Here is a 143,799-nt window from a genome sequence, read left to right on the forward strand (position 1 = left end):
CTGTAACTCCACCTTGACCAGCTACAGTAAAATGCTACATGCACACTCATGCACATGAAAAATATAAAAATAAAATAATAATAATAATAATAATAATAGTACATCAATCACTAGGGCCATTTTCTGCAGCTTTACTTTTACTTTACTCAAGTAAAGGTTTAAAAATGGTTTAAATGCATACTTGTGAGTATGTTTACACTGAGGTTGTGGTACTTCTTCCTCCACTGGATACAACTCAAGCTGTAATGCACACCTACCAGAAAATAATACAAAATAACATCTGTAACAGTTGTTCAGTAACAGTTGTTTTAATTAAGATCATCCTGAGCACGGCAATATCAGCAGTAAATGTAAATGCTCTGTATTTGTATAGCCTTTCTAGTCTTTGCCAGTCACTCAAAGCGCTTTTTACACTACATCACATTCACCATACACACACATACACTGAGCCTAAGTGCTCAAACAGACACACACATTCATACACCGGTGGAATAGCCACCAGGGTCAATTCGGGGTTCAGTGTCTTGCCCAATGACACTTCGACATGCAGCCTGGAGGAACCGGGGATTGAACCGCCGAATTTTAAATTAGATTTTAAAATGTTTTCAACCTTTTTAACTTCTCATGGCTTCTTTTGTATTTGAGTCTTTCCACAACAATCATTCCCACCAGAAAGTCTATGCATGAACTTTATGTATGTTGGTAAAAACACAAAGACTTTATGTCAACTTTCATCCAACAGTCCAAAGTACAGTTTTTTTTAAATTCACCATTCTCACATTTCAACACAAGAGGGCGGTGTTGTTGTAGCTACATGTTGTGCTGTAGATGTATGTGGCTGGTTGCTTTCAACAGGTTAGTCAGACTCAACAGAGATCTCTTGCTGCACGTGTGTAAACACAGTCAATGTTTATTTTCATCCATCAGTCATCAGTATTTCTGTTCATTCAGATATATTAGCATTTTTGCTTCTACAGCATCTATACAGTATCATAAAAACTGCATTTCATAGTGGTGCTTGCAAAGTACATTTAAACAAAAAATAGACTACACCAGCATAGTCGCTGCAAAACAAAAACACATTTCATAACAAAATTAACTGCTCAACAAAAGAAATAACTTCAAGATGTTGGATTGTTGATGATGATTACTAATGTTGACATGACTCTTTATCCATAAAACATAGCTGAATTCAAGTTTTAAGTATGAAGTACAATAAATGTGAGAAAATGCATGCATCATAAACTCAAAAAAATGTATTTATGTAAAGTACTGATGAAAGTCCTTCAATGAATCAAACATGTTGATCTAAATAATGAAACTGATGTAGCAAACACATGATTTATACAATTAAAATTAAAATAAACAAGAAAAATAAAAAAAAACAAGTGCTTGGTATTTTATCCAAAGTTTCATCTAACAATGTACAAAAGCAATGCTCTATTTATAAATGCATTTAAGAGGAAAAGACCAGCAAATCCTCATTTCAAAATAAAAGGTTGATCTAAGAACAGCACAAGACTCTTGAAGCTATAATGTAGCTAAACACTGAATGACGAGCAACAGCTTCTCAAAATTGCAATGATTTCTTCACTTTAATCCACTTTAAAGGTGGTTTTATTCATTTCTCTGTGGAATAACACTGGCGGGGTAACTTATGATTGTGAAAATATGATCCCATTTCTATTAGGTTTCTCTATGTCTATTTCAAGCTCAAGATCACTTGTGATGTTGAACTGAAGTGACCCCTAATTGTGACTTTGTATGGAAAGTGGCTGTTGCACTTTTCAAGTATGTGATTTTGTTTCTCTCCCGACACTTGAAGGAGGACTACCTGAAGGAGTGTCGGAAGTGCACACTCCTTCGTTTCAGCTTCTCCGGGTTGTGGGATGCCATGTGGGAAAATTCTCGGAAGATGTCAAGGTATGTGGCATCTCCTGATGAAGAAAGCAACAGGAAATGTAGCATGAAAATGATGCACTTTAACTAAGACCTGATCAAAATATCTTCAAGTTATGAATACAAGCCAAGTGAGGCAAACTGAAAGCAGAGGAGGCCTGGGTAAGAAAAAAGCCTCATGAATGGAAGGGGGAAAACAGGCGGAGGCACCATCAACCTTCGCTCTTTCAATTCCCCAAATTCTGAGCCTTTACTTTTCTTGTGGCCATGGTAACTGCTGAATCCACAGGCGTAACAAAAGCATTTGAACCCTTTTGTGTCCCATGAGAGCTCCCAGGCTTGGCTAATTAAAAAGGCGAATGCACATTCCTGGTTTTCCATGTTTACGTATGTGTGAGAAAGAGAAGGAAGCAGAGAGATCACTGAGTACAAGCCTTAATAGTAGATATGGCTTCTTGGTGACACTTTATTTTAACTTCCCATATAGACCTTATAAGTAGTAGAGAAATGAACAATTAATGCATGGTTTATAACACACTATAACACATTACAGTGTAGTAAACTATAATGCCTGCTGTGGATCATCTGTAACAGGTGTACAGTAGTGGAAAGCCAGATACCACTGCACTGTATTTTACTACAATTTTGAGGTACTTTTACTTGAGTATTTCCATTTTTGCAACTTTATACTGCCGCTCCACTAAATTTCAGAGGGGAAACACTGTACTTTTTAATTCACTACATTTATCTGATACCTATAGCAACTTATTTAGGTTTGCAAGAAAAGCAGACTGACGATTAATTTCTTGATTAATAAATTAATTGTTTTGCCTATAAAATGTCAGAAAATTGTGAAAAATGCCCTTAAAAATTCACCGCACCGTTAAATGTCTTGTTTTGTTTGACCAACAGTCTAAACCCCTTAAATATTCAGTTTACTATCATGTATGACATAGAAAAGCATGCTTTTCTTTACATATTCAATAAATATACTATATTTATATACTATACACTGTTTCTCAGGTCAAGAATAAACCTTCAAGCTTGACATGTCTTCATGAGTTTTAAACTGTGTATAAACAGTTAAAAACACACTGCAGATTTGTTCGTGTGTAATCATATTTCATTATAGATGATTGCAGTTCAACTGTGTTATCAATTATTTATAAACTCTTTTTACACCAGTTATGGATGCTTATTAGGACCTGTTATAATTGTTAAATACGTTCATAAACACATAAAATAAATGTTCTTTTCTGCTTTCAACCACACCCTAGTGTGTTAATTAATATACTGCTTACAAATGCTAAAAAGTGGGTTAAAGTTAAATATTATAACTAAAGATTATAATGACTCTTCAGCCTCAACTGAAAGAAATATTAATTTGAAACTCAAATTTTAAAGTCACGCCATGCATATTCAAACACGTTATTCATTTTCTAGTTTACCCAATAAATGTTACTTTGTCATGCTGTGAAAATCAGAGATATTACCATAAATCCCCAATTAGTGCACCAGCGGCATGTGAAGGTAGAAGTTTGTTAGTGCTGTTAGATGTAGTAAAAAGAAGTCAAAGCAAGCAAAGAAGCCAAGGGAGAGGTCAGCTTTTAGTCACATCTTCCATTTATTTTCAGTACCATTTTAGAAGACTCTGGGAGGAGTTATTGAACAGAAAAACGTAGTAACCAAACATAGGGAGCAGCCTTAGCAGTGTTAATATACACAGGTACTGTATATTCAGAGACACGTGTTCTCTTACAATATTTAAAGAAATTGTACAGATAATAGTCAGAGGCAGGAAAAATACAAGAAAGTTTAAAAATTGCATGTTAGAAGCAAGCAGTTAAAGTGTTAATAGTTTTTAGTTTATATACACAACAGTCAACTTGTTGAACTACTGACTGATACACTGTAGACACATCATACTGTACAACACGTAATCCTTCAATGGCTTGATGCAACTCATTGTTTGATCAGTGATGACATCATTCATCTAGTAAAGTCGGCTTCCTGTTAACTTCTGTAAAGGTGGTGTGTAGCTCCCACGGCTATCACACTACTGCACTAAATAAGAAAAGGCTGGATTTAGTGTTTTTCAAAGTGCTTTTAATCTATCCCTGACAAGCAGGAAAGGAAAGGAGTATATGAGTGAGCTGCCATCGTTGTTCCTACCGCGTCCTTTAAAAATCATTTCACTGCTAAAGGGCCTGTATGTGACCTGGCAAACTCAAGTTAGGGACTGTATGAAAATTATTATTGGGGTCAGAATAGGGGACTATTTTTTTGTTTAAATTTTTTGCTGAAGGGAAAGTGGTCTGACTTTCTTTTAATTAATTTAATAATTTCAACGGAATCACCATAATCAGTGGATTCACTTGCGAGGGAGTAGTGCATATGTACAATTTTTGTTTTTTCTTTAGTTCAACTTTGGTGAACTAAATCTTGGATATTCACGCTAACCAATTGCAAGATCACTTTAACATGCATATAAAAGAAAATGGAAAAAACACTTGCTGGCTCTCTGAAAGACTCTGTGTCTGTCTAAGGTATTTGGTTTGAACTAAACCCCCACAGCATCTGTCAAAGACAAGCAACATCTTTGGGTAAATATTTTTTCTTTAGGCTGATTTTGCCTCTGTTAATGTTAACGGTCAGTCTAAAACGAGGCTGTTCAATACTTTAACAAACAGCTGTGTCCAGCACCAGATCACTGCCATTTACTGTGAGCTACCAAGGGAGTCAAACAAAAAGCACTTGTCAGACCTAACATCATTTCAGAGCATAAATGGGATCATTAAATAAAATTATGGGCAGCGGCCAGGCTGCCATCTTCATTGTCATCGAGCGTTTTGCACTAACATCATCCAGCCAATGGAAGACGGTGGGAAAGGGGTGTTTAGTCTTTTTGCATCCATTTCTGTCATGAATGCCATTCCATGCACTGTTGTCATGATTTGGCAGTATATAATATGGATATCAACATTATTCAACAACACTACATGTCAAATATTCACATACACTGGGCACAAAGGTAAACAAAAGCAAGAGGGATTAGGAAGACCTGGGTAACAGCCACCCATGCACTATAAACAAAGAACAAATCTAATGTAGGCCTAGTCATCGTGATACAATAGATTACAATAAACAAACACTGTATATACAGTAATACATGTTAGTTTAGTGTGATTTATCAAAAATCTTCCACTACAGATAGTATTGGAGAAATACTCCAAGTGATTCCATTTTATGAAACTGTGGACAATTGTTTTTTTCCCCTCATATTGAGAATATAATACTGATGTTTCTTGTGTGTGTCTGTATGTATTTGTGTGCTCAGCAAAATAAAATCTAACAAAATATATCCAGCTTAAAAAAATACCATCTGCATTGTTGTCAAACATAATACAAAAAATACAGATTATCTGTACTGAAATAATCATTGCACTATTGCTCTGGACGTTTTGTCATAGATAACAAAAAGCATTCAAACCTATCCCGATTTTTTTTTTTTTAAATGAAGGTACAACTACAGGAGAGCAAAAACAAATTTCAAATCACTGTTGAAAAAAGTGCATTAATTCCGCTTTTGATTAAACGTAAAAAGCTTCGCTTGATCGATCTCTCAGCCAATACAGAGAAATTATACCGATTCTTCTTCGTCACAGTTATCGCAGCCTCACAGTTACCCCTCGTGACTGTCACAGCGTAAATACAAGAGCTCCAACACCATTTTATCACACAGGCCCTCAGATTATTGGCCATGAACAGGCTGAATTGGCTGCACCACTCTGTACAGACAGTTTGGCATTATTCCCCGACTTATCTGCGCTACATACAGTGTTATGTAGTGGGTGGAGCTACTTCTGGAAGTTTTTGTCCCCCAGCTCTCTATTCCCATTTCAGATTGGTCTTTAAAGGATAATGGAAAAAAAGGATCCTCAATCTTACTTTAAATAGAAACACAGGACTTTTCGGGATAATGTGGCTGCTCTATAGGTTTATGCTATGACCACCAGTTTTTGTTTCTGAAAAAATCATGTTTTGTCTGTCAAGTTCATATGGCACACTTCTCCAAATACTACAGTACTCATGAGCGTTGGCTGCTGTTACTGTGGAGAAGAATCCAGCTAAAGGCACAAGCCAGATTTATTTTAAATTCAATACTTGGTTGTGGCAGATGGGAACAAAAGACGCCGCCATAGTTGCTGAATTAATTCAAAACTGACCCAGAAATACCCAGAAAGTGGATATGTTTGAGTTGCAAATTGTAAAATATGCTTTCTCAACAGCACAAACTTTAGCTTCTGCCAGCATGTAACAGAACTTTAATCTATATGATTGGATGTTTCTTTCTGAAATGCACCAGGAGAGTTGTAGTTAACTTCAACTCTAAGTTTTAATGTACACAGGCTTGTACCTTTAGCAGATATTTGTAATGCAGTTTTTAATCCAAGCCATAGTAGTGCTCAAACCGTGAGTCACACACCATTGTCTTGGGGAATGAAATGGGACTTTAACTTCCAGAACCAGGGGTATCTGAAATAGCTCCTCCAAACACGAAACCACAATAACAAGTCACTCACATGATGAAATTAAACTAAAGTATTGTTGGGACAAATGAGCTTTGGCAGGTCTTAGGTTCAGAGCACCCTGTACCCTCTAAAGCCTCCAAATAAAAAGGGGAAAATAGTTCCTGAATACACTGCTGATGACTTCATTGGTGTTCTATTGCTTGTCAATAGTGCTGCTGGATAATCTTTGACATCTAAAAAAGTGGCTAACCCTTTCCTGGCAGTGATTCCTCAAATCTGCTGTGATTGGACTGATGAGCATCTGACTTGGCTAATTTCCAGTGAATTTTATGGCAACCGTCAGGCAAAGTGCATTGGTCAAATCTGACATCCTTAATGAAGTTAATACTGAGTTCTTGCGTTATCCTGAGCGAGGAGTTGACTGCTGTTGTTTAAAGTCAGCAGACTGTGCTGGGGAGAGGAACACTCAAATTATTCTGATATATCTGATGTAGAGAAGAAGTTAATCTGGTGGTGAAAAGTCCCTTTTAGTAAAAACAAGTGTCTCTCTCAGTCAGTCATTTGTCTACTGGCACCCCCTGCACTGGTTTTATGCTGTAGTTTAACCTGACTGGACTTGACTCTAGCACTCTGCTATATTGAGACAGATAAACTCCTGAATGCATTTCTTATACTGTTGCTCAGTAGGACTGCTGATTGGGTATTGACCTGGCTGTCCAAAGGGTCCCTCTGACTCCCGCATCTCGTCATTCATCCTGGCCAGACGCAGCCTGAAGGGAAAGAAGGAAGAACAAAAGAGAAGAGGAGCAGATTGTTAAAATCAACATCAAGACTGGAGAATAAAAAAACTTTATGTAAAGTATGTATATAAAGTAACATACAGTGTGACTATATCAGCATTTGCTTGCTGTACAGCTATACTCAAAGGGTCTTGACCATCCTCATCACCGTCATTCTGAGTAGCTCCCCTTTTTAGGAATAAACACACCTGCCTGAAAATACCAGAGAAATGGAGATCAATCACATCAAACGCACATTCAAACAGACCGTCATTTTCAAAGGTCGAGTCTACCTACGTCTAACTCAGTGACGTGAAAGAAAACTTCATTCACGCTCTTACTTTTTACTGCAAAGTTTGCTTGTACAAGTGCTCCAGGTTGCATTCACCAAACTCTCTTGAATGCACAAACTGGTTGTAAATCACTCGTTTCAGCCTGATGAATGTCATCTGTTCATGAGGATGTGCACGTCTTAGAGATTTGATCATTAACATATTCGACACCCCTAAAATTGCCATACAAGATGGCAGATGTTCAGTCCTGTTTCATTTTTTTAATTTTAGCAGAGTAAGCAGACAAATTTCACACTGCAGAATTTCAAATCTTGTTATGTCGGGTATCAGCTGGTAAAAAGATAACACGTTTCGTGGTGTCAGAAGTCATATCAAAGGACCCAAAACAATTAGAAAATATGAAATGTAAGCTCCAGCTGCCAACAATGTGTCTTCAGAGCGCAGACATAAAGAGGGACATTAAGATAAGACGCTAAAAAACTATTACAGGAGTCACCCTGCATGAGGCCCGTTGTGCTGGACATACTGAGCATCACTTCAACAAAGCGTTTTTCATTTAAATGAAAGTTGTGGTTACAAATGCTACAAATGCAGCAAGAGGTAAACAGATTCTTTGTGCCTTATGACTCACCCTGTGTGTCCCAGATATGTGGCATGATGCAGGGGGCCCCTCCCTCTTGCGTCTCTTTGGTTGACGTCAGCGGCATTCTGGAGCAGGAACTCGCAGGCGATTAATGAACCCTAAAATAAAGTGACAACACCAGTTTGCTTGGAATTAACAAGGATATATTGCTATTGATTTTTGGAGTAAAATGGATATTCACACATTCCCAGCTGCTGACGTGACTTCTGTCACCAGAGCCATTTCTGGTCATTTTGAAGGAAAATTATATTTGCAGAGTCAATACTTTATTGATATTTTTGTAATTCTTAGACTAATTCAACTTTATTGAATTTCTGCTTTGTGTCAACTCATCATCAACACAGTATGTCAAATAGTGCCCTGTCATGAGTCTTATCATGATTTTAATCATATCAGGATAAGATAACGAACTTAGGAAATCTGGTTATTTATATGTGTAAAATTGGTCAGTTTTTACTGAGTTGCAGGTCTCGTTTTATTGTCCATTATTGATTTTATTAAATTTTGCAGTGTCGATCATCTGTTGTGGCAGCTAGGCCTTGACTCTCTTCAACCTTAGCATGAACACAATACTAAAATTTTTATCAATAGCAGCACTTTGTGTGTTTCACCTACAAAATGTCACTGAAACAGATGCAAAATAACTATTTTCTGCTTGCATCACTCACTAACGCAGACTATCATCAACGAAAAACCCCTGGCTGCTGTTTCTGTGTTTTGTGGCTTAGCGAATTTTACTCTCTCACACTTTAAAAGTATCATTAATTTAAGTGCTCATGACTAAAAGACTTTTTTCTCTTCATCGTCTTCTTTAACTGAGCTGCACAGATATGACGCTTTCTATATGACTAACTCTTGGTACTGCTGAGTCCACTGACTCACCCCAATCACAGCCTGTATGAGGGGCGTCTTTCCTTCGTCCTCATCGTTGACCAAATTGACATCTGCCCCGTGGGCTAGTGCTTCAGCCATGACAGGCAGGTTGCGGGCTTTTGAGGCTTTGTATAGCAGCGCTCCGGGATGAAGGTCCCTCATGTCCTCCGGGTCTGATGTCTCTGGCTCAGCCTCCAGCTCAGCTTCGCCACTCGAGTCCTCCGACACCTCACACTCTGAGGACGGGGTAAAGAGTACTAATGTAACAGAAGTACAGGATGAACGTCTATTACAAGCAAGATGCTCGATCTACCTTGCCTGCTGAAAGGATGTAAAAAGCTGTCTGCATGCCTTTCCCTTGAAACATTTACATACACACTCTGCCAAATTTCATGATGTTTGGAGTCCTTTTCTTAAATTCTTAGATAAATGTGAACACGGAGAAGCTTTGGAAACTTGAAAGTGATACATCACAAGGTAACGCCTCTGTAACTCCAACGTCTACTATACAATGCTATCTTGTCCAATACATGTTGTGACCCTGTTTGTATTCTGTGTTTTTTGGTACTTGCATTTTATGCCCACAGTGCATAATATCCAATAGACCATCTGTTACACGTTCCTCCACTGGACTCACCCTCTGTGACACTGTCCACCACTGAGCCAAACACCAGGATGTCTGTACTGCCATCTGTGCTGCCTCCCAACCCGCTGTCACTGCTTAGGCCTGCCGGACCGGGAGACGCCAGAAAATGGACACATTAGTTACCACTGTCTCTTTCTGGCTGATCAGTATTGTGCAAGCGCAAACAAAACAGTCTTGTAGAGAACAAGATTAAAGCATCTGATCACCCAATCTGGGTAAGAAATTACAATTAAAGGCTTGAGAATTTGAGAATTTCCTTGCAGTGGCCTGTGAACAGTGAATACATTGTCAAAATAAAAAGTTGCTTACTTCGAGGCCCAGATCCCGTGTCAAAGTAGGAGAAGAGAGAGTCCAGTTCATCGGGACAAAACAGGGAGTCTCTTCTGAACTTAGCAGCTGCTGTGTGACAAACATAGGTAAAAGTAACAGATGAAAACACTAAGGAAAAGTATTTTGTCTGATTTATGAGACTCCATTTGTTGGACCATTACTGTATGTAGACATAGCCCCAGTTTGTGCCTCTCACGTATTAACATTACATTCAAGTCACAGCACTAAGAATCCAATTTACCTAAAAAATAATTAATAATCACCTCATGCAGTTTGAAGCACTGAAGTACTCCTGTACCCACAACTATCCTTCACAGTTTGAAAAGATCTTATCCATACCAATATAACAATACAATTAAAACATTTGGTTCATGTTATACATATGTGACTAAAATGTAATTTTAACACATTAGAGGCTCGAACGAAAAGCCTAAAGATTCAAGCCCAGTTTACTTAAAAACAACACTTAACTAGAAAGCTCCATTCAGTACAGACATTACAGTAAGTCCAGACAGAGATCAATTAAAGTACCTGCGGAGAGTGTGGAAGGGGAGGTGCTTCCAGGCTCTTGTCGGTATCTTCGGCGTGTTTTTGGAACCGTGGTAGCGCTGTTATGTCTCCGACATTTCTTCACGCTCCACCGCCGCTCCGACTTCCTCTCTCCGTTGATGAGTATCTCTGTGGAGCCCAGCCTTTTCAGGAATTTCTTCTCTACGTACTTTGCCTTAATCCAAGCCTCCTTCTCCTGCCTACAAGGGACCACACTATATATTACAGACATGTCGTGTTCAAAGATAAGATATTTAAGTAATGAACAAGATCATATTTACATAGTTTTGTTTCCTGTTTTATATATTATTATGAGCTATATCTTTTATGAATTCCTACCTTGAACTGGATGGTAATGGTTTCTTTAGACCTTGTTCTTGATATGAGCCTTCATAGATGTGGTTGATGACACTGTTTCCAAGCTCACACATTAACTACAAAGCAAAGACAAAAAAACGTGACATATAGGGTACAAGATGGCAGATGTTCAGTCCTGTTTCATTTTTTTAATTTTAGCAGAGTAAGCAGACAAATTTCACACTGCAGAATTTCAAATCTTGTTATGTCGGGTATCAGCTGGTAAAAAGCTAACACGTTTCGTGGTGTCGGAAGTCATATCAAAGGACCCAAAACAATTAGAAAATATGAAATGTAAGCTCCAGCTGCCAACAATGTGTCTTCAGAGCGCAGACATAAAGAGGGACACAAAGATAAGACGCTAAAAAACTATTAGAGGCTCGAACGAAAAGCCTAAAGATTCAAGCCCAGTTTACTTAAAAACAACACTTAACTAGAAAGCTCCATTCTGTACAGACATTACAGTAAGTCCAGACAGAGATCAATTAAAGTACCTGCGGAGTACCTATCTCCGTACTAAGACTGAACTTAAAGGAATAAGCTTTTTCTCTTATTTGTTATGTCACTCTCATATCCAGGACCCAGAAGGTGGTGAGTTGAGCTTAGCATAAAGACTAGAAACAGGGGGAAAAGCTAGCCTGGCTCTGTGCAAAAACAGTCTCCTGGTTGTAGCTTGATAGTTATATAAGACAATATATATAAGACAATTTCCCAAAATGCTACTCGGCTGCCAACTCAACAATAATAAATGTGTCATTGTACTGCTTAGGACGCTACTGAGATAAACTGTACCTTTAATAATTCTGGTTCCCATGAGTCCAGTGTGAGTGAGCGAACCTTCGAACAGTGAACTCCGAGACTCCTGCAACAAAAAGTTAAGAAATATGCTGTCTTTTTGTTCTGTAATCCAACACTTTTGAGGTAAAAGTGAAGGAACTTTACAGCCAACACAAGGAAATAAGAGTGCTGTATATTCTTTAACTAGGACAGAGGAAGTTCAACAAATGAATCATACACTTTGGCGGTGACCTGGTCTGAATAGCTCCAAGTGATGTAAAATCACAAGAGGGTTATCCTGAAGGAAATGAGAGAAGCCGCTCCTAATGTCATGCAAATCACTAAGTTCCACTGACGAAGCTGTCTGGTATCCAAGCAACATTGATACTGTGTTTCTCTCCTTCATCGCCTGCATTGTAACAAAGAGGCCATGTCTGGTCTCACTGTGAGAGAGCACGCCCAAAAGGCAACATGAATATTCAACAAGTGGGAACACACACACACACACACACACACACACACAGGAATGGGGTTTGTGGTTACATAAGCAGTGATAATTGCAACTTAAAAATAACAAACAAAACTCCGAAGGGACTTTTTCCCACAGCGGGAGCTTTGAAAACGAACCTCCATGAAGCTACAGTGTGATGTAACAGACCACGAGTGGAGTGCAGTGATCTGGATGATTAGAGGATGTGTTTATCTACCTTCATTCAGAAGCATTACATCATATTCACTAGGATCTGACACTGAATTAAACTATTCAATGGCTTGTTCGCTGTGTATGTCTGAGCACTGTAGCTGCCTTTATATTGTCACTTCCCTCCCACAATGAAAACTCTCCATCAAAGTCTGATCCAGTAAGCAACGTACTGCGCTTTAATCCCTTCAGTAGTGTGTTTGTGTGTGTGTGTGTGGCAGACCGTGCTTGGTAAGGCCAAAGTAACAGACAGCTGGCACCACTTCCTATCTTAAGTGCCAGCACCCACACAGCACATGGCAGTGGTGGAAGAAGTATTCAGATCTTTTACTTAAAGTCACACTCCAATCCAAAATGTGTTTTGTGTTACTTCACTTTACTGTTTGAGCTTCACTGTGAAGAATGTTTGACACCAGAAGTTTTTAAATTCTTCTGCTGAAGAGTCAAAATGTCTCACCTTAAGCGCTCACCTTAAGTCAACACGTGTTTGTAGGAGCATGACTTTGTGACATCACACCTTGTCTGGAAGCCAATCTCGGTCCAATATACAATTTACACAAATGTGATTAGGAAACTTGAAGCCTCCAGTGCACATACACTGTAAATGGGATTTTCAGTTTAGAAGGAGACATCTTGTGTATAGTAGTTAGGAGTAGATGTAATATTAACTTTTTTTATGGAAAAACCATATCGGACACAAATTATTATTCAGAGCAGAGACTTTTAAAACATGTCTGGACGGGATATTTAAGTAGAGATTCAGGTATGTTATACTAGTAGCGGCTGAAGTAGCCTAAAGCCGTTAGACTCAAGCAGAGATTACGAGCGTAATACTGAGGTCTGGTAAGGTCACTACAAAAGTGAACTTCAGTAAATGTTCTTAGTTATATTCCTTAGGTGTTAAGCTTAATCTACCTGTGGATGCCGGAGCACTCGATACACAGAAGGATGCCCAGGTTAATTGAGGCCCAGCGAGGGTCGGCCTGGCCACAGTCACAGCACTGCTCGTTCCCCGGCAGACACTGGATCCGCTGCAGGATGGTCTCACCTCGGGTGCTGCGCTCCCGTGGCTCGCTGGCCGAATCAATACTGCTGGTGGATGGAGAGGCCGTTCTGTCCAGATGCTACATGTAAACACAAAAAAGTCATTCATTGGGATCAGAAAATGTCATATTAATAAGCTTCTTTTGCAAATGCATTCTGGATGTCTTTTTTGTACTGATCACACAAAGCTTTAAAGGAGCTAGCAGTTAATTTTTTTATGTTGGACACACCCAGACTAGCTGTTTCCCCCTGTTTCCAGTCTTTATGCTAAGCTAAGCTAACCATCTGCAGGTTGTAGGGTCATATCTACTGTAAAAACATGAGACTATACAATAACGCAACTATACAATACAATCTCATAAACAAGATGTAACTCGTATCTGTACATGCTTTATGACGCTAACCTGTGACTTACCTCTATATAGTAGGTGTCCGGGCTCTCTCTGTAGGCTGAGGCAATGCTAGCTTGAACAGCCTGAATCCACGCTTGTCTTAGCTTCTCCGACTCAGCCTGAAGCATACAGCTCCTGTAAAACAATCAAAGTAGTAGGCCTATTACTAATCATAATGTACCTTGAGTAAGGATCTGCATAATCAAGAGTGACATGCTAACTAACAATGTATACAAAAGGGTTTTACATACATTCATATACAACAGTTTTATAAGGCAACAATAAAACAACTACAACCATGATTTATTATACAACTGTGCATATAGAGCATAACCAAGAGAACTGCTGTAATAATTTAGTAAAGTACAATTAAAAAGATAAATAGTAAGAGTCTACAAACATGGTAGCAGCTCTGTAAGGCTGTCCTTAGACATATTGTCACTTTGAGCTAAATGCTAAAATCTGCATGTAAACATACTCACAATGACTCAGCTAACATGCTGCTGTTTAACAGGTATAATGTTTCCCATGTTCACTATCTTAGTTTAGTGTGTTAATTTGCTAATCTGGTCATTACCAGTTTTTTGTTTTTAAAATCTTATATGCTAGCATTTTTAGCTAGCATTGAACAGAAGTACAGCTGAGTCTAATGGGAATGTCATTAGGTTTGCAGGTATTTGGTCATAAACTCATGTAGTGGACAAATGAAAAGGCATCACCAATTCACCCTCTGGAGAACATACACATTTGAACTGATAAAGTACAAAGTAATCCATCCAGTAGTTAAGTCTTACTTGGAGGGGGAGACGACCTCAAAGCAGAATCTCCTCTCGATGTCCTCACATGGTTTCACAGAGCACAGCCGGAGGTCTTCCACCACCACCGTCAGAGAATCCTGCATACACACAAACAACTTGCAACTCATTTTTTTGCTTATCAACAGCCCCACTACAACACAAATACAAAACAGCTGTAAATCCTTGATAAGACATGTTTTTTCCTGGCAGCCTCCGAGTATGTCACCATTAGATATTTATAAACACTGATGTCAAGCAGAGAATTGAAAATGACCTGAAAACAGAAACACATTCAATGTCCCCTTCATTAAATTGCACTTAACCTCTTACAGCCCCCTTTACCCAGGGGACAGCTGATAGCAAGCAAAGATATATGGACTTGCCTTGAGCTTCTTCTGATAGACCAGCTGACTGTTCTGTATGGAGAACCACCGTCTAGAGAGAGAGAGAGAGATGGAAGAGGGAGTTAAATTCAACCTATTTTAGATGGACATATTTCCGATGCTAAACGGTCTGCGTGCAGAGGTGAACCGCTGTGGATAGCAGTGATCAAGGATGGGTAAAAGCATTGAGTAAAATGGTCTTTCCACTCCTGGCAATGCAATATTGTGACCATGTGAGATAAATTTATTACATCGCTTCACATCACAGCCACTCTAACCTCCTGAACCTGCCACAGAGGAACAGAAATAGGCTGACAAATTTCCCAGGAAATGAGAATCTCAGGAAACAGCATGCACAGTAAACATCTGGTAAAAGTATACTATACATTTTATACATGTTATGTTAAATTGCATTATATTATTCATATCAATATATATAATAGTATTACTGTAGCAATATTTAAAAATTGTATTTTTGTATTATTATATTATATTCTATACTATAGTATTCACCTCCATTTCTATTATATATGCCTTTGATAGTATTGCATTATTAATGTATAGCAGGGGTTTTTCGAAGTCCCATCAGACAAAATTGAGACAATTACACCCACCCAACGCAACCCCCTCGCCAACAAGAAGGATAACGTTGCCATATAGTCAGTGAGTTAGCTGTAGGCTACAACTTGAGCCCTGTGTTTTTAGCCTATATTTGTATAGGCAAATACTGGCATTCTGGCAAATACGCACCATAAAAAGTATGCAATAAGTAGCAATATGCTCGAGATGTACTGACAACTAGGGCTGGGCAATAAATCAATAATGATAATTATCGCAATATAATTTTCCTTAATAACAATGTAACAAATGGTCAATGTATTGCCAATAAAAGTTTGATTTCATTCATTTGAATCACGAACAAATTGGCCCTTAACTTAATAAGATATTTATTTTGTTGAGAAAAGGGACTGAAAAAATATTTTACTTCATTTTACTCAAGCATATTTAAAAAAAAAAAAAAAAAAGATTTTATCTTAATTGTTTTGAATGTTCTTCCTCAGATTTTTGATCCACTGTTTGGCAAGTGATTGTCATGTTCTGACCATAAAGAAAAGTTTAAAACCACAATTAACCATCTGGTTTCTTCAAAAAGCAGAAATCAGCCCTTTAACTTGAAAGAAATAATGATTTTACATTTATCGTGAAAATTATCGATATTGAATGGTATGAAATTTTTTATTGTGATAAAAATTTTGGCCATATCACCCAGCCCTACTTAAAACGATCACTGGGAAGTATAGGTCACCCTGAATCTAAAAATATGTGCATCATTCTCTGTGTTCAGATTTCACTGGGTTAGGACACAGAGAAGGCCAAACTACAGTAACTAGCTACTTCCCATTATTTTTAGAACACCAGCATGCACTCTCTCTCTTTCATCTCACACTCACTACGTCTCTTTGCCTCATGTCTCTTTGCTGCACAAATACTTACCTGATTCAAGATTTACTTACATAATTAAGGTACTGTAATGTGTATATTGCTCCCTAATTTCTTGCGAGTCTTATTTTATATATTTATTCCATAAAATATTTGTAATTGTATTTCTTGTTTGAAAATGAGCAAATTCCCTCTCTATGATAAGGCTAAAGCCATGTACAGTGTTTCACCATCAACTCACTGTTTATATTAATGTGATATATTACAGATTTTTGCCATCTCAGTTACCTGTTCCAGGTCTTAAAGGCATTGCTGGCCCTCTTGAACAAGTAGCCCTCCATCACCACACCATTAGGAGCATCCACGTTGAACTCCACTTTAGAGTCGTCATACGAAAAGTCCTGAAAGAGAAGAGAAAGAGATGACACCCATATTAACCATGGCTCCCATACAAAATGTTTACAGACAAGCTGTTGGCAGGATATTGTTCTAACCTTTTCATTCTAAAACAGGAAACAAAACACTTGTCCCTTGTCACATGTTAGTGGTCCATGTATGCATGCCAGGAGTTGCATGCCATCTTCCTATGTGGCACATTGGGGCATTTTGTAACTCAACAGATGTGAGTGTGACGCAAATTATTACATAAACACAGTATGATTCATGTGAAATTAACCTAACCTTAATTAAACTAACCTTTTCATGACTACAACATCAAGCACAATCATCATTCAGACATCAATGTGAACAAAGGGAATAATGATTCAGTATGTCCTGAGACTACTAATAAGCTACATTTTAGAAGTACTATAATATGTGGTAGGGACAGAATGATTTAACACTTAATTTAACATTGCATGCATGCAGCCCTGAGAAAAGTCCAGGACCAGTCTTCCCACCAGAGTCACTTTAGGATACAGAGATGCAGAGATGTATCAGACATATAAAAAAAAAGTACCCAAGAATATATGAAAGTGTCTGCTGGAGTGACCCAAATAAAAACTGATCTTCGTTCACTCTCCTGTTTCATAACAGGTTGTGTGTACATGCAGCAGCTCCTAGCACACCATTAACTACTTATTGCATGTTTGAATAATAGAACGACTTGCTGCTCTCCACGGATCAACATTTTAACTTGTACACATGTGGGGAAAAAAGGCGAAATTCCAGCACACATGAGAGACACAATGTTTCATTCATTTTTAAACTATGAAAAAATCCGATGGGCAATGCAAAATAAGCTATTTTCAACCAGAAAATGATTTTGAAAAAGGTATATCGTAGGCAATAAACATTCCAAATTTCATAAACAAACTATCAATATCTTAACAACCTTGAATAAAATCTATTAATAAAAAAACAGAAATATGAAGTAAATAGTCTAATACTACACAAAATATCAAGTCAATATTTAACAGTGTGCATGGATTCAACGAATAATTGTCTTTTTCCTATGCACCTATCAACCAGTGTGCTTTAGATAACATGTATTTTGACATGTATAGATACACATACATCATTGAGCACTACACCTGAGAACTAGAAACATTTTCAGATTTTAACGAGAGAGACTGTACTGAGTAGTAAAGATAAGAGAGAGTGAGAGAATAAGCTGTGAAAGAAAGCCTTCAACAGTATTACTTTAAAACAAACTACTGTTACATCACTGTAACTCATAACTGTAGATCCTGCTTTACAAAACCTAGACATTTCTTAAATTTTATAACCAAATGAGAATATGCATTAATGTAACAAACAGCCGATATAATGCAAATCCACCCACCAAACTGTGGTCCCACCGGCAAAAGATCTTCATTGTCAAACGTTTAGTGTGTTCCAACAACATCGAAAAGCACAAAAAAAGCTAAAACCTTTAAAAAGTATTATAAATAGGCTCCAGATCTCTCAGAGAAGAGGCATCCTCACTCTCTGAGGGCTGTACCCCTCACGGCACAGGCATTGTGTCTCTGCAGTGCAGTGTGTAATTCCAACACTGACATGTGTGCCGTCCACTCCAGCCACCTGTCTGCTGCCCTGTGAGCCTCAGGATTAGGACTAATTACCATACAGCTGCCAATGTATTCACAGCAGGGTGCTGCAGAAGAATAGTGGACTACACTACGCAGTGCTGTAGCTGCTCTTGACCCAAAGACAAGCTGGCTGCTTTGACACTTCAGTGTCTGGGTCTGCTGCAGTCTTACAACTCCCTAAACACACCTCCCTTGCTGAAGAAGGTGGGCATTTCAGTTGTTGACCAAGACCGGGTCCATCTGGCAGGTTGCCCAGTCCACCAAATAAATACTACTCAGGGCTTGATTTACTACCTACACTGACAACAATTCTGCTCACAACTGCAATCCCTGCACTACAACTATGGAATCTGTAAGAAGTTGACACAGCTTACCTTCGGCTGTCAGAGGCCTTTCCTTTTTGAATATAACATCACAAACATAGTAGGCAACACTGAACAAGATGTGCACTGGGTGGTACTCTGCAATCTCTTAAGCCTACAACAAAGACCATCTATTTTTAATGACCCAACGTCACACAGACAGAAACTGAACATCAGTGAATTATTGAACATGCTGGGAAACAGAGACTTCCAAATGTTTGGAGCAAATAAGTAAATTGTTGTGGAGCAGCAGGAAGACTGGATGATGCGAACAACATGTCCTGATGCTACATTCACCTGCTGCTGCTGCTGCTGCTGCAGCACATTGGTCAGCCTAAAGGCTATACTGCAGAGCTCAAACGCCAAATGGTGAGCCCAGTTGGTAGCACTGATTACTCAGTCTGCTATGATGTGTTTGTTTATCCTTCTGACATCTCGTAAGTCTTTTCAAATACTATCCTGCCGTGAGACATTGACCATAAGAGATAATAAATAGTCTATAGTCGTCTGTAATTAATTTATGTTCCAACAGCCCAAACTGTGGTGTCAACGGCTGCTCGAGTTCCTAACAGCACTACTGCAAGAATGTGTTGAGCTGGAAACAAGGCTTTTCTCTGAATCCTTGGGAGCACAACTTTCTTTGACTTCTCTAATGAGCTGTGTTGGAATGCAAAAGGGATGCTGAGGATGAGGAAGATCATGAATAAATGGGAAGTGTTGCATCCCATTTTATCCTCCTGAAGGATGATAATATTTAAATAGAGAAGATTGTTTGTCCTCTCTGTTTAAATATCATCATCCTTCTATGGCAGCTTTTGCTTCCACGTGGGATTTTCATGGACAGAAAATGGCTGCAAGTAGCAACATGCCTTATGTAAAAATGAATTTCACAGGAATCTCAATGCCAAAACATTTTCTTCTCAAATGTGACGATTTTATGCTTTTAAATGTCTTATATGATAGTAAACTAAATATGTGAGTTTTGGACTGTTGGCTGAATAAAACTAGTACTCGATAGAAGAATACATACAACTTTTTATTTTATAATGAGAATTTTCACTACTTTACTAACATTATTGCAGACCTACATACATTATACATTTATTTATTTACTGTAGGTGCCTTCTTTATCTCCTGGATTTTTACATCTGTGTGGTCCTGATTTTATGCTTTGTTGCCTGATGTAAAAGGTTATTGTCCATCATAAAAAGCACCACACAGACCAAAATACTTAATCGCTTTTTCACTACAACCTCTATCTGGATGTTTAAGCAGTAAAAATAAATCCAGTTGCACAGGGACAGCATGTAGCACTGTGCTGGTGATGTAAACGCAGAAATATAGAATGCCAGGCGGAGCTGACTGCCTTGGACAGGACTTCTCCATTAAATCTGGAGTTAAAAATGAATGGCTCTGGCATTAGGTGCTTTCCCTGTACTGTGTACCTAGCCAGCAATAGTGACAGTCTACAGTTGGAGCACTTTAATTCTCTTTCTGCTCTCCTGGTTTTTTGCTTGTACTGGGTAGGGGCTGCCCCCTTTGCCCTGTGTAAGTTTACACAAGGCTTATTACACATACTTGATGTGATGAGGAAGAAACAAGGTAAAAAAAAATCTCTTTAACAAAGTAGGCCATGTTGTTCTAAAAGCAGGGAAGAATGAAGAAGGCAAATACAATTTTGTGCATGAATAAATAGCAAATCTGTCATTTAATATTTAAGATTCAGTTAATCATGTTAATTGTAATGCATCTATTTTAGGACACAATTAAACACAAAATGCAATAATCCCTTTGCAATAGGTGATGTCACAGACGGTTTCTATACAGGCCATTCAAACTAAGTTCAGTGTTTCTAATTGTTTTATATAAATGATTCAGGATGCACTTCAGCTTGCCCTCAAGGCTTTTGGAGTCTGACTACAGCTTGAAGAAAACTTCAAAGGGGTTTGTTAATGTTCTGTACGAACACTGCGGGCTACGCTTCACCCTCCCAAAGCACCAAACCAAACATCTTTCAAGTAAAAATGGAAATTCAGATGGGAAAACAAATTGAGGAGTACTCACCTGCAAGAGAGTCTGAGAGGAGATGGTGGCATTAGGAACATACAAGAAGAAGAAAAGAAAACCGTTAGAACCACCAGACTAGTTTAGGAAGGGATAATACAATAATCTTTCAGGTTCACTGCACCTCTGATTATCCTCCTTAACAACAAAAAACATCACCCCCCTACTACAACGCTGCAATATTTTCATGCCATGCTAATTTTAATGTGGCTCTAACTCTTGACCTTGCTAAAATATTACTACAGTGCATGTCCCTTGGTAATGGATGTGCATGAGGCTTAAAGTGTAACAGCTCTGGCAAAAACAGATCAATAACTGGCCCCACATGTGACCCAGCCCTTCCCCGTGGCTCTATCCACAGCACAGACCGCAGCGCCTGGAGGGAGAGCGCTGACCGGAGCTGTCTGACAGATGGTCACTGATCCTGGGGTACAGAGGAGCCAGACACTGGCCTGCTAAAAAGAAGGCTTTCTGAATTATTAAATAACAAGTTGCCAGACAGGGCATACAGTATATTCATACAGCCTGTTTGAAATGTGGAAAAAATAAGAAACATAGTCTGCAGTCATTCTAGTCCCCGAGTTAGGCTGTACACAGGCACAGTGGTGCTTTGCGCTAAATGCTAACATGCTCACAAAGACGCTAGATGAAAGGTCACAGGAATGCAGAAATTATTTCAATTAATTCTTGGGATAGGGTCATGAATGTCTGCACCAAATGTCATGGCAATCCATCCATTTTTCACTAAAAACCACAAAAATGAACCTCATGGTGGCGCCAGAGTTAAAGTTAGGGGATCACCTAAGTTTGTAGAATTCATCCTCTGGGGATCATGAATGTTCGTACAAAATTTCCAATCAATCAATCTAATAGTTATCGAGATATTTCAGGTCTGAGCCAAACTGGTGAATCAACCGACCAACTGAGTCCGACATTGAAATCCACAGGGCCACAACAATAGCGTGTCTTAAAATGCTCAACAAAGCACTTTACTGGACTAAGAGCAGAGTGAGACTCCTGATTATACATCAGCACATACAGTAGTTAATGTGCTGACTGTCTACAGCAGACAACAGTGGGATTAACAGCTCTTAAAAATACTTAATTCCACCTGATTTAATGCTTAAATCAATGCCTGGACTTTGTTAGGGGGATTAATCCCAGCTGCCCAGGTCTAATCCCTCCCCAGTCACAACAGATGCACTGGGCCAAGTGGCAGACTGGATCCTGGAGGTGAGATGTGAGCACATTCACACCCTGTTCTCCAAACAGCACATTATCAACCTTCCAACCTAACAGACAAAAGGAAGATTTTCAGGGTCAAAACCTAAAACCATCCAAACTTTCACAATCAATTGCTTGCAGAGAAATACTGAAGAAATTCAAACATGAAAAGGGTTTGCGCTCTTGAATCCAGGGTTTTCAAGGAGTGTAGCTAACATAAACAGTGCTATCATAGGAGAACATGCCCACACTGACAAAAAAAAGTAGAAGACGCTCCTCACAAGATGAAGTTGTGCTGAGGCTGGTCCTCCGACTGAAACATTAACTTTCTAGTGCGATTTTGTCACTTTTTGAACATATATTAAAACTAATTATTTTCGCATCTCTTCTAACCTCCACTACTTTATCGGTCAGTGTGCAGGTATTTCCTCCTATGAGAAAGAAAATACTGAAGCCAAGCCAGGGTTTCTGCAGGCTTTCTCCAATTTAAATGTTTTTATTATATGACTTTTTTCAGTACTTCAAAGCAGTTCATAAAAGTAATTTCGATATAATGAATTAAATTAATCCAACATGAACCTGGAAAAGCTTAGGTAAATGGATGTATTTATGGATAAACAAATGATTCAATAAATTCATTTAAATTTTGACTAAAATCGACACTTATGAGCTTCCAAGCTGCTGCAGCTGCAGAAGTGACAGTGTTTGCTACAGATCTGGTGGTGAAATTAAACTCTACAAAAAAGGACTCAAGTAAACAGCAGCACAATCCACTGTCGCAACAATTCCTGCACAAAAATGTTGTATAACTAAGGAAGCGCCTACAACTACTTTGTGAAATATATTTAAGACCTTTTAATACCTTCTAAGGCTTTTTTCTAAAGTAAAATAGAAACTCACCCTCTGCTGAATGGTTGCATGTTTATGCTCCATTTCCCTCTTCTCCATGGCTGAATCAATCACCAGCTGATCCAGCTGAAAGTCATTTCACAAAGACAAAAATGAAAAGTACGTTCAGTGTTTCTGAAAAAAGGTACATGCCGTCAAACTCTCCATTTTGGAGTGAAATAATTCCAACATAATATAGTAGAGTAAATGCACGGTGAGAGGTAGGGATGATTCAGAGAAGGTGACACTCTTTCCACTTGCAAACAGGCTAAGCCTCCAATGACACGTTAGGTCAGTGTTTGGTAATGAAGCATTGATTCAGTTTTCCTGCAGCAGTCAACCTGCTGTGACAAACACATTAGTCTGCAATAACATATGCACCCACATGTGGTTGTGGGTAAAATGCTGGTTTGAACTGTAATAGAGCCTTTTCATTGCATGCCAAGAGGAATTTTTTTAATAGGAACAATTCACCCCAAATTAAGCAAAGTATCCAACGTATCACAACCAATCAATAAGTGGAAATTCAGCTAAATTATGTAACTGCCTCTTGTTGATAAATGAGGATCAAACCAGTTCCAATCAAGACAGCCCACCGGCGGATATGACACAGCGGACGGAGCACACACTTGGTGGTGATAACAGATGCTTTGCTCACCTCAGCAGCTAGTTTCTTCATGTACGGGTCGATGTCATCCAGCAGGTTATAGCCCTGCTGAAACAGCGAGTACTGGGCATGCATGAATGACAGCATCTGGGTGGGACAGAAGGAGGTGGTTAGAGATGACTCTCTTTGCATGTGGAATACATTATAAAGATGCAGGGGTAGTCAGAGGTGGCATGTCCATTTGTTTGTGTGTCTGCATTGACTTACAGTATCTAGGATCTCGAATTTCTTCTTTGCCTGGAGGACATTGATCTGCAGCAACAAAAATAGACATACGTTTAGACTGTCTGGAGATATCCACAACAATACACTACATTTGACAACTACCAGCAATTGAAATAGCTCCCTCTAGTGGACAGCATTTTCCCTTTTCTAACTGTAACACCATCAAACATTCGTTTGAGTTAACTCTGACACCACAAACCACAATATGTTCCATCACGGGTGAAAAGTAGAAGTGGATGCCATACACAAACACAGTCTATGGCATTTCCTGAATTAAAGCCTTTGCATTGTGTATCTTAACTGATGCAAACCTAAATGACATTTTGTGCTATATTTAAGAGGTCAGTTATTCATATAGCTGACCTTTTCTGCCTCGAGACACTTTCAATTAAGACTCAAAAGGGTAAGATGTCTGAGAGCAGTGAGAGAAGGCTGCCAGCAGACAAAATGAAGAAAGGAAAGAGGGCACGACCATCACAGCCATCACAATGAATCTGTCTCTTTGTTCCCCAAGGGAAGTCATGGGTAGGTGGTTACAACCTGTGGGCAAAATGAACCCATGCTGCATATGAACAGAGAGGAGAATGTACCACACAGGAAGGGGGGACAAACACAAACATCGCTGCAGGCTAAAGGGCTACGTCATGGTCATTCCCCGACTATACAGGCCAGTACAGTCTGTATAGTGGGAATGTCAACAAATGCATTACTTGGCTTTGAATAGATAAAGTGCGCTGAACAGATTCAAACAGTATCAGATATTTTTACAGTAATATTCATCTCCCCTCTCCACACTGACCTGTCGAACGTCACACTTTTTCTTCTCAGTCAAACAGAAACATGCAGACGTTATACACACTACGTTATAATTAGTGTTTACAATGTGTACGTGCTACACAGTCGTATGAAGAGTCACAACATCCATCTTTTTTAAATGTCCATACATCCATGTAAAAAACATATAAAACAGGCCCTCCAAAAGCTGCCAGTACGCTTCTTCAAAACTGCTTGTTGGACGTTCGAACAGCCCCAGAAACCCACTGCCCCCTAAATCATGCTGTGATTAGCCAACTATATGGAGGTGAGACAGGAGCCAGGGTTTGAATGTTTCTCTTTTCATGTGAACAACGGAGAGCAACACTATAAATGTCATCCAGAGAGAGCGTCTGAAAATGTGCCTTGTTAACCCTGAATTTAAATGATATCACGTCTCCCCCGGCTTTTAACTCCGCCTTCCAGTGTGTCCCTTGGAAACAGGCCTCAGAAATCTTTCCTAGGGGTGGCAAGATGGGGCCACTGAAAATCTTGGGGTTGCAGAAAAGTGGCTGGCTGGTTATTCAGTATCATATTTCAGTATCAAAGTAATACAGGTGATTGTTGTCTGTACAGTGCAAACAGAAACTGCTAGTAACCAAAGCAGCCTGACTTTCCAGAATGTCAACACATAGCCTTTAGCCTAAAAAATGGAGGTGTGTGCACTAAGGAGAAAAACTAAAGAGCTGAAGTTAGGGACGGCCTCAAAAGGCGCATGCAAATCAACAAATAAACACTTTTTCCTACCTTTACAATTATCTGGGCTTCCTCATATTATACACACAACCTACAGAAAAATCATGCAATATGTACCAATGCAACTTTGATTTTCACAATTTACTTCCCAGGTTTTTCTTTTAAGGTGGAGTTCAAATACAAAATCATGTTTTATTATTTGTTAAATTAAGGTATATGGTTAAACTATTATGCTATTCTATATATTTTATTGGCAGCTAAAGTTGCACATATTTGTATGAGGAGTATAAATGGCAAAATGAAGCATTCTAAACAATTCCCAGAGTACACATTTAGTATACATCCAAATACAGATATCAGCTCTGCATAACACAACCTAAATGTTTATGTCTCTGTCAGGTAGTTTCAGTTTAGTTCATGAGCACACGAAGGGAGATACGACATCCTTAAACATATAAACTTTTAGGAACATACTGTATATTCTCAAACAAGGGTTCATAGATTAATTTTTCTAACCTGTAGTACGTAGTCCAGAGCGAGGTGTCGGAAGCACTTGCGAGTGATGCTGAGCGTGCCGTGGCTTCTTCGACCTCGTGAGGCTTGTTCTTCGGTGCCTGAGCATTCTTCACCTGTGCTATTTCCATATCCTCACGCACCCTATCAAAGTGCTTCTTGGTCTCCTTGAACTTCCGAACATCCCTGACAGACACAGACAAGCAACATTTAAGTGAGACATCAGTTAAGCAAATTTACACTGGGTCACAAACAAATTAAAGTTCAGCTGAGGAGAAAGCAGAAGTACAGATATTGGATATTTAGAGCCACCACAAAGTCAATGTGAGGTTACAAGTAACCTACTCTAGCTGCATTGTTCATGATATGTCTGTGACATATTTGGACTGCAAAAGGTTGTTCTGTGTTTAATATTTAAAAACACCAAAAGGGTTTTAAGTGGTAACAAGGGTTTGTCTGCTCTTTTGGACTTCTGCTTTTTCTACCTGTGTTGAATATTTTATACTTCTACAGTTCTGCAGGGACACCTGACTGAAGTACCGTGAATTGTAGGTTTACTCACTCTTTCACAAAGTTGTGTAACTGCTGCTTTACAGACCGCTGAGCTTGATCGAACAGGATCTGAAACAGATGATAAGAAGAAATAAGCATTTCTTGATTATGTTTCTGAAACACATTTGTACACCTGGAGTTGAAAGGCATGGGTAAAATAAAACCTTGAGACGGTCCACCGGACCAGACACCACAGCAGGTGCTGTGATCGGTCCAGAGGAGAGGAAAGAGAGCAGGAGCAGTGCAGGCCCAGCTTGGACTTAAGGCTGCTCCTGGCTTATGTCCAGTCTAGGCTGGCCAAATCACAGACTGTTGTGCCCACATCTTTAGAGACCTGCTACATCAAGCACTTGCCAGGCAGCCCTGTGTTCTGAGCCAACAAGATGAGAGGAGGCAGATTCTGTGTTTACGTCGATGATGCTTGGTGCTGAAATGCAATCAGAGTGGATGGTCCCCAAATTAAGAACTTTTTTATGTGAAGATGAAAACTATATTATAATCACTATCTTACTGCTGTTTACACTCTCCCAAATGAAACAAACTAAAAAAATGTATAGGCCTATATAGTTTGATTTTTATTTATTTTTTAAGTTACCCTATTATTACCTTACCCTATTATAAATGTAATATGTCAAAAGGGACTACAAATGTTCATTTCGTTTGTACAACCTTGTGTTCTTTAATGATAAATAAATTGCCTTGATAATGTTCATACTACTGCTAGTGCAGAACTGCTGGTAGTATAAATGGTTTTGACTTTTACTTGCAGTGGAGTACTTTTACTTAAATAAAGGATCTGAACACTACTTTTTCCACCACTCACCCAACAGAAACATAAAAAAAATATCACCAACACTAAGGTGAAAACAACCCATTGTTGTACTAGTTAAGCCAATATCGTGTCAGTGCTGGTCAATTTTGACCCAGTGATTTTTAGTGTGAGACAAAAAGATGATTAGAAGAAGAAGAATTAACTACTGTTTGATTATTTGCTTTAAACTATTAAACCAATACAGCACAATAAAATAAAAACAATGCATGCATTTTGCCATTTCTCATTCCAAGTAAGAAGATTTTTGGAGGGAAAACAACAAAGTGCTACTCTCAATCCACCTGCAATGTACTTCTAACCAACAGAGGGCGACAAAGCACAGCCTTTTCCACATGATGCATACGGATGCATACAAATAAGGCACATAAGCCCTTAATGCCAGTTGGAATGAATAGTGGAGGAATGTCACACTGACTCAAACTAAACTCGCTCTAACACAATAACACGCCGCCTTTGGTTAGGTGTTTTACATTCAAGATCCCTCCTCCTCTCTCCGAGCACATCCTCTGTGATTGTTCCTGCCATGCTGCTGCTGCTGCTGCTGCTAAATAGGTCACTCGGGCAGAGAGGGAGGGAGGAAGTGAGTGAGAGGGAGGAGGCTTTTGGTACAATGTGACCCTGCAGAACCTGCATCCAATGCAAACCCAGACAATTTGTCAGAGCCCATGTACTATCACCATAGCCTGAGCAGCAAGATTGGTTAAAGGGTATGCATCATCATCCTGCCTGAATAATTGGATATACAACTGTGCGCGTGGATTAGAAGATTTGAGTTAGCAAGGCTCTATAAAACTAGGCTTATGGGTGTTTTAACTCAGGGATTAAAGGTGCTGATGATGAGTAAGACACTTGTCTATAGTTGCCACTACACAGTGTACAGTGAGAGCCACTAACCAGCAAAAAAATAAGTTTAGATGACTTTAATTTGACCAGACTTAAAAATAAAAATGTGGCTGAGATGGAAGTGGTCAGTTTCATTGTATTCCTGCCATCTGCTCTAAGAGAGACGTGTTTGTTTTGATGGTGGGTTAAGGCTTCATTTTACTGCTCTATAAATTCACTGGATCCAAATATGTGTGAGAGTGGAACAACAAAGGAGCCCTCCCATCCTTGTTGCAGCTTCATGGTTCTGCCATCACATCGGAAACCATCCACTTTCAAGTATATGATTAATGAGCAAAGGAATACTGCACCAGACACTGACTTATCCAACTCACCAGTAACACACTAACACATAAGCCAACCTTTATAGTCAAGTTAATCAGGGGCTTTTTAAATGGCTTCTTGCAAAGCGTCATGTTCAAAGACCCACTCTGTTTGACTGCAAATCATTAGGGTTTGATTGTGCATGTGTGGTCAATCTGTTCTCCTCCTGGCTGTCTTTAACAAGCTCTTAGAAAAGCGCAAGTGAGAACTGGAGTCTTGTGCCATCAAGGGCTCCCACAAACATCCAAGGACTCAAAACAGTGCGTTTGAGTGTCAGATAAGGTTGGGCAATGTACAGACAGGACTGAGGTGGCCGGTGGCTCAATGTACTCATTAAAAGTTGTCAACAAGCACACCTCCATGTTTGTGTGTGTGAGTGGTGGCAGGCAAAATGCTGTGAGACGTCCCGGCTCTGGGGGTAGTGTAGCATTCCCGAACTGCTTTGTGGCAAGTTGACACCCTACATTTATTGGACATGAAGCCACAGGTGGTCTCTGTGGGATGTGAACCAGCCCGACTGACAGAGTCATGGGCACGATTAACTATAACAATATGCCTAAAAGAATTTTGTATTTTATGTATATCCAGAGTTTTGACCATAAGTAGTGGTATGGAGCAACATTTGTTATTGAATGGTTCCCTGTTTTTTTTGTATATTGTGCACGCCTTGAGGACACATATGCACAAGTGCAAGCACAGAAAAAGACGTTCCTTTTGAAGGTTTCACACACTGCACTTTACACTTTCATTACAGACATCTGGTGCACCTACTGTAACTATAGACTTTCAGTAGTTTTGAATGAGATCCTTTTTTTGTTTTGATTTGAAATCTTCTCAGCAAATAATGACATAACCTTTTATTCTCACATTCAACAGACAGAGCAACATACACAACAGAGTTGGACGAACAAAGAAAACATATTTTAAGTAAGTAGGTATGTAAGGAATATCCGGCACATCTTCCATGAGTTGATATCAGAGCTAAAGAATGAGACGTCCATCACAATGGACTACTGTTCTGAGTCTCACTTTGCTAATTTCCCAGTTTGAACACAGACTGGTCTCATGAAATCAGTCAAGCATTTATCTTTGGCGATCTACATAACAGTAAGCACACAACCTCTGTCGAGGCAGACAGAAAATGTCAAATAATGGCAGGAAAAACTTTTATCTTAGACTTTATTAAGGAAAGTTAACTGATCATACTTCAACAAGCCTCTTTCATGGTAACAGTTCCAACGACTGAAAACAAGTCGTTGGTAAAGCCTGGCTTCTGCCGTTGCCTCTGCACACCATTTGTTATAGAGCACTGCTCAGTAGGAAGAACAACAAAATGTAAATGCCTCTCAATACAATGTAGTCCAGTACAAAACCAGCTTTAAATATAACCTCAATAAAAAACCTCTAGAAAAGACAACAATAACTTGGAACATACTCCATTTACTGCCTTTATTATTTATTGATATAGTGTGTGGCGGATCTGTTCTTCAACAAATGGATGTCCAAATAATGGAGATCAGAATTCCTTGTATTCGTACTACTCAAGTGCTTCAAGCCTACACAATTAATCAATGACCATGAATGTTAGGGCACAAATAGAAGTGTTTTATTTAAGTATCAGTCTCTCTGTCAGGCCACTGCGCTTCCTTTGAGGACACATTTTCATCTATTTTTACTTTCTGAACAAAGGACATAGTTATAGCCTGTAAGGAATGATAATAAGGATTGCAGTTGCAGACAGAAATGTCTCCCTGCTGCGTCTTGCTTTGTTTTCCTGTTTCCAAATATAACCGGAGACACCGGAGCTGGCATCTCACGTGGGAATTCATTCATTCAGTATGTACAGCCTACTGCATGAACAAATGCGTTAAATCAGGAAAATCAAACAGTATGTATGTATCTTACATAAAATATTTATTATTATTACCTAAATTCTTCCATCCATATGTCTTCTCTCTACCTACTGTAAATCCCATTAGCTCCTATATATAATCCTTTTCTAAGACTTGTCAGTTCAGATGTTCATCCCTCTTTGCATATGTGTGTCACTCTTCCCTCATTTCTAATGGATGTTCAGAGAGTCAAACATAAGTCAATAATTTATTGAGTATTCATATGGAGTTTCATGCTTGAATTAAACAGGGACTGTTACATCTTGGCCTGATTCTGTTGATGCTTCTGCCCATCTGAAAGAAAAATCTATTGTGAAATCTTTGGACGGGAAAAGGCTCTGAGCTAAAGTAAAAAGGAGCTACGCTTGGCTTGCGTTTGACATTCATAGAAACAGAGCCTGTTTGTTCTGTTATGTGGTACTGGACTGGCAAGAGAGCCGAGCTATCAGGAAAAAGAGGGAAGCGAGGGCCAAGACTCCTTTATACTTTTCTTGAATTGCTTGTCTGAGCTTCCGTCCATGTATATGCTCAAACATATGTGCTGTTTGTGTTTATTTTATGCGTTTTAAAAAGGCAACCGAGCGCATGCCTGCAACAAGCGCAGTTGACACTCAGCAGTCCCATTTGTACGGTGCCATTTCATATTCTTGAGTGTCTGTGTCTGGCAGCTGCACAGCAAGGCATGCACACAGAGGGACATCCGTCACAGGTAGCAGATATAACCATCATCATTTCTTATTCATTGGAGCACTGCTGGAGTCCCGCGGCTACGGGAGCACTGCACAGTTAATGCACACATGGTGTCTTTCCTGATTAAAATACAAACATAAAAAAACTGTCAACAGAAAATGTTACAGCTTTAGCTAAAAGTCTTTAATATCAGTGGATCATGAGGATCTCATTAAGTTCACACCATTGCAAATAGGATCTTTTCTTTGAAATCTTTCATCTCTGGGGAATCCCTCTTACCGTTTCAGCCTTGAAAGCCTCCCGTGCTCTGTTCTGCTTTTACATCAAAGTAACAAAGAAAACCTTTGAGTGCCAATCATATTAATGTCCAGTCAGGCTATTGGCTCTAATAGACTGGAGGGAGGGAGAGGGGAAACAGGAGGCTGAAAACCCAGCTGAGCTTACGGTAGAAGAGGCCAGCTGGTCCTAGTCCAAACCATGCTCTCTTATGGTCTCTAAAGTGTGATACATTGAAACAGACAAACAGGGAGTCTGTCAGTCTGACAGAAACACTGACAGACTGACAGACCACATCTGACTGGAACTGGAAGGCACTAGAAATAGAAAGAAGAAGTTATAATATTAATGCATTTACAAAGGGCCAGCAAAACAAAAGGAAGGCCTTCAACATAACGCATCTGAATTCTTCAGCCTACAGCTTTTGCATTATTTTTGCATTATATTGTACATGTCTATCTACTTCAAGTTTAAGGATCAGCAGCTGTCAAATATTTATATACTACAGATCTATAAATAAAGATTGTTTCCATGAAACCATTCAGTAGATTTTTAATATTTCAGATACAGTATAAGATTGTACACATGTCTGAGCTGAATGTACGATGATAATAATTGTAAGGGGGAATGTACACGCTAATACTCGTTTATTAGCTTCACTTAACTAAAACAGATGGAGTCTGATACAATAAATCCCGCCTTCTTGAAGGTTATAATGTACATTTTTATTTGTTTTAAAGATGTGTTGATTCAACTTCATGCACATTTTAAGGGGATGTAGTTTGTGGTGCTGTTGAATTTGTATGATGTTGGGAGTGTTTCTAATAATAAGTCTGTCCTCATTGATAATATATAAGGCGATAACGATCTCTTTGTGTTATTGGAAAGTTGTATAAAATATTAGCAAACAGTTGAACGTTTACACATCCAGCATATATGGAGCAACAGTAGCATTCATTTGTAGTCATGAAGGCCTATATGTCCACCTGAAGAATGTAAATCCACTATCACTCTCCTTTTAGCTCTTTTCTGGTCTCCACCAACTCCTGAGGGAAATATCTGGTTCTTTAGCTGCTAAATGCTCCACTACGTTCACCAAGTTGTCCGTCTCCTGTTTGGTGCTGGGAAGGTACTGTACAGTGGATTTTTAGAAAACATCTGCCTGCTGCGGCTGTAAAAAACACTATAAGAACAGTGAGAGAGAAAGACAGAACCAAAACAGCAAAGTTGAGGGCCAGAAAACCAATAAGCTGAAAGATGCAAAAAGGCACTGTAGAGCGGAGGAGAACTACAAAGTTGGGTGCTAATTCTCTGTGAGTTCATCGCCTATACATATAGTCATGTGATCTATTGCTGATATAAAAATACTGATAATAGCGAGGACAGTATCATTAAAGACTTACACTGTGTCTCAATATGCGCTCTTCCATATTTACAATTCCTATTTGAGTGTATCAGTGCGTTCACACTGACAAGTATGGCTAAATGTAGTGCACTATAAGTACCTGGGTACTCATGACGGTGAAAATGTTGAGTGTGGACCACCAACCTGTTTTCAGACTTGTGAAAGGGAAGAGGTTGCGACAAGCAAGTAAAAATATGTTGATGGTGCCAAAGATAACAAAAACAGGGATTTATTAATCTTGTATCATGCTAGACTTTAGTGGCTCATAACATATGGAATTATTTTGCAGATACTCCAGTTCAAGATGAGATTAAACTTTGCTGTGGATGTCAGTTTGTGAGCCGCAAAAAAGGCCCAGCAACAGATGAGGTAAGCCTCGTTTTTAGCCTAGCCGACTGTTGGAAATGCCTTTTGCTATGCCGTAACACATATCAAAAAATGGCGAACACTGATGAAAGGATCTAAATATCTAAAACAGGTTTTTCAAAAATTTCATATGACCAAAGCATCCTCCCATCAGTCTTATTCACTAAAATATATTGATGAGTTCTCTGTCACTGCAAACAAACTCAACAGTTTAGCGCAAAGATTGGGCGCCTAGTGACCTGCTGAATTTCAAAGGTTAATTGTTATATAATAGAAATGATGAGAAACATCCGTATTGTCCTGTTATGTACATTCCTGCCATTCCATGTCTGTCATCATGTTTTCGATCATGTTGGCTGCCCATACACACATATGCATCAGACATGAGGACAGTATTGTGGGGCTACATGCCACCAACGGTCACGCACATACATATTGTACACTTGCCTGACCATATGCATAGGTTATACAGGGTTACAGCTAGAGCTAATCCATGCATTTGGCTGAGTGACCGAAACCATTAACCCTCCATTTGGAAAGCTGACCTCTCTACCGATAGACTGTCACTGAATGGATTGGAGGGAGTGGCTGATTTGCGATCAAACATCTTTGTTATGGCTTCAGAAAGGAATGTGATCGACGCACACACTGCACTTTATAGCATCAATAATCACACAACGGGTTCAAGCTAATGGACTTCAAAGGGCCTCGGAGGGGCAGGATGGGGGGCAGGGGATCGGGAGCCTTAAAGGCAGGGAGGGGAAACCACAGAGCAGTAACGCAGGTGCTCTATTTAATGCCACAGGAAATGTATAGATTAATACAAAATACAGTAACAAAGCTGGGAGTAAAGTATCAGTGTAGATAAATGCATATTCATCTAATAAGTTGGCATGAATGATCATTGAAAATATAGGGAGAGTGCTGGTCAAGTTTTAATTTCCATCGTGAAATGGAAATTGTTTTTATACAGTTGACTGATCTGATCTTAGAAGAATCTCCTCGACAACTTAAAATGAGCTCTTTCGGTGTTACATTAAACAGTTGACTTTCATTTTCTTTGTGCTTAAGAGATGAAGATCGAGATAATACGTTTATTACTCTTTCTTTTTATTTTTAATATCTCTTACCTCTCCTGCACAATCCTTGCTATGTCTGTTTTTATATACTTGTGTTTTATCTGCTCTTTGTGCTTTTAATAATAAGTTTAAAAAATGCATCGTTTACCTTGTGCTGTTAAACTGACGGCATGCAATTCAGACTTGTGCCATGTTGAAACGTTACTTGGTCTGACCCAGTAAGATTGTAGTTGTGACTAAAACATTGTGCTCATTCAGACATGAGACCAACATGTGAAAATGCCATCATACTGACGTAAATGGCTGCACGTCTGAAAGGGGTTTTAAAAAGATTATAGTCTGTGAGACTGTTTGAGATGTGATACAGCTCTGACTGACAAGTACAGTACTGACAGACAGATTTAATGATGTGTGAAAGAAGTAATCCACATGGAATCAGCAAAAACACAGCTCAGCTTGACCCATCGGTATTGTTCTAAAGGGAATTTAAGGGAATAATGAGGCCCAGTTAACTTAAATCCCAGTTAATGTTAGCATTTCAAGATGGGATGATATCATTGTACTGCTCTGTCTCACTCTACTGTATGTGGAGCATATGGGCACAGTCTGGAGAGAAGGCTGACTTACCATGTGGTAGTTGATGATTTCTTGGAGGCTTTCACCACACTTTTCCAGGCACTCCTGCAAAGAAAAAAGCATATTATAACATCATCCTTTAACCACACAATACATAAAGAAAATTTCTCAGACCTGCTGCTGTGTTTACTTCTGAGAGTAAAGAAAAGTAAAGAAGAAAATAAAAGCTGCCACAAACTGAAACCAAAATGTATTTGAATTCTAAACTGAAGAAAGTAAACACTATATGGTAAAATTAAGTCAAAGCTGGTTAATGTCACTGATGTGTAAAGGATTTTTCCCCTTCAATCTTGTACAGGAAAAAGAACTATAATTGCAGGGCTGATTCAGTTCTCTTTTACAATGGAAACTACAAATACGAAGACTTTAATAAGAAACTCACAATTAGTCATACGGTTGAAGCCAAGAAGGCTTTTAATAGTACTTAATGTAAGCTGCAGCAATGAAAATAGTCCAGACTGCTGCGAGCCAAGTCAAAAGTAAGTTTCCAGACCGGATATGATCCTCACTTACTAATCTGTTGGTAACCAGGTTTACTCACACACACAAAAACATCCAGAGCTGTAAGGCAAACACCCAAAGAGGTGGAAAGTCCACCATCCCAGGAGACACTAGCTGTAACGATACTATTTACTAAAAGACAGAATAATATGACAAAAAAGACAATAAAACCACAATAAAAGCTATAATGGTTCAAACAGAGGCTCAGATGAAATGACTTGGATACGTTTCCCAACTCATCAGAACCTCACCGAGATCATCTCATCCTTCTTGCACTGCTGAGACAGATCCCGGATGCCGTTGACGAAGAGCTTGTTGGCGCTGACATACGCCTTCCCTGCTTCAATCATCCCACTGCATAGCTTCACCAGCTGTAGAGTAGAGAATCACATTTGGAGGGGATAAATGACGGTCATCACTTTCACCACACACATCATACTAATGTCAGCAGGGACGTAGTTAACATTAAAGACAATGAGGACGTGTCCTCTGTGTTGTTTCTGGGAATCGGCATCATCATCACAGTATATATATTAATTTTACTACCTATGTTATAGTAAGATTTTTATAATTAAGTTTATCCATCAGAGTATATATATATTTATGTGCATACCTGTCTACAACCTGTTTTAATAACCTGACTACCCCACTTTATTTTTATGGGTTTTTATTAAGTCTTTGGCTGATTTTGAGATTTTTTCAGAAGAATATTGAATATTAGATTTGACCTGTTTTTAGGCCAAAACAATTAAAGGGAATATCTCCACCAGAATTATATTCCCAGCATTGAAGAGGCATCTTTGCATTTTAAACTTCATGTAGGGAGACAATCTCAGACAACAATTTAGCCTTTGGAGTCAACGACAAATGTTTCGGGGCTTCTGGTGCATCCAGCAACACTTCCTTTTCTGTTGTTTATATGTATATGTCTGTTTCATTGTTTATAGACCAATTAGCAATCTTGAAACCATTTGACTGTCATGAATTCAATGCAGATCATTTTTTTAAAAAAGCTAATAAAAAGCTGATCTCTAAGGTTCATAAATTGACTAAATCAAAGTAAAACAAAAGCCCAAGTGTTCCAAGACTGCATTCCAGCCAATGCATTGCGCATCATGCCCGATCAAACATGATTAGTCAATACTACTCGACTACAAACAGAAACCAGAACGCTTCCAATACCAAAATCTTCACTTGCCTACAGATTGCATTCATATGTCTGTTTATAGAGATTAGCAGGGAGATAACTTTTACAGAAAATATATTTTAACAGTTAAACAGATACATAAAATGTGAAAAAAGTATTTACATACTTTACTTTTGGGGTTGGGCTTGTGCAGCATGTGGGAATTTGGACTTATGAATTCAGTATGTGTAAAATCCTTTATATGTGACAAGGCTTGTCACTATCACTGTGTTACAATCAACGCTTCAGGGTGGCAACTTTTAGGGCTCAATATCAGATGCTCAGCCACAATACTCTACATTTGCAACATTTTTGAGCCCATTACCCCCACATAGACCAGGATGTACAGTATGTCATACAGTTGCATGTTTGTTGTCTAGTTATCACCTGTGGAAACATACGGTAGTAGCTCCCCTGACATTTGCAGGCCACCCGGCACACATGAAGCTATATAGCAGAGGCTTAATGTTATCCAGGACTGGTAAATTGATAACAGACACTGATAGTTCAGCTTGTATGTTTTGTGTATGACTTTTGAACATGCTACAATGTTTTCTCTGCGGCTGTCAGCAAATGATGTATGATGTGTACCATAAAGCCTGCCTTGTTTAGCTTCTATATTTTCATGTTTTTCAGTACCCTTTGGTCCAAGCTGTTAACCAGATACAAGACTGAGCAATTTAGTTTAAAGGAATTGTATGACATTTTGGGAATCATGCTTATTCGCTATTATAAGATCAATACCCCTCTCATGTCTGACACTAGCTAGAAGCTAGAGCCAACACATGATTCATTTAGCTTAGCATAAAGACATTTTGAAAATGCACCTACCAGCACCTCTAAAGCTCACTAGTTAACATGTTATATCTTGCTTGCATCACAGAGCCAGGCTAGCTACTTCCCACTGCTTATAGTCTTTATGCTAGCCTCCTGGCTTTAGCTTCATATTTCATGTATAGACATGAAAATGGTATCGATCTACTTATCTAAATTTCATTAAGAAAGTGAATACTATACTGTAGTTACAAAAAATGCTTTGAGCTAATTGCTAATGTCATCATGCTAACATACTCACAATGACAATGCTAACATGTTGATGGTGAGCAGGTTTAATTTTTTCCATGTTCAAAAAAAGGAATTACCATGCTCATCGTAGTTTAACATGCTATACATTTGCTAATTACGGCTAAACGCAAAGTATATTTGATCATAGACAAATTAAAATCTTGACCTGGTGATAGATGCAAAGTCAAGGGATCTCTTAAGTTATAACAGCTCATCCATTTACTAGCACACTAATGTAGGTAGATGCTTCTAAACCTATAGCTGAACCAAAGTTACAGAGATCCCAACTTATTTTTAACTAATGGTTTGCAATCTAGATCAGAAAATCATATTTAAATATGAATCACTGAATAGTTTCTTTTGTACTATTTCCGCCTCTCATAATGTTAAACTCTGCAACTGGATTAAATTAGAATCATTCATGCACAGCACAGGAACAAGTATTAAGTGATCCCAGAAGCACAGATGTTATCAGATTCAGATGCCAGTGAGTAAGTATAAGTCAGTGTAAGTTGTTAAATTGGTCTCTCTCCAGTATCTTGATGGATACAAGAGGGCAAATACACAACCATGAAAGTATCGGAAGAATGGTTTGATTATAGTATATTAAATGTTCTATTTAACAGTGACGACAGTGTTCATATTCCTTCTGACTGGAATATGAACTATAGTGGAGGTTTCCAGCTCTCATGGCAGTAAAAAAAGAACAGAGTGCCTGACCAATCCTGGCTCTTATAGACACATACCGTAATTCAATGTCAAAAGAAGCAGATGGACCGGTGACATGAGCATTACAGGCAAAGCATCTGGCTGCCTCATTACAAGGCAAATGGATGCTTTCAAAGCATGTGTGATGCAGTCTAATGTTTTCAGCAAGTTCCAGCACTGCTGCCACGTCACATTTCAGCGAACCTCACCTAAACTGTTCAACAGGACTGGGTGACATCATCCTGTCCATTACACAGAGTGCCAACTGTGGAGGCTAGCAGTGTTAGCACTGTAGGATTAGGCACTGCAGAGTATTATAATGCTGGGACTGAGCAGCTAAGTGAAATGGGCAAGCTGTGTCACATGTCTTTTAACAAGATATGCTTTGATGGAACGTGGAAAAAAACATACCAACATTCTTCCTTTTTTAGTCATTTTTCATTCAACATTACTACTGTATAGGCACAGGATCAGTGTGTGAAATATCCTCTTAAAACCAAGGGGGTCCAATGCCGTTATTGTGTCAAAGTCTGTTTCCGAGAACTGAAATTTAACCAACAGTAATCGCCAAAGCAATTTAAGACCTGTTCATTTAAAACCGAACATACCAAATATGTCAAAAGCTGGCTGCTGGCATATGCAATTTAGGAAAAAGCCCAGAGCAGGAGGGTATTGTACGCACGCACAATGGCTGTGGGAAATAAATAGCTGATGAAAATAGACTAACTTGTTGGCAGAGATGAACACTCAGAACTCAGAAGGAAATATTGCATATTTTACACACAGCTGGCACAGCATGGATACCATCATTAATTAATGTATCTTTATCTTGCACCACAGTACTGAGATGGTTATTGACCTTGTTTTGTGAACTGGTGGGCTTTTACAAACACATCCGGTGTCGGAGAATCACTAAGCTTGTCTATTAGTGGTTTTATTTTTGTTGTCCAACTTTTGTATTGAAAATGAAAATGAGAATTCTTTTTTATTGTTTGCTGGGATCCAGAAGATGAGGTTTTTGTTGGGAAATGGACTCTTGTGGAGATTTAAACTGAATAAAGGACTCATTCATTGATAACTGTGGGTTTGTATTGAGCACAGACTGTATAATACACTGTGGTACACTTGAAGTTCTTGTCATCAGTAGTTCTTGTCATCATACCTGGTTGTTCAGAAATGTGGAGAGATTGTCATGTACCAAAATACACGGGACCTTTTAACATACAAGAATGCATGTAATGTTTTTGTGTAAATATATAGAACATGGAATTTCAAAATTATTTACATTAAAAGATGCCAGCCAGTGAAAAAAATTTCAGACCCTGAAACTAACATCAACTTAGATATCACTGAGTGGGGTGTAGTGAGAGTGACATGCTTGAAACCTTCAACCCATCAAGAGCAGTTTAACAGTTATTTCCTGTACTGTTATTCAGTGTTGATTTACCCCTTAAAATATGCTGAAATAGACACTATAAAAACATCCTGCCTCTGAAAATAGCCATACAGAACCAGATGGTCTGACAGATGAAGTGGATTGGCAGTGACAATAACAAATGTCTTACCTTATCTAGTTTTGCCTCGATTTCTACAACCTCCGTCTCCACCTCGTCAATATTTGCCCTGAAAAACAAAAGCAAGAGAAGCTGTTAATGCATGGTATGTGGAAATTGGCAACTGTAGGACTGAAAGAAATTCCATTAAGGTCATTCGTCTCGTTGGAAAACAGCCTTTCTACAATCTGCCTGTGATTTCCCACACTCTCAGAAAGCGCGAGGACACTCCATAAATCTGTGAGTGACAGATGGAGTTTTCCTGAGCCAAACCCAGACGATGTACGAGCGGCAGCGGGCAAGAGTTTGGGGTGTGCTTTAAGTGAGCGAGACGCCGCCCTGGGAGCAGTTCAGCTCTGTCAAAACAAAGTGACAGACGAGATCTCGACACAGTGAAGGAAACATGGCTGTCAGGCTCATCCCAAACCCCAGTCCACTTACCCACTGTCAACACCACCACCACTAATGCCACACCCAACCGCACCACAGAGAGGTGTGATTTACAGTACACCCAGAGGCTCACTGCTGCATGACCTACCCCCCTAAATGCACTGTCCCCAGCTTTTTTTCACATACTAATGTCAATAAGGAGTGTGTGTTATAAACAGATCGGTATTGGTATCGGTACTGCCTTGATATGTTCATTTATATGTGCTCGTTTTGCCATTATCTGCTTCCTGCTGCACAGTGGGACCTTGTGGTTTAATTGGCGTATAAGATCAATAGCCAGCCTGCTCATATAATCACAGTTCTGCATCCCTCAACCTATCTTCCCATTTTTAGCCACACTAGTGTTGTGGCTCAAGAGATGGAAATGTCAGTCAGTGGGTCAGTCGAAAAAGGTTGAAAAAAAGTTTATCAAAAGTTTGGTGTCGTATAAGCACCTCTGCAGAAGCATCCTGGCAGCTTCCGTCTTGCTTTCTCTGATACACACTTAAGACTAGTTTTCCTTTTGATATCAAGGAAAAAGTGTAACGAATCACAGCGCTACACACAGCAGCTCCGTGATGAGAGTATCTGTGACATATATCGGCCATCCGCTGGCAGAATATAAAACTTGTATCTCTGTCTCATGTCTTTCTCTCTGGCCTTGGGTGGATTAGCCTGCTCGGCCGAGCTGTAGCAAGCTCAGGGGATGAAGGATGGCACTTGCTCTCATACTCCTCTCTACCCCCATGCTGCAAGCTTTTTACTCTCACCATCTCCTTTTAAAACGGACTAAGAGAGAGAGAGAGCGTGTGTGTGTGTGTGTGTTGGGGGGTGGCACATATTACCTAAATAATCAATACCATATTATTCCACATGCGGCCGTGTGTTATTGTAACTTAACTGATCTTGAATGGCCTTCAGCCAACCACACCCAGGTATAATCTTGCTGCGAGCAAAGATGTTTTCATTGCTGATGTCATTATTGAAACTGTCTTATGTGATGATGCAGAGCTGAGCAGGTTTTGGCTTTTCAGGAGGCTCTTTCCCCTCATACCTTTTAGCAGCTGCCTTGATCTTGATAATATGATATTTTATTTTCCAATCACCACAGACACAGAACAGAATTCATGAACAGCTAAAAGCAGAGGCTTTCAGAAGTGTTAAATTTTGTAAAGATCAAGATCAAGAAATAAAATCTGGATCATACCAGTGGATTTGTTTGTTTTAACCTATTAATCAAATGAAGGAATGCTGCATTGCTGCTAGATTGTCCTGCTTTCAGTTTATTTCACTGTGGTATGAATATCAACTTACAGAGACATTTTAAATGGGTCTTGTCGCAGCAGATATTTAGTTGACTTCACTCTTTGTTTTTTGCTGTTTTGAAAACTCTCGCTGTTGGTGTTTTCAAGGTTTCATGAAAGATGGACTTCACACTATCGTTTTAAGGGATAGTACAAAAATGATTAAAATTAGTAAGAACTGAACATTGTCACTCTAAAGAGTTAAAGAGATGGTTAACAAGACGAAGACAAAACATTACCTCCTACACAAAAATGTTTACGTCATGTCTTTTTTATTTAATCCTTGCAATCCTCACAGTTCATTGACACCAGTAGGTATTACCTGGCTATAAAGGGCATACCTATAAAGGGAACCAGTGCCTTAGTGATTTATAACCCTCCGTTAAACCCACCCTTTATGTACATAGGGTTAAGGATATGATAGTGTAAATTATGTTTCAAAGACTTTTATATCTTGCCAAATGCAGAGGAGTGGGACGTACACTGAATATATTTTATTATGTGGCAATGAAAAAAATACAAAGGTCAACAGTGGGGATGCTACTGAGTTTCGGCCATGTGCTCCAAATGCAGCTAAACCAGTGTGGCTCAGCATAGTGACAGCCCAGCTAGCTGTTCCAGATGTGCGGACAGTGGGGCAGCTGCTCCCGCTGAACCCACTCCAGGCTAGAACCCCCAATGCCCCGTCTCACTGCGCATTGCCTCCTATAATGGATGCACATGGTGCCCCGGGCCTGTAGCCACGGCAACCATCTCCTAAGTGGGCCGCAGAGGTCCCCGATGTGCTTGTGAGTTGACCCTCATTCACACCACGGGGAGCGGAGAAGCTAAGTAGATAATGACTCACAACACAGCTACTGTGACAAGAGGCGACGCACCATTAAAACCTTGTCAGGAGACTATAAAACTGCAGTAAAACATCGCTGATTAACTCAAACAAAAACGCAGTCTATGGTTGTTCTTAATGCTTGATTAGGAATGAAGAGCAACAACACAATAAGTTCATAACTTGCCAAGTCAGATTGAAGTTACAAGTGCCTGTTAGTGTGCAGGATTAGTCTGGGATCATTATTGTGACATGGAACAGTGCAGTTAAGCAGCGGTGTAAAAACATAATAAACACAAAAATTGTGCTGAGCAAGCTGCAGCTCCGGTGGTTTCTGGCTGGTGACATGCTGACGGGGCGTCCAGAGGAACGGCTGAGGTGCCGTTTACTGGCCCAAAATTGCAGAACACCTCTGTTTCTTTTTAATTCAGGAACATCTTAACTAGTTTCGCATGGTGCTAGGTTAAAGCCTTTTGAAATGTAACGTAAAATAACATTTTACTAAATTTTATGTGGTGGGTGAACTATGATTTTTAGAGGTTCTACAAGCATCATCCTAAAGAAAATGTTTCCATTATTCCAGTAAGCAGAAGTGGAAAAAAGTATTCAGATCATTTACTTAAGTAAAAGTACATATTAGCAAAAAGTACTTGAAGTTTCAAAAGTAAAACTACTTACAGAACAATGGCCTCTGTGAGTTTTATACTATTACGTAAAAGTTATTATTGAGGAATGAATGTGTAGATGGAGTGTGTACCCTCTCTTTAGATGGATGGAATGTATTTTACTATTTTATATACTGTTGAGCAGTTTAATCAATCAATCAATCAATAAATCAACATTTATTTATGTAGCACTTTACAGCAACCAGCAAACAACACAGCATTCAATAAAAGACAAGAAAAAAACATGAAGCCTAGAAAACAGTAAGCCAGATAAAGTTACCTAAAATCATCAGAAGAAGAGGGAAGTTGTTGCACCACTTCTGTGTATTAAAAGCCATTCTAAATAAATAAGTTTTAAGTTTTATAGTGTGAATTTCAGGGGGAAGCTTGTTCCAGAGTTTTGGGGCAGCAACAGCGAAGGCCCGATCGCCCCACTGTTTGTACCTCGACCTCGGGACTTCTAAAGCCCGTTGACCAGAAGACTTCCGCCCACCCAAAGTTAAAAGCTCAGACAAATACTCCGGTTAGGCGGAAGCCGGCTAGGCCATTTAAGGCTTTGAAAACACAGCATAAAATCTTGAAATCGATTCTAAAACACACCGAAAGCCAGTGTAGTGTAAATAGAACGGGAGTGATGTGTGCACTTCTAGATGTATTTGTTAAAAAGCGAGCAGGAGCATTTTGTAGAAAACGCGAGATGGATGTTTGACATAGACCAACATAAAGAGCATTGCAATAATCTAGCCTTGAACTAATAAAGGCCTTTTCTAGATTGTGCCTATTAAGAAAAGGTTTAACTTTAGACAGGAGACAAGTTTAACTGTAACTATGCATCATATATGCATCATATATTCTGGTCTCAGCTGCAGAGCAGACTAGACGCTAGCTTCAAGTCATCCTCAGCAATCAGCGAACTGTTTGTTATCAATCAGTTTTTTGCTCTTTCCTACACTATTCAATATCTTCAGTCTCTTTCTGCTCTTCTTTGACTCTTGATTCAAAACCTACCTCAGAAGGTTTCATTAGTGTGGAAAATATGGGAGACTAGAGAGGAGAAGAAGTTGGCGGCGGAGGAGGGGAATCAATGCGTTGGAGACAGGGCGGCCCTGTCTGTCTGAGGGCCCCATTGTGACAAAGCTACTTCCTGTCTGGAGAAATGGCAGCATTTTGTTATAATATTGACTGCTTTAGTGTCCTAATTGAGGCTGGATTGCAGGGCTGAATGCCTGATCAGAGGGGGGTGGGATCCCTGAGCACATTCCCTTCAGCTACGTTGAACAGCAGCTTGGTTATTCTTAGCTGCATGGCTCCTAATGCCCCCTGCCCTTCCTAGCTCTTCTCCTCCTCCTCCTCCACCTCTTCCTGCTCCTCCTCCTTCAGACCACAACATGAACTAATGCAGGTCTGGAAGGCACGCCTGGGTATGCAATACAAGCACTTAAACAAAAATTCTACCCAGTACATTTTGCAGCACTAGTTAGTCACTCAATAATATCTTACCTTCCCACACACGACTGTTCTCTAAACCTCTTCCCCAAACAGCAATTGTCCAATCATAGCTAGGCACAACAGGATTGTGAAGCTTCAGATTTCTCAAAATGCTGAAGAGGAGTGAATAGTGCTGCAGTAAGAGCAAAACTCGACATTAAACCGTGTTTGTCTGAAATTATAACTAACTAACAACATTATTCCCATGGCGCACATCATTAACTATGTTTAAATGCAGGGTACTAATTAACAATTCCTGTTAACTAATTAACAATTCCTGTTAACAACTAGCACATCCACTGTGTAGTGTTTCCCCACCTTGTGGAGGCCTGTCTTGGTTGCTACTATAGGCTTTTAGCACAATTTCATGTAGCCACCACATGCATATTTAAATATTTTTTACAGGATTCTTGTATTAGTACGAGTCAGCCTGGAAACTCTAAAGAGTCAAAAAAAAATTTCAAGTAACTCATGATGCTAACGTTAATTAGCTAGCTAGCTATAGCTGATTAAAATCTGTTACGACAGTCGTAATTTCAGCCACCAAAAACGATGGTTGCTTGCAAGAAATTAGAAGCTTTTACCTCAGTCTGAAATCAACAATCTCTTGCTAAGGATTTCTACTGGTAAACCTGCCACTACACAGAAAGCTTGACAGGTAAGGCAACAATAAATTAGGTGGGAGGGCTTAGCGAACAGCCACTTACTACCCATTCAGAAGGTAAACATCCCTAACCTTATGACCTCCAAAGACATTTTTGCACTCATCCAGTTGGCGCCACATTTAAATCACCATCTTAATAATTTAAGAATTACACTGCCCCATAATCAGTTGTAACCCAATCCTAATGCATTCAAGGTGCAGAGGGAGTTCAAATGTCTCCAGTAATACGCTTCCCCAACAGCCCTGACTATTGTTTCATAAGCCTACAATTTATTTCCCCTTGAAAGCATAGGTGTGTTCCTCATACTTAAACAGGCCTGCTGTCTGTTCTGAATGAGGAGAGAACTCAGCAGCACTAAAAACACTGCTCACATTTCTATATATTCATATATTCACTATAGTGAGTGTGTCGCTGTCGCTGCATTCACCTCAAACCCTCTTCAACAACACACATTAGCACTAATAGCTTCACAGAAGTGACATGTCTGCTTCAGCCATTATTACATATTTATGCTTTGATTACAACATGCTGGAGGCTAGAGCATCAAACCATCAGGGAATGCATAGATAGCTGTATGTACTGGATGCGTGGTATCCATCACAGGGTTAATGTCTCAGGACAGGTGCTCACATCAGTTATGTCAGTATTTATATATTAAGGCCTGGTCTGTTTTCTACAAGTGGAGGTTAGTGCTCACTCCCCCCCTTTCTGATTGCCTACTGTGCCAAATATGTGTGTGAAGCCAAACAGCTGAGTGACAGCCATTCACTAAACCTTGTTTCTAAGACAACATTGGTCTACCCTGGCAGATAGATGACACTCTCAGCCCACCCACTCATTCAGTGGACTCAATACAGGGACCACCAAACCATTTCCTCACAGGGGCCTCTGTGAGGAAATGTGTCTGATCTCTGCCAGACTCTGTAAAGACACTGTCTGGTGTTTGGTTCAGTAGAGGACAGGACCTTCAACCCTTTGGGGTCACATGGTATCATATTAGTGTTGAGACAATTAATTAGTACATGAATCTAAAGAACTAAATTTGAGTAACTGAAAAATATATAAATATATGGTCAGCTGTTTGGTCTATAAAATGTCAGAAAATAGTAAAACAATATTTTTTTTGTCTGACTAGCAGTTTAAAATACATTTAGTTCACACTCACATAAAACATAGGAAAGCAGCAAATCATCACGACTGAGAAGCAAATTTGGCATTTCGTTTGAAAAATGACTTGATCAAAACAGATGCTGTTAAATGGACTAATAAATTGATCAGATAATAATTTTATTAAATATCATAAATATAAGACCTTTTCAAATTTGGACTGTTGGTGCAGGCAAAATAAGGCAATTGATAGTTTAAAAAATTTTTTTTTTACATTTTCTAGATTAAAAAACGAATCATTTAATCTATCAAATATCAGCAAATAGTGAAAAATGCCCATCACAAGGAAGAGCGAGTGATAAAGACTTAGTATGGCATGTTTTGTCTGACCAACTGTCTAAAACCCAAAGATATTGAGTTAACTATCATAAAACACAAAGACAACCAGAAAATATTCACATTTGAGAAGCGGGGACCAGTGGATCTTTTTCCATTTTTGCTGATGAATTTTCTGTAGGTTAACTAATCAGTTAATAGAATAAATGTTTTAGCTTTATAAATTGAAATGAATTTAAAAATAATCAAGAGGTTAATCAAAAACAAACAAACAAACTGAAAAACAGAAAAAACAGAGCCCATAAATGAAATATGGAGAGATAAAACAGGCAGAATTCTTTCACCATTTAATCAGACAAAAATAACATTTGTATTACTTCCCTCACTCTCTGAATACTAGAGCGTGTGCCCATTGTTGAGCCATCTAAGTCTGCCAGGATGAAAGCCAAACCCCACACTGCCCTGAGGGCTCTCAGTGAAGCAATGTCTAAATAGACAGTGATTGGTCTAACTGCCACCTGACCGAGCTTGTCTTCATAGAGGAGATCTAAAAATCTAGGTCTATTTTAGCAGAAGGGCATATGTGTACCCTCTCTGAAAATAATGAAAGGCCTCGTAAATCACTGACAAGGACAGAAACTCATGCAGGCCAAGAACAGGACAGCTATGTCTGCAGGAAAAGTTATAAAGACACACAGAAGAACTACATTTATATGAGACTCAGGCTTTCTGAAGCGACTGCTAACCACAAATGCATTAAATAGAATAATGCAGCAGTGTTAAAATTAAATCTATCAAACTAATTCTCCACAGTTTTGTTTTTGCATGAGAGGAGAAGCCTCTGAAATGTAAATTAGATTAGACAGAGTGCCTCAAAATAGATATGTGTGTGCATTCTTCATATTATCAGCAGCAATTCTCCAGCATTTTAGACGCTCATGCGTTACACTTGTTCAGCTTCCACTCTAAGTTCAGTTTAGAACAGCAGACCGCCACTGTGATTGTTAGAAAGGTTCAGATGTTGTGTTATTGTTGCCTTATGTATCTGATAATATTCTATTGGTGATTTCTTTGTTTTATGGTCTTTATGGGATGATGAAACTTGCTCACTTTTAACCAGGGTAGATCACCATGGAGCCAGTTAACTTCACGGTAACAAATTAAATAGTCAGCAGTCCGACTACTGACCAATCAGATCACTGAAAAACCCATCCCATGGAATCCTGCCTGGGACAAAATGAGTGAACTTGCAATAAAGTGATGCAGTGCAATAGAGACATATTTTATTTATATGTAGATCTTTTAACGGATCTTCTACCAAATGAAGGAATAGTTCCCCATACTAACAACCCAGTGAATATTTTATTCCATCGCTGCAGCTGAGAATAACATGAAGACTTTGTGATGATAATTAGAAGTTGTTCCTTTTATTAAGAGAAACAATCCACACACAGCTGATTAGCTCCCAGGAAATTAAAAATTCATACAGATAGACCTCATAAAGCATTCTCTTTGTTTCTCCTCTTTTCTCTCCTCTCTGCTTGGGCAGCAGAAATGGTTTTGCATTGTTTAAATATTTAAGTTTATAACATATTCATAAATAATAATAAAAAATACTCACTATTAGCCTTACTTTTAATATCTAAATGTTATTCTTTATCTTTTCAAGTAGTGTGATTATACTGTTTATATATCACTTTGCTCTAAATCACTTTTACCTGATGCAATAACCATATTTCTCTGAGTATCACTGTTAATGTTCTCCAGTTGTGATTCTGTTGATGTTGCATGTAATTAACAGTCTTTTTCACATGAACGTACTCAGAGCTGAGAGAGTTAACTGAGCCAGCTGATAACCAGCTTGCGGATACCGTCATCCAGTATTATCAATGAGTCCAGGTAACCTGAAGAGTTAAACTTGGGGAACGGAGTGTGAAATTGTTGGGCTGCGTGTCGTCTATGTAAGGAGTTTCTCAGAGCTTGAGCTTGAAGGCTGCCAGAAATGTACAGTATCTGAATGTGGAGGCCAGATGTGCTTACTGTAACGCCAGGCCACCATCAGAACATCTCTTATCCACAGATTTGTTGGGACTGGAAAGAACAGGATGGAAAAATATAAAAAGAAATTGAAAGAGGGGCGAGAGAGGTAAAGGAGTCTGACTGCAGACAAAGGGGGAACTTGAGTCTGTCAGACAATACATATTCGTCTCTCCTGACGGCGCAAGGCCTCTCCAAAATCAACACTCCTGATGTTTCTTCTAGCTGAAGGAGATATCTAGTCTGACGGGTTGAGTGCTGCACCGTAGATGACAAGTCAGCCTGCTGTGGGCATGGGCGTAAATCTCAGCTAACAGCAGGGGGGACAATAAAAATTTCTCAAGAGTAATTTTTGAGGGGGACACAAATAATACAGCCAAAATTGAACTTGTATAGGATATGTGTACACAGACAGAAGTCTTACTAGTCTGGCCAACAACACTAATTAATAGTTGTTCAAGTGAGACTGAAGTTCATAGATTCACCACACGGCCATTTTATCCTAAATAACTAACTCTAGGCTACATAGTAATTTAGGTTTCTTCTGGGATAGAGGATGTCTCAAAACCCAACACAACAGTAGATCTACGGTATCAGCCTAATATCGGTTCACACACAGGATTATTGCTGTAGTAAGAGATGCACAGATTACAGTTTTCCTGGCTGATTCCAGTTACTGATTTTTTAAAAGGTCTAACCTGCCGATTGTAATTTGGGCCGATTCCGATGTTATTTCTTTCTAAGATCTGTAACTGACAGCATACATAAACATTATTGTACCTATTTATTGGAAAAATCTATTTTTATTAGGATCCCCATCAGCACCAGTATAAATGTTAGCTATTCTCACTGGGGTCCATTCAATTGTATAGTCATAATGAAACATTGATTATAAAATAACATTAGCATTTTCACTGGAAGGAGCTGAAAATAAATTGCACACCATTTTAATTCTACTTAATTCTCCAATTTATTTTTGTGTTTAATCACAAACTACAGTAATCTGCTCACCTTGCTTTTCCCCTCAGACACAGAAGCACACACCTACCCTGTCTGTCTGCTCTGACTTTATTTGTCAGCAGTTTTATTTAAAAGAACTCCAGTTTCATACTTTTAATCCGCGATTCTGTTTTCACAGCAGCAGATGAGCCGCGTGTGGAGGAGGCTTGTTTTTAATTACCGACAGAGACCACCGTGATCTGAGTGACATCGACACCAACAGCTGTGTTCACTGTTGCTTTACCTGCTCCCTGCTTTACAATATCCACAGCGTCTCTTTCTGTGTGTTTCTCTGCAGACGTAGTGAGCGTTGCATGTTCTTCACTCTCGTGAATAACTTCCACACACCTAAGACGTGTTTTCGCCTGTGTGTGTGTGTGACATGAGCTTACTGTCTGTGCACACATGTGAAACACGTTACGTTCAATGTGACCGGCAGAAAATTGGATATTTGACAGTTCTCACCGGTCACCGGTCAGAGCCGAGTAGACGAAAATAAACGGCCTATTTAAGTCCCCAGCTGATCAATATGCGTATCTCTAGCTGCAGAAGATGAGTTCCAGTCCAATAAGCTGTTAAACAAGCTACCAAATAAGCTAGGTAATGTTTTAATAACAGAGTGGGCTCATGGAAAAATAATCGGTTATCATAACTTTTTGTCATGATTAGTTTATTAATGACTCCGCATCAGCTGTATTAAAGACAAAACAATTAGTTCATCCAATGCTTCAAGTGCATAAAACAGCCCTGCCAGCCTGCTTAACATTACTGGAGCTCCATAACTACGGATTTCAACTGATTTTCTGCCACCGGACACCTGTCAGAGGGTGAGAGGGAAAGCAGGCAGTGGACCAAACCACTGTGAGGCAAGAGAGGGGGGACTCAAAACGATTCTACCTATCTACACACTTTTATTGCCCTGTTTGCATTTGTATTGTTTTATTCTAAGTTTATATTGTTATATTACTTGATGTATTTTAAGGGGGGGGGGGGCTCAGATAGGAGGGGACCTAACCCCTCCCTCCCCCCAACCCCGTGATTTCCGTCTATGGCTGTGGGTGAACTTTTGCCTGTCTACTCCCTAGCCTCCTCCTCCTCTTTGCCCCTACCACACCCCTGCCAAGTCTCCCTCCTACATGGCTCATGTGATGGCTGTGTGTTGCTTCTCTGTACACCGCACATAAATCCTGAAGGAATGAGCTGCCCAAAGGCTTCATCCTCAGAAAGCAGCCCAAAAACACATTTGGTTTGCCTTATCCAATGAAGCCACAAACATAAGCAATATTTGAAATAAATATATCAAGTGTTTAAACTAAAGGCTCAACAAATGCGTTTTTGAAGGCCAACACTAATACCAAAAGGACAGATTGATTAATGCCACTTCTAAGTATATTTATATAAGACCATTCCTACACCAAAAATGACAAACGATTAGTGCCTCCCCTATAAATTTCTGCCTTGAAATGACACTTACATATTCTAGAAATTTTAACTTCCCCAAGAGTAATTAAAAATACATTTTATTGCTGGTTTTACTGACTGATTTTATGTAGCTGTGGTCAAAGAAGATCCTCAATCATATCGGAAGAGGACCACAAGACATGATCAAACCAAAAGAGTGCGTGAAATGGCGAATACTAATTAATATAAGGATGTGAACTCCTCTAGAGAGACAACTCTCTCACATTGTGTGACAGAGGAAAGACAGGTGAATCAGTTACAACATCCACTTATTAAAAGTTTTTAAGTGTGATTTCAAAGTATAAAGTAATATTTCCAGATAATACACAGCTTTAAAAGTAGTAATGGACTAAAGTTTAAGAAGTCAAAACAGACCGATTTAAATTGTCAAAACTGATGCCGATACCCTGACTTTTATTTCCTAGTATGACCCAAATTACACTTGATCCTACATTTCAAATAATGCAACTCAACAGAATTTGTTATCAAACTCCCAATGCAGTAAAGTATCCATGTCCAGATAACAATTTCATCATCACTACAACATCATCTGGGTTATTTTCTCAGACTTTACAAAGTTCTCAGAAAAGCTTCAGATGACATGTGTCCATCTCCATGTGTAAAATTGGTAGAATGCCAATGCCTGCATTAAAATAAATGAAAACATTGTGGAAGAACAACACATCTGTCTGTCTCAAACTGTAAGTCACACATTTAGACCCCTATGGAAGTACAGAAAGAAAAGCTTTCATATAATGAAGTATTCTCTGTTACAAATCCTCCTCCTCCTGGATCAGGCAGTTGGTGTCTTGTTGGACCTTGAAAAACATGAGTGCATTTTTTTCAGACCCTCCCTTGGCGAGAGACATTAGTTCTGGCGCTGTCCAACGACCAACGGTTCACAGGAAGAAAAGAAGCCAGGCAGTCAATTCCTTGAGCTGGGGATAACATTCCCACTTAATCTGAGCAGATGAATCCCATCTTCTAAATGTGCACATGAAGAGGATGTGAACAGGGGGACATTCTTCAGCAGAAACATTCAAATCAACCAAGACTTCTGCAGCCAAGCTTATTCCTTTGAATACTCCAGCTAGATCTGCTTACTGATACAGCTAAGGAAAAATTCAAATTTGGGTCTTCATTCGAATATGACTTTTAATTTCAAAATTAAACTATAAAATAGTTAATAGGGAATAGTGTGACATTTTGGGAAATGCACAGATTTGCTATCTTGCTGAGAGTTAAGTAGATTGACATACCACTCTCATCGCTGTCTATTCAATATAAGGCTACAGCCAGCAGCCAGCTAGCTTAGCTTAGCATAAAGAATGTAAATAGGGGGAAAAGCTAGCTCTGTCTGAAGTTAATATACTCCACCTACCAGCACCTCTAAAGCTCACAAGTTCTTGTTCTTACACTACATTTTATGTTTAGATTAAACAAATGAGATATAATAAGAGAGCTTTAGATGTGCTGGTTGGCAGATTTTGTACAGAGCCAGGCTAGCTGTTTCCCCCTGTTCCAGTATTATTGCTAAGCTAAGGTAACCAGCTGTTGGCTGGAGTTTCATATTTAATCTTCTAATCAAACTCTCTGTAAGAAAGCAAATTATATTTATTTCATTTAATATGATGAAGACTAACAGCCATGATAGCAGCTCTGTGATGTGAAGATCAGCTTTGTTTTAAGCTATACGCTAATATCAGCATGCTAACATGCTCATAATACCAACATGCAGATGTTAAGCAGGGATAATGTTTACTATGTTTAAGATATAAGTTTAGTGTGTCAGCAAGCTAACATTTGCTAGTTAAAGTACAGCTGAGGTTGATGGGAATGTAATTAGATTTGCAGGTATTTGGTCATAAACCAAAGTACTGGACAATTAATTTGAAGATGGCACTGGCTATATAAAAGTCAGCAAATCACAAAAGTTATTACAATTCATCCTGAAGGAAAACATAATTGCGTGGCAATCATTTCCATAATTGTTGTTCAGGAGATCACCAAAGTCAGTAGGATACATCCTCTGGACACAGTGAATGCCTATACAAAATGTCACCGCAATGCATCTAATAGTTGTTTAGATATTTCAGTCTGGACCAAAGTAGTGGACTGACCAACCAACCAACAGACATTCCTAAAACCATGCTGCTAGCGTGGCTAAAAAAGAATTGAGGCAATCCTTCACAGCCCACTGCACCTTATTCCTTGCCAAAAGTGAATGTACTAGCAGCTCTTTCACACCTCACTCACAACACACACACATACAGTAGATACGGCTGCCAAACCCTGACTCCTGACCCCGCAGCAACCCTGTGAGTGACCAACCCCTGGGGAGCAAGCAGCTGCCCTACGCTCCAGTCTGATCGCACTACAGGCTCAGGCAGCACAGATGTAGAGACAAGAAGTGGGTTAGTCTGCCAAAAGAAAAAAACTGCCTCCCTCCGTTTGCTTCACAGCCACAGAATAATGTATCAGGGAGAAACAGCAACAGCTGAGGTTGCCTTTCCCGCTCTTTTTTTTTAAACCAAAGCAGTCAGCGCTGACAGATCTACCAAGAAAACATACAGACGGTTTTATCAACTGCATGACAAAGACATCCACATGATTTGGAATAATGTTACTCATCTTAACATGAGTCCAAAGATATCACTCAGTGATAAAAAGGCCCTTTCAAGTACAAAATATGCAAGTGTAAGAAGTAATGCTGCTTTCTTTTTATTGAAGTCATCCACCGAGATTATTTTGAAATAACACTGAATAACACTGTTTCCATTTATAACTTGTCTGGCTCTGGGGTTTGTGCAGCAGACAAATGGCAAAATATCTGGATTATCTAATTTTAGCTCAGACAGATTGATTTAAGGGTACATGACCCATGTAAAGTCAGAGTTATTAGCTAAATACTTTAGCAGAATCCGTTGTGCTTGCGTCAAAAGTATGGGCAGACGGGTGAAAGCACTCCACAATTATAAACTCTAATGTCCGTAATGTGGCAGAAAGTTTTTCTCCTGCTGCATCAGAGTTGGATCTGTGTGAGGGCTTTCTATCCTGTGTCAGCCTTTCCACTAATATTTCAAAGCTTTAACTACAGGTCAGCTGTGGAACAGACGTCTTCTGCACAATATCGCCTTTCATTCTGTCGTCAGACAGCTGGATAGATTTCAATACTGAAGACATATGAAAATGTCTAAAAGCAACTTCACATTGTATTTATTGTGAGAATAAATATTGAGTGATATTGACCCTTGTTACCTTTATAACAAGCATCTTTTCAGAGCATCTTGAGTTGTTTAGATTATTATTATTCAGTTCTTCCCTGAGGGATTTGATTAGTGGTGCACATTGGGTGTCACTCAGAGTTGGAAGACTTAACAGTGAGAGCAATAGGACCAAGACTGAGGCTTATCTAGGAATCAGTAGGGGGTCGTCCACACTGCCTCTGCCCTGCAAATTGTACTAGGTGATCAAATGAGGTGTTTTAGGAAATTACTAGTCTTACTAAGAGTCTTTTCATTAAGTTAAAGTACATATTCATGACCTACTTTTAAAAATTTACTTTAAAAAAGCATATTATATCATATTGATTTCAATCAAAGTAATCATTAAGAATAAAAACATGCTCGTTCTTCTCTGGTTTCAGCTTCTCAAATTGAAGCATTTCTTGATTTTCTCCATTTCATATCATTGTAAATTAAATATCGTCTGGTTTTGTTAGTTGGATAAAACAATACATCTGAAGATGTCACTTTGTGTTCTGGGAAATTGTGATGGACTTTGTTCACTACTTTCTGACATTTCATATATTAAAATAATAATATAATAATAATAATCGTGAAAATATTCAGCACATTCATCTAAAATGAGATTAATTACAAGTTCCAGTCCTATTCTTAAAACAAACATCTAACCAGAGTTAGATTGCATTGTCACAGCTGTTTAAAATACAATCAGACCTTTAAGGACAAAGTCAAGCAATCTGGCTTCTGACAGCAGATTGATGAGCATGCTCTCTCTTAAAACTGTGAATTCACTTTTGCCCTGAAGGATATATTTAATGTGATGTGTTCCTTCAGCAGTTTTCCACACACCATTTATGTTCCTAAAGGCCTCTGGAGCTTTGTGGTTAGAACTCTTTTAGCTACTAATACATCCCCAGTCTGTACTGAACTACAACCACAGCACAGGAGATTATAGAGATCAGTTAGCAGCAACTGGTGACACTCGGTCCACAAAGCTAAATCTACTGTGTATAATAGGACAGGATGAGGTAGATTGAGACAGAGGTTTCTGTTAAGTCAGTTTCAGCATCCAGTGAATTTTGAAGCAGCCATGTGTTGCTCCCCTCCTGAACTTCCTGCTGACAGCACAGTTCTTGGAAGCTGAACTGGAATGCAGCTGAGAAAAAGAGACAATGAATGGGAACGCGGCCAGCGAGTCCTGCGTGACCTTGAGTTGTGGTGGGTCAGCAGTGAAGTCATTCTGGAAATCCCATAAACAACAACTCCCACTTTGATATCAACACAGAAAGGAACAACAATCCTGCTTTCACTCTTTAATGGATAAAACATCCGTGCTGGTGTGATGCAACGGTCTGTAACAACACGACTAAATATCACATTCAAATAAGGTATGTTTACTGTATTTTCACCATCTTGCCGTGTTATTAAGCTATGATTATCTAATTGGCAAAAGGACAGCTAAGGCTGATGGGAATGTCATTAGTTTTGGTGGTGGTGAAAAAATATCTCAATATTACAATTCATCCTCTGGGGAACATTTATATCTGGTGTGTTTTTCAGCTGTCAAGACATTTCAGTAAAAACCTAAAATGTCAACCCAGTGTTTCCTACATATAGACTTTCTTGGACAGGTCCCCCAGCTGCCCAGGTATACTTGGTGGCCCATTTTAGCATTTTGCAGAGAAACACTTAGAGAGCAGGGAGACAGTCTTTAATATTGTCTTCAATTAGGCTTTTTGACAAACCAGCTGGGTGTAATAGCCATTCATAATACAATGCCAGTTCCATCCATCCCCCCATCAGCTATGGTGAAGAGGTGTGGGCTCGCACAATTAGGCCACCACAGCCCATGGGGAAATGGCACTTCAGACAGGGAGCCAACAAACACGGTCATCTAGTGGAACTGTGACCCGTTCAGCACAACAACAGTAGCATTTACACTACTCCTCTGTAAAGAACGAGTGTGGTCTGCCAGTGCTTCCTGTGCATCATTACAAGGGAAACAGACTTGAATGGGACAGTCTCAGATTTTGTGTTTATTATTACATAGGATGCAAGAGGATGTGTTGGACGTCACAACAGTATTGTAAGAGTGGGTGGGGAGAGGGACGCTGTTGATCAGCGGGGGCAAACAGGAGAAAGGCTGACAGGCCAGAGAAAGGTCAGGATATGAGAGGTCTCGGCTAGCAGCGCAGGTTTATATCATCTCAGGGTGGTCCGAGATGACGGCAACACACAAAAATGTCAATGAAGATATTCGGGATGAGGGAGACATAAGAAGAAACACACAGATCCAGAAGAGGCCAGGTCTGTGAGAACCGGCCTGGACAATGTTCCATTGAAGGGGGAAAACAATAAAGCCTACAGACGTCGTGCTTCTCGCAGGCTTTTTCTGGGCAGAACACCAGGCTGCCTGAGTAAAAAACCAGCACAGTAAGCCAGTCCTACAGTGTAACACCCTGACATTTTGGTGAAATAGCTGAATTCCCTCTGTGAAAATCCCTACACAGGCGTGATGTGTCCAGCGGTGGTGGGGCTGAGCTGGGAGTCTTCCCGGCATTTTTGTGGGCTAAACATGCAGCTTGGCTTGCACTAGAAAGGCATACCAGACGTGTGAAGCATTCTGCTCTTTCCTGTCTGTAAGCTTGAGAGATGGTGCTGGCAGAAACAACAGCTCAAACAACAGCTCAAACAACAGGCAGCTTCCACATGAATTATGGTGATATCCCTTTCATTCTGAACAGGCTTGAAAACATGAAAACTTTAACTGGAAGTCGGCTGTTTTACATTTGATCCAAAAATTAAACAACTGCTCTGGAGACACAGTCGAAACAGCAGATTCATGGTTTCCATTAGCATGTGGAGCTGGTGCTTGTTCATGCATCATGTGAACGTCACAGTGTCCGTTCAGCTGACTGTCAAAGACAACAGGAGAGGTGATTGATCTTCTGGGTTTCCCCCAGGTGTTTCCTCTGGTCTGAAGTCAGACTCCCCCTATGACGTCACTCTTTGGCTCTCTTCCATGACCTGCAACCCCTTTCCATCAATACATGGACCTGAATGTTGATGTGACTCCTGTGTCAACCAGCAGAGAGGTAACCCAGACCCTGACGCTATCAGCAAGGAAGCACAACAAGGAGACAAAGCATGGGTGGATACTTGTATAACAAGGATCCCAAAGCCTGCTGTTTGTGTTTCTCAACCTGAGATGGGAGCATTAAATATGGATAGAAGTTAAGAAGACAATAACATTCTTTGCCAAATGTCCTTAGCAAAACCCATAAAGTGTGTGAGAAAAATCCTACAGGATAAGAGCAGAAAAATCAACACTGACACAATGCTAAACACAATGACAGTGGAGTGAAGTGAAGCATGGGATAGCTGCCCGTGCTCAGTTAACAATGCTGAAACATGGCACTAAAAATGACTCTCTGGAGAATTATAGCTACAGCAGTTCTGCCAGACTCGGAGCGAGGAAAGAAAAGAGCAGAATTATACAGCTCTGTGAGAAAAAATGAAGGCCAGTCACAGCTCATTGATCTCATCAGCAAACCACACTCTCCAGGGAGAACCACAACAAACACCAACAACAGTGAGAAAACAATTAAAAATGTGTAAAGTGGAATGCAAAATTCAGGCTGATCTGTGCGTTTAATAAATGCAGACAAGGACCAAAGAATATAATCCAAACTGGGATGGCAACTAACCATTATTTCCATTCATCAATGAATCTGCTGATTACTTTTTTGTAAATAGATGAATAGTTTTAATAATTTCATCCAGAGTAAAGGTGACGTCTTTAGATGTCTTGTTTTGTCCGACCAACAGTCCAAAATCCAAAGAAATGACTTAAAACAGAGAAAAGCAGAAAATACTCACATTTGAGAAGTTAGTGAAAGCAAACAGCTGACATTTTCGCTTAAATGTGGCTCAAGTTACTCAAATGATTAAAGTTTGAGAATAAATACTTAAAATGAGGGATGTAACTTTATTTATCGCTCAATCAATAAATGTCAGGAAAAAAATAACAAGTAACAATTTCCCAGTGCCCAAGCCGACGTATGTAATGTAAACTTACATCCTGGGTCTTATTTGCATACTTTACATACATAACAATTGCTTGTTTTATCCCAAAACCAAAAATATTTTTTTCTTTATTGATTAATCTGACTTAATAGTTTGGTCTGTAAAACATCAGGCAACAGTAGAAAATACCCATCACAATCCCATCACAAAAGGTGACACCATTAAATGTCTTGATTTTCCTCATCAACAGTCTAAAAAAAACAAAATATAAAATTTGTAATTAATTATTAGAAGAGTTGGTTATACAATGTTCTTTTGATCAATTTTCAAATAATTGTTGCAGCTGTCCCTAAAATTACTAATTTACAATCATATATAAAACAGAGAAACCTGAAAATCCACACATTTGAGAACCTGGAACCAGCAACCAAACTGTTATCAATAATTTCTTTGTCTATAATCTAATTTCAGCACTTCTAAAAATACTTCTTTATTCCACTTATTAAACATGTTTCTTCACTTTTACAGCATTTTTTAAATGGGTGGAATAAAGAAATGTCTAAGTAAATAATCTTCTTGTGTGCAGTCATTTAAGTTTTATTAACGTTGGAAGGGCTGCTTAGGGGCGTTAAAGGGATTTATGTTGTGACTCAAGGCTGGGTGTCATAACGGGGGGAGTCAGCAACTTCCTCTCACACATCGTCTCCCCGGGGTTTTGCCCTTTACTCTGAACCTGCTTTTAATATTTGAGCGGACTGACGCATTTCCTGGCCTGTCCCTAGACCCGGTTCTTGCCCAGCCACGACCAGATCCTGCCCCCGCACACAGAGGAAAGCAGGGAGGATGGAAAAGGAGAAGAGATGGGGAGAGTGTGAAGCAGGGAGTGAAAGGGATGAAACAAATCAAAAACAGATGCTTGTACACGTGTGATTCAGCATCTCAAAACTGAGCAGAGACGGAGCTAAGTGCCTGTGGAGCCCAATGACTTCTCCCTTAATCTCCTCTTCACACATTCAGGGTAACGGCTTCGTATCTGTATTCCCCAAGTGACGACTAACACACAGCTGTATGGTTGGAATCCCCACTTCTATCAATAACGTTATCCCATTTCCTGACCAATGGGGTGAAAAACATGTAGCATGGTCTGATGTTGACACACCTGGAAACTTTCCCCCTGAGATCATGGCTTCTCAAGCAGCCTGGCCATCAGGGGAGAAGTTCCAGACATTAACATTGAAATCTCTTAGTCATAACTCTCTTTTCAGCCTCTCTATTGTCCTTCCAAACACAGATATGTGCAAAGTTTATTTTATTTATCAAGAATGTAGTGGTTCAGACCAAATACAAGTCATTGTGTCTTCTGTCTGTGAGTCTGCTGACAAATGACGCAAAGCCAAGACCAAAGAGCCAAGTCCAGTCACTGTCTCGCTTAGGGGACAGTTCCTCACATGCTGCCTTTGACTGGAGAGCAAATTATCTCCTCCGGCACAGTCTAAAAACACAGTTGAGGGTTGGGCCACAAGATAGGACGGAGGCAGAAATTGGGTATTTTCCAATTAGTGTTCTATCTTGAATGTAAAAAGGCGGTCGCTGAATTAGTGTCCAGGCTAAACACACTGCCCTCCTAATGAGAAATCCTGACACAGATTTATTTGACTTGTCACTTGAACAAAACTGTGCTGTTTTAACCAAAACAGACAATTTACGAAATGTACAGATGTTAGCTGCAGCTTGCTCTCAACGATCACAATGACCATTTGTGTTTTCCCGTGTGTTCACGTTCAGCTCAGCCTCTGACTGATCTCAAAATTCACCAAAACCCCTGGTTATTTCCATCCAGTCTTTCTACTTCTTCCTAATTAAGTAGGTTTATGAAGCAGATTCATAAAACCCCAGGATAAGTGCAAAGTGTTTGCTAGCATAGCGTAGCATGAAGGCTGGAAACAGAGCGAAATAGCTGACCTGCCTCTGTCCAAAAGTAACAAAAATCTACCCAGCAGCACCTCTAAAGCTTGGTCATTACACATTATATCTTGTTGGGTTCATTTGTACAAAAACTGTAAAAGTGTGTAAACAACTATTATATGTAATAGACTATTTCTTGGCTTGACCAGTGGAGACTCCAAGAATGCTAAATAAAATAGTTTGATAAAATAATTTGGCAAACTGTAAAATAGCGAATATCAATTTTTCACTCCAGGTTTTGTACAAATGAAACAAATGCTTAGTTAATAAGTTTTAGAGGTGCTGGTAGAGGGCTTTGGTTACCTTTGGATAGTGCCAGACTGGCTGTTTCCCCGGTTAATAATCTTTATGCTAAGCTAAGCAGCTGTAGCTTCATATTTAATGCACAAATGTAAGAGGCGATCAGTCTTCTTATCTAACTCTCCATCAGAAAGCAAAAATCGTATTTCCCACATCACGTTAACTATTCAGTTAACGTGATGTGAAAGCAACAAAAAAAAGAGAGAAATCAGAGTAGCGAGGAAAAGAACTTCACTACTGTCCTGTTGTATTATGCTAGCCTTTTCTGCAGTACATCTGACAGCTCTACTTTACAGTATGGATAATCCACCAGAAACATTAGTCAGACTATTTATATTGAGTCAGAATTATAGTTCACAAGGCATAACCGGCAGCCCTCCATGGAGTCACGTTGCAGCTGAGGCTTAACTCCGTCCGTGCAGTGTCCGAAAGTGTTGGAGGTGCACAGATGATACTAATCCAAATACAAGGGATTCCAGCAACCTGTTGTTAGCTATGCTCTGATATACAAATTTTCCACATTTCTCTCATGTTTCTAGATTTTTCTGTCTGTGCCACCCCAGGTACAAAACACATGATCAGGCCTGTCTCTGAACAAATTGGAGCCCTTCTCTCACATATCAAGGGAAAAGTGGATTTGCCCTTCTAAACCGTATGAGACATCTGATATCTACAGCCATACAGAATTGAGATCAGATGTTCGGCCCCCATTAACATAATCCAATCTGCTAGGGAAAACAAATGCAGAGTTATGAGCACGATTTTGTTCACCCACACTGTGAAGTAAAACCAAAGGCTGGGATTATTGGCATTAAAAATCTGCTCAGCGTGTTCCAGTGTGAGTGTGATACTGCACTCGCTGGCCCAGCTCTTGTTTTTTGACTCCCCTGCCTCGCATTAGTCATTGCTGGTCTCATTCGCCATGGGTTGTGATAGGAATACTAATGTCAATTTACTACAACTCATCCATCATTTAGGGCTCAGGATGTTGCCATAGTGCTGATTCAATGTCTGCGGTACAGCATGCGCAACCGGTGGCAACACCGGATGGCTCATTTGAAAGAGAAACAAGAAGGAGTGAGCAAAGTAGCGGCCATGAGTGCTGGCTATTAGATTTCATTGCACTTAATAAACTGTTCACACTCTTGCCGGTTGTGTGCTGACCGATCAAGGTCTTTTTCATCTCTCAGGATGTCCGACAGAAGCAGATTAGCATTAGTGTTCAGCATGTAGCACCCTGCTTTTCATGGCTTTTTGTGTCAGCACTGTGTGAAATGTCTTGCTATTCATTCAAATAAAAGAGAGGGACAGCCAGGGCTCACGCAGCGAGTCCCGTCCTTCATCACAAAAGGCTCAGGGATGACATCATCTCTGTATCCTAAAGCTTTTCACCAGGGATTAATCTCCATTTACATAAATCATCAATTAACTTCCTGGATAGAACATATAAATAGACCTAGTATAATACCTTAGGCAGAACTGTATAAAATAATTAAAATGTTCTGTGACCTCATTCAGGAGAGCATGTTCTGCCATTTCAAGATATATAATTGTAAAAATTATAACATGTTGCTTTTTTGACATTCAAAAAGGTAGTATTGACTGGTCATTCTTAATGTGTTGGATACACTAGGCTGAATTGATTGTTTTCCTAGTTATAGGAGTGATGGTGTCCACCACATAAAGTGGTGGAGGGTAAATATAATGCACTATAGTCAATATAGCGCACTATATTTACCCTCCGACACTTTATGTGTATGAAATCTGAAAATTATTTATAGTGCCTTCATAAATTCCAACAATTGAACAGAAAAGAAGTGTCCATGGCATGTCATTGGGATCCGTCACCTTATTATACACTGAGCAGGAGGAACTCTGGTCTCAAGCCAATCCAGCTTTGAGGTTCCAACTGGCAAAAGCCCTTCATCTGGTCTCATTTAAAAAGATGAAAGCCTTTACAGCTAATGGTGCCGTGTCTGCTCAGTAGGAGGGCAGCAGCGCTGTGGTAAAAAAAATGATATTGTTCTGTGTATCATTAGATCTGTTTGCAGCCCTTCACATCAGGATGACACCAATTGGATGTTAAGCCTCCAGGTGTGACACCTTGCCGTCCAGGGATTTGAACAGGCGAATGTGGGACAATCCCTGATTAAAACACAAAGACCATCAAACTACACACAAGTGCTTTAATCCCTGTCACTTTCATTACCTGGAGTTCACTGACGCCCTTTAACAGGATGGAGATATTGCCCGCAGGCCAGCGCCACTGAGCTTTCTCGTCATTAAATCAAGTGAAAATTAAAATAGCAGAATAAACTCACATTGATGGGGGGAGAAGGTAGTAGAGCATGAGTTTAATGCATCTAATGCGCAAATCACAAGCAGAGGTCATTCATTTAAAAAAGCAACAGAGCACTTCTTTATCTGTAAATGATGTATGTAAATGATATCAGCTGCAGCTGCATGAGAAGATGGATGTGACGGAGACCAGCTTGATGTCAGTCAACTGTTTTCTTCCCCCAATTAAATAATGGTTGGGTCCCCCACCCTTAACTGGCCAAAGTCACAGTCTTGGGAGGAGCAGTCTTGACAGAACAGAAGGGCCACTGACACAGATTTAAGATGGAAGGAGGTCAGTCTGAAATAGAGCAGAAGCAACAAGACCACGCAGTCAGCAGAAATCCCTTCCAGCTCCACACAGCTGGAGATGCAGATCTTCCAGAAACACAAGAAAACAACCTCCAACTTCCCAAAAAGGGTTTGTTACAGTCACAAACAGCGATGAACCGGATGAGCCTGGAATTCAAAGTGCCTGGAGTCCAAATAATTGGGGCTCACTTTAGATGTTTTCGGTGTGTATTTTGAATTTAATATACATAGTAGTTGTGTGCAGTTCTTTATACATGAGCAAGACCAGACATCAATATCAAGGATCAAGGACCAAGGTAATTTATTTATCATTATACCACACAATGTTGTACAGCGAAATGAAAGTTCCCTTCGTGCTACACACATAGACATAGGTAAATTTAGGTTCATAGGTAAATTTATATTAGACTAGGGTAACGTATAAAATAAAACAATATTGGCCTATACAGTAATTTATATACATTACCTACATACACGCAGACACACATACACCTCGGGAAAAAATCTGCAAGGGATTTTTTGATTTGCCTCTGGGGGAATATAAACAGCAAGACACTCATGACAATATGGTTTTCACCTTCACATAAAAAGCATAAAAAGCAAACATTTGGGAAACAGTGTCCATACACTTTAAGCGCCAAGCATCATCAATGTAAACACAGAGCGTTCTGTCAGAACACAGTGCGCCCGCCTTGTTGTTGCTGTTGATGGAGCAGCATATGAAATCGGGGTGCTCAACTGAAGGGCTCCTCTCGGTACACAACGTGCACTAAATACAAATTCAGCGAATGAAATCCTGCAATACATTACGTCCCCCAATGAAGGAAAGAGATGGTTAGAGAACATCAAAATCCAGAGGCAAAATGAGTCCAGCTCACACCACAATGCACAGGGTGTATAAAGGAGCTCATCTTAATCTAAGCAGTCGGATGTAGATAAACTGTGGAAAAGTGCAGTAACACAGCATTTCATAATGAACGTGGAACACAACAAACCAACATCACTGTGTAAATTTAGGAAAGTCATTGCTTTTATAGAGCTGAGCAATAATTCAGTAGTATTGATCAACTACTGACTTGGTGGAATTGTGTTATGACAATATGAACATCCTCTCTCAGCTGTGAAGATTGGCTGTATTATTTGTCTTATGTGGTAGTAAACTGAGTATTTTTGAACACCTTTGGTTTTAGGAAACTGTGATGGGCATTTTCCACTATTTTGTCATCAGTTTATTAATCTTATCTATTGACTCTTAGTGGAATCATATCATCTTATTTTTTTTAGGACTGGCACTAAAGATTAATTTCATGATTGATTAATGTGCCGATTATTTGTTTTGACAAATCACAATTACCAGGAGTCCAAGGTGACATCTTGAAATTGCTCCTTTTTGTCAACCAACAGTCCAAAGCCAAAAGATATTCAGTTAACAATGATATTAAGCATGTATGTATGTTTTTGTTGGACTAAATACTTGACCAATTTGTTTCACTTCTACTTATTTTAAATAGTTCATATATATATACCGTAGTTTGTCCTCTGCATACAACTTACTAACATAATCTCTTATTATTCACTTACATTTCCACTAAACATGCGTAGCTAATTCATGTCTCACAAAGCGAGACATTACACCAGATGCTCTACAATCCTACCGACCAGGCATCTCCTTGGGTTTGACATAACCCCCCCCATCATCTGACTTTGTGTCACAGTTCCATCCATCCAGTCATTGAGACGCTGGAGACGCACTAGCAGTGAGCACAACAGGTCATTGGCCTCGGATTCCCTGTCTGTCGAGGCTCCCTGCTCTGCTCAGTGACTCAATGACAAACCCATCACCATGAAGCGGGCCTCGCCTCAGCTCTCTGCCCCCAGGAGTTCACATGGGAAGGGAGGAAGGATCATCTGGGCTCTCTTCCCCGGGGGCCATTCACATGCAGAGAAAGAAAGAGTCTGTCTCTCAGCGGAAGTAAGAAGCTCGCTGAACAATAGACATATTCTGCATAAAAGACTGTTAGGCCACATGAACAGATCAGCAAGGATGCTGAAAGTCCCGCCAAACAGCAAAGAGCGCGTTAATCAAATATCTTCTAAAGCTCAGCATAAATAGTAGAGGCATTCACAGAGGTTCAGGGACTGTAATCACAAAACATCCTGAAGGCTAAAAGCAGCTGTAAGTGGCCAAGTTAGGCGAAACTCATAAATATAAGAAGAGTGTGAGTCTTAATTTTAGGTTGAACAAGTTTTTGGTCTAAGAGAAATTCACAAAGCCTTTTAACACTAAAAGTAGTCTGAGAGAAATGATATCCAGATGCCTCCTGAATCACTACGACCTGCTCATGGTCAGTAATACGCTGCAGGTAATGCACTTTGTTGTAGAAAAACGATATATACACAACCATAATGAAGCTGTAAAAGCATATTTTGATGGACGGCCAAATATGCTAACCGATCAGTTCACCAACAAATCAAAACAATCCAATAACACCAGAGGCGACGGTTTGTGCGGCTCTCCACGACTTGGACACTGGGAACATACAGCTCAAAGCTTCTCAGATGTCAGAATTCTTCATCAAACCAGACCAACCAAAAATGTACTCTCGCAGCTTCTCAGAGCCCATTTTTCGACAGCTCATTATGTGTAATTAAATGAACACCAACAATAGCAATAAAGAAATAAATAGCCATAAAGCTTGATTCTATAACAATTCTATAGCAACTTCATCACTAGCACGGTGAGATGTCAGTCACTTTCATCAAGCTTCTAGCATATAAAAGTACAACCAGGTGGCTGAGAAATAAAGGTCAGACAATGGCTTCACAGATACGTTTAAAAGTGCTCAAAGTTATCCATTTATTCCAGCTTATTTAAAAGTTTATACTTCAGTGAACCACAACATAAGGTAGCCTACTTGTTGCTACATGAGTGAGGTCCATTTACATTATCCTCCATCAGTATGTGAGTGTGACCTCAAATTAACGTGTCAGTGGGGAGAAAACAGCTCAAACGTTGCGTGTTGCCAATGTTGTGCTGGAGCAAACACAAACACAGGAGTTCCTGCGGCCGTGTAATCATCACAGACCACTTTCCCAAAACAGATGTGGAGAGCATCACTGGCTGGAATTGCACATCTGTCCAACTCGGAGTATCCATAGAGACTAAACACCAAATACATACAGTTTGTTCAAGAGATCTCCGAGCCCTGAACCGTACTGGTGATTCATCATGTTGTAACGTGCTTAACAACAGTAACAGTAGATTTAAATCAGAGAAGAAGAACCTAATTGTCTACTATGTCCTCTTTATGGTCCAAGGTTGAGCAAACAAGTAGAGAAGGCTGGGACATGTGAGTGATAAATGCACTGAACTGATTTCTTGCATGATTTTACACATGCGGGAACCAGACTGTCATGCCAATCCTAATAGTGGTAAGCCTTGATTTTCCTGTATTCTGAGCATGTTGCTTCCTTCCAGTCATCCACCTCCAGCAGTGTTACATAACACTACACAGAGCTGCATTTAGCTCCACAAAGGAGGCATTTTAATGCTCTCTGAAAACACTGTTACAGATTTCAGTGGCTACAAGAACATGCATTTATTTAATCTCTTCTAGAGCGTTCTCTTCTAGTCATTTAAACATACTGGGTAGCGGATAAAAGACTCAACATAAACTGGGGGAAAAGCTCGCAATGACTGAACATAAGGCGTATAGGAGTGGGTGTTTGTTCCCCTCAAGCCACTGTGAAACATCTGCACAAGTATACAGAGGAGGCATATTTTCAATCCACATTCACAGCTCCAGTCAGATAAGAGACAACTCTTTCCACCCATTCATGAAAAAAAAAAAAGTAAACAGTGAGGCGTTGTAGAGCTCTAAATAATGAGGTAGGTGACTCTGTAGCATGCAGTTTGTCTTGCTGTAACCTCGCTGCTTAGCATATGAAACAACAAGAAGGAGAAGGTTAGTGCAAATACCCTTCACTCAGCGCTTCCTGAGATGTGCTGTTCTCCAGCCCAGATGGCAGTCATTAAGATGCTGCTGCTAAGTCTGGAAGTCTTTGATTTGGGAGAAGAGATTTTATCTCAGGGAGCACACACAAGTGCAGTGTTGGAAAGTAACTAAGTATATTTACTCAAATATTTTTTTAAGTACTTTCTTCTTTTTGTGGTACTTACTTGGGTATTTCTATTTTACACTACTTCAGAGGTAAATATTGAACTTTTTACTCTACAACAGCTATAATTACCTTTCAAGATTAAGATTTTATATGAAAGACATATGATATGTTTATAACATACAATGCATTGTTAAAGATTAAACCAGGCTCGTGACTCCTTACAGTACAACAAATACAGTAAAACTCCTTTCAACAGTGTCTAGTTGGAGCTACTGGTCTTGTTTCAAATGTCTATGAGTGGTTAGCAGTTCCACCAAAGAGTGATTTCCTCTGTAAACTTCTCCCATGGTTTAATTTTAATAACTGTTCAAGGCCCAAAAATATAGAATTATCCAATATTTTTTTTAGAAACAGCAAAGATTAGAGAAATGTCCAAAATATGAATACAAATGTGTGCAGTAGAATTTTCTTCTTTCCTATCTCATTAATCATGCACGACCCCTCAGATTTATCTTGTGACCTTTTGAAGGGGCACAACCTTCTACCTAATCTACTTAACTGTATATAGAGTTTTTAAAACTACACCTTGCTGCTAACACATTGATGCATCAGTGTTAACAATGTGATAATGTCATATATAATAATATGTCAGTCCCAGACTCCCTCTGGACTCACTAATTTTTGCAGACTTTGTACGCATTCCTTTTTGTCTTTGTTTTAGGCTATGATGTCTTCCAACACAAACTTAGCTATGAGTCTGACTTCTCATTTTGTCAGCTTAAGAAAGAGTAAAGCTGCCAGCAACCCAAAATACACGAATAATGGCACCGGCGCCTCTAGAAATGTGCAAATGTTTACTGATAATCAGTCAAAATATTATCATAGAACAGTTCAAAGTTGTAGAAAAATATTGTTTCACTTGTTTAATACAGTCTATCTACATTTATGTGTATTTATAAAATAACGTTATGTTACATAAAGGAAACATGCACCAAGCATGCTTTATTAAAGTAAAGGATCGTCCACCACTGCACACGTGTAAAAGATCCCCCCTTGACTCCATGGGAGCAGAAGACCAGGTTTAGATGTGGGTGTAGAAAATTCCTGCCTTATTTATGTAACCTTTGGTGCATGGCGGTCAGGGGCTTTGGCACAGGCTGTGTGGGGAAACCTTCAGTTTCCTCTGATTCCAGTGATTAGAGACACTGTTTGAACTAGAGCTGATAGATCGACTATACCAAAAATGAGTAATTGATTCATCATTTAAGTCACTTTTAAGCAAAAATCCCAAACATTCATTGTTCCAGCTTCACAGTTGTGAAGATTTCCTGCTTATCTTTGTCTAATGTGAAAGTAACTGGATGCCCTTGGGTTTTGGAAGGTTGGAAATTATGATTTTTCTCAGATTACTTCAGTACTTCAGGGTTTAACAGGTTAATCAAGGAAACATTCTGCAGGTTAATCAACAATTAAAATAACAATGAAAATCCATTGACTTTCAGTTGAATCATATCGGCTTCTTGTTTTTATGGCTGCAACTTTAGTGCTTTATTCCTGACTACTCAATGAGCCCTTTTGTCTTTATAATGTCAAAACAAAAGAAGACATTTGAAGGCATCATTGTTAGAGGCATTTTTCACATTTTCTGACATTCTACAGACCAGATGATTAATCAATTAATCAATAAAGAAAGAAAAATCATAGTTGCAGCTCTAGTTTAACTGGCTCTTAATGCTTTTGGCTAATTTATAAGGGAAATTAATACAGATTTAAGGGGAATTCCTTTTATAAAGCACTAAAGTGAAGCTTCTCCATTTATCCTTCCATGTTTTTTTTATTACAATGATCTCCTGAACACCATCTTCAGTGTCAAAGGAATGCTGATAAAAAACAGAAAAGTATGGAAGCAAAAAGGGGAAAGCAGTGAAATAATCTGACAAAGTGAATACTTTGATCTCTGCAGCTGCATCTCAGCCCATGTGACAACTCATATGGCTGCATTGCTCATCATCATGCCTACTGTCTTAGACATGACTGACTGGGAGGCTGTGAAATACTCACAAATCTGACTCTAATTGTAATCCTGACACAATTTATCGGATCAAAGTATTAATCCCATTGAGATTTAAGGAGTTAGGCTACAACGTGTCGCAATGTAGTCCAACATGCAATAGACTAGAGAAGACACATGGACACATCGCACTTGCATTAAACGTGTGGAATGAATAATGTGAATTAACCAACACGCAAACACCAGAAATCAGTACAGTCTTGTATGAGAATTGAGGCAGTTTAACGAGCAAAGGATAATACTCAGATCCATGTCCTTACCTGAACCGGGGTGAATCTTTAATACATTCTTCAAAATCCACCGTCATCTTGGGCTGGAGTTTTTAACGCGCTTAAAATACAGATTTCATGTCCCGGGCAGAGTAAAGCAGAGATGTAAGTATCCGATACAGAGATTCTTCCCCTAGTCTTCCACTCATGCAGCAGTCCCGCTCTGAAGCTCCAGAGCTGCCTCAGTCAGTACTGGACCCTGTGTTGCCTTCCAGTACTTCTGCTAGGCTCGGATTTTTAAGCTGCCACGTCTGATGTACGCTTTTTCAGCCTGTGACATATTTAGCTTCTTTTACTGGAAAATGATCAGTGGTGAAAAGTAGGATTTACTCAAGTAGCCTTCTGTACTTAAGTACTTAATAACATCCATTGTTTTGCCACTTGTTACCTCTACATTTGAAATTTGTAGAAAATACAAAATTAAGACTTTACATACATAAAACATTATGAATGTATACGGTGCAATTTTGCAGATTAATCTACCCACGTTTACATTTACTCCACTGCACCACACATTAATGTAGTACTCAGATCTTCTACCTAAGTAAAAGTAGGAATACCACAATGTATACAGTCATGCATTCAACAATTTTACTTACATAAAAGTTCAAAAGTAGACCATCAAAGTATACTTAAAGTACCAAAAGTAAAAATACTCATTATGTAGAATGGCCCATTTTATAATAACGTAAAGGCTATTATATTAGTATATTGTAATTATTGATGCATTAGTGTGTACATCACTTACATTTTTCAGCTGGTGAAGGTGGAGCTAATTTGAATTGCGTTATATACTAATGTGCAGCTTGTGAATTTCCCCATTGGATTAATAAACTCTTGTCAGGAATAATACATCATAATTTATTTGTTGATTATATTTTATTAACATGAAACTGAAAAGTAACTAGTGACCAAAATCAGTAAATAAATGTAGTGAAGTAAAAGTGAAATATCTGCCTCTGAGATGTAGTGGTGTAAAGTAGAAAATGGAAATACTCAAGTAAAGTACAAGTACCTCAACATTCTGTAAACTTTGTAGATGTCTGGAAGTAGGTAGGTAGATAGGAAGGTAGGTTTATTGTCACAGTATAACAAGTTATAGTGTTTCACTTTAAAGGATGTACTTACAGTCCATCAGTTCAGTTTAGATTTGATGCTATAAATGAATCTAATTTTAGTTCAATTTACAAAACCATAATGTGAAAGTGACAAGTAAAGATAGAAAATTTTACATAAGTAAAGTACAAAGTACATAAGTATTAAATGAAAAAAGGTACGTAAAGTATCACATGTAATCTAAGTAAGTAGTATAATATGACATATAATATTTTTGTTTCTATTTCTATAACTATTTCACATACTATTGGGTATATTCATTGACAAGAAATGCATATTCATTCATAATATGTTTTGTATATAAAAGATAAATAATCAAAGTAACAACTACAGATGTCAAATAAATGTAGTGGAGTAAAAAGTAGATTATTTCCTTCTGAAATTTAATGGTATAAAGTAGCATTAAATTCATGTTTTCAAGTATCTCAAGAATGGACTTGGAATACAAGGTACAAGGTAGTTATTTGTCATTGAACAGCATGAGGTTGTATAACGAAAGGAAGTTTGTAGTCCCTTCATGCTAAACACACAGAATTTAACGTATAATTAAGTGGATATTAAGGTATTATGTAAAATAAAATATAACAATATATACTGTTATTTATATACATATACAAACACGTAAACACCCCAAACATTCTGCAGTGCATTTTTCTTAAATTTGTGTCTGGGGTAAATGTAAAAGCAGCAAACGGATGATAATATGGTTTTATCTTCACATTAAATAGTCTAACATTTGAGTCCATCTTGACTGTGTTTGAGCACCACGCATCATCGATGTAAAACACACAGTTGTGTAAAAAGGAAATCCCGTCATGTAACAGCTGCACAGTGTCGTTTTGCTTTAAAGTCATGAGAAGTTTTACATATCCGACAGCACTTGAAAGCAACACACGCTGGGCCCTCTGCATGAGAACTAGTGGAGCGTGACGTCACGTTCAAACTCCTTTGAATGAATACAAATCCTGAAGAATAATCTCTTATAGTTAATTAGCCTACATAAGAACATTATATAATTCCGAGATTCAGTCATTTTTCATCGTTTTCTATTGAAAGAGCAAAAAGAAAGGTTGAAAATAACAACAGGTTCTATTTTAGTTTCCTGTGCTGATAATCACGATCACGCTCCTTCTGCTGTATTCTTTGTATTTTCAGTAACTAATGAGAGGTATTTTTATACTCTGCAGCAATGAATAAGCAAACGCCCACGAAAAAGCTTCAACCCTCTCATCTTTTTCTTGCCTTTGATACAGTATAGTATGTCAGACACAATTTACTGAAGTGTAAGCTGTGAAAATCTATTTACCGTATGTAAAACACTCACTCATTGAAACTAATTGCTTTATTTCAAATAACTTTAAAGAAACCTGTACACCTTTAACACATCCGGTGGTTGCTATATATATCTACTTTCCCATGCAGCTACTAAATGAGAGTGAATCCATTTCTCCAAGCCTATTATTAATTCACAGGAAATGGGAATGCTTGGAGAAAGAGCGCCTGCTTGGGATTTCACTGTAGGTTTTCATGGAGCGCCATTGTTCCTTCCGATCCCGGCTTTAAAAAGGCTGCGGCTCAGGCCATGAATGGAGATGATCTCATCCACTCTCAGCAGTGGTGTCTTGACTAAATACATCAGTCTTTGATTCTCAGAGGAACAATGCAGACAGATCAGTTGTGGCAGTGGCTCAACGGATGGCAGTGTTGGACGGCTGGTCCACCACTTTGGTCCAGTACAAAATATCTCAATATCTATTGGATGGACTGACATAAATGATCTTGTTATTTTTCCTTCACATTTGTAGTTATGAGTTCAATGTCTCAACAACTATTTGATGGATTGCCATCAAACTTGGCATAGACATTCATGATGAATTGCAATAACTTTGGTGATCCCTTGACTATTCATCGAGTGTCATCATCAGGTCAAAATGTTATTTTGTCCAATAGTTGGTTCAATAAAACTTAACTTCCCTAAACGAACATTCCCACTGGCCTCAGCTGTGCTTTGTGTTTCGCACTAATTAGCAAATGTTCGCATGTTAACATGTTAACATGATGATGATGAACATGGTAAGCATTATAACTGCTATCAGCATGTTAGCATTGTCATTGTAAGCATGTTAGCGTTTAGTTTAAAGCACCTGTAGACTCTTTGCTTGCAAATGAATTCCACTATAGATTAAATTATAAAACCAGAACTATCAACTGTTACAAAAGAAGCCTGAGCTGCTAAAAGCAGCTTCTCCGCCAATATAACAGCTCTGTTTTCCCTTCTTGCATAAAAGTCCTTCCCTGCTTTGGTGACTAAAACAGATGATTCCCCCCACCATCCCTCCTCTCCCTCTTTCCTCACCCCCAGTTCCTTTAACTAATCTGAGATCAAAGCACCTACTGCTTCTTCATGAAGCTGTGGAGTCAGCAGTCGGCTGGTCTGAAAGTGCACACTGCTGGAGAAACTTGAGAGCAAACTTGGTAGCGTGCACATAATCTCCATACTGTTCTGAATTTTATTTTTTATTTTTTTACAGCAACAGCATAGACACTTATGTTCCCCTTTAGCATGAATTATAATAAAGTGTAGGGATCCCTTAACTTACCATTAATCGCCATCGTCAGTTTTCAGGTCACAATTTGTAGATATCCAATACTAAACCCATCAAACCTGCTAAACATCAACATGTTAGCATTTTAATTTTAAGCAAGTTAGCATGACAACATTAGCATTTAGCACAAAACACTACCACCCCAAGTGGCCTTTTAAACAGAGCCAGGCTAGCTGTGGATTGGGATTGTGGGATTGTGGGATGTGCTGGGATTGGCTCCAGCCCCCCGCGGCCCCCGGTTGACGATGGATGGATGGATGGATGGATGTTAAGCAAAGCTAGCATGCACCGGCTGTTGCTTCATGTTTAAAGAACAGAGCTGACCGTGGTATCACTGTACTCAATGTAACAATTCCTTTAAGATTCATTAAGATTACTGAGGTCCTTGGGGCAGATTGTGAGTCACATGATGAACAGAATTGGGTGCTTGACAGCAAGGTGATTTATAGTGGAGACTACCCAGCTATCATATTAGTAAGGGACTGTTCATGACCCATCTCCAGCTGCTTTTGTTTCCTAATGGCACTTTACAAGAGCAGGGATAAGGCATGTCTGCCTTTGTGCAGAAAAAAATGAGTGGAAGAAGAACTGCCAACTCCCATTTATGCTCCCATCAGAGGCCCTCTCATGGCAGACACAAGCACTGCTGCAATGTGGAATCACTGTGAGAGATGTGTGGATCTCTGGGAGGGTGACCTACTTTTGCTCCCCTCTTTGGTCTGCTATAGAGAGCTGCGAGTTGCGCTGCTGCTGAGCACACAGCTTGTAATGTTATCCCTTCTGACTGCAGGTGCAAGGCTCTACAAGCCACTACCAACGAGGCATGTACAGATGCTGCATGAATGTTCTGTATTATGCATGCACATATTCTCAGCACTCAAAAATGTATTCCCACGTTGAAAAATTTTAATCTTCAAGGAAGTTGGGAAACATGCTTATTCGCTTTCTTGCCGAGAGTTAGATGAAAAGAGGAGACCCTTAACAGCTCCTTCAAGGATGTTTTATTAGCACTGGTTCTGTTGGCACTTCAATTCATCATCACATGTATTTATTTTTCATATTTAGTTTAGTTTTTGTTTGTCTGTTTTGAACTCATTGCTACTGTCTGTTTTTGTCTTTTAATTTATGTTTGTGTGCTAACAGTCTGAGCTACTGGATACCTGAATTTCCCATGAAGCTACCATTGTCAGCAGCCGCTTAGCTTAGTACTAAGAGGGTCAAATAACTAGCATGGTTCTGTCCAAAGCTAATAAAATCCACCTACCAACACTTCCAAAGCTCACTAGTTGTTTCTCATTTGTTTAATTTGTATAAAAAAATAATTATATTTAACACGTATTTTAAGGGGTCTTATGTATAACAATTTCTTGACCAGAAATAGTGTGCCACATAACCCCCCAAAACCTTCAAGTTGTCGTTTGTACTACCAAAGAGATATAATGTGTTAATTTGTGAGATTTAAAGTAGTAGTAAGTAGTGGTTCCCAATCTGGGGGTCAGGACTCCCACAAAGAGTAGGGAAGACTTTCAGACTTTGCTCTAAACAAATGCCAGCAGGGGCCACAAGTAGACATAGCTTTGAGATGTGCCAAGCAAAAACATTGGGAACCACTGAACTAAAGGATACTGCCTGTCGTATTAATGATACTTATTTTAATAAATTATATTCTTGTTCTGCATAGGCCTACTGGGTCACATCAACAAGCCCTTGACATATGACCTTTCTGAGTTTGAAACCCCCATTGCCAGAAGCTGTTTGCAGTCATGCTAACATCACTGCTGACTTATTTAGCAGCTCCGCCAATGCACATTAGCCCGTGTAGCTAATGTCTCAGCCAAAGTGCCTCTCTGCCTCTGCTCTAAGCATTGCCTCTGGTGGGGGTTGATACGCCTTCTAGCATCAGTTCCACAGCATCGCTGCTCCTGCAGAAAATAACTTGGGGAGGTGGGGGTTTGGATTGCCACGCTTTTAATTTAGCTATATGTTTTCACGGTCTTCTAATTGAATGTTAGATAAAAGTAGAACCCATGAAACCCCCTCACTGAAAGTATAGTAGAACAACAAAATGCAGCATTGACATAAAACTGGAGAGAATGCTGTTCTATATTACTGAGCTTATTTTACAATTCTACAACACACAAGAAAACCAGAAAAAATTAAATGAATTAAAGGAAATAAAAGGAATTAAAGGAACAACTCAACATTTTGGGAAGAACTCAATTTCACTTTCTTTCTGAGAGATGAGAAGATTGATACCACTCTCATGAATATGAACTTTAAATATAAATTAGAGCCAGAACGTTGTTAGCTTAAAATTTGGCATACAGACTGGTAGCAGGGAAAACCGCTAGCCTGGTAAGACAGACATGCTACTGGCGCCGTTATGCTGTAATGCTAAAAGAGAAAAGGGTGTTAAATAGATAAATAGAATTTGACAAATGGAAAGTGTTTTACTGTTGGACAAAGCCAGGCAAGTTATTTACATCTGCTTCCAGCTAAGCTTAGCTAATCATGTCCTGGCTCTAGCTTCATATTTAGCGTATAGACGCAAGTGGTATTGATCTTCTCATCTAACTCTTGGCAAGAATAAGTATATTTCCCGAAAAGTCTATCAAGTCCTTTAAAGTCTCAAATGGTTTTTCTCTTATTTGAATTAAATACCATTAGGTCCTTCACATTTTGTGAATGAAAGGTGGTTTAGAGTCACTCATTAGCATCTTATCGCCACTTAGCGTGTCAGTCTTTAAGAACTACCATACTAATAAAGAGACTCTCTGGAGCAGTGAGTCATTAGAAGTGTTGACCTTGGCTCCATTGTGTGTTAATCGCATAAGCCTAATTGCTTAAGGAGTCACAGGCTTTACAGCCTAAAGCCCTTCAGCGCTAGCCCAGCTCCATCTCCACTGGAAGGCTCTTCAAAAGGCTGCAGTATGTTGTTCCTGTCAGTGGTTGCTGTGAGGAAGACAGTGACATTATCTCATAAAGTGTGGATAGGGTGAGTACTGGGTCAAAGCTGGAACAGCTGGAAGAGACACAAAGGAAAGTACTTCTCAGGAAGCCTTTTTCACTGCGTCAGCTTGACTAGCATTAAAAATTCAGATGCCTAGAAACAATCCATATCCTCACCACCAGCTGTAAGTATGGTAGTTTAATGAATGGCAAAACAAAAGGTCATGTAGGAGTCGCAGTTTTGACTGTGAAAGAGAAATTGATGTAGTTTCAACAGCAAAGCAGCTGACCTCTTTAGAAAAATAAATTATTTGGCTGAAGCAGTATCACTGTTACGAACCTCCAGTGGAAAATCCAGGGGAGGAGGAGGTTAGTGACAATAATAACGTCATTCCAGGTTGAAGGAAGCCAGGAGATGGATTTTACAGTACATTTGGCGTTTTATTTACAATAAAGAAAAGTGCTAAGGTACCCTCAGGGAGGGTCTACAAAAAACAACTTCCCAAAAACGAGGAAGCGCCCAGTCCGGATACTGTTGGGACAACACGTCAGCAAACTGCACACTAGAAGGGTAGCTCACAGGAAAACAAATGCCACAAAGGAGAAAATAATATAATACAATAATGAATACCACCCTCCCTCCACTGAGGGAGTGAACCCCACCACGAGGTTCAGACTTGTTACACGCTACACTACAGTGTCACCCAGCTCTCCATGCCGTCTGTGCTCCACACTCTCCACATCCAGTCTACCTGCTCTCTGCTCCTTATACCGGCTCCTGCGCTCCCGCTGATTGTAAACTGGGGACAGGTGTGCACCCTAGCCTCCTGGCTGCAACATCAGAGGGGGGGAAGGGCAGGACCTGCAGAGGACAGACGAGCAGCAGTACCCCTGAGCAGACACACACGGCCTAAGGGCCATAACAATCACTAAAAGAAAAATGTAACCTGTTCATCCCGATCCAGCCTATTTAGCAATAACAACAAAAGGCCTTTAAGAATCATCTTGCAGTTCAGAAAAGTTAAAATAAGACAACCCTAGCATCATAAGGCAGCACTTTGACATACATGCTTTGTTCATACAATGAAAATGCTAATGTATAGGTAATGTTTAGCAGGTATAATATGTACCATGTTCACCGTCTTAGTAGCATGTTAACATGCTAATGTTTGCAGCATTAAAAACATAGTGTAGCTGAGGCTAATTGAAATGTCATTAGTTTGAGGTATTTATTAAAGTACAGTGGGAAAGTGTTGGACAAATAAAGATTTTGAGCAGATTGATGGTCCTAGATGAATAGTCATGGGATCACCAAAGTCACTGCAATTCACCCTGAGTGGACCATGAGTGTTTATAAGTAAATAAGTTGAGATATTTCACTGAAAACCTCAAATCTCAATGTGAATAAATGTGCTTGAGTCATTAGGATTCATCCTCAGGGGACTATGTATGTGTGTACAAAATTGCATGGCAATCTAACCAATAGTTGTGGAGATATTCCTCTTTACCAATGTGGTGGACACACACCGACATTGCCATCCTTAGAGCTAAAAATTACAAATTTCATACTTAGAAATTTAATACAAAGGTTTATGATTCAATTTTTTTTGCTTGCAGTCCTATATTAGCACTAGTAGCCACAGTTCAGCCAAAAAACCAAGGTCAGATTAGCCAGAAGGTCCATTCAATTAGATATTTAAAATGGTGAAACTGCTAATAAAGAAAGAAGGTGTAGACAGTATGGATTATCAACAATGCAAGTAACTGCTCTCCAGTGATCCTAAGCAGATTGCCTAAGTAAGGGTAAGCCAACAAACAAGAAGCTGAGTGCTTTCTTGTGTGCACTTGGTTTTAAACACCCTCCAGTGTCTCAGCTTGGGCATTTTGTTCATTTCAACAATTCTGCTCAGCATACATGTCTGGCCAATCAAGGTGAACATTTGTTTTTCTGTGTACATTGTTTTGGGGGGAAAGTAGGGCAAGATGAGCTGCAGGCTTGTTTAGTGCCCGCCCTCTGAATCACAACGCACACACAACATGGATACATATGAGCTATAATACCTTAACTGTAATGCCAGATGAGCAGACGCAAGGTCATGGTTCAGCACTTTATTTTGTTCTCAATGTCCTTTTTCTTGCATTTCTCACAAACTAGTTCAGATGTCTGTTTCAACACATGATGATTTTGGACATCAAAGGATGGATTTAATATCATATGACCAGAAACAGCAGATCTGAGTGTGTCTGATTGAGGCAGCCTCCTTTCAGGACGAGACCCTAAGAAATCACTGAGGCTGGTGTTGCCAGGTGACGAGGCTCGGCGCTGCTGAGAGGATCCTGCAGACAAGCAGAGGAGCTGCTCCCTATTGCAGACATGAACATGATTTTACATGGTACTGTAGATTAAGACAAAACATACTTAATCATTCACTTTCTGCTCATATTTTATCCGTGTTAGCGGCTCTAGTGAACGCAACGTTGGTCTAGTTCACCACTTTGGCCCAGACTGAAATATCTGCTGGATTGCCATGACATGTTGTATAGACATTCATAGTCCCCAGAGGATTAATCCTACTGACTGTGGTGATTCCCTGGCTTTTATTCCAGTGCCCCCAACAGGTCCTCTATTGCTCCATGAGGTAAACATTTGTGGTTGTGTGTCAAAAACTACTGTTTGATAAACATTTCGATGGATAGATTCATGTTCCTCTCAAGCTGAGGTGTAATAACTTTAGTGGTCCTTATTTCTCATCTAGTGCCAACACCATGATGAAAACCTAATGCTTATTATTAACATCATCTTTACTTTGTGCTTATTAATATTTTATCATGCCAAAATGATGGTGAACCTGGTAAACATAACAGCTAAACCTGAGTAGCAGGTTTAGCATCGGCATTGTGAGAAAGTCTGTTAGCATTTAGTTTAAAGCACCACTGTACCTAAGCACAGCCTCACTGAGTCAAACATGGCTTTAGACTTAGTCTTGGAAAAGATGAGTTCACGTAAAAACTTATATTCCACTTTGGAATAATACTAATTTGTCAAAAATGATGTAAATTCACTTTATACGTGAATGTCTATTTGGCAGATTTGCAGTGAATTACTGAAACAATAATGCCTTAAAAAAGTGTGGCTGTGTCATTTACATGAACTCACACACCCACTGTAGTTCAGTCTCAATCGCACATTGTGTATACCATGTATATTAATCCGACACTGACAACAATTCGAAAAATGCAGTATTTACTCTTGTTTGAGTAATGTTTGCTAAAGGTTACAGGGCAGTTTTTGTAATGAAACTTTAAATTTGTGACCTTTTAAAGATGTATGTCTTCAGTAATTAAATGTTCCAGACAGGGTAGAGAGGTCATAGAGTATTGAGAGACACACTAACGCATTGTTGTTTTTTTCTTTTATTGGGACTTATTGACGATAAGAAAACTAAAGAATAATGCCAAAATTAAAAACATCACTTTAAAAAAGAAACAAAAAAGCACCTGCTAAAAGGTTTAGTCAGTTCCTTCACATAATGTTTATGCCTGAAACTGAACACTTAACTGTTCTGTTAACACAATGCTGCCACCATGTGGTCATATCTGACAAGAGCACCTTTATCTGCTGTGACATTCAGACCTCTTCCAACGTTTACTCCTCTTGGTATCAGAAACTCAAGTTGCACGCTTCCTTCTTTTTCTTGTCTTTAACTCTGTGAAAACACAAAACACATGTTAGATATCAAAGTATGTACAGACTGCGGGGAAGAGTACTGACTGACTAACTTACTGACTGATGCACTGCTGGTGTCATGATGAGGTGCAGCTACTTCATCTGTTGCAACTGCAGGCTTTGATGCTGATAGCAGGTATTTTGGTACATGCTGAGAAACAGAAACAAGATCAAGACAATATAATTCTGAGAGATTAACACCAATGTTACGAAGATTGTCTTTAACAGATCAGAAGCAAAGAGCACAAAGCAACACCTGGTGATGTGGCTGGATGGTGCCTTAGTTTCCAGTATATTCACATCAATGTATGCATTTTTGTAAAATGCCATCAACTGACTTTTGTCTTTGTATATAGTAAATATTTAAAATCAGTAATGATAAAATGTACACAAACTTACAACATAATGTGTAATAATTATGTGTTTTGAAAGAAACAAACACCATTTCATGAGAAACAAAGATAGAAAGTGAAAGAAAGAAAAAAGAGAGAAAGAAAGAAAGAAAGAAAGAAAGAAAGAAAGAAATCCATCTTAGAAAATTCAGCTCCATTGTCTCTTTAAGGGTCTGACATGCTCCCCTTAGATACAGGTTTCTGAAAATTGGGCTCTTAATTCTAATAATGCACCATAAACTGCCCTTTAACACTTCTTATTCATATTGCAGCACATTTTCTTTTCTTTTATTACATTAACTTTTAATACATTTGTATTCTATATTGTGTTTGTGTTTTATGTGCTGCCTTGCTACAACAAGATTTTCCTCATGTGACATAGTAAAGATGTAAACTTAACTGGACTCAAAGAATGCAAAGAGGCCAATACATCTGTTTTAAAAGAATATTTTGATGTTAACAGATTTTTAGGGATGCACCGATCCTACTAGTTCTCTCTTCCCACACATGTCAGATCTGTATGCTTCACTGCAAGAAATTCATTGGCTTCATTTATATGTAAGATAACGTGAGGACAGGGTTTGTCCTCACTGTGGCACTAAAACCTCTCATTCAGAGAACAACTTTACTGACAACAGGAACACTGAATTTTAGTGTTACGATGATGAAGAATGTTACTGGACTGAATGGATCGCAAATTCTGATCTGGGTTGTGATGTTCAAAAAAAATATCCACAGTAGCGGAGTGGGCTGGGATAGCGACTCTTGCTTTTCTCACAGGGCTGGGTTAATACAGTAATTAACTTGATATATGTCCACAAATACAGTTAATATAATAATTGCACAATAGTGAGCACGACATGTGATCTTGCCTCGTCTTTGCAGCTTACACTAGTGGCAGGTAGGAGGGGTGAGTCAGTGAACGAGTTGGTGGAGATGAGGACTTGTGACTCGAGTCTCTTTCACTCATGATTCACACATCACTGCTGCTTACATTACATGCTCAGGAAAACAGAGCAGGAAGTGTGGTGAAATGCCACAGCGATGCCTGTACAGTGATTTCTTTATCTAGCACACAATCTGCAAAATGAATGAAACCACAATCTCGAATAACGGCTTGAAGATTTTTTCTTTGCCCTACTTACTTGAACGAGCTAGTGGCATAGAGGTAAGATACACAGGGTTGACATACTCTTCCCCATTCTATTTTTTTATTTTAAACTTTCTTTCCAGCTTTTTGTTTATGTTGTAAATAAAACATGTGTCTGTATTGTATCTTAGTTGACTTACCATGTATTTTGTTTTAGGTGACAGAGCTAAGCATCTATTTTTCTAAAACAAAATGATCACCTGGTACTCTTTGAAAACCCAGAATACTAGAAGTATAGTATTCTTGTTTCCTGATCCAAACAGAAAAGACAGAAATGGCATGTCTTTGTACAATGTGTATAATTAAAACATTTCATTATCAGTTACATTTGTCTTTATTGATGTTACTTTCTATCATTTTATATTTTCAGAAAACAATCATATGTTCATATTTTCCTTGAGTCACACAAAACAGTATTAGCAGATTTATAATTTCTGATTATCTGGATAAAGAAAAAAGTCACAACTCATCTGCACTGTAATATTTATCTACTTATATTTCCTTATTTTCTTGTAAATGGGTATTTCATGTACTTTTTAAATCACTCTGCATTGTATTTCTATCTTTCTAGCTTGACTGTACTTTTGCACTTAACTTTAAAATTAAAGTTGTGAGAGGGGGATTTATATATATATATATATATATATATACACACACACGTTATATATCATTTAGTTTGTATATCAGAAAATATTGCTAAGCCGTAACAGTTAAACTAACAGACTTACTGTATTTGTAGTACACATATTGTGTATGTGAACCTCTTGCATTAACGCCAAATTATAATCATACTGAGAGTGGGGACCTCCACATGTTCACCTCATGCCGCCTAGATAAACTGTAATGTTGAACAGACCCAGTAGGTTTGGGGGCGAGAGTTGGATTCGCCTCTGGCTTTGCTCTGGATCCTCTGGCTGTGTCGTCGTTCCATGGAGCTGCTGGGATTATTTATGGTTGAGGGCCGAAGGCGACTGCTGGTAGATGCAGTTTCATCTACTTCAGCTAGGAGGTCCATTAGCTCTTCATCACTGATCTCCTCCTCCACCATGGAGATGTCTGTCCAGGGACAATTTTACACAAAGAAAAACTGAATTACTTGCAATAATCTATCATCTATTTCTTTACTCACTGAAAATATTAGCTTTTTAATGGTTACTTCCTATTGTAAACAGTCATTTAACTACTTTTGTTTTTTAATGGGTTGAAACCACCAGCATGGCCCTTTACACAAGGGCTACAATACAAAAATTATAACATGTGTTAAGTAAAAAAACAGGATAATGTGTGTCAATTTGGGTGACAGACGCCTACTTAGTGAACTACACAGCTTTACCTGTATGCTGAGGACTGACCGCACACTCAGGACAAATCCAGTCACCTTCAGGACCCGTGTTTAATGATGGTGTCAAACAGTCCAAGTGATACCTGAAACAATAAGTACAACAGTACACAGTTCTTGGATTAAGTACCTTTAACCTGTATTTCCAGCAGCTCCAACAAGAGCTTGTAGTTTGTGTTTCAGTGAAATAAAAACATCATAGGGAAACAGGTCAAAGTCAGTCAAGTGTAACTCACTACTGAACTCAATATAATGCTACTGCTTTCAATAAACAAACACTGGGATGTTCTGAACATTAAAGACTAAAGTTATCTGGAGGTGGAATCATGACAAGATAAAAATGTCTAACTTTAAAGTGCACTGCAATGCCATACCCTGAATCGCAGTGTATGCACACCAGCAGCCGGTGCCTGCGGTCGCTGCGTCCACATTCCTCACAGATAACAGTGTTGCTCCCCTCCTGTTCATCAGCATTTTTTTCCTGTGCCCTCACTTTGATCTGTAGCAGCACAAACAGTTCAGCCCCCACCCACAACACTGTCCACATATATTTCCAAATACTTGGCAGAAAGCTTCCTTCAGCATACTGCAGATGATTACCTTCTTTTGAATGGCCCCTCCTGGGCACCGTCTCTGGTGGATGAAAGCAAAAGAGATCCGATCCACCGGGCAAGTGTTGGCTGTCTGAGATTCAAGATGAGAGATTCACACAGTATAAAACCCAAATATATTCCATCTACAATTATACAAAACAGACAAAAGCAGCAGGTGTTCACATTTGAGAAGCTGGAAGTAGAAACTGTTTAGCACTTAATATATGATAAATGAGCCAAGTGATCATTAATTCATTACACTTGTTTTGAAACACAAATCAATTGTTTCAAGAAAAGTATGTTTATCTTGCAAATTTCTGACATTGCCAAAGTGTATTTGTTACGCCTTATTGGAAGAATTTAAGAAAGTACATTTACTCACTTACTGTACTAATGCACAATTTTGAGGTATTTCCCTTTCAGCTACTTTATACTGCTACTCCACTATATTTAAGAAAAAAGTGTACCTCTTACTCCACTACATGTATGACAACTTAGTTAGGAATTATTTTTCAGATTCAGATCAATACTACAAAATTATGATATATACACAGGTTAAAATAAGACTTTATCACAAATTTACAAGCTACCCAGCAATATATAAAATTATTTAAATTAGACCCACCTTTACTAGCTGCAACTATAAGTGATATACATATTAATGTACCAATAATTATAATACAATATACTATTATTATGAAATTTGGCATTCTGCATGAGAACTTTTACTTTTAAGTATATTTTGGTGTTAATACTTTGAACTTTTATTTGTAACAAAGTATTTCTACACTGTGGTGTTACCATTTTAATTAGTAAGACTGACTATTTTGCCGGAGTGACAGGTGAAGTGTCTGTTTACCTGAGACCACTGGAGAATACAGTCCAGGCAGAAGACATGCTGGCAGCTCTCCAGAGAGGCCACTGCTTGCTTTTCAAAGGGGCTTAGGCAGATGTAGCATTTATCTGAATCTGATATGACATCTGCACCCGCTGTGGACTTATCCATAGTTTAAATATTCCTGACCAAAAAAGCGTGTTTAGATGATCTTTTACGCACACTTAAAGCAGAAAGTGTCTCTAAATTCTGCTATTAGGTATAAAGCAATCTTTTCTCAATTTTGTTGCTATGACATGATATTAAATATACCATAGCACGAGATCGGCTTGCTGTTAACGTTAGCTAACAGTAACTGTTACCGTGAACCCGTTACTCAGTACGGTTTTGTATTAAACCAGTACAGACAGACAAACATTGTTAATCATTGTTGGCTTTTAGGCTAGCTGGTTGTACAGCATCTATTAAATAAAACAATTATAATTCGCATTTTAACTGAAACATTAAAATTGCTAACTGTTAGCTACTACTTTTCATTTCACTTCATGTTCCGCGCTGCACAGAAAAACATCCGGTCCCAGTCTTTCAGAATAAAAGCATCAGATCCACGGTTCTAACGTTGATTGTTTTTTTTGTTCCACAATAAAGTGTTTAGGAACCATACCAACCTGTATTTGACATTTCTAAAAAGTTACTTCAAACTACCAAAACTGAATTAACAACTGGGCTAAGCGGGCAACTGGCCCAGGGTTCACTCTATGGTTTCAGTGGGTTTCAACAATGTGGCAACTGGTTAGTGGCAATTTGATAACTACTAATTTTATTAGGAAATATGCATTACTACTAAAAGCACAATACTGACATGATAAGGTCCTTCTTTATTACCTGATCCTGAGGCCCTGTTTCCAGGAGGGTCAGTCTATGAAAATCAATTTTTAGGGCCACTATTTCAGCTGATCTGTTTTCTGTATTCATGTTCCCCTCTACCTTACAAGCCTTCCAGGGCCTGCTGCTGCGAAGCATCCCCAGAGCATGATGCTGCATCATCATGCTTCACGGTGGAGATGGTGTGTTTGTATTGATGTGCATTGTTTGGTGTTCGCCAAACATAGCGTCTAGTCTGATAACCAAAAAGCTAAATTTTTGTCTTATCAGACCAAAAAATCTTCTTCCAATTGACCTTAGAGTCTAGCACATGTCTTTGGGCAAATTCCAGACGAGATTTCATGGGAGTTTTTTTTCAACAGTGGCCTTTTCTTTGCCACTCTCCCACACAACCTCGACTGGTGAAGAACCTGGGTAACAGTGGTTGTATGTACAGTCTCTCCCATCTGAGCCCCTGAAGCGTGAGGAGTTTGTGAGGACGGCCAGCTCTAGGCATATATTATATTATTAATTAATTGACATTAGTTTGTAAAAATCCGTTTTCACTTTGATATTAAAGAGGTTTTTTTTTTTTGCAAATTCTTGTCAAAAAAGCCAAATTATATTGACCATGATTTCATGTATAAAAGAAACAAAAGGGTGAAACATCCAAGGGGGGTGAATACTTTTTATAGGCATTGTACATGGGGCACATCCTAATTTTTTTTTGTTTGATTACCACACAGCAAACATGCCATGTAATGTTCCACTATAGGAATACTGTACACAATGCACAGAGAATGAAAAGACAGAGGAATTACAGGATGTGTTTGACAGGAGTGAAAATATATTTCCTCAACAAAAGGCAAGGCATGTATATTTCTTAGAGAAATGCGGAAAGGATGAGAAGGAAGCACGTTGATTTCCTTGTGAGAGTTATATTTTGTAGTTATATTTTGTAAGAAGTGCATCTTGGTTTTTTTTTGTCTTTATTTCTGAGAGAGCTGCTTTAATTTCTGTTTGGTTCTTATGGGAATGAGGATGTCTTTATTTACTAATATTTATGTTGAAATACAACACCAATCCATTAACTAACACAGAACATCCTCATTCCCATAAGAACCAAACAGTTAGTTAATGGATTGGTGTTGTATTTCAACATAAATATTAGTAAATATAGTGGTGATGACGGTTGTAGTGTTACATTATCCCAGATGCTAATTCAAAAAATGCACTGCAGAATTATTTCCTGGGTTTATAGGTGTATGTATATGTGTATGTACCATAGACTGTCTATAAAAAGGTATGTATTGTAAAACGTCAAGTAATAGGTTAAAGGCTACTGTCAAATTGTTTATTTCAACCAAGATGAATATTACTTACTTAATAAAAAATAAGGCGATCAAATAACATATCAATTATGAATGAATGGCTCTTACTGATGAACACACAGAGAGAGAGAGATTGACTACCTTAGAAAGGATGAACGCCGTAGGTTACTGTCGTCATTTCAACTTAGATACATTTTTATGAAAAACCATGTTGATTCTTTTAAGCGGTGAACCCTTACGGACAAAAGGAATATGAATAATCAAGGAATGGAAACATATCCAGACTTAATGACCCCCCCCCCCCTTATTTAAATCATCATGCTGGTAAATCTGAATAAATTATACATTGGTGTATGTACCCAGTGGGCTTTAAGAGGTTTTATACATAAAGAAAACTTCTTAAAAACAGACCAGGTATCTGAGATGTTTATTTAGTTGTCACAAACAGGCGTCTAATGAGACTAGACTTTTAATGGAAGTTTTACTATTTTGTTTTATTTTATGTGTTACCATATTGTTATATAATTTTAATTATCTGTTATGTTCTATGTGCGTAGCATAAAGGGACAACAAACTATCATTTGGTTGTACAACCTTGTTTTGTTTGAGGATACATAAATTAACTTGGTACTTGATGCCTTGATATTAAGTATCTTATTACACTGCACCGTGTAAAAGACTGCATGCTATCGTTTCCTGCTCCTTTCTTAACTTTACATCTGAATGGAAACAGGAAATGAGGAGTCCTGAGCAGAGAGCAGCAATGGTATAAACTCACTGTACACTCAGCTGCACGTGTAAAGTGTAGCAACAAAACTGAGCTTTCATCTCAAGTTTTCAACATGCAGCGCAGCTTTCCGCATTCGGAGATCAGGCGAAGGAGCCCCTAAACAACTTGGTAAGTGTTTTTTTCCAAAAGGCTTGTTATTTCATGTTTTGTTTTAGTATATATAGTCTAGGTTTAGTTTAGGTTAAGATTTTACAAATAGAAATCTAATTTTACAGAAAAGTTTTCATTCTTGAAATTACATTTATGTATGTTGTCGCAAGTAATTAGTATGGTGAAATATTTCATCTCTCAAGAACAGAAAGAAGTGAAACTGTTAGCTTTTTACTTTTGGGCAGCCTTTTCTGTTTCACCATACAGAAGGATGGAGTCTGGAACCAAAACAATGTGTTAAAAGCAGAAAAAAAGATGGTGGTGTGAAAGTAAAGTGGAAAAACTCTGAATGGAAAAATGTTTGTATACAGTTACAGAAAAGAACCTGCGTTTATGAGAATCAACCTACGCTGTCTGACTTTCACTTGATTACACTGACAAAACACTCAACCTGCAATGATGAATGTGACAGACAACAACTGCAGTACCCCTTCAGCAGAGTACCAATACTACCTTTACCCAACAGTCTACATCATAGCTTTACTTGTAGGTCTACCGGGGAATCTGGCAGCCCTCATCGCCTTCACCTTCAGGACAACTGACCGCACAGCCTTCAGTGTGTACATCAGTAATCTGGCTCTGGCAGACATCGTCATCATCTGCACTCTACCCTTTAGGATCCACTACCACATCAATGGAAACAATTGGGTGTTTGGAGATGTCGTCTGCCGTGTCACCGGGATTATGTTGTTTGCCAACATCTACATGAGCATCTGTTTCATGACTTGTATCTGTGTGGATCGCTACATGGCTACTGTACATCCTCACACCTATTTGAGGCTGCGGAGCCTCTGGTGCTCTCTGGTTGTGAGTGTGCTGCTCTGGTGTGTGGTTGGAGTAGCTATGCTAGTCTTTATCCTCATGGGGCCTCTGAAAACCAATGACGACGAATCTGGAAGCCACAAGTGCTTCGAGAATTTCGACAAGACTGAGTGGAGCTCACGTTTGGTGGCTTACAGCGTGGTGTGCCTGATCTTCGGCTCCCTGCTGCCCTCCACGATCACCCTGGTGTGTTACCCACTGGCTGCGAGCCGTATTTCCATGATAAAGACTAAAACAGCCCAAAAAGCTGTGAGAGTCATTTACACCATCCTGGCTATAACGCTGCTCTGCTTCCTGCCCTACCATGTGGTGTACCTGCTGCATCTCCTTAGGCGAATGGACATCATCCAGAGATGCTCCTCTGTCAATGCCATCTACAATGCCAGGCGGGTCACCATGGCGCTCGTCATCCTTAACACTTGCATGGACCCCGTGCTTTACTATGTCACCACCAGCCAATTCAAATGGAAGCGTTTAAAGATGACATGGCTGTGGAGAAGAGTCAGAAGGAGGAGGGGTGTTTATAACATTGCAGATGGATGAGCGAAGGGGGTAAAGCACATGCCTGCTATAAATATAGCTCTGTATATGCTTCATTGTCATTGTAATTTTCTATTTTTTTAATAAAAATGTTCAAACTGGCTTTGTACATCAAAATAAAGGGAGAAATCAGTATATGAGTTTATTTTTCTTTATCTTGTGCAGTTCAGTCTATAAATGAGTCCATGAAAAAGTCTGCAACATCACTAAAAAAAGACAATCAGGGCAGCAGCCTGGATACATTTAAGATAACGGGTTCATTTAAGGATCCCTATCCCAACAGTGAAAGGGGAATTTAGCCTTAATGTTGATGAGGTTTACACAATAAGAACGTGAAATTCTCTGCGATGGGAGGGAGTCTCAAGCCTTTAGAAATCCAAGTTCAAAATCTTGACGGCACATGAATTCTTTTTAGAGTAAAATGTCCTTCAAATCTTCATAATTTTGGGACAAAAGATGTTTCAGCACAGTCCAGATGGAAGTCCTTTTTTCAGTAGATTTGAAAGAAAGCTCCCCAGGTCCTCGTCCTGACAAAGAAAACCAGAACATAAAAGTCAAAAAAGAAGCGTTGTAGTAAATTACAAAGCAAGTTAACGCATGTTAACTTAAACACAGATAACCTGAGAGTGCTACTGGGACAAGGAGGAACTGCAGAGGACTGACTAGTAACTATATATTATATGTCACTGTGGTTCCCAACCTTTTTACCCTATGCCTGCAGTTAGCAGTCATAGGGTAAAAAGACTTACTACTGGCTTTGTACTACCGGCGGAGTGATTGTTTCATGAATAATAAAGGCCTAAATAGGTAAACCTCCACAAGCATAATATAGTGAAATAGGGATGCAACTAATGTTATTTTATCATCGTTTAATCTACAGATGTTCTCGATTCATTGTTTGGTCTTTCATATGTCCGAAAATAGTGAAAATGCTTATGAAATTGTCCTATGGGTCAAGACAACATTCATATGTCTTGTTTTGTCTGTCCAACAGTCCAAAACCAATAACATTTAGCTAACGATGACAGAAAAGCATTATAGTTGAAACTAATGACTTAAAATGGTTAATTTACACTTAATGTTTTAGTTTATTGAAACTACATTTGTATTTGTTCTTCTTTATTTCATGATTTGTGTTTTTTTATTAACTTGACACCTGTAATAAAATAAAAAAAAGACATAAAAGGAGAAGCACAGGTGTTTTTATAACCGTTATAACATAACAGCATTACATTTAGGTCGGACAATTAAATGCAGACCTGTGCATTTCCTGCCATGAAAAGGATTCTGTACAGTTCTGTGTTTTAAACAATCTTCTTAAGATGACAAAGAGGCAAAAATACACACTGTATCTTCGCATGTAACATATAAAGCCGCAGAAACCACTCTCCTTCCATTGCGCATTGACTGAGTTCAACAGGCAGGTTTTCAGCACCCTCAACCTTTATCTTATTCTCAAATTCAAAGACCCTACTCTCATAATGTCTGCCCACACAAGTGTTTTTCACTTTTCATGGCTGATCAAACCCCACCTCAGGACTGTGTGGGTATGTAAAGAATGTTTAATTGATATCCCCCCTGGTGATGCGGTCAGGCTGGATTTCTGCCAACAAAAATGTCTTGTGCGCTGTGGCGAAGAGGATCTGGGACAGGAAATAGCGTGGGCAGGGTTCCACAAGTAGTAAATGAAAAAGCTTCTTATCGAAAACTGTCATCATATACTCCTGCAGATGCAGAGGGGAACGTGATGTCTCTGCAGAAACCAAGGTTACAACTTTATGCTTTTTTTTGTAATGGGTAGGGGGTTTTGCCTCAGGGATGATTCTGTCAGAAGCAACTAAATCAGCAGTAGTTAATAAAACTTTGATCTCTCATAAAGATAATGTGCACAAGTCACGAGCAAACTAAAACTTCTATTTTGAACACAATCATGTCCCTTTAGCTGGAAGTCACCCGCCTAACTGTCATGAAGGATATATGAATTAAATAGTAAAAATCTATGTAGAATCTTATTTATATATTCTTTATTTATTACAAATTATAGCAGAGCTATGATATTTGAGATGTGCGTTATGGTGTATCTCCAGGATTGTGTGAGGATTCATTTTAACCCACCTGTAGTAAACAAAAAAATAGTTCTTCACAAAAAGGTGTGAACACAGCCCACAGGGGGTTTTCAACATCTAATACTGCACATACATGCAGGCGGCAACATGTTTTTATGCCGTTTAAAACAATCCGTGCAAGTAAGCTTGCCAGTGCTTACTTAAAGTCTAAAATGTAAATGGCGTATTAGTAAATATCATTTTGAAAATAATACATTTTATTAATTTAGGTATCATGTTGTTCCATATATAAGCTTGACGTTTAGTTACCTAACATTTGTTGCCTATATAAATATGGACCCAGGATTCAGCTGCTGAGCAGGGTTGAGGCAAGCACTTTGAGGGCACAAATACACATTCAAGACATAAATTTATCCCCACAGGTGTATGTCTTGTCACAACTACAATTTGCAGATGACAGAGTGGTTGTCAGTTAAACTGAAATCAGTCGTCACACCAGCCAGTGAGCTTCTAAGGTCAAAACTGTGAAGAGCTATAAATACCTGGGTGCCTGTTTACTATCACCTCTACAGTTATCTTACTGCTTCTGTCTTTTGATACATTTTCGGACCTCACTCTTGTCAGAGTTGTCAATGATCTCTGCATAAGCACAGATTGAAAGGTGTTCATTCTTATGCTTCTAGATTTCAGTGCCACTTCAATGGTTTACGACATATCTGCATAATAAGAGCCCCACTTTGTTTAACCTTCATATCCAGGTATACACCAGTGGATGAGTCACATGTTTTCACCTCGATATTAAGACAAAACAGAAGATGCTACGATACTTGTTGTTGTTTCTGGTGCTGAGGTGAAGAGATAAGAAATTCCTTAGATAGATAAAGTGTAGAACATTGGGGACCTTCCCAATTGTTGACTTTAGTTTCCACAATAACCAATCACTTAGTGTTACAAAATTAGCTTTTTACCACTTAAACAGATCGCAACAATAAGTCAAAACCAAACCTGGAGAGACTTGTACATGTTTTTATAACCTGTACAATTAATTAGCTGCTGTAAAGTCTTTCTCTCTGGCCTGCCACAGAAAACTGTGGGACAGTTTTATTGTGTTTTTATTGCGGTTATGTTTTTATGCTGCCTTGCTGCCAAAAGAATTTCCTGTCACTGGACAATAAAGAACTAAACTAAAACAAGTCTAATGTGCAAGGCATTTAAAAGACTATTTAGATGCCTTCGTAAAATTTTAAAGCATTTTCAGAACCACAAACTGTTGTAACCTCCCTGCACTGGAATAAAGTATCCTCTTAGAACTGATTCTCATTTTCTCCATACAACATTTAGTCCCCGAGGTGCCCATCTTCACAACAATGAAAATGTTTTACCTGATAACTCCAGGAGAGTAGTAGGACTTTAGTGTTGGGGTCTTCAGTGGAGGAGGAGACTTTGATGACAATAGACTCTACCATGACTGTGCCATCAGGGAGGTGCTGGATGGTGTAACCTTTTAACACGCTGAAGCATAGAAATGCAAAAGCCAGGGGTGATAACAGTCAGTTTACATGTCACAAAATGCAGCGAAAATAAAAACATGATTCAGAAGTGAAACATCTCTCACATCACAAGCATCCAGTAACACAGGGGTGAGAAAAAAATCTCAGAAATGACACATATGTGTCTGTATATGCTCACGTACATCACAAATATACTAAAAGAAATTGAAAGAAATTAGACCCTGGGAGGAAATACATTTTTAAATTTATAAATGTGAGCAAGTAAAAAAGAAGGCATAAAACAGTGATGTGGTTCACAGGAGGACAGTACAGAGAGTGGATGGTGTAGGTGCAGACAGTAAACAGATGCAGGAGGCCAAGTAACCTCTTAAGGTGTGTGTAGATTCTGTGAAGTGTGTCGGGGTCACTGTGTGGGTCCTGGAGCTGCACACGACAGGTGAAGCGTAACTGATGTTCATTGAGGCCCAGTTCCTTCAGGGCTTGCTCCGACGACACCAGCTTCAGACTCTGTGCTCATGGGAAAGAAAACAAGGGAGTAGATCACCGTCTGTCGACCGTGATGACCCGAGCAAATCCCACTAGACTGCAGGTCATCAATGTAAAAGGTCACAAAAGCAGTTAGAAATCCAAAGAGCCAACTTACGTTTTCTTTCATGATCAGGGTTCCATGCATGGTGCGAGGTTTTTTGGGATCAGGAAGAGGCCCTTCAACACAAGAATGGTTTAAAACATTCATGGATAAAGAAGTAAATAATTACATTAACACATAGGCATAGATTTGGGTATGGACGATGCCGACGGTGCTGCTGAATTGTCCTTTACAATAATTTTACAGATCTCAAACAATCTCAGCTGTTGGACCAGAGTTGCCAGGGTTTGTGCATTTTCTGCAAAAAGCAGTCTATTACGATGAAGTGTGAAAGAGCTTGATATGTGGGCCGATGATCTGGCAACCCGCTGTACTATGCATTGCTAACTAGCTGCCGCTCTGGCAATAATAATAACATCTGAGCAGTGATGAATGAATGGCAATTTGAAGCGTTTTGCATTATACTTTCAATGGTTCAAACAATGCAGAATTAAAAATATCTTTGCTGGACAACATTACTCAACTGCTATTATATTTCAATTTTAGGTGTAAAGTGCTCAGACATGTCATTTTTTTTCAACAACTTTATTTTTAGGCAAGAATGCCCGCAAAAACAGCATTTTTAAAAAGAACCAAATCGTAATAAAGTAACACCTTAGCTCTTCTGTTATCAGTCCAAACATTTATCATCTTTGACATTATTAACAAGTGGGATTATATTTATTATATATAATTTTTACATCAGTATGTGTTGGGAAATTCTTATATGGATCGATTGTTTGTTATTAATTAGTGTGCATCTACTCTATGTCTGTGTGTTTTATTCTGATTGTAAAATGAATGTTTGTGTTTTATGTGTTTGTTTTCAAGGTGCAACGTTTTAATTCACAATAATTACACAATAGAACTGTATGTGACTGTTAAAAGCAACATAGTCTTGAATCGCAGACCTCAGCCAGCTGCTACAGAAATCGAACATAAGTTTGAAAAGACGAGGGATAATAGCGACAGATTCTTTGAACAAGTCTTGAGAAGCTTGGAAAGTCACGACATTTGTCATTACGACAACTAATTTGGGTCATGACATTTATGTGCGATGGGGCAAGATTGCTAGTAAAGTACACTGCACAAATCAACAGAAGTCAAAAGGTCAAGCTCAATAAACAAAATCCTTAAAGTGAAACTGTGTAGGCACCCTGTACCAAAACCACTGTTACCAAGGACAAACTGTGTGCCATTGAGGGCTGAACAATTAATCGAAATTTTATCCAAATCGAAATATGGCCTACAGCACTTTTCAAATCGCAAAATGTGTGTCAAATTAATCCCATTTTATATTATATATTGTTGTGCTGCAGAGATGTCCTGGCCTGCACATGATAATCTACAGACTTAAAGGTTCAGATTTAGTGGCATCTAGTCATGAGGGTTGTGAATTGGAACACTCTGTCCAGTCTACCACTGCCCCCTAACCTTTCAAAGAGGGTAGGACAGCTACGGTGTCTGACACAGCACAAAAGGTGCCTCTTCTGAGATAGCAGAGAGTGGCCAGTCAAGCCAAATGAGGTTTCTTTAGGTATATTTATTAAGAAATTATATTTACTTAATTATTCAGTAAAACCATATATTATTGTGACTTTGCCATTGACAGACAACATGGAAAATGTAAGCCAAGAGTGTGAAACACTGTTACTGTTGCTGCACCACTGTCCATTATAAACCACATATTAAATAAAGTTTATACAAACATTGACAAGGAAACACAATAATTCTCTATTGACCCTCGCCAAAACTGCCCGCCAACAATAATATCTGGCCCGCTACCAGATTATGGTGCTTTAATAGCTGCAAAAAATATAAATAAATAAATACTTTGCTTAAAAAAAGATCTCAGTCATAACAACAGCAGTTACTCACATAATCACTTCCTCTTTAGTAGTTTTGCCTACAAAATAAAGGCGCGAGAAAGCTTGTTTATTGCAATCTTCTATTTAAATAAAAAAGTCCTCCAACTGAGCTTACCAAACAACAGCCTAAGTGAAGTAATATTATGGCTTATATTCTCATCCACCATCTTATGGTTGAAGATATTGCTCCGATTCAAAACTTATTTGCAGACCCCGGCAGTATATTATTACTACTTCTTCTTCTAATGTATGTATTCAACATAGTGATGAGTGTCTGCACTGCCTGAATTGTACCAGAAGAACTTAGTGACGAAACCATAGACTGTATATAAAAACGCGAAACACGGTCTGTAGTGCTGTTTGTCTGTTTTCAGCTACTGTAGAAACATGACGATGCAACGTCGCAACGTCCGTGGAAGGGGGTGCCCACGGTTATCTAGATAGAAATGGCTCATTCTAAGGTAATAAAAACATAATGTTTTATTATATAAGGTCTTTATACACAACTGTAAACATAGTTATGGATCTTATATTGCATTTCTGTTGATAGATCTTCAAAAATATTACACAGTGAACCTTTAAGAAAACATCTTTGTTTGGTACAGCTCTTTGCAAAAATCTCACCATAATCATTTAGATATAATAATATTATAATGATGTAAAAATGACCATTCCCTCAAATATCGCAAATACAATATGAGTCAAAATATTCGCAATTAGATGTTTTTTCAAAATCATTCAGCCCTAGTGCCATTTTATTACTCCTCAGGCTGTGAATTAAACAAACAAATTCCTAAGGTTTCTCAACCATCAACAAAACATACCTCCGAGAGCCATCTCCCTCTTGAGTAGGTTGAGTGAGATATCCACAGGCACACTGGGGTTTGTTGTCACAGTCGCTGTCTCTCCGTTAGCTGGCATGTGGCAATCTATGCCTGCCATTTTAAAACAGAAACTTTAAAAACACTGACAGTGCCTTCTCGTCCTACTGTAAGCCTGCATTCATTTACCAATTATTTATAACAAGCACAACATTATTGATGTGTTGTACACAGGTCTACTTTGCAAATCTGTTGAAAGCCGCGGTTGGAGATGCACTTACTGAACTCCTGCTCAATTTTGCCCTTTAGGAACTCCATTTTTACTGCCTCCCCGTGTACCAGCAGCATGTTTCGAGGCTCTGCCATACGAATAAGCTGCATGATGCCTTTGGCATCAGCATGGGCACTGAAGGACATGTACTCCACCTGTAGTTTCACATCCAGCTGTTAGAATTAAAGAAAAAAATGTCAGTCACTATGCATGTGTTGTTTTTCACCTGGATCACAATTTCACATTGTTTTTTAAAATATATTTTGGGAAATTCCTGCTTCCTTAAATATGAAGCTAGGAGACATTAGCTTAGCCTTGCATAAAAACTGGAAGCAAGGGGAAACAGCTAGTTGGCCTCTGTCTAAAGCTCACAAATTAACATATTACACCTCGTTTGTTTAATCTATACACAAATGTAAATGTAAAGGTGATTTGTTTTGTGAGGATTTATAAAATATTTACCTGCTCTCTGTAAAAAAAACTAAAAAAGTCCCACAAATTAACATGTTAGAAAGTGAACTTCAGAGGCGCTAGTAGGCAGATTTTGTTACCACTGGATACAGCAGGCTAGCAGTTTCTTCCTGCTATCAGTATTTCTGCTAAGCTAACTGCCTTCTGGCCATAGCTTATGGTTTAACAGAGAGGTATAACAGTCGTATAGATTTTCTCCCACCAAGAAAGTGAATAAGCATTTCTTAAAGCAACTCTGCAACAAACATAAGTCACAAGGAAGATGAGAGAAAGGTGGGATAACATGATGGAGGTCATTAGTTCCATGTGTAAAATACACAACTTCATCTGCAGAACAGACAGAAATAATTTAAGCAATAAAATACAGTATGATCCCATAACTAAGAGATGAAGGTGAAATTATAAAGCTCTTACTGTTGATCTCCCTTCCATCTCCAGTTTCTTCTGCCCATTAAGGATCTTGTGACCGATTGTTCCTTGTACACAATACCCAGGCATGATGACCTAAAAAAACAGAACTAGCTGTTTATCAAGTAATGTTATTTTAAAAAAACAAAAAAACATCTTCAATTTGTTTACGAGGCTCACCATGTTCTTCTCATTGCCAGCCCATTTCTTGAAGATCTGCAACGACTGACCAGCATGCAGCATGCCCGGTGTGGCAAACACCACCTGAAAGTGTACACAGTTGTTATTCACTGCCATTTATTTTTCCTCCTATAACTTCTTAAAAGCTTGCACACTTTGGAGGAAAAATGATACTTACCATAGGTCCAGGATTATCAGCGTAGGAGCGGTCGAAGGCCTTGATGTGCTTAAATTCAAACATGTTTCTCTGTACAAATGTTTTTCTGATCTTCTGGTTGGTCCATGTTATGAAAAGCTTGTAATAATGATTAGCTTTCTCCGTCAACCCAGTGGAGAAGTAGATTGGGGCCTTCAGGTTCATTCTCTCCCTGGTTGGTGAGGGGAGGTAATTAGAGTGTCTGCTGCCACTTGATATGATTAAGTTCACACACCATCATAATTTGATCAAGCTTAATTGAATGAATACAGCTATTCAAGGGAGCTGACAATTTTGGACCTTTATGTATTGTAATCATGTGCAATTCTCATTTTTGCTGTGTGAATCACTTTGGGCTGCACATTTGTATGGAAGGTGTTTTATAAATCAGGTTCGGCTGAGTTGAATTACACCACATTATCATTATTATTATTATTTAGAGTTCACAGCATAAATGAGTACACCCCAACAAATTTCTCAGACAAACATCCATCTCACTTTAAAATTAATACTTTATATGGGATCCTATACAATAAAATATTGGTGCATATTTGTTTTGTTGGCTTGAAATCAGATCACTCAGTACAAAAGGCAAAACTGGAAAAAATCTAACCAAAACATTTAAGATCATGGTGCAAAAATGAGTAAACCCCAATGAATGTCTTAGAAAACTGATATAATTATAATTAACATGAATCCACCAAGAGTTGAGTCCAATCAAACATCAATCAATCAATTAAGAGAGGTATTTAACATAGAAAATCCTTTTAACACGATAATGACCCAAAACATACATTTAAGGCAGGGTGAAAGTGATTCAGTGGCCAAGCATGTCTCTAGACCTCAACCCAATACTCGTGGGGAGTTCTGAAAAGACAAGTTTTATTCTCCATCCAGCATCCAGGATCTGAAAGAGTTAATTCTTCAAGAATGGAGAAAGATAGATGTAGCTGTATGTTGTCAACTTGTTCAAGTTGTTGTTGTCAACTTGTTCAAGTCTTGTTCTGGAAGATTTGCTGCTGTTCTTAAACGTCAAGGAGGCCATACAAAATATTAGATTTAGTAGAATTTGTTGATAGGGTGTATAATTTTATAAAATAAATAATAATAATAATAATAAACACCTCGTTTGAATAAAATGTTGTTGTTTTTTTCCTAGAGAAGCTACGAGACCTCACTGTTATGGTATAGAATTAATATAATATAAATATAATATTATTGGTCTCATATTCACTGAGAAATGGACAAGAGTCTTAATTTTCAAAGGGGTGTACTCATTTATGCTGTGCACTGTACATTCACAAAGCTTTACTGAAAATGTAAAACAAAACTTATTTGAATTTTGCCTCTGGAGTTTGTTTTAAAAACTGAAGAACAACCCTACCAAAATGTTTCCAGCAGGATGCAGAGTTCTTGTGCTCTTCCGAGGGCAAACACAGGAATGAGAACCTGAAAAGATAACAAGGAAACATTTGAACATTTGCACTGAATGTTTGTAAAACCTTCATCCCTTCCCCATAATGTAATATAAAGAAAAACAAAAACCTCCACCACAAAGTAAAGAATTACCTTTCCTCCTCTTTCTATGGTTTCATGCACCTTCTTCAAAAAGTCCCTCTCTCTGCATCTCTTTGAGTCACGGATGGTGGTAGCATATGTGGACTCTGAGATGAGGATGTCTGGACGGCACTTATCAATCCACGCAGCACTGCAAATGTACAACACAAGGATGAAGACACTGTGTAGTGCGTGGGCATAAACTCCAGCATACAATAATTAAATGCAGTAAAGGCCACTTACCCTAAATGCCTGTCAGGTGTCATGTTATAGTCTCCCTGAAAATAAAAAAGACATTATTCTGAGATCTTGGCAGTCAAATTCACTGAGTTTGATACAGTACAAACTTGTTTACACTCACAGTGTAGACCACAGACTCTGATCCCACTTTGATCTGCACCATGGCAGCTCCCAGGACATGGCCTGCATAGTATGCCTTGATCTCCAGCTCATCATCCACCTGCCAGCAGCACAACAAAAAACAGCTTGATTCGCCATCAAAAGAGACGAGCAGCTGGTGCAGAAATGATTAATAGCTGGATATCTGGGCACATCAAAAATGATATCGGCACTGCACCTGGACAGTTTGGTGGAGGTTCAAAGGTACAACTTTCTTCATGCAGTCCTTGATCATCTGCGAGGTGAAGAAGTTGGTTTCTCCCTTTTTGTCGACCGTGATCTTGCGGAAGTCTTCCAGCAAAATGGGACAGATAGCCTTGGTGGGATGGGTCATGTAGATGGGTCCATCGTAGCCCACCATCTCACTCATGAAGGGCAGAGCGCCACAGTGGTCCAAGTGGAAATGGCTGAGAAAGGAACAGGTGCAGCCATGTCAGAATACTGGACTGTTTTATTTATTTTATACATGTTGATAAGAGAGAAATGGCACTATATCATGTAAATATGAGGACAACAAACCTGATGATTACACAGTCCAAAAAGTCTGTCAGACGTCCATTCTGGGTTATATAAGAAAAGTCAGGGAACCGTCTCTGCAATGACAAAAGAGAGTGGCATTCAATTAGCATTATGCTAGAACTTATAATATTAATATAAGTTACATTATTATTAATGCATTCAAAATAAAAAAAAACATTTGAAAGAAGACAGTTGCAGGTACTTAGCTAAAGTCACTGAAGATGCTGCTAAAGAGCAGAGAAGAGGGATTACACTTGCAATTAGATACTGTAAGTAAAGGTTGTCCTCATTATTGATTAATCTGCTGGTTATGGAAGTGAAAGGGTTGCCTATTAGAATACGTTACGTAAAAAAGGTAGGTATATTTAACTGTAAAAATCAATAAATTTCCACACAATTTGGTAATCATTGCTTGGTCTATGAAATTACATTTATTCATTTAGCTGACGCTTTTATCCAAAGCAACTTACAATTGCTGTGCATGTCAGAGGTCACACGCAATGATGGGTTAAGTGTCTTGCTCAGGTCACATGCCTTTGGTGTAAGGGACCCGAACCCGGGTCTCTTACACCAAAGGCAGGTCTTATCCACTGCTCCATCACCACCACCACCCTCCCAAAGATATTCAATGACAATGGTATAAAGTAGCAAATCCTCAGTTTTGAGGAGCTGCAACTACAGAATGTTTGCTTTAAAAAGCCATTAACTGATTACCAAAAAAGTTGCAATTTATATTTTCAGTAGATTGACTAGTCAGTTAGACAAGTAATCTTCAGCTGTAACTTATAGTTAGTCAGTATGGCTAGCCAACAACACTCCTGTATTACAGCAACCACCAGGTGAATAAATTGCAGGCATTTAAAAACATGTGTAAAAACTTTTTAATTAACAAAACTGAAAGAGGTGAGATTGAAGGTGCTTTATAAATTTATGAAGCTTTAATTTAGAGTAATGCTGCATCAGTTATAGATAAATCTGCATAGTAGCTGAGACATGGCAGTCTTTGCAGTTAATATGGTTTGGAGCAGGTTATTCTTAACACCTTGTCTGTGCACCTTTAGTTTCAAGCTCCCATGATGAATTTATGTATTTAGTACTTTAGCACTTTTATGTAAATGTTTGAACAAGTGTGTCATGTGTACGTTGTTCATGACAGAAACCAAACCAAAGGAAAAAAAAAACATGTCGTACTGATCATCTTACACAGTTGTTGTTGTTGTTTTTTCTAAGCCATAAGCTACTTAACTTACATCATCATTGTATCCCATGTGCATTCCACAGTCCAGCATTATATTTTTGCCTCCAATTGAGACAAGGATGCAGCTGCGGCCGACATCCTGTCCAGCACCTTGGAGAGGGAACAGTGAAGTTGAAGGAAAGCTTTTAAAACACAGTGAATGCGCCAGTAAGACCACTAAGTTAGCTTCCTCAGCTAACAACAGCTACTAACGATAAATGGTGAAACTTGCGAGTTGTTTTTGACTTCATAACAGCAGGAGATACACAAGTTATTACTATTCAAACAGAGCCAGACATTTAGCGAATAGAGACCTTCAATGTTTTAGACACATTTATTGTTGACGGAACTAGCAATGCAGATGCTAACTTAGCCACTGGGACGTTACTCACCCAGTGGTGTTACTTTTATTTCAGGCATGTTTTCTCATCAGGACAGCCTGTTTTTGAAGACAGATGAATGACACCTCGGTAACCCAGCTGGGCGGACTGTTTTCTATGAATAACACCTTGTTTGCAACAAAATGTTTGCTGTTCAGTTAACTTACATGCGGGTCGGGTTTTTTTTTTACCAGTGTCAAGTCACCCACAGTAAACCGTGGATGCGACTTCCGGGTAGCGCATTCAAAATAAATGTCCTTTTTGCCGATCATTTTACAAGAATGGTAAGTTCAATCTCTTTGTTTCTATTTGAATTTGTGTATTATACATTCATCTTCATAAAGTAGGTATTTTACAGGCTGATTCCAGTATTTTTAGAATTAATATTACAGATGCATTGAAATGATAGACCTATGTTGGATCTGGATCAGGATCAGCACCAATACTGACCTTATAAACCAGATCAGGTACTATATCAGCCAGGGCATCCCCATTTCCATCCCTAGTAGTTTAAAAAAAAAAATTACTTACTGCCTTTGTGAAGTTAAAAAATGGACGTCAAATAATTTCCTCCAACTGAACTCAGACAAAACAGAAATCCTGGTCATCTTGTCCCAGCAGATGGCAAAACAAATACTGCCATCTGCTGGTTCCCTAGTAAATCACATTAAGCCTGTGGCAAAGAACCTTGGTGTTTGGTTTGATAGTAATTTAAATTTCGAGCAGCACACCACAAAGCTTGTTCAATCATGTTTTTAACGATCTATGTTAACTTTTAAGGACACCGAGACCATTTTACACGCCTTCATCTCATCACGCCTGGATTATTGCAACAGCCTTTTCACCTGTTTAACCCAAAAATCTATTGATCGACTCCAGACTGTCCAGAACTCAGCTGCCAGGCTTTTAACCAGATCAAAGAAATATGACCACATTACCCCTGTTTTAGCTTCATTACACTGGCTCCCAGTATGTTTTAGAATTGATCACTTTTAAAGCTCTTCATGGCCTCTCGCCTTGTTATATTTCTGACCTTTTAGTCCCATATAGATCCTCGGGCTGTTCCAGAGTCTCGACTGAAAACTAAAGGGGACAAAGCGTTTGCTGTCAGGGCCCCGAGGCTCTGGAACAGCCTGCCCGAGGAAATCAGGTCGGTCAGTGAACTCTTTTAAGTCCCTTCTTAAAACATACTTTTATAGGAGAGCCTTTCCCGATCTTATTTGACTTCATTTTATCCCTTTTATTTTATTCTATTTTACTAATTTTATATTTATCTTAAACGTGTATTTTAGTCTTTTCAATGTTTTCATGCCTTTATCTTGTATTGTTTTTGTATTATTGTCTCTTGGGTATTATTGTCTTTACACTTGTTAAAGCACTTTGTAACTTGTTTTTGAAAAGTGCTCTACAAATAAAGATTATTATTATTATTATTATTATTAATAATAATGCTCTGATTAGCTGGGAACTGAAGTAAATAAAGTAGCCTAGATTTATACATAACAGTAAATAATATAGATTAAGCTATAGAATTTGTAACACAAGAAAATGTACAGCGTCATTTTCCCCATGTCATTTGGACAACAGTTTTTAAATCTCATGTCACTAATTAGAGTGTGGCATTAACATTTGTTTTAAAAAGCACAGCCACAGATGCTGATTGTTTTGTTTTTTGATGCATTGATATAACATAAATATAACGAGAATGCCTCTGAAGTAAATTGCCTATCGAGCTTTATCTATTTTAACAAATCACAGTGACATTCAGTTATCTAAATGTTACAGATCTCTAATTGATCGCATGGTAGCCACAGTCCTCTATTTTCTTACCGAAGCGCTGAACCTCCGACGCCATCGCTTTTATTTTGGAGGCAAAGTCACCAATATCCGGTGATTTCCGGCCCGCGTCTGCGCAGTAGAAGCAGATTAGAGAAGCAGTAACTTGTCTTACGGATACGAAGAGAAATGCTTAGTTTTTCTTTCACCTTTAAGTTTTCTTGGAGGTAATGTGTTCGCTCTGTGGTTGTTTACCTCAGTACTTACATTTGTTGCCATCTCCACTTTGTTAGTAGCCGTTAAATACCTTTGCTCATTCATTTGTTACCTGTCCATTTTTGTCGGTAGCACTTCCGTATAGAAAACCATGGCAGATTCTGTTGATTCAGAAGACCAGACATTCTGCTTACAGGAGGTGCTCGACACTTTCAAGTTGTGTTTGTCCGAGAATAAAGAGGTCTACCTTGAACACTACGTCGCTGGGTGGCGTGGTCTGGTAAAGTAAGTTGGTCAAATCTTTTGGCATGTGTTGGACTTATGTGGCTTCTCTTGTGTGAACTGATAAAATGTGTATGCACTTACAGCCTGGTTATCCAATGCTGTACATACTACACTCAGCTGAAGCAGTCTACAAAGTGTCACTGAGGTGTTTTGTTCATCCCTTTAATAGGTTTCTGAACAGCTTGGGGAATGTCTTTGGCTTCATTTCCAAGGATGCTGTCAACAAGATCAAGATCCTGGTCAACTACCTGGAGGGTGAGAACGGGTCTCACTATGTCACTGTCCAGTCAATGGTAAAATATGAGCTGGAGACTGGACTAGTGGACCTGACCAAGAGGGGCAGCCATGCAGAGTCAGGCTGCCGTACTCTACTGAGGCTGCACCGTGCGCTGAGGTGGCTGGAGCTCTTCCTGGAGCGCCTCCGCACCAGCAGTGAGGACAGCAAGACATCTGTCATGTGTGCAGAGGCCTACAATGAGTCTCTTGCCCAGCACCACCCTTGGCTGGTCCGCAAGGCTGCAGGCATGGCGTTCTGCGTGCTCCCAGGGCGTCCCGCTTTCCTTGAAGTGATGAATGTAGGGCCCCCGGAACAAGTCGTGGCCATGCTAGGGGACGCTCTACCTCTTATCTCTGAGGTGTACCAGATCACAGAGGAACTTTACGCTCAACATAATCTGCTTGATTTACCATAGAGAGCAACAAGTACTATTGTCTGCCACTTTAAATGATTAAATATCCTCTACTTGTCCCGCCTGAAGGGCTTTAAAGCTAGCTACTACTCCTGTTTGGTGATTTAAGTGTTTCTCTGTACAGTGTTGGATACAAATAATTTAGCATCATTTCATTGATGCTAATCTGTACCTACTGCATTATCTACTGTTAATTATAATGTTGCATGTTAGTCTTTATAATCTGAATGAACTTTTAAATTCAGCTTTTGCTCATAGATTTATTTGTTTTTAATTTAAATTGTTGAAGGGAACAGAAGTCTTTGCTCAGTGCTAATAGCTGTTCATTTGTTTTTCACAATTTATCCCCCAAAAAGACCAAGTTGATACAAATTATGTGGGGATATATTATTTAGAACCAGAGCTGCAAAGATCAGTTTGTTAATCAATTAGTTGATCTGATGAAAGTTAATCTGCAGCTATTTTGAGAATCGATTAAATATTTAAGTTATTTTTTCAAGCAAAAACACCAAATAGTTTGGTCTCATAATGTAGTAAATCATTATCAACCAATTTGATAATCGATAATGAAAATAATCTGATTTAGAACTGATAGCAATCATGATTTTATATATTAGAGAAATGCTTGTATGAAAGCTGTATAAGCTTCTCTGAGAGTAACCTCTCATTTGCAGGAAGGCCCTGATCCCATGTACACTCTACACATTTACACTTGGAAGCTGCCCAGCACAACCGCAGCCTCGTCTGCTGGCCACTGAGCAGCTCACCTGGAGCGGCTGGGGTTATGGGCCTTGCTTAAGGGCACCTCAGTGGTGGTAAATGAGGGACTATTTGTTTTACTTTTCATACCCAGATTTTATCCTGCTGGTCCGGGGATTGAACCAGCGACCTCCCGGGCACAAGCTCGCTTCTCTTAGAAGCCTTTGGGCATGATGTTCTCGTACCATATCTCATTCAAATTTTAACATATTTATGCTCCTGTTACACAGTGGGTATTGCTGTAATCTAATACTAGATGATCTGATGTTTGGTGATACTAAGTACTGCATAAATTATCACGGTCTTATAGTAAAAAATACAGAAAAAAAGAATACCGGTAAACTGCAGCCTTAATGGGTGAGTAGCAGTTTCCAAACCACTTCTTCATCCATCCATCCATCCATCCATCCATCCATCGTCAACCGCTTATCCTGCGTACAGGGTCGAGGGCCAAACCACTTCTTTAGTGATAAAGTCTAAACTAATTTATCTGGGATATACATACTCTTAACATTACAGCCAGAAGTACTGTAATAATGTGGATCTTTAAATTTCTGTAAACACATACTTGCAGTTCAATGACCAAACCAAATACTACAACATTTTTACTTAGAGGAAAAGAATGTAATTTTGCTTTATAAACTGTTGTCAGGCACTTATGGAAGAAAAGCTTTAGTGTACTCAGAGTTGTTAACCCCACTGTATATAATAACTTTTCATTTAATTTATAAATGACAAAATATGCTGGTATTCTTTATTTGAAGTGATTGGTGTATTGTTATAAAAATGTACGGTATTGTACTATATATATATATTATCATTAATTCAAACAGAATTTATAAACAGTGTAACTTAATAAAAAAGAAATCCACTTGGTTGATGGTTGTTAATTTGTGTTATGTTGATGTGACAATGGATTATAGAGCCATCTGATAAACATTTTGTCAAACAGCCTTTTACCTGAGAAAGGTTTTGTTACATGTGCAGAAAAGTATTGAAGTGGTAACCCTGCCCTTAAAACATCATTATTACACCAAATAAGGAGATATTGTTCTAATATTTGCAGACAAAGAAAAGACCAGTGTGTTATGCTACATAGCGGTGTTACTAATGATTTTCTTTTCTCTTATGAACAAACTGTTGTAAAATCCAATAACAGAAATCTAAACAGACTTATTAGGGATTTGGGAGAGTTAATGTTGTGTAAAAGGTACTTGCACCACAAATCACGTTTTACACAGTGGTGGAAAACAACAAAGGTCCTTTACTTAAGTACACATTTGAGGTACTTTTATTTCATGAAGTATTTCTATTTTCTACTACTTTTCAGAGATAAATATTGTATTACTTCACTACATTTATTTTATAACTTAAGTTACCAGTTCCTTGCAGATGGCAGATACAGATTATTAATTCAAAATATATAACAAATACATTATGATGTTTTGTTATAGGTTAAGATAAACCTTTATTTATCCCAGCAAAGGGTTACAACTCACAAGCTACCCAGCAGTAGGCTATATGAGTAATTAAACTCAGCCCACTTACCAACTGCAACATTCACAACTTAATGCATCAATAATTATAATCAAACAAAATAATATATTATTCTGAAATGGACACTTCTGCATAGGTTAATTTTTACTTTAGAAGTATTTTTAAATTAAATCTTTGAATGCAATACTTTTTCTTATAACAGAGTATTTCTATACAGTGGTATGCTGCATAAAAGTAAAAGTAAAAGTTCTGAGTAGGCTAGTCCACCAATGCTTTCACTGCTGGGCGTCTCTGAGATCTCAAACAGGATCAATGTCGTTTTCTGTGGCAGACTTTAAAATTCAGAATCATGTTTTTAAGCAGTTCTAACAAATATAGGAAATGTCACGAAGCATTAAGGTGATTAAACGATGTTAAATATGTTTTTGTTGCAGTTAAAAAAGGCCCGGACATCTCAGAACAAAAGGTTTCAATCTGATTAATCTTGCTGCAGTTACGCACTTCCAACATCAGGGGCCTCCCTGTCTCCAGCACACAAGTCGTCCTCAAGGCAACCAGACTGTCACGGCAACCTCGCCGACGCTCACTGGAGGTACTTCCTGCTGAAACTGGGAAACTGGATTGAAAGCGATTCAAAAGTAATGCGCACGAACGGCGTTTTTAACGCTTAAACCTGTAATTTAGCTCCAGTAGCAGGCATCTGCTCTTCCAGGTAGTAAAACTGCTTCTACAAAGGTCTTAGAAGTGGAGATATTAACTTCTAAGGTATGGCTTTCTTTACTTTTTTTTTGAAGGATTGAAGCCAAGACAACAACTGCGAATCTTCACTGACAGACTTTTCTGAACTGTAATGCTAGAGAGAACCTTAACAGCTGGTTATCAATGCATTTAGCAAGGCCAAAGTCCTCCAAAGGGCGAAGCAGACCTGCTGTAAACAACTCTCTGCATGCAGGTGACACAGCCAGCATCCGGGGGCCACCTGTGTCTCCAAATTCTCCTGTGTACAGCAGGCCGGACAGAAACCTCCACTTCCAGTCAGAGCCCATAATGTGGCAAGCCAGCCAGCTGAGCCAGGATGAAGTCCTGCAGATGCTGCAACACGCCCCTGCTGCTCCACCACAGTCCTTAAACAAGTACAAGGTCCTTCCATCCATAGAGAGGAGGCGGTCAGAGGTGAGTCTTGGGAGAAACCTGGACAAACAGATGTCCATGCTGAGCCTGTCTGATGATGCTATCCCACAACAAAGGCGCAGGAATGAGGAGCCAGATCTCCCCATGGTGAAGGCTGTGACCCAGACCTGCAGCTCTGAGCTGGACAAGAGGGCTGATGTGCATCTCAGGGTCACACCTAAACCCCCTGAACCAGGACCAATAATGACCAAAGAAGCTGGTGCCACTGGCAGCTTGCTCCTAGCTATCCGAGCCCCATGTGGTAGGAGGTTTCAGCAGCACTTTAACCCCACAGACACCCTGCTGACGGTGAAAGCCAGTGCAGAGGTCAGGTATGGAGTCAAATATGGAGACACTTCCATTGAGACCGTGGATCTACCACGCAGGACCTTCACAGATATGAATATGACCTTAGCCCAGTGTGGCATCTTGAACAGATGGTTGCTGTGCATCTCCCAGAACGACAGCATGGTGGAGCACGAGTGAGCTTTATGTTTTGCAGTTGAAATTTGTCTTAATGTTGGTATATAGAGTCCCCCACCACTCCAAAATGTGTTTTGCTTATTGTTTCTTCCCTTGGATGTTTGAGCCTCACTGCAGTACACAGTGATGTTGTGAGTTTGATGCTAGAAGGCTGTTTTCACATCCATCTGCTGAGGGGGGAAAGTGTGAAACCTCCAGCACACATACACTGAGGATGCACTTGTTAGTGAAGTATAAGGTAAACTGTCCGGCGTTTTCAAATGGAAAAAGATTCAGGACTTTTCAATGAGTGAGATGAAAGGGAGGGAGGGATGTTATGGAGCCCCAGAAGTTTTATTCTTTTGGATATTGTTTCCACAAGATTTGATAAAAATATCTTTTAGGACTTTAGATGTGCTTTAAGAGTTTTAAATTTAATTTTGTGATAAAACATCAGACTCAAAATTATTTTTATGCCTTAAAACATTTTTAAGTTCACAAGCTTTTTGTGTGCAACTATTGACCAGCAAATTTTGAACAATTAAGTCAATTCATCTAATGGCTTGTAAACACATTTTAAATGACTTGTTTGTTTATTCAGGGGGACTGCACAATACTTAAAATACTTGAACACAAATACATAAAATGTATACTGAGTCTTGTGACTGAAATTTAATTTTACAGACTTGTATGTGTTGAGTCACTTGTCTAAATGACACATGCTGCTCAAAGAGGAGAAAAAGGGGATCCTATGTGTACACCAAACAGGAAAGCAGCAGGCCTCTTCGACACAAGACATTTTGAAGTGCAACAGTAGGAAAGGCACAGGTGTAAATACCAAATGAATCACAGCCATCGCTGTCATTATTAGTAACGCCTCTATTGTTCAAAATGACTGCTGTGAAAAAGGTCCAGTTCAAACCTCACTCTGTTCTGACTGAAGTACTGCTTTTATATCACTTCCTATAGAATGGAGCCACAAAATGATTTCTGGATGGATAAGAGCAATGCGTTTATGAAGCGTGACATATGACTAATCAAGACACACATGCTACTTTTCACTTACAAAATGTATTTAAATGATTAACACACTAAAGTGCAGAGAATTAAGTGGTTAGAGGGTTTTGAACATATTGTATATTCACTGAAGAAATACACGTTTGTCAGATTATGTTTAATAAAAGGTTCTGAGCAACTGATTCATTCTTTTGGTGTTACTTGATAAAAGGGCCAATGTCAGTCCTCTGACAATCTAAAGCAGTCAAACAAAAACAGCAATTCAACTGCAAGAAACTGAACAGGTTTCACATGCAACAGTATATTTATTTTTTATCCACACAGTAACAGCTCTGGCTTCACAGTCAGATCCCACACCAAATTAAGTTATGAGGAAACTAACTGTCAGGCACCACAAGGCTGAAGCATTCACTCAAATATCTGATCTCAACTTTTATCAAGCCGTGCAAACATCTGTAAGGGAGGCAGTCTTGTGCCCCACCAATCCTTCAAAAAAAACAAACAAAAAAAAAAAACCACACACACATACACACTTCAGATAATCAAACACTGCAAACAATTAACTGTAGTAATATCACCACCCTTCTTAAATGCTGTTTTAACAGCTACTGGTTAGTTTAAGGTCTCTGGGAGACAGTTTAAAGGCTTAAGGTGACTCCAGTGATCAATCAATGCAGACACATCAAATGAAAGTCAAAGTGAAAACTTTGGCACAAATTAGTGCCATGAACTAAGTTTCCATAGCCAACATTAGCACGCATGTCTTTTCTGTAAACATTACAATCAATAAACCCTTGAAATAACTCAAGTCACATTTGACGTAACACGTCTAACTGCCTCAGTATTGGGAGTGCATGTAGCAAAGCATTCAGCTTATTAGGCTCTCCATCTCCTCAAGATTGCTGGTGTCAAGTTTTGTGATTCTCCTGTCTGTGAGAGAAGGAGAGATAAAGTCATGTTAGGATCCTTATCAGAATCATATTTATTGCCAAGTTCTTCTTACAAATACACGACTTGGTGAGCAGCAACAATAAACCTATGTAAATATAAAGATATTGACAGGATTTATATTTGCTGTGTTAATCAAACTGAAAGAAACGGGAACATACTGAAATGCATTTCAATTTGGTTGATAATATCCATGCTGTGTTTGCTGTCAACCATATTGACAGCAAATCCTCTTCTGCCAAAGCGTCCTGTGCGGCCAATCCGGTGAAGGTATGTCTCATTGTCAGCGTTCCCATCCATGTCCACAGGCAGGTCAAAGTTGACCACAAGTGACACTTGTTCCACATCAATCCCTGTAGTCAACATAACCACAAATAGGTTGGGTACGCTTATACTCCCCTCCCAACAAAGACGATGTTTTAATTAGTCAGTCAGTCTTAATCTCCCTCACCTCTGGAGCACACATTGGTGGTCACGAGCACCTTTTCCTTGCCGTTCCTGAAGCGTTCGATGACCGCAGCTCTCTGCTCCACGGTCATTTCCCCACTCAGCAATGCCACCTGGTGGCCCTCTTTGGTCAGGTTTGCAGTCAGCCAAGCTGCCATCTTGCGAGTCTGAAGAAAAACTATCAGCTGAACTGAATTGCTCATACTGCATCCTGTCAGGGGATATTTTGCTGAAATTTGAATTTTTGTTATTTGTGATAAATTAGATATATTTTTAAGTCATACCATAAGGTAACGTCTTAAAGAGACATGTTTTGGCCAATGCAGATGCATTAAAACACACCTTATCACCTGTCAATTTACCAAACGTCAACACCACACTTACATCTGGCTTTAACATGCAATCTGTATCTGGATATCCTATGTGGACAAGGAAAAACACTTCCTGACTTTGCCTCTACCTACTAGGTTTAGCTGCACATTAACAGCTACAAGTAGTAGCCAACAAGTCTTCCCTTCACGTGGGACTCTGCAAGTTTGTTGACATCCTCCAACCCTGCCTCATGTATGTACATATTTAGATGGAGAGAATTATTAATACCATGTATAAATGCAAAGGCCTGCGTATCAGATGCTTTGATCCATTTTGTGCATCCAGACACAGATCACCAGGTGTAATTGAGATCCAACAGCGAAAGGGAAAGTGTTTTTTTTCTCTCTCATTATATAGTGTGGACCAAACAGTTCAAACAACTGACTTACATGGCAGAAGATCATGGCCTGTGCAATGGTAAGGGTGCCATATAGATTACACAGTGCTGTGAATTTGTCTTCCTTCTCCTTACAGACCACATAGAACTGCTTGATGGTGTCCAGAGTCTCCTCTTCACGCTTCAGCCTGATGATATTGGGATCGGGAACCACATGCTCTGCAAACTTCCACACAGAGTCCTCAAAGGTTGCAGAAAAAAGGAGCATCTGACAGTCCTTTGTCAGTTGTCTGCATTGGTACGGAGAGAAAAGAGGAAAATATTGTGACGAGAGGCTTGTTGACTGACATCACAAATTAAACTCTTGTCATTGGTAGGCTTCTCTGAAAGGAACCCACCTATGGATACGTATGCTCTGGTCCCGATGACCCTGTGTGGCGATCATCACATCAGCCTCGTCCAGCACAAACATAGTAATCTTCTTTGGGTCGATGAGCTTGTACTTGGTGCACCAGTCGAGGATTGTACCCGGCGTTCCTATGACAATCTGCTGCTGCAACTTGGTGCCTCGCTCCACTGAACAGAATGCAGAAATTCACATAGTGATATAACCAACACCGGCTCTCTCATGACTTCATGCAACGTAACTACACTTAAGGTCACATTCTTACTTTTGCTGCCTCGAATTCCATATGCCAGTTTCACATCAGGACAAAATTTCCCCATTTGCTCAATTACTTGACCAATCTGCAGCGCAAGCTCGTATGTTGGCGAGATGCAAAGGCACTGAAAGAACCAAACCGTTTTTAAATGGAGAGTTTACTTCAGCGTCTCCAACTGAAGGGACACTGGGTGGCTCTGCAGACTACATGTTACACTTACCTGAGTCCACTTTTTAGCTGGGTTTACATGGCTGAGCATGGCCAGAGAAAAAGCAGCGGTTTTACCTGTGCCAGACTGAGACTGGGCAATCAGATTCTGAGGTCTGGAACCAGAGAAAATACACACATAAAGAAGTTAATAAATACCAGACAAGCCTGATGCAAGTGTGGTAAAATTCTCTTAATAGCTACTTCATAGTTTTTAGCATTAAATTAAAGGATGATAGTTATAGTCCATTTTAGAACTGAAACTGGTCAGAGACTGTGATAATATATTAATCATGTGTCATTTTTCAAGCAGAAATAAGTGAGATGTGCTTCTTTTCTTGCCCTTACATTATAGTAAAGTGAATATTTTGACTGCTTGTTGAACAAAAGACATTTGATGGAGGTCACCTTCATCACCAAGACATTTTGACAAGACATTGGGCCTTTTTCACAATATTCTAATGATTTACAGAACAAACTGGCAGATAAATTGATAAAAATAATTGTTAGTTGTAGCCCTAGTCCATTTTACTTCAGGATAAATCAGTATGTGTGTGAGATAGATATCTCTCTCAGAGAGAGAGAGAGAGAGAGAGAGAGAGAGAGAGAGAGAGAGAGAGATCTAGTTTACATTTAGTTGTCCAAATTAGTAAAACCATTGATATTTTATCATTTCTTGTTGATAGTATGTTCCAGCCATTTGAATGAACTGGGAAAAGTCAAAATTCTACCCCTAAAGCCAAATCCTGCATTAAACTGTTAAGTGAAACTGATAATTAGACGATCTAACTAGTCATTTTTCAATTAAAAATGCGAAACATTTGCTGGTTCCAGCTTCTCAGTTGTGAGGATTTACCACTCCTTTCAGTTTTATATTTAAATTGAATATTGAGTTTTGGATAGTTGGTTGGACAAAACAAGCAATTTGAATATGTCATCTTGAAATTGTGATTATTTTCTGACTGAATTTAACAGGCGTAATAATCAATGAAAATAATTGCTATTAATGGAAGACTCCTTAAATAATCTGCATTCCATCAAAGTAAATTATTTGTTATTTTGTGAATATTTTTTGATTAATTGAATAATCATTTAGTCTAAAAAAATGTCAGCAAAAACACCTATTGGAATTTCCATGGTGATGGTGTCGGGTCATTTAATCAAACCAATAGAGCAATATTTAGTCAATGTTCAATTTGCCATGTCATCAAAAGAGAAGAACAGCAAATCCTCATATTGAGAAAAATGAGCAAGAAAATAAAGTATTTTGAAATTAAAACACCAACTCCTCCAACCTCAACAAATTGCTGACAATATCTTTCCCCAAAGTCCAAGGTAATATCAAGTTTAAAGACATACATAGGAGAGAAGAGCAACAAATCCTTCCATTTGAGAAGCCTTTTCTTGATAAATGACTGGATATCAGAATTGCACTTCTTCAATAGAGTAAAAATGAACTCACGGCTGTGCCAACATCATGGGCAAAGCATTCTCCTGGATTCTGGATGGTCTGTTGAAACCCATGTTGTAGACACCCTTCAGCAGCTCAGGTTTCCTATTGATCATCAAGTCAAACAAAGATTAAATTGTTTGGGGGGGGGGGGACATACTGTGCTCATCTATTTCAGATCAATTTCAAACTCACAGTCTCAGCTCCTCAAAGGTCTTCACAGAGTACAGAGGAGAGGTGGGGTCCCGCTGCAGAACCTCCACCTGGTTTCTGTTCCGCACCAGAGAGCGGCGGATCAGTTTATTCAACAGGGACTGTTCAGCCAGGTCCACTTTGTCCCCGTCTCTTGTCCAGCCTCCATTTTCAGCTCTCTCCGGCACAATGTTGCCTGCACAGGTGGAAAACCACACAAAAGTCCGTCAGACACCACGACAACTAAGCGGTAAAATTAGATAGCGGGGATGTTAATAAGGGGAGAACAACTAATTAAGTTACCATTTATGTCTCCTCTTATGTTGCGTGGACCACGCAGTCGATCCACCTTCTTTGAGAAGTCAATCTGGCCAGAGGAAATACAGTTTTATAACATTAAGGCTAAAAAAATAATGCGAAAATTGTTAGCATGTCATATTGCAGACACAGCAGCTAGGTAGCATATTGAGCTAACCTGCTAACGAACGATGAGCAAGTTCGTTTGATGTTATTTTTTAAGCTGTTGGTCACCTTTAAAACTTTACCTTACCTGTATGGATGGAGTTGTAGCTTCTTGAACGTCGACTGCAACCGCCCACGAGTCTTCGGACATTTTCAAACATTAATTGTGGGTTTATTTCGACACAAATAAATTTTTATCAAAAAGTTTGATGTCAGCGTGAATGATGTGCGTGCAAAGTGCAGTGACGACAAGCCGCTGTCCGGACCTGGACCAACCGCAACCCGCTGGACAACACCACTGATGCTGCCTTCGGGGCATCGGAATAATCAACATTTAAAGACCAGGCCAACAGAAGCAACCAATCATGGAGGTAAATAGAGGATAAATATAATTGACTTGTTGATTTAAAAAGTCAGCTAAAGTAACCATAATTCCGTGGCATATCTTGAGGTGAAAGTCGAAGGAAATGTTTTAGGAAACCCATATTTACCCTGATTCTACACTCTGACGACGATTTAAAAGTGACTATTATGATTCTGTCTATCTCCCTGTATGATGTTGGCTGTAAAATATGTTCTTATTGTTTCATAGTCGCTTTTATGTGTGTTTGTGTGTTTTTTAGAACGACTGTGAAACAATTGAATGCAGACAATGTTATTTTTACGAGGTTTATGAGGAATACCTGAAGGCTCCGTAGTGTTCCCACCCTTTTCGTAGAGTGAACCTGCTGACACCCATCACACAGACCCACCACACAATGCACAACAGAAGGACTACATAATAAGGTTTTTTGAATGATAGGAAATATACAATATAATTTTTATAGAAATCCATAAAAAACAATTGCAATAATATTGCACATGACATTTTATAAGATGTATATTGCACGTTATGTGAAATGTAGGCTATTTCTATTATAAACTTGCTTTCCATTTCATAAATATTACTCTATGGGCTTCATCTTGAGTGTTGGTTGATTTAGTTTCTTCATTACAGTCAGTCAATTCATGTTAAGTTTATAAATCTAAAAACATTATAGCTAGGACTATATCATAGGTTTTAAATAGTAGGGCTGCAAGTAATTATTATTTTCATCATTGATTATTCTGCCTGTTACTATTTCTTTTGTTAACTGATTACTATTTTCTATTTAGTAGGAGGGTTAAAGGCAGATTCCACTTAAAGTTAGATGTTGAGGTTTAGACGTTAGATGTTGAACTAGTGCTGCAGTTATTATATTTTTGATTAATTCATTCATTGTTTGATCTATAAAATGTCAAAAAAAAATAATGAAAAATGTCACAACTTCAGAGAACCCAAGGTGACATCTTCAAATTAATTGTTTAGTGGACCAACAGTCCAGAGCCTTAAAATCATTCAATTTAAAATCAGGTAAGAAAAAGAAATGCAACAAATTTTCACATTAGAGGAGAATTTTTGTGTGAAAAAGAATTAAAATAAATAAATGTCTCTATTGTCTAATTGTTTCAGCCCTGTTCACCTGTTAACGACATGTTTGATTACCATGCATCTGATGATCTCGACTGAAAACTAAAGGGGACAGAGCGTTTTATGTCAGGGCCCCGAGGCTCTGGAACAGCCTGCCCGAGGAAATCAGGTCGGCTGAGTCAGTGAACTCTTTTAAGTCCCTTCTTAAAACATACTTTTATAGGAGAGCCTTTCCCGATCTTATTTGACTTTATTTTATCCCTTTTATTTTATTGTATTTTACTAATTTTATATTAAATTTTCATGCTCTTATCTTTTTTGTATTATTCTTTACACTTGTTAAAGCACTTTGTAACTTGTTTTTGAAAAGTGCTCTACAAATAAGGATTATTATTATTATTATTATGATGACTCACTAGTCAAAGCAGAGCAGAAATGATTAGCCGACCTATTGGTGTGGTTATCCTTAAGTAAAAAATACTGCATGTTCTCAAGATCCAGCATCTCTAATAGGATTTGCATGTTTTCTTTGTCTAATGTGACTGATGTCCCCGATTCTATGGGGTTTTGGACTATTAGGTGGACAAAACAAGTAATTTGTTGACGTTGCCTTAAGCTTTAGGAATTTAGGGAAATTGTCATTATTTTCTGATAGACCAAAACAAAATAAATGAACAGATCAATCATCGGCTGCTGAAATAAAATCATTTAAGTGGAATTTGTCTTTAACCCTTCCACTGTTCAGTTGTTGTGACAGAAAGTGAGTGTGTCAGTGTGTGTGTTGTGTGAGTGTGACCGGGTTTGAATGGTTGAGAAACAGATAGACAGTAAGAGGGAGGGGTGGGGGGTACAGAGTTTTATTGGCTGCAGGTTGATTCAATTTGGAGGCGGATGTTGAGTTTCTGCCAACCCACACTCACACAAAGACACGCACGCACGCATACACACACACACACACACACACACACAGACACTGTCTACATTTTCACGACTACCAAATGACTTCATAAACACACATTAATTGTCATGGTAACCTTGCAGGAAAACAGATGGATCAAACCGAGTGATCACAAAAACATAGAGACAGCCAAACACCCACATAGGATTTAAAACATTAAGAGCTTTCCAATTACACCGGAGAGGAAGAAAGAGAGATTATAGGTGATATGAGGGGGGCATGTAGTGCTCCCTCACCCACCCATCTGTTCCAGCCTTTTTTTTTTTCACTCTCATGGTGTTCACTCTGATCCCAGCTATTAAAAAGATACCTGGATGGTTCTTGTTGTCATTGATGTCAGGGAGGACTGGAGTGAGTGGGTGGTGCTGATGCTTTGAATGCGCATCTAAAGGGAAGGGGGATGTTTATTGGAAGGACTGGACCCACTGTCTCAGCCCCCCTCTCTCTCCCTCAAGCCCTCCAACTCCAGCATCCACAGCGAGGAGGAGGAGGGGGAGGAGAATAAATGCAACCGCTTTTGCAACCACATGTTGCTGTGCTTGATTGAACTGCTGCTGCAACAGCTCCTACCTTTCCTTTTCTTTGCGGTGTACATCCAACTAACAATGTGGCCACTGCATCTGTAGCTTCTGCCACCTGTGGCAGCACTCCCATTCCCTCTACGCCACAAAGAGAGAACAAAAAGGGGAGCTGAGAGAGGTCGCAGAGGAGGAGAATATCTTTCCTGATAAGTGGACTTCTAACAGAGATTCTTGCTGCATACCCAGCTGACACAAATGAAAGGTAAGATAATGAGGCTGATAATGTATCATTATATCAGATGCATTTTCACGTCGCCGTGTGTCTCTCTGATGATGCATATATTAAAGGTCCCTGTCATTTGTTTAAAATAAAGAAAGGTCGACCAGTCAGATGATTAAAACTACTGGTGACACTGTAAACAGATATCCAGACACTGTGTTCCAACAGGTGGTTACCACAGGATCTGCACTCTGTTTTGACACTAATGAGTGCAGAGGAGTGTGGCAGTGTTCATAGGAAATGTTGAGTTGATGGTTTGGTGGTCTTTTAGCAAACCCAGGAGGGAGGCAGGGTGATTCATTTGACTGAGCCAACCAAGAGAGAAGTATCCTGGGACTGTCACTTGTAACACTAATTACTATAAGCTGAAAGACAGTATAGAAAAGGATGCCTTGAAAAAAACTGACACCTGCCATGCAGAAAGTAGAAATTTATTTTTTAAAGCATAGTGTAAACTTATTTAGATTATAAAGCTTTAATTTCAGATTAATTTGATAAAATGTCTTGATGTTCAGTGTCTGTGTCTCATCACAACCGAGAGTTTGCAGTCCCGCTGTGCTTCAATTCTTCTTTCATTAAGTCATTATTTTATACACCTGTATGTGGAGAATGTTTTTAAAGAGGGATGAAGGGATTGCCCCTATTTTTGGTTGACTGGACACATGATGGCACTGTCGAGACAGACAACTAAACAGTCTGTTTCTTTGCCATCAATAACCATGTGGTGCCTAAAACACTGGTTTGAGTATAAGAAAGACTGATCGAATTTCTTATTGATTCTGAAGGTCTTTTTATGTAGTCAGGGAGTGTGAAGGTTGTGTCTTTGGAGATCATGCAGGTGAACCTTCTACAGTAACCTAGGTAAATATGATTGTGTGGTTTGTGTGAGATTGCCAGGTATTTTAAATGCAATCAGTCACAGTATCAAAAATAAAGGCAGACTTTAGAGATGGTAGTGGTCAGTCTGCAGTCACACAAGCAAGCAAGCAGAGCTGTCTCTATGGAAATTGCTTTCGTCATAACACTTCCTATCAAGCTGGGGCTCTGGTCGTACAGCAGACACAGACCCTTCACAGCACATAACCAAGATTACTGGCGGAGGAGATTAACAATGAAGCAAGTCCCCGAAGCAACAGATAATTTTATATCTTACATAATTAGCAATGTTGCATTCCTCCCTGAGAATTTATCTTTATGTATGTGAATTTTTGTTTTTCACCTGACATGGCGTTGAATACTCTTTTTTTTTTTGGTGTGTTGTAATGATGATACCACCCTAAATGTGTTTTACTGCTGTGACCTTTATCTCAAAATTACCTGTGTGATCCATCCTAAAGCTCCTTGGTTTTACATCATATCGTTTGAGGTTGGAATATCTATCTTTAGGTTAGATACATATCTCACTGAACTGAGATCTAGATAATAGCTGTTTGAGTGTATGAGAACCCGCTGTGTTTCTGATGTTATTGCTGGGTAACAAAAGTGACAATTATAGAAGGAACATGAATAAATCATGTGAAATATATAAAAATATCAGAAAGTTTTATTTCAAGATGCCTCATTTCCTGTCTGTTTTTGTCACATAGTAGCATTTTCCCTAATAACACTTTTATTCCATACCACTTCATAATGTCTCTTTTCATGACAGTGGTGTTGATCCCTCCTTCCTTAGGCAAGCAAGATCAACATTTAGCCAGTTTAGCCAGTTAGCACCAATCAACTATATAGCTGGTGCTGTAAAAAACTGACTGAATGAGCTTGAGCTTAACTAGGCTGCACATGCTACCTACCTAGCTGGCTAACTAGCTTGGCTGGGTTGTGAGCTTGGATTACAACATCAAAGCGACAAACCAGTGTTAACAGGAGCAGCAGCTAACATTAGCTAGTTAATTCACAGTTACCTCAGCTGTGTTTTGATTCTAATAGATGTTAGAGAAAAACACACAAAACTAGCTAACACTTCTAACACAGGCTCCTCACTTCCATGCTAAGTTACCAGTCTAGCTAGGTAGGTAGCATGAGCAACTTTGTTGAGCTAAATAAATGTATATGTTAGTTTCTGTGTAACTTCCAGACTTTGACTAAATAACTTTGACATTGTCATTGCTCCAGCTAACAGGAGCTAACTGGCTACATTTGCTAGCAGTTGTTTAATTTGATATAGAGTGAAGAAGGGTTTTAAAATATATATATATATATAATAAATATATTTAATAGAACTTTATTATTATTACAATAAATAGAAAAACAGCATTTCATAATAATGAGTTGAGTTTTAATAATTTCCTCAATTATGTCATTACTTTCAGTTGAATATTTCACACAATTTTTTCACATTTTCTTATTTTAATCCTCTTTATATATTTAATATTATTTATACAATATTTAACAAACACTTTGCTTTGCTACAGCTTTTGCTTCTGGCATAAAATATCATTATCTTATGAGTTGGTTTAAAACCTTTTTTGTGTTTACATGTGGCAACAAACCAGAATCCTAAAATAAGCACCATGCCTGGACTCATTAACAAGGAGAACCGGAGCGCTCTGCCCCTTAGTGTCTCTGACATCACTTCCTGTGTCAGGGGTTATACTTTGGCCCTGACAGCCTCTATGACCTACGAAAATATCGAGGACCATGCAATTGAGGGTGAGTGTGAACACTACAGGAGACTAATTTGTATACTCCCGTTGTATGAATGATAGCCACTTTCAATTAATGTACTGTTATGCTCTGAAACACACTTTTGTAAATTTCACTTTTTTCTCTCCTACTGCCTTTTAGGGATGTTCATTTATCCGCTGGAGGAAAATTCCATTGTTGTGGGGTTCGAGTCTATGATATCCAGTCAGATTATAACACTGCAAATCAAAGACAAGGCAAAAATTGATGACTGTTATTTGGATTGCTGCAACACATCTAATGGAGGCCTCCAGAGTGGCAGTGGTAAGATGAAAGCTGTTGTAATCAATATTGTCATATTAGCACTGGGTCAAATTACTATGTGTAATTATGAAAGGGGTTGCTCCTAGTTGTAGTGATGAACCCATAGAGAATTATCTGACTCTGCAGTTCCCCTTCAATTGTCTTGTCAATTTTGATTTTCTGTTGGTTCACTTCATACAGTCTATGGTTCACTCTCACCACTCTCATCAACTCTTTTTCCAGCAGCAGCAGCAGCAGCAGCAGCAGGCTGTTTTTAGTGAAGAATCTCATATAAGCCCACTGTACACTACCTGCTCAGCACCAGATGACAGACAGACAAAGTTGTCAACTAGCCGATGAACACAGTGGACCATTTAGCAGCTGTAGAACCAGATATTTCCCCTAGGAGTTGGCGGAGACAAATGGAGAGTGACTATTATATTTAATAACATTTGTCATTTCGCCTGAGACATGACTTTAAATTTATTTCATGTCTGCTTGATTTGTAAATAAGTGGCCAAAAAAATAATTTAGTGCAGGTTTAAAGGTGCACTCCACTGAATAAAGATCAGTTTACACATTACATGAAGTTATACACTCTCAGCCTGTGAAATCAGTTCTTTAACATCTTCTGTGGCTCTGGAAGGTGCTTTCTGAAGTCTGAGAAATTACCCCTGATTAGGTTACCAGGGTTATCTAGAATCAAAATTATAACAGAAAGCCCTCATTACTCATTACTGCAAGCATGGGAAAGACATTTACCAAACACAGAGAGGTCTAATGGTGCGTTCCAATTACTATGGAAGTCAGAGCTGGAAATGACGTCACTCCCAAGTTGATCGCATTCCAGTACACAACAGATTTTCGTAAAACCAAGATGAGTGCTTCTCGCCATTGTTAGCAGTACCAGTTGATAACAATGCATTACCCGTTTTCTTGCACATACACAGTAGCAACATGCCCACAGATGTAATTTGGACAGGATTGTGTGTACGACTGATTTGATGAGTCACAAATAAAGACAGAAGTTGGATATTACTATGGCTTTAACTTTGTTGATGCTTAGAGCAGCCATTTTGGATTTTGAGTGCCGGGATTGGTGAAGTTCTCCCAACTTTCTGAGTCAGAAATTCAACTTAAGGGGGCGTTCCACTTGAAATTTCCGACTGGGAACATGGAAATTCCAATTTCCAGTATTTCCAAATTCCAGTAGAAGGGACCATGCACTATAGGACAATATAGAGTTGCATTATGGGGTGTGAAGATTTAATAGTACTAAAGACTAAAAGGAAATCTCTGCCCTTGATCAGCAGTCTGTCTCTCATGAGTGCCCCAACTTTATGGAACTGCAATACTAAATTGCTGGAGTACCCCTTTAAGTCTTTTGTTGGGTATGCATTTGACCATATTTTCATCAGATTTTTATGGAAAACTCTCTGAACTGCTTGAAAACGGCTCATTTGTAGTCCATCCCTTTCATCCCTGTGACGTCACAGCCCCTAAATAAGATTTTGAACCTGAAAATGAGCATAATACCACCTCTTTGGTAGGAGTAGAAGTACCGTCTGTAGAACTAACTCTGAGGACAATCCTTCTGTACTGAGTACTGTACTAATCTAAGTGTTTAAATGAACTCTGATTGAGAAGAGATATTTATGACTTTAAAGATAACAGCAGTTTCCAGACAGCTTTACATTCGCTTGGTTGCCTTCTGATTCATATAAATTGTGGTACATAAAAACATGTGGTTGTTTACTAATCTAGTCTGGTTTTACAGGACACATAGTGTTGGATGAGGATTTGGAAAGGACAGTGTTAGTTGTTAACCTTGGGATCATCCCTCCTATGGAGACGGTCCATATTCTAGTTAGTACTTCTTCTGAGCTCTCCACCCTGCCCAGCGGCGGTATAAGGGTCTCATCTCCACCTGTGTGTACACCCCGGGTACAGAGGACCATCAACGAGGAGCAGGGACTATCTCCAAACTTCTCCAGAACGTAAGAACAGATAAATTCATGAAAACAATATAAAACATTATAAAAACTTGTTGAAATTACAGCATGTTACATGTTGTGTTCAAATTTGGTGTATTTTAAAATTGGGTTTGGCTGTATTTCTAGGCCACAAATGTGTGTTTTTATAGATGGAAGCTGACCATACTAACATTTTACATGTTTTTCAAGATGGCTCAGTTTTAATATAGTTGTGCTTTGCTACTTTTAGGCGGGACAGGCTCACTTGTGCCTCAAGTCCTCATGATCAAACTCCCAACTCCCCTCAGCTGTGGTTGGCTTCACTACTGGAGGAGGAGGCCATCAACTCCATGGACTATGAGTTTAACTTCCAGCTGGAGATTCGGGCTCCCTATCTCCTCGCAGGTTAGAGAATGAACCAATAATGGTGACATATTTGTTGGATATATTCTCTTAGGGCAAATCCACTTGTCAGCAGTAATCAAGAATTGCATTTCAGTGCTTCTTGAAAGCTCTCAAGTCTGCAATAAGATGTTATTAATGTGACGCATCCTGCAGTGAGCTGCAGAAAAGGGAATAAAGCACTGTTCTTTTGTGTGTTTTGCTTTCACACCTTGCTAAATGTTCTTTTATAGTTGGGTATTGGGAACATTAGTGGGCCATATAAAGTTGTGAATGGTTGATTTAACATTTTGGGATTATTTGCTATGAAGCTACAGCCAGGAGACTTGCCAGAGCTAGTATGCTCTGTCCAAAGGTATCAGCACAACTGAAGTTCAATGATTATCACTTTGTTTTACAAAAACAGAGTGTAGATATGACTGATGTGGTTGTGTGCTGGGTTATGTCTTGGCCGGGAGCAGTCAATAGTCCAGCACATAAGTCCATGTGTTGGTTAGTAAGCTTTAGAGGTGCTGGTGGGTGGGTTTTATCACCTTTGGCAAGGCTAGCTGTGTCCCCCGTTTCCAGTTGTTTTTATGCTAAGCTAAGCAGCTGCTGGCTGAAGCTTCAAATTTATCCTACAGATATGAGAGTTGTATTGATCTTCCCATCAAATTCTCAGCAAGACAGCAAGACATTTAATACGTGTATTGTCCAAAATGTCGAACTGTTCCTTTAAATTTAGCAACTTGTTGATTTGAGCATCATAAAAATTCTCACATTATAATTCATAATTGCTTGTCTGTTTAGTCTTGATGTTTGCAGTGCATAAGTTATCTTACTTCTTTTCTTAAATCTTTTCTAATTTTTTTCCCATGTACAAATTGAGCATAGCGTAAGTTAAGGTAACAAAGTCAAGCTCAGCTCACAATCCCAGCACATCAGCGGATAGCAGCCGATCTCAAAGCCAGCCTTTCCCTCTTAGCATTTATTGGCAAATTCAATACAAGGCACCTTATTTAAGCTGCTTAAGACTGCCTATCCTTGCGGCTTCCTCTGCAAGCCACTTTGCAACACGCCGCCAGCCCAGCTCCTCCTTTCAGGCTGTGTCTGACTTATCAATGTCATTTGTGTTGTCATTGATGCCCGATCTGTTCTGTACCCTGGGGAGTTCTATGCTGCTGCTCTCTCTGCCTCGGGATTTCCATTTAAGCACATGGAAGGGCAGGGAGATGTGCTCTCGCTGTCTTATGGCTTTCCACATGCAAATATCAGTTTCCTTGATAAAAGCTATCCTGACTAAAATGGGAGTAATTTCCGTGGGGCCTACTGGTTTGTTATTACTGGTATTATTGGAGGTGGACCCACTGGTTATTTGATCTCCTGTGGTTGTTGCTCTGTGTAGGTGTAGAGAGCCCGTCTCATGCTATCCGAGCTGATGCAGACCCTCTGGCCCGCTCTGCCACCAGCGTCGTCATCACTCTGGCAGACAAGTACACTTATGACTGTCCTGTCGAAATCCTCATCTACCCGAGCGGTAGGTTCCACAGCTTCAAAACTCACTCACAGCATAGCAATTAGTCTTTCCTCCCCTCTCAAGTACACTAGTTGGACCTTGTTTACTTCTGCTCTGTCAGGCTTCTTTTACAGCAGGTTTTGTGTTAAGTATCAAATCAGATCAATTGCGAGGTGACTCACCAAAATGTCCTGTTGTTAATGTATGCCATGCCAGCGGAGTCAGACAGCATTCAGCATTGTGTGGGTGTGCAGCGTCAGGTCTGTTTTTTTAATCCTGTGCTCTCGTCTCTCTCTCATTCCCGCCTTGACCTACACTATGTGTGGGCCATTTGTCTCCCAGAGGCATGAATGAGCCATGGCCTCACTGATCCAATAGGCATCTTATGAAGGTGTTGTTCACAAACAGACCTGCTACGAGTGTTGGGCAATTTAATTCAGCTCAGACTGGTGCTGCACTTTCAATCACAACATGGATGCTCAGTTTGAGCAGAGAGATGGAGCGGACTGAGCTGCATTACAGACACTGAAAACCAATAGAGATGATAAGGCCTAGAATTATTCACCAAGTACATGAATTTATGGACATTTATATTACATTTCAACCAGTGTTTCCCAGTAGAATATAGCAATATTTCCCACTAATATAATTAATTAATCATTAATCATGACCTGGACCTCTTTAAGCTGCAAAGTAACTAATTAATTTAGGGTCAACATATGAATTTCACAAAAGGTCAGAGGTCTGGAACAACAGTGCTGGGGATTTTCTAGAATCACACACACTGCCTAGAGCAGGCTAGAAAAAAATATGTTACCTTTGTAAATAAAATGTAAGCCTTTTAATCTAAGGCCTTTTTATGAGAAAACTGAAATCAATGATTTTCAAGACCTGCCGATACTCTGCACTGAAGACAATTAACATTTCAAATCCCAAGGATTCGCAAAACTCTCTGAGCTTATTTTGTTTTCATGTGGCCCAGCTGTGATAAGCAATCACCTCTTCATTCTCACATCAACATGGGGATAATTCTGTGCTACTGATTACCACACTCCTGCCTCCCTACCTGGTGTCAATTTCAGGCACGTCCATCTGCTTTATAATCTTCCTGTATTATTTATAATCATGTCTATGTCCTGACCAACTGTTTTACTTTAGAGCCACATGTACCACATGTGCTCATTGAGAATGGAGACATGATGCAGGAGGAGTACGATGAGTATCTTCACGGCCGGAGCGATTTCATCAAGGCTACCAAGAAGGACTCCAGCAATGAGAGGAAAGTGAGTGAGTTCGTTTAGCTTTTTGGCTAGTAGCCGACTTGAACTGCCCCTGACCTGCCGCGCAATCGCACATACATGTCATCATAAGATGGCAGTCTAGGACAAAATAAAACAAATCACATTCTGGTTAGACATTCTGGTTACTACTACTAGTTTCTGGGGACAGTAATAATTACTGAGTAATGCATTACTCCCAAACACTATCATACCAATATCAGTTTGAGGAGAGTGTTAAAAGTTACTCAGTAGTGCAATATTACAATAATGCCTGGCAACAAATACTATTTTTGTGATTCTGCAGTGATTATGTAAATTGTTATATCTAACAGTATAATGCAATCCAATACTATGATATCATACCATACACACCATGTGTGGTATGATTTCAAAATTACTACAGGGTTTGATCAGTTCCCTGTCTGACATATTGACACATTATGATTTATGTAAAGGTAGTATTTTTGCAGTTTTATTGATGGAGAGATTGCATCAACTTTTGCAGGCGTTTATGGCACCTGTGTCCACTCTCTGTAAGTCCACATTTTCATGAAATGTGGAGAGTTGTAAATGTTACTTGAATTTTCTACTCTCAACCTACAAAGGCAGAGAGCAGCACTTGTAAATTTGAGAAAAAAAGAGTTTAAAGATTTCAGGCTGGAAGGCCCATTGTAATTCCTTTATTATTTTACCATAACAAATGATGCCATACAACATAATACCTAAAAATGCAGATACTGCACTATGCCTTTGGATACTCTTGACAGAATGCAAAGAGAAAATGGAGTATACACAAACAAAATGTTGGCAAGGACAATTATCCTCCTCCCACTGCCTCTCCACAGGGGTAACCCAAGGCTCAGTGCTAGGGCCCCTTTTCTTCTCAATTTACACCACCTCACTGGGGTCGATCATTCGCTTGCACGGCTTCTCTTACCACTGCTACGCAGACGATACGCAACTCTACCTATCCTTCCTGCCAGACTACCCCATCAGAGCAGGCGTCCCTCTCTAACTTCAAGAAGCTCTTGAAAACTCATCTCTTCCGAGAACACTTCCTCTTATAACACCTCTAACTCCTAACATCTAACATGCACTTCCTGTGCTCTTAATCTTCTATCCACTACAATTATCTTGAATTGATTGCACTTTTTGTTAACTCTAACTTATTTTCCTAGGTATTTACCCCATTGATGTGATATGTGCCATTAGTGCTTACTAGTATTTACTGCTGCTTTTATTATGTATTGTCAGTTGTAGATCTCGTGCTGTATTTTATGCTCTGTTATGCTATGTTGTTCCTCAAATGTAAGTCGCATTGGATAAAAGTGTCAAATGAGTAAATGTAAATGTAAATGGCACAGCCTTCAGGAGCAATTTGGGACACCGTCTACCTCCTGAATCACAGCCACCGAGTATATAACATATACTACAATATTTATTTTTAAACAATGCAATAAATACATTCAGATATGGGTTTTAAAGCCAGTAAAAAAAAGCTCAGACAACAGTTACTCTAATCATGTTTCTCCAACATGATAAGTCTCAGCAACTAAAATTAGTTAATAGGAATTAGGAAAAACAAATTAACAAGATGTTTCAGCAAAATGATGTTCAATTAATCAATGTATAGTTCTTCACCAGATAGCCTATGGCTATGTTTTCACTTGAGCACTAACAAGTTAAGGCACATTTTACATGCTGTTTCCATGGAAATTATGCACTTCTATGGTACAATCATTTTTACATGGTGAAACAGATTTAATTTTGACTAGTTACAGTAGGCCTACTGCATTCTGCCTTTGTAGGTTATGAGTTACTGTAACCAGTTCAGCGTTATTATTTTTCAACCTGCCTAGTTAATAGAATTGCTTTGGTTATTAAGTTATGAGAGATTGAGTCCATTCACATCTCTGCTACCATGAGGTTAAATGACCAGCAGACCTAAACAGGAGAGAGAGCACTTAAAAACAGAGAATCATAAAAATGGGTTTCTATGGAAACACTCCAAAGGCTCGCCACATTCTGCCTAGAATTTCCTGCACATCAACAATAATTGATGTGCTCTGTCTGTCGACCTAATGACTTCTTTTGTCTTCTTTAAGTGTTAAATCAAAGCCAGTCCAGTTATATCATGGTGCCAAATCCCCCTTAATTTATGCTGTTTGATTTTGATCCTGTCCCTACAGGTAGATATCATTCACAGACGACTCCATAAGGACATCCTCCACAACCCTGTGGTCATGTTGAACTTTTGCCCTGACCTCAAGTCTATCAGCTCAGACCTGAGGAAGGTTCACGGCGAGTTTATCTTCCTCATCGACCGCAGTGGTAGCATGAGTGGGGTTAACATCAACCGTGTGAAGGTATTCTAATCTCAGTGTGGTGTGCGTGGGTTATATTTATTGTGCAGATGCAAACCTTCATTGAGACGCACATTGATTTACATATAAATTATAATATATAATACATCATAACCAGTTTAAAGACGGGGGTTTCTTCAATTATATTTGCAGAATACACTGAATTTGTTGAAACATCAATATATGAAAAGAAGACACATATAGGCTAAAAAATGTATAAGATTATAAACAGTTTAAAGAACACTAACAACTAACAGCACCTCGATGGAAAAGATCTGGGAGAAGGACCTAGAAAAGAACATACAGCCTGATACTTGGGCATCAATTTGGCAGAAAATACACAGAATATCAAACTCGGCTGTAACAAAATTATACATTTTAAGTTTGTTAACAGGATACATCACACACTGAGAAAACAAACTAATGAAACTGTATAGCAATGAAAAGTTTTGGCCTGCTCTTTCATACGATATGGAAATAGAAATAAAATGGTGTCCGTTTTCTCTAAGATTATTAAAGCAATGGGATATTGAATTTATGAGTGCAAAAAGACTCATAGCTATTAAGTGGATAATTAATAATATAAACGAGAAATCATAGCTACAAACCTTTGAAACACAAACAGAACAAATTTCTTTCCTCCTGTATGTGACCTAATATACACTGAACAAAATTATAAACACAACACTTTTTTTTGCCCCATTGCTCATGTGCTGAACTCAAGGATCTAAGACTTTTTCTACGTACACAAAAGGCCTATTTCTCTCAAATATTGTACACAAATGTGTCAAAATCTGAGTTAGGGAGCACTTTGCTGAGATAAACCATCCACCTCACAGGTGTGGCATATCAAGATGCTGATCAGACAGCATGGGTATTGCACAGGTGTGCCTTAGGCTGGCCACAATAAAAGACCACTCAAAATTGTGCAGTTTCACTGTATTGGGGGGGTCCGGAAACCAGTCAGTGTCTGGTGTGACCACCATTTGCCTCACGCAGTGCAACACATCTGCACAACACGTCCACTCCTCTTCAATGGCTGTGCAAAGCTGCAGTCAGGTCGAGACCCCGATGAGGACGATGAGCATGCAGATGAGCTTCCCTAAGACAGTTCCTGACAGTTTGTGAAGAAATTCTTTGGTTATGCAAACTGATTCATGCAACAGCTGTGCGGGTTTTGTAAAAAAAACAAAAAAAACAATCCTCCCTGAGCATGAAAAACACCCCATCAATTTATGGAATTCTGTAGAGATCAAACTGAAAGCTAAAGCATGAAAACACATGATATGTCATTAGAGGCTATGTAATTGCTTTCTAGGCTCGTAGCCATACTGATTCTGCAGTTTTATAGGTGTGGTTAACCAACTGTGTGAAGGACATGTGCACAAAGATATTGATCAGACAAATCATTCATTAGATGTTCACGTACAGAGCTGAACCTCATTCAAGGTTTATATTTTTTTAATATGCTTGTATGTTATTTGCTGCCTGCTACTTGTGCACTAACCCTGCCTTGCGATGTGATGTTAATGTATGACTCAGACGCAGGCCTTTATTGGGTGTGTCTGATTCAACAGAGTTTGGGCTTAAGGACAGGGCAGTGATATTTACCACTGACCTTATAGGAAATACTGCAGAATACCTTTAAAAATATCTTTAAAAACTGAAACATGACATATACCTACATTTTCTTTGTTAATGCACTTGAACAGGCATTTTGAGTGTCTGACCAATGTGGTCTAGGTTCTCTTCATTGTCCTCTTCACCTGAATCAAAGTTGAGATAAGTGGTATGCCTCCGGAAACTGCTCCTCTGCTGTAACAGAGGCAGTGATGGATAAAATGACACTGCATGATGCCACTCACTCCTCTCCTTGAGAAAATCTGCTGTGAAACGATGCAGCTGTGTAGAGCACCGTGCTTCAATTCAGCTAGAGATCAGTAGATGTAGTTTTATTGCAGTGGAAATGATTGCATAGTTCAACAGGACATTAAGCACCTAATGAGCCCAAGAGTTTTGCCTTTTATTTCCACAGTCTTTGTTCTGTTCTATTTTCTGGACATTACCTTAATCCGCTCTCGGTCTCTCTCTCTCTCTCAGGATGCCATGGTGGTGATTCTCAAGAGCCTTGTGCCAGGCTGCCTTTTTAACATCATAGGCTTCGGCTCTACATTCAAATCACTTTTCACAACCAGCCAGAACTATGACGAGGTAAAGCGGTTGTATATATATATTTTCATGATGAATTACCATATTTTATTATTTTTTATCTCTGTGATGTAAGAATAGCATTTGTGTTTACTGAGCCAAAGAATGGTAAGATACTTTAACTCAAGAAACCGCAGTTAGTCTTTTCTCCTCCTCATCGTCACAACTCAGGAAGCCCTGGTCCTGGCTTGTGAGTATGTTAGGAAGATCAGAGCCGACATGGGGGGGACCAACATCCTAGCACCGCTCAACTGGATCTTGAGGCAGCCGATGTTCAACGGACACCCACGCCTACTCTTCCTGCTCACCGACGGGGCCGTCAGCAACACAGGCAAGGTTATCGAGCTGGTCCGCAGCCATGCACGCTACATCAGGCAAGTATTACTGTAAACACACACTCAGGCTGATAACTGAGCTCTATTCTGAATGTTAGAAATGACCCATTTCGTGCTAAATGTGATCTGTACCTGCAGACGTAGAAATATAGCACTCACACTGACTTGAATATGTGTTTAAGGTAGCTGCTTGATATTCAAGCACAGAAAAGCTACTGTATGTTGAATGATAATATATTCATTATTTCTTTATGCCCATTATGAAAATGCCAAAAGGACTGCACAGGGATAACATAAAATCACATGCAGGCATTTTCATGGGCTTAAATGTAACACCTGGTTATGGAACTATAATCCTCTCAAAATGAAATCCGTGAATGTGCATTGAATGTCTTGTCAGTGTCAAACATGATTAATACAAAGAATCAGATTTGTGCTGTCTTGATTTTAGATAAAAAAGACATTGTTTAAAGCTACTAGTGTAAGGATATAAATATTCTGCCTGAAGGCTGCAAACACCAACATCAACTGAGAAAGAGCGCCTGTGGCACAATAGATCTGCAGTTTACTGGAAAATCACTTCACTTTGCAGCCTGCACCTAAGTCTCATGCTGTGAATCCCTCCCCTGAGTCACTCTGAAAATAATCGACTTTTGTCTTCCCCCTTTTAATGGATGACTGCCCCCAGATGATTAGGTTCACAGAGCTTGGCCAATTCATCGACACTTTCTGGATCATTATCACACTATGCTTACAAATCAAATGACCAAACAACAAAGATTCTCAGTTCCAAAAATCCATGTTAGGTTTTTAACTATGTAGGGGATATTTCTATTTTTATCTGCACTTTTCGACCTCATTAAAAATGCAAAGGAATGTAGCTGGCTAATTAAATTAGCCAGTTTGCAGCTGGCTAATTAAATTAGCCAGCTCATCCCTCTGTGAAAAACCGAATAAAATGGCAAAATAAAGCCGACCTTGCTGGAGCAGCAGGCATGTCTCAACTCTCTGCACCATGAAAGATCATTTCCAGTTTGCCCCCCAACCCAAATCTATGTTTGCCAAATTTGATTGCTTATAGTTTATAGCTCTGTGAAATGTATGCACATCCTGAGAAGACCCCTGCTGAGCTGCAGTGTTTAATGTGTTTGTGCAGATGTTTTACATATGGCATAGGACAGAATGCCTGCAGGAGGCTGGTGAAGGGACTGGCAACTGTTTCCAAAGGAACAGCAGAGTTCCTGGCCGAAGGAGAGAGGCTGCAACCCAAGGTACTCATTTCCAGCTTTGTGTATCACTCCTAACGACAGCTGGCTATTCTGAGGGCCACTGGAGAGCCATTATGCAGTGGTTTCCATCACTAAGTGTCTACCACTGATACCAATTAGAAAATCATATCTCTGAGACTCCATTTGCTTTATGTACTGGTCAGGGAGAAGCTGTATTTTGTATCTGAAAGTCTATTTTAGTTAGTTTATTTTTGCTCCACAGATGATAAAGTCCCTAAAGAAAACCATGTCTCCAGTACTCAGTGATATTTCCATCGAATGGCTCTTTCCTGAGACCAAAGAAGTGCTGCTGTCCCCTGTGGGCAACACCTTCCTGTTTCCAGGGGACAGTCTGATTGGTTACTGTGTGGTTTGTGACACCACCCGCTACCATGCCAACCCCAAATCTGTAAGTGCAAGACATCTTCTGAAAGGAGACAATGACCGCATGCATGACTTTCTGTGTTGTGAATATTTCAGAATGACTTGTCCGTTATCTCTGAAAGGCTTTCCTAGGGAGATAAAAAAGGGCTAAGGCTAACCATGAAGAAATACTTGGATATGTCACCTACTCATAATCTCAACAGGATAAGAGGAGGCGATACAGCATGATGCGCTCCATTGAATCAGCCAGCTCTGTGTTTCACTCTCAAGAAGAGGACCCAGTGAAGACAGGTGTCGACAGTCAGGGATCCTACAGGGAAGCACTCACTGGCCCTCTGTATGACTTCTACCAGGACACCATGATAGACAGCAGCCCTGCCACCACAGAGCAAGACACCATGGGTAGGAACTTACAGTTTTAATATATAAATGTTAATTTGTGTGTCTAATTGCACTAGTCTTTTCTTTTGTAACACTAGTGGTAGCTGGACTACTGAACTGCCTATTGCGCCAAAGGGACCAGCCAATGTAGGTTATCTTAAGTGGATACTATGTAGATGTATGGCTAGATTAAGCCGCCAAGTATCTGCTCCTTGCTTTGATAAGGTAGGATTCAAATGCAGTTTAAAGGTACACCATTACATAGTTTGCCCACCAAAGAGCACCGACAGGTTGATTTTTCAACTGTAAAATGTCCTGCTTATGTATCTTTGTCAGACAATTAGAATGACATCACCTGTGAAAAGACTTGTACATCATTTAACATTAATATTGGGCTTGCATAGGAATGTTTGCATTTCCCCAATGTGTATTGTTAACTTATTTCAGCAATCTGCTGTCACATTCTGAGGTGTTTGTGTGCTTCAATATCACTTGGCATTGAGTTTGTTAGGTGGAATTCTTATTTTTATTAGGCTAGTGCAGTGGCTCAGTGGATGGCAATGTCAGTTGATTGGTCCAACATTTTGGTCCAAACCGAAATATTGCCACAACTATTGGATGGATTGGGCTTGCTATTTTGTACAGACAATCATGGTTCCCAATCAATGTATCCCAGTGACTTTGATGATTCCCTGACTTTTCCCCTTGCTCCATCACCAGCTACATTTGTGTCTTTGAGTGAAACAATTATTTTGTACAGATATTCATGTCCGCCTCAGAATAATCTCTATAAACAGATATCTGCATAAGAAAGCAGAATCTGTAGGCAAGAGACATGATTTTGGTATTAGAGGCTATCTGGTTTCCGTATGTAGTCCCTTTGGACAAAATGCAATCTTTGAATCCATCAGCTATAGTATGACGATGATTGAGCTTTTTGTCAATCTCGGAACCCTAGAGGTTAGCTTTTATTAGTTTTTAAAAAGACAACAGCTGATGGATTCCAAAATTGCCACTTGGACTGTAAAAAATGACCAGCACGTGGAAGAGGAAGACTTGGCTACACCGGAAGCCCTGAAGCATTGGCCAATACCCCCAGAGGCTAAATAGTGGGTTCCAGCACTGCCCTCAGAATGGATTGTAGTGACTTTGACGATCCCTAAACATTCATTTAGCCCCATCATCAGGTCAAAATTTTACTATATGTTATACTTATAAGTAATAACCAAGTACCTGCTAAACTAATGACATTCCCATCAGCCTCAGCTATACTTTGTGTAAAATGGAGGACCATATTGGCTGACTCTTATGTTGACCATTCACTCTGATTAATTATATTTAGTGCTAATAAGCAAAAATGAAAATGCAAACATTGAAAACATTACCTGATAAAAATCAGCATGTTAGCATCGCCAGAGTGAACATGTTAGCATGCTGTGCTGACAAGAGGCGTCATTAGGCCTGGGCATCTGTTTGGTTTTTTTTAAAACAGAAAAATAAAGCCCCAGAGTGTCCAATCATGCATTAAAGCCCTTGAAGATAATATGATGTCATTGAGTCCTCTGTCCAAGCAGCAGATCGAACGTTACTCCACACTACTCAGCATACCGCTCTCTCTGCACCAGGATGCTTCCAACTGAAGCCCCTATGAGCTGCACTTTATTGGAGGTGCTAAAGTTAAAATTTGTGGTGGGATTGATTCCTGATCAGAAGTGTTTTCAGTTTTGGTTTTCCACCTCATTGTCTCATCCAGTACAGTCCCAAACAGTTCCGTGTCTGTCAGACGGTCTGAATGGGTATATCGGCAGAGCAATAATGCAGGCAAATGCACAGCAGAGTATAGTGCAGGTAGATTTTGTTAAAATATTGACTTTATTTCCATTAGATTGTGATGTTATTTTGGAAATGTCTGAGATCACAGATATGTGCAGAACATTTTGAACATGAGCAGATAACTTGCTGATACTCTATTTATTAAAAAGCTATTAAAGTCCATTATATAATGTATTATTGACGTGAATAAGCGTCACCTGCATATTTAAAGACGTTACTTTAATCAATCATGCCCACTTGTGTGTTTACTTAGCGGGGATGATATTAAATGAGAAAAGTTGATCTACAGGAGAATACATATTTGAAAGCAATACAGAATGCCTCAGAGCCTTACTGCATTATATTGCATTATATTTTTTATAGTTTCAATTGTCACCTGCCACTTGAATTTCCATAAATTGATGCAGAAGAGGCAGAAATTGTGAGGTGAAAGGCATCTTATATTTTGTGTTAAAATCTTGAGTTAGTAATCAGCAATTCAGAGTTGACTAAACTAACAATTATTTGTATGACTTTGTCTTGGATTTGTTTTTTTTTTGAGTTTTTGGGTTGATTATTTCTATTTTGGAACAAAACATCAGGGTTGGATTGTAAGACCTCTCCGAGAAGGCGCGCATACAGTACCAACCAGATAATAGACTACAACCCAGCAAAGAAGGTCTACACTCCCAGTGATCCCAGTTCTGTGGTGGTAAAGAATCCACTGAGGAGAACCAAAGTCCAGGAGCTGATAGGCCAGATGAGCCCTGAGCACGAGGCACAGTGGAGGAACGACTACCAGGTGTGGTCCCACACTGTGAACAGCAACACTCACATAATCTTTTAGGCTGATCTGTTTTTTTCTGACTCAGTTTGTAATCTAGTTGTAGTTTGCAGATCTAAAACAGTGCCTCCAAACTAAGCTTTATTTAATAATAATACACATGTTGTCTGTTTAAGCGCTCATGCATGTTAAATAAACCACTGTTATGGTTATAAAGGCAGGATAATTGTATTTTGTATTATGAGACAGTTATATTGACATATTGCCATTAAATGGAAAAATTATATTTGTATTCAGACTGCATTGATGGATTAAAAAGCCATCTGACCCTTGTCTGGGGTAGAGTATAATCAAGAATAGACTAATGTGCTCTCCCCTGTAATGAGGGCCAACATTTATGAATGGTAATTAGGTTTGAATATTGCTCAGGGAGCATCCTAGAATAACTAAACAGAATTCACGGGTCTGTGAAGAAATTAAATCTTCTCTTTGGAATACAGCTGAGCTGTTGCACTCAAGCCATGATTAATCTATATCTAATGATTAAAAGTAAATATAGTAACTTTCTATTTATTTGTTTGTGGATTGCTACATAAATTAAAGAAATGTAAATTAACCTGTGCAGGAGGGCTGACAAGATGAAGGATTTCACAACTCAAAACATAAACAATTTCTGTTACATTCATTTGAATATTGTATCATTCTGCAGAAATCAAATTCATCTGAGCAATTAGAGGTGAAATGATTAGTTGATTAATGAATTAGTCGATCAGCAGAACATTAATTCCAGGATTTTGATTAATTGTTTTAAGTCACATTTTAAGCCTAACATTCCCGTGTCCTAGCTTCTCAATTGTAAGCATTTGCTGTATTTCTACTTCTTATGTGAGAATAAACTGAATATCTTTGGTTGTTAGTCTGTTGGTCAGACAAAATGAGAAAGGCACATCAAGCTGGGCTTTAGAAAACTGAGGTTGACATTTTTTACAATTTTCTAACATTCTATAAAAACAAAAAAAGATTAAACAAGATCACAACATTAATCGAGAATGAAAATGATTCTTAGTAGTTGCCCTATTTGCAAAATAGATTATTTGCATTAGTTTAATCAAACAATAAAGAGTTTGGAAATCATAATAAATACATAGTCGCTTAAAAGCACCATGAAATATGAGCTTGAGTGAACCCCCCAGAATGAGGTTTCATATCTTAATAAATCCTGATTGCATCAGGGTATTTAAAATAAAAAAACAACAACTTTCTGTCCTTTGTTTCCAGCCACAGCTGGCGAGCCTGTGTGCCACATCTTCCAGAGGCCGTTCCGCCAGCTGTCACAGGCCGTTCCCTCTGCAGGAGCCGCTGCTGCAACAGGAAGCCGACTCAGAGCTTCATTTCCATTCTCAGCCTCAGGACAACCCTCAGCTCAGCGGCATCAGCATGACGCCTTCAGCTCGCAACACCACTGGAGAGGATGGCTCCAGATCGTCCACTGACAGCCCATCTGTTGGCAGTGCTGGAGATACAGGTGAGACCACGAGCACAACCATTCTGTTTTACTAAAAAATGCTAAGAACGTATTGCTTTATTGAATGTATCTACATGTCTATGATTTATGTTGGATTGAATCTGTGTTTTATGTTTGTATGTTTGTTTTTTGGTGAATATGTATGCAAGTGTGTACAGGTTGTTTAATGACAGCATAAACCCAAACCAAACTAATCAACATCATCTTAAAGCCATTACACCTTTTAAAGTTGTCATAAGTATTAAAGTAATAATTTTTGTCTGAAGTCACACAGACATTATTAATGTCCCTTTTAAAGAAAATTGTTTTTTTTATCTTGGTTGTTTAATTTGTACAAAAAAATTAATACGATTAAGGGGCGGCACGGTGGTACAGTGGTTAGCACTGTCACCTTACAGCAAGAAGGTTGTGGGTTCAAACCCCAGTTTGAGCATACTATTCCTGTAACATGATAGTGTGGTGTATAACATATGTGCATTTGTCAGACACCACAATAGAACATGAAAACCTAATCTAAAAAAAAATCTGCTTCATAACTAACTGTAGAATAAATTAATTAAATTCCTTGTCCTTTATTCAGTATGTGACAATTCTCTTAAAAATTGATTTAAATGGCATCCATGCTAAATGCAGACACTTGCCAGATGATTAAGCACAGAGGAGAGTCTTGAGAATGACAGGAAATGTTTTTTCTAAATTTGGGAACAAAACAGAAAATTAATTAGGAGATGAATAAGGAGCAAAAGAGGGTAGCACTTTAGAAAACAATTATTGGTCTTCAAGCAGGCTGAACACAGAGAGCAGGCTGAACACATACAGGAGATGATGATTTAGTTTAACACAAATTCAATGACAAGTGAGCAGCAGCAGGTGACAAGCTTCAAATGGATTTGAATACATGTTGACTTATAAATGAAATGAACATTCAGGAATCTAACCTTGCTCTTGTGATATTTCAGATGGTTATGGACACCAGTTATGTCAAGCAGAAACCCCACAGGAGACCAGAACGTCAGATCTGGGTGCAGCAAGCCAGCACAAAGGTGACTGCAAGGCCTTGGTGTCCGGACTGCTGTGTGGGAAACCAGAGAAATGGGAGGTCGTCTTTGATATCGAGCCCTTCCTGAATGGCCGTGAACGTGAGGAAAAGGTTCATGAAGAGCTGTGGAATGAGACCTTCCACCACCTGGCTGGACGCTCCATCATACATGACTTTGAGCACATGGTGGATAAGGAGTGTGAGATTGAACATGGTGAGCTCTACAGAGATTTTTTGTTTATAGTAAACAAATTTTATATCTGTAATGTGTCTTAGCGGCTTATTTCACATGTTCTGGTGTTGAAATGTTAGAAATACAACTTTGCAGGGATTGTTAAACATTTTGGGGAATGCACTTATTTGCTTTCTTGCTGATTGACTCTCATATCTGTCTGTTTAAGGCTATAGCCAGGAGACAGTCATCTTAGCTTAACATAAAGAATGGAAACGGGGGAAACAGCTAGCCTGGCTCTGTCCAAAGGTAACAAAATCTGGGATATGGATAGCTGTTTGCTCCCGAGCTAAGCTAACTGTCTCCTGGCTGTTGCTTCATATTTAACAGACAGATATCAGGGTGGGAGCAATCCTCTTATCTAAATTTAAGCAAAAAAGCAAATAAGTGCATTTACAAAAATTTAAAATATTCCTTTAAGATGCATTTCATATCCTGTATGATTGATGTATAAATTATGTATGTTTCGTGTTGTGTTATCAAAGTCCTTGGTGTTATTCAACATTGTCATAACCATTATATGATTCGATATTATGTAATCCTATGATATGTTATATAATCATTTTATGCTTATTATAATTCACAGGCTCTGGGAGGAAGTACCAACTATATGCTATTCACACCAGCAAGGCCTGCAATATACTGAGCAAATACACAGCGTTTGTTCCAGTCGACCTGGATACTAATGAGTATTTGCAGACATGTATTGAGTACATAAACCCCAGTAAGTCAAATTAATGTAATGTGAAGACGTTCTAATACCAGACATTGTTCAGTCCTCTCTACATGTTTTAACAGAACATGGGCCTCATTCACTAATGTGTAGAAATGTTACTACTATGCGCAAAAATAAATGCACTTGCAAAATTATTGTTGGATTCATGACAAGTGTGCAGTGGCCAGTTTTGTTCTTACCACTGAGCATATGTTAGTGCTATTTGTAGTCAGTGTACACGCCCCCTTTTCTCTATATAAGGAAAGATGTTTGCCTAGTGGTGTATCATGGAGAAAGTGGTTAAGTTGCTGTAAGAGAGAAGCATAAAGCAAAAAAGCAAAAGAATTTCATGACTGAAGAAATTGAAACAAGCCAGAAAAGGCACATTATATTACACATTGTAGGCCAAGTCAATACAATCAAAGAAAACAGTAACTGTTACATTTCAATATTCTCATATACTCCATTGTAAGCAAGGACTGGGACACTTTTGATAGACGAATATTTTAAAAATGAGGATGAAAGGGTGTAAGTTTCATGGTTATTTAATAAATGTTGCCAATGCATTAGTAAATTAACAGTTTTAAATGTTTTTAAAACATTTTTTAAATTAATGCAGTTGAGACAATTCCATATCTGTCCAAGTACAAATAAATTTAAATAAGAAAATATTGAATAATCATGGATTTGTGCATAAAACATTTGTATGCATGATTTACACAAAGATTTGTGTGTTTGTTTGTGAATGAGACCCAAGTCCTCAAATAATAACCTGAAACTACTTATTTTGCTCAACTTCTTTTGTGTGTAGTTTAGTAGTTACAAGCCAATGAGTGTGGCCTGTCACGTTATGGGCTTGTGTGTGCTACAGTATGCCATCGTGTCATTGAAATGATTCTCTAATTTAAAAATTAAAGTAATAATTTAACATTTTGGGAAATATGCTCATTTGTTTTCTTGCCAGAAGTAGAATCAGAATCAGCTTTATCTGCCAGGTGTACACATACGATGAGATGAGATAAGATCATAAGTTAAAGCTGAAACTACAACAAATAGACAGTTAGTTTAGCAGAAAGAGTGGAAACAGGGGGAAACAGTTAGCTTGGCTTTGTACAAAGGTAAACCAAAAAAACCCTCGACTAGGAGCACTTCTAAAGCTCACCAATTAGCATGTTTAGCGCCCCCCAAAAATATTCAATTAATCAATTTGCATACATTTTTATAATCAATTAATGATTACAGTTTTTAAATCAAGCAAAAATGACAAATATTCTCAAATGCATAGACATGCTGCCTTTTTTTTAATATCAATTCAATGAAATACGTTTTGTTTGGACCACACAAGGCATCTGAAAGTGTTGCCTTGGACTGTCAAAACTTGCAATGGACACTTTTCACTTCTTTTTTTATTTATTTTTTTTTTTACATTTGTAGACTAAAAGATTAATCGATTAACTGAGAAAATAATCAACAATGAAAAGAATGATTAATGAAATGTATGTATAATGCCCTAAACAGTTGTTTAAGTCAAATAAGTTGGGTTGGTTTTTACAGGGGGTATGTGCTTCATTTTGTTTTCAGGTGAAAGTCTAAAGAGGGGCTCACATTCCAGCTCTCGTTCAGGGAGCAGGAAGAACCGCGGGTACTCCATCGGCTTGGGTCGCTCTCAATCTGGTGGCATGTCCGAGGAAGCTGAAGATGTCCTCCTGCCCAACAGTAGGCTGCATTTTATATATTCAGCTCACATTTCAATCCCAACTACAGACAGAATGAGCTTTAATTTTTACATCATACAGCAGAAAGAAATAAGATAAGAGCGACAGAGAAAGGTAGAAGGCATCTTTTATTGAGAATAAAAAGTATAAGTATACAGTAAAAGGAACATCGTTCTTTTGGGGAGCAAGTGATATGAGATTTTTGAAGACTTGTGTTTATATAATTATATTTATTCAAATGTGTCTTTATTTGAAATGGAAAGGCTGCAGTCTTGCATCACCGGGACAGGGAGCAATGAGATATTAGGTGCCCAGAAAGCTGCATCCTGCTTTACATTGAAAATACTTTAGCAAAAGGGCATAACATTTTAAATTGGTTTTCTGTGGTGGCATAGCAACAGCGGGAGCTAAGACTAGCACACTGCTTGATCATCTGCTTGGCACTTCCAGTTCCAGGTGCACAGTGGGTGCAGATACAGATGAGTTGCTTTTTTAAAACAACATTTAGTTAGGTCTTGAGGAAAAAGAGGGAATACTGTGGGAAACAAAATAAAGGACAGCCCACTGCAATTCATTTTCTATCATTTCGATCATTGTCTTAGATGGAGAAGATGGTGTCTCTCCATGCAGCACCCCCACCTCCTCCGGCTGGGAGAGATGTAGCTTCACAGAGGGTAAGTAAAGTGCAACACATCAACTGGCCAGTGAATTTGCTGCATTTTATCAATTTTCCTCCACAAAGACCTTTGGCATAAACTGTCTGGAAGCCTCTTGTCATTTTCTGAGCAACATTGTTGTATGCTTTCAAATGTGAAACATGAGATTATTGACATTTTAGTCCCTCTTCTTGTACGTGATGACAGAAGTCACCACAATTTTGTGGCTTGTATTGACAAATGCTGTCTGGACCTTGACAACAATGAGCACGTACTGAAGACACAAACACAAATACGTGGCTGGTCAGATCCCACAAGTATAGCGGGATCCTGGTTTTTGCACCCTTTGAATATAGGAAAACAACACACACGCACACACACACACAAGCAGGAGTGTAGCCGAAGAGAGACAGCTGCTGGAAAACATGTCCTCGCTGTAACTGTTACATCTCAGTGGGTGTGTTTTACCTCTTTGTTATGTAAGACTCATGTTGAGAACCAAATAAAAAGTAGCAGAAAATGCCACAACTTGTTTCTCCCTCCTCTTCCCTTGTCTAACTCTGCCTCTCTGTCTCCAAGTCTCTCAAAGGAGTCCGTCTGTGACCTCTGACCAGTCACAGAAATCGGTGGAGAGCCTTTTTTCTGCCAGGTGGGTGTTTGGAGGCTCGCTGGTTACATAAATGTGCTGTAGCTGGAGTAGAGGAAATTGTCAAGACAGAATTGTCCAGTTATTGTCCTGATACAATAACCTCAAAACTGCATGCTCTGAAAGTCAGATGACAGGAATGGATAAAGATGAAGATGTAAAAATAGATCCACTGCTTTGTAAGGCAGCACTTAAAAATAATTATAAGGCTATAGTCCCTGTGTTTGCTCATGCAGTGGCACCATAACGTTAGAAGGTGATGGCAGGATGAAAAGCCGTCCGTCAAAAAAAGGGGCCAGACACCATAATTGCTTAAGTATGAGATTAATGGTGCACATTTGAAGACAGTCTCTCTTGGAAAGAGCTGGAGAGACCTCCACACACCTGGCTGATTGCTGCGTGACGTGAGTGTGAATGTTGCACTGTTGTTTTCGGAAAGTTACAGAAATTGCCTGACACCCCCCCTAAAAAAATTCAGACGTTGGAAAGGTCTTTCTGAAGCTATTTCCACCATCATCATTTGAGCTGTTCTGTTAAGATGTTCACCATCTTAGCTTTAGATTAGCACTAAACACAAAGTACAGCTGAGGCTGATGGGAATGTTGTTTTGCACATATTAGTATTGTAGTAAGTACATGATGTGTACCAGAATAATCTAAAGAAATATCCGCTTTCCCAGTCCTCCTAGAAGCAGTAGATTAATTTCAATAGTGGTATGTGCTTCACATACTGTACACTGTTATTTAAATCTGCTTTCCCCTCTCCTCTGTTAAGGTTGGCCCTCAGCAGGACTCGTCTCCTGACTCGGGCTGCCAAAGGATTCATGTGTCGATCTCACAGCAAGTCCGGTGATTCAATTGGAGAGAGTGACAACGAGAACAAAGATTACATTCCTCTGGTGGGTTGCAGATCTATACATGTGAATAGTCTGTCAACCTGCAAGTTGACGGACACTAATTTGAAAGAGGAGAATGTCCGAGTGCATGGTTACAATAAGCAGAAGCAGTTCTAAGCTGTTTTGAATAGTCCAGAGGGCTACGTTGTGCAATATGTAAATGCATGCTGTATCCTAGATTCAAATCCAACTGAGGACATTTGTTTACAATTCAGTCCCCTTTCTTTGCAAATTCGTGCTGTCTGTCTGAAATAAATGAAGGGGAAAAAGTCAGTGGTGGATACCAGCGATACCAATACTGCAGTAATAGGGACTGCTACAGGAAGTCATTTCTGCCCACTGCAATTCAAATATACAATGACTTCCCTCTGGGCAAGAAGAGGAGACTTATTCTCCTGAATGGCAATTGCACATTGCACATCCTTCTACACTCGTTGGCACATATATTGTTGAATAGACATATCTTTAAGTATTTGTATCTGTCTGTCTGTCTGTCTTAATCAGTAGTTTTTTTAAAAATCCAATGTTTTGCTTGAAAAATTTTAAACGATAAATACCACAAGACTGATTATATATTTCATAATTCATTCAGTTGTGTAACATTATATTTTTGGTCCAAAATTGGTGTAAAAGACTACATACTACAAATTCTGTTTTTCTGGGCCTTATCGTAATCTTTCTGCCTAGCATAAGACATTGACAGTGACAGAACAATCCCCTATAATTTTAACCTTTACTTGAGAGTCCAAAGCAGAGTGTCCAGGCTCAATGTAATAAGGCCATACTCTGCCACTCCCTGACATCACCAAGACCTTGAAGGAGGTTGTAATTATGCTGTGCTTGCCACCTTGTTCATGTATTATTCATCCCTTTTTAAATTCAATGTTAAAAATACATCTGTCAAAAATTATCCGAATAGCTGCCCTGAAAATGAGTTTCCCTTCCTTAAACAATGACCATAGAGGTATCCTATAACAAGGCACCTCTTGCCCAGCTGCTGATTGGAGCTGTAGGCCGAATCACAAAGTCTGTTTTTCAATATGCAGTGGAGAAGAACAGTTGAACA

At 39.0% G+C, this 143,799-nt stretch overlaps 8 protein-coding genes across 10 annotated transcripts in view; 4 read left to right on the forward strand and 4 right to left on the reverse strand.

The window, feature by feature from the left end:
- Window positions 1–880: 880 nt before the first annotated feature.
- acap3a (ArfGAP with coiled-coil, ankyrin repeat and PH domains 3a) lies at window positions 881–69,994 on the reverse strand. The gene is given in 26 exon segments (XM_038721905.1): window positions 881–1,937; window positions 7,140–7,201; window positions 7,313–7,423; window positions 8,135–8,244; window positions 9,029–9,255; window positions 9,657–9,746; window positions 9,975–10,064; window positions 10,527–10,744; window positions 10,884–10,978; window positions 11,694–11,763; window positions 13,294–13,502; window positions 13,838–13,949; window positions 14,609–14,709; window positions 14,995–15,046; window positions 16,723–16,835; window positions 20,891–20,902; window positions 23,015–23,089; window positions 23,661–23,756; window positions 23,877–23,921; window positions 25,920–25,978; window positions 25,981–26,102; window positions 26,479–26,537; window positions 34,842–34,895; window positions 35,603–35,722; window positions 39,876–39,933; window positions 69,819–69,994. Coding segments are annotated over 26 exon segments (2,514 nt in total). The 5' UTR covers window positions 69,866–69,994; the 3' UTR covers window positions 881–1,830.
- A 9,900-nt stretch (window positions 69,995–79,894) lies between these two features.
- LOC119906128 (PHD and RING finger domain-containing protein 1-like) lies at window positions 79,895–85,108 on the reverse strand. 2 transcript variants are annotated; one of them, XM_038723655.1, is made up of 7 exons: window positions 84,559–85,108; window positions 83,707–83,790; window positions 83,481–83,605; window positions 83,101–83,192; window positions 82,624–82,823; window positions 80,287–80,376; window positions 79,895–80,205 (listed from the first exon to the last, which is right to left on the reverse strand). In XM_038723655.1, exons 1-7 carry the CDS (start codon window positions 84,703–84,705, stop codon window positions 80,200–80,202), a joined length of 744 nt encoding a protein of 247 aa, XP_038579583.1. In that variant the 5' UTR covers window positions 84,706–85,108; the 3' UTR covers window positions 79,895–80,199. The 2 variants fall into 2 exon arrangements, with proteins under 2 accessions (XP_038579583.1, XP_038579582.1); XM_038723654.1 differs by having other exon boundaries at window positions 80,283–80,376.
- A 2,152-nt stretch (window positions 85,109–87,260) lies between these two features.
- Window positions 87,261–89,166, forward strand: LOC119905783 (lysophosphatidic acid receptor 6). Its single transcript, XM_038723104.1, has 2 exons — window positions 87,261–87,627; window positions 87,981–89,166. The coding sequence occupies exon 2, from the start codon at window positions 88,066–88,068 to the stop codon at window positions 89,032–89,034; it is 969 nt and encodes a 322-aa protein (XP_038579032.1). The 5' UTR covers window positions 87,261–87,627; window positions 87,981–88,065; the 3' UTR covers window positions 89,035–89,166.
- Window positions 89,160–101,729, reverse strand: ints11 (integrator complex subunit 11). Its single transcript, XM_038723103.1, has 17 exons — window positions 101,556–101,729; window positions 101,177–101,274; window positions 99,927–100,000; window positions 99,586–99,814; window positions 99,370–99,468; window positions 99,252–99,286; window positions 99,021–99,159; window positions 98,836–98,900; window positions 97,434–97,623; window positions 97,256–97,339; window positions 97,082–97,171; window positions 96,207–96,369; window positions 95,929–96,039; window positions 93,252–93,313; window positions 92,973–93,115; window positions 92,480–92,609; window positions 89,160–89,558 (listed from the first exon to the last, which is right to left on the reverse strand). Exons 1-17 carry the CDS (start codon window positions 101,581–101,583, stop codon window positions 89,493–89,495), a joined length of 1,806 nt encoding a protein of 601 aa, XP_038579031.1. The 5' UTR covers window positions 101,584–101,729; the 3' UTR covers window positions 89,160–89,492.
- A 6-nt stretch (window positions 101,730–101,735) lies between these two features.
- On the forward strand, window positions 101,736–104,802 carry LOC119905784 (ceramide-1-phosphate transfer protein). 2 transcript variants are annotated; one of them, XM_038723106.1, is made up of 3 exons: window positions 101,736–101,827; window positions 103,668–103,820; window positions 103,990–104,754. In XM_038723106.1, exons 2-3 carry the CDS (start codon window positions 103,687–103,689, stop codon window positions 104,510–104,512), a joined length of 657 nt encoding a protein of 218 aa, XP_038579034.1. In that variant the 5' UTR covers window positions 101,736–101,827; window positions 103,668–103,686; the 3' UTR covers window positions 104,513–104,754. The 2 variants fall into 2 exon arrangements, with proteins under 2 accessions (XP_038579034.1, XP_038579033.1); XM_038723105.1 differs by lacking the exon at window positions 101,736–101,827 and adding an exon at window positions 103,444–103,546 and having other exon boundaries at window positions 103,990–104,802.
- A 2,189-nt stretch (window positions 104,803–106,991) lies between these two features.
- ubxn10 (UBX domain protein 10) lies at window positions 106,992–109,596 on the forward strand. Its single transcript, XM_038723572.1, has 2 exons — window positions 106,992–107,477; window positions 107,560–109,596. Exon 2 carries the CDS (start codon window positions 107,648–107,650, stop codon window positions 108,419–108,421), a length of 774 nt encoding a protein of 257 aa, XP_038579500.1. The 5' UTR covers window positions 106,992–107,477; window positions 107,560–107,647; the 3' UTR covers window positions 108,422–109,596.
- A 103-nt stretch (window positions 109,597–109,699) lies between these two features.
- zgc:193690 (ATP-dependent RNA helicase DDX19A) lies at window positions 109,700–114,739 on the reverse strand. The gene is made up of 11 exons (XM_038723571.1): window positions 114,580–114,739; window positions 114,333–114,396; window positions 114,033–114,225; window positions 113,850–113,942; window positions 112,401–112,503; window positions 112,190–112,304; window positions 111,917–112,094; window positions 111,571–111,808; window positions 110,814–110,976; window positions 110,524–110,715; window positions 109,700–110,344 (listed from the first exon to the last, which is right to left on the reverse strand). The coding sequence occupies exons 1-11, from the start codon at window positions 114,640–114,642 to the stop codon at window positions 110,283–110,285; spliced, it is 1,464 nt and encodes a 487-aa protein (XP_038579499.1). The 5' UTR covers window positions 114,643–114,739; the 3' UTR covers window positions 109,700–110,282.
- A 5,457-nt stretch (window positions 114,740–120,196) lies between these two features.
- The window catches only part of vwa5b1 (von Willebrand factor A domain containing 5B1), a 30,165-nt gene continuing 6,562 nt past the window's right edge, over window positions 120,197–143,799 (forward strand). Inside the window, exons 1-20 of the mRNA XM_038723812.1 lie at window positions 120,197–120,349; window positions 120,485–120,646; window positions 122,403–122,622; window positions 122,849–123,003; window positions 124,385–124,516; window positions 125,654–125,778; window positions 127,965–128,141; window positions 130,239–130,349; window positions 130,518–130,720; window positions 131,838–131,952; window positions 132,173–132,358; window positions 132,537–132,735; window positions 135,129–135,328; window positions 136,589–136,835; window positions 137,795–138,088; window positions 138,693–138,830; window positions 140,403–140,537; window positions 141,139–141,210; window positions 141,772–141,841; window positions 142,613–142,736. Coding sequence (XP_038579740.1) covers window positions 120,211–120,349; window positions 120,485–120,646; window positions 122,403–122,622; window positions 122,849–123,003; window positions 124,385–124,516; window positions 125,654–125,778; window positions 127,965–128,141; window positions 130,239–130,349; window positions 130,518–130,720; window positions 131,838–131,952; window positions 132,173–132,358; window positions 132,537–132,735; window positions 135,129–135,328; window positions 136,589–136,835; window positions 137,795–138,088; window positions 138,693–138,830; window positions 140,403–140,537; window positions 141,139–141,210; window positions 141,772–141,841; window positions 142,613–142,736 — 3,204 coding nt within the window. The 5' untranslated portion in view covers window positions 120,197–120,210. The remainder of the gene's footprint in view (window positions 120,350–120,484; window positions 120,647–122,402; window positions 122,623–122,848; window positions 123,004–124,384; window positions 124,517–125,653; window positions 125,779–127,964; window positions 128,142–130,238; window positions 130,350–130,517; window positions 130,721–131,837; window positions 131,953–132,172; window positions 132,359–132,536; window positions 132,736–135,128; window positions 135,329–136,588; window positions 136,836–137,794; window positions 138,089–138,692; window positions 138,831–140,402; window positions 140,538–141,138; window positions 141,211–141,771; window positions 141,842–142,612; window positions 142,737–143,799) is intronic.

Source organism: Micropterus salmoides, unplaced genomic scaffold, assembly GCF_014851395.1.
Source record: "Micropterus salmoides isolate LMB-PRFRI ecotype aquatic unplaced genomic scaffold, ASM1485139v1 Ms_hic_scaffold_16, whole genome shotgun sequence".
Taxonomy (NCBI): Eukaryota; Metazoa; Chordata; class Actinopteri; order Centrarchiformes; family Centrarchidae; genus Micropterus; species Micropterus salmoides.

What these genes read in the sequence shown, in the direction of transcription:
- LOC119905784 (XM_038723106.1), top strand. Translation starts at nt 103,687, where the DNA reads ATGGCAGATTCTGTTGATTCAGAAGACCAGACATTCTGCTTACAGGAG. An exon ending in GGGTGGCGTGGTCTGGTAAA is followed by an intron (nt 103,821 to 103,989) that starts GTAAGTTGGTCA and finishes TCCCTTTAATAG; the next exon opens with GTTTCTGAACAGCTTGGGGA.
- LOC119905783 (XM_038723104.1), top strand. Translation starts at nt 88,066, where the DNA reads ATGATGAATGTGACAGACAACAACTGCAGTACCCCTTCAGCAGAGTAC.
- ints11 (XM_038723103.1), bottom strand. Translation starts at nt 101,583, where the DNA reads ATGCCTGAAATAAAAGTAACACCACTGG. An exon ending in ACATGGGATACAATGATGAT is followed by an intron (nt 100,001 to 101,176) that starts GTAAGTTAAGTA and finishes TTGTCATTGCAG; the next exon opens with AGACGGTTCCCTGACTTTTC. An exon ending in ATCTACACACACCTTAAGAG is followed by an intron (nt 92,610 to 92,972) that starts GTTACTTGGCCT and finishes TCTATGCTTCAG; the next exon opens with CGTGTTAAAAGGTTACACCA.
- zgc:193690 (XM_038723571.1), bottom strand. Translation starts at nt 114,642, where the DNA reads ATGTCCGAAGACTCGTGGGCGGTTGCAGTCGACGTTCAAGAAGCTACA. An exon ending in CCCATGATGTTGGCACAGCC is followed by an intron (nt 112,504 to 113,849) that starts GTGAGTTCATTT and finishes CTCTGGTTCCAG; the next exon opens with ACCTCAGAATCTGATTGCCC. An exon ending in CCAAATTGAAATGCATTTCA is followed by an intron (nt 110,345 to 110,523) that starts GTATGTTCCCGT and finishes CTTCTCTCACAG; the next exon opens with ACAGGAGAATCACAAAACTT.
- ubxn10 (XM_038723572.1), top strand. Translation starts at nt 107,648, where the DNA reads ATGCATTTAGCAAGGCCAAAGTCCTCCAAAGGGCGAAGCAGACCTGCT.
- LOC119906128 (XM_038723654.1), bottom strand. Translation starts at nt 84,705, where the DNA reads ATGGATAAGTCCACAGCGGGTGCAGATGTCATATCAGATTCAGATAAA. An exon ending in TGCATACACTGCGATTCAGG is followed by an intron (nt 83,193 to 83,480) that starts GTATGGCATTGC and finishes TTATTGTTTCAG; the next exon opens with GTATCACTTGGACTGTTTGA. An exon ending in CTCGCCCCCAAACCTACTGG is followed by an intron (nt 80,377 to 82,623) that starts GTCTGTTCAACA and finishes TCTGTTTCTCAG; the next exon opens with CATGTACCAAAATACCTGCT.